The following is a 144179-nucleotide window of genomic DNA, read 5'->3' as shown; positions in this document are numbered from 1 at the left end:
GTATTTGTAGCCTAAGCCAAAGCAGCCATCCAATGTGGCAATCCTAACGAACAACTTATTGCTTTCCTCGTCGCCGGGCCGCGGAAGGAGAAGCGTTATTTTTGGATGGCGTCAGCAAGGTGGCAAGAATGCTGCACAGAGACAACGAACGAGACTTCGACCAGCCAAACAATCTGGCAGATGTCGCTACGTGCTATCAGTAATGAAATGCTGCCGCGGCAAAGCGAAACGAAAGACATCTCACTGTTATCACTTTTTTTCTTTCTTTTTTCCTGTTCGGGCGATCATTCCGCTTCCGCCTGAGCTTGTCCTCGTCTCAAGCAGCAGCACTCAGCAGTATATACATTGATCAAATATGTCGTAAATTAACGTGCCGCTTTTTTTATTTGATTGCCGCCTCCGTGAAGACCAGTGAACGAAATGCGCACAGTGAGTGAAGCCTGACCGTGTTTGGCCGTGCGATGGATCTTATCGAATTCTTGGAGTATCATGGACAGGGATACAGAGCGGCGTGCTCTCTTCCCTTTTGTTTTTATTGTGGTTGGCGTATTCGAAGTCGGGATGGAGGCTTGGGGTTGGCTGGCTGCCGCATCTCCGACGAGCGTGTTTGGTAGCGCCGAGGCCTTCTCCCCAAGCGTGTATACGACCTCCTTCAAGCACGCCTCAGCCCGGCCGGTTGGCTAACCGGGCGGCGAGTGGTAAAAGCATCAGCAGGAGCCCAGCGATGGCAGAAGAGTGTTCCGAGAAATAGGCTCTTCCGCAATATCTCGCTCCAGTGAATGAAATAGCCTGTCTCGCGTAATGTCGGCCAGCGATGCCCTCTGCTTCCTAGTTCGTGTGTTTCTTTCCTTCAGTCTTGTTGGGCCGCCGAGATATCTAGGCTCCTGCGCAGATTTTGTGCCTGTATATATTTACTGTACTTAACCTCCTATACAGGCCGTATCTTTGCCGAACAGCATGTTCTCGTCGGGATTCTTAGTGACATGCTACTTTTAGAAGTCTGTTGACGACGGGAGCGATCACTGGTATAGAGACTTGAATGCACAGCGTGGGATCACAAACTCGGGAGGCATTCAGGGCGTATGGTTTGATTAAAGATTGGCTTCCGTTCTAGAACACGTGCGCAGACATTAGAACGTGGACGTGGATGATGATGACGAAAACATCTTTATTGACGGGAAAAGAAAAATTGGGAAGGGTCCCCTAGTTATGGGTTCCTATGGCATCTTCAGCGATGGCCCGTGCCCGTCGGATCAGTGCCCGGCTCACCCAAAAGGCGCCGTCGCGAAGGACGCCTTTCCACTGCTCTGGGGCGCGGGATGTCCGAAAAATGCGGGAGAAGAGAGGGAAGCAGCTAGCGGGAAAAAAAAATTACAGCAGATGGTCTATAATCATTCCTTCACATCAGAAGCTTCTAGTACATTGATTCAATAGTCCCAACATACTTGCTCGAAATTGCAGCGCCGGTGGCATTTAAGGTATCTTGAATTAAGGTGAGCGGGGCGCGGCAACTGCTTTTGCCCTATTGACGCGAAGAAACGCTGGTTTGCACTTGGGTCATTGTGAAACAGGGTGAAGTATAGAGAACAAGACATGCAGTGGATTTCGGGGGTAAAATGAAGGACCCGTGAAGAGTTGAAACGGAAAGCAGCGGGTCGTAGAAGAATAAGAACATTTGTCTGGTGATGCTTGGTAAATGCACCCGCCTCTGTGAAAAACTGCAGCGCGTTATGGACTAATGGAGCGTCGCGAACATGCCGTGTTCTTCCTATCAGTCTGAAATTGCGGGGGCGGTGAGTGGGAAGACAGAACTGGAGGGGAATGAAACGATCGTGCATTGCTGTTGTATGAAACCGTTTCGTATATATCTCTGAGTTTGTTTACTCCAAACCGGTTATAAAAGTGTCGAATGGGGGTAATTTCTTCACAAAGGAAAAAAGAAAGTAAGCGCTATGACTTTGTTTTCGCTAGCGGTAAAGATAATTTGACTTGTACGCCGTGATCGACGACGTCACGGTAAGTCGATGGAAGCTGTCTTTATAGTTCCCCCTTTATTACACATATATACATTGCTCGCATTGGGTGTAATGTTACGGTGCTGAGCTACATTATAAATTTCAATATGATGTGAAAACAAACTACTGTGATGCTTGCCAAACAGGCACAACGAATTCTACTACCCAGGCTTCAAAAGATAACTGAGTTCCCATTTCCCAAGTTTACGTTACTACAGGCGACAACTTTTTCTATTTATTCATTTATTTATTTATTTATTTATTACAGAACCCACAGCGCCAGTGTGGCATTACAGTGGGGGGGGAGGGGTCAAATAGTATATACAACAAACAGTACAAGTCATCATCATCATCATCATCAGCCTAGTTACGCCCACTGCAGGGCAAAGGCCGCTCCCATACTTCTCCAACTACCCCGGTCATGTACTAATTGTGGCCATGTTGTCCCTGCAAACGTCTTAATGTCATCCGCCCACCTAACTTTCTGCCGCCCCCTACTACGCTTCCCTTCCCTTGGAATCCAGTCCGTAACCCTTAATGACCATCTGTTATCTTCCCTCCTCATTACATGTCCGGCCCATGCCCATTTCTTTTTCTTGATTTTAACTAAGATGTCATTTACCCGCGTTTGTTCCCTCACCCAATCTGCTCTTTTCTTATCCCTTAACGTTACACCTATCATTCTTCTTTCCATAGCTCGTCGCGTCGTCCTCAATTTCAGCAGAACCCTTTTCGTAAGCCTCCAGGCTTCTGCCCCGTAGGTGAGTACTGGTAAGACACAGCTGTTATACACTTTCCTCTTGAGGGATAGCGGCAACCTGCTGTTCATGATTTGAGAATGCCTGCCAAACGCACCCCAGCCCATTCTTATTCTTCTGGTTATTTCAGTCTCATGATCCGGGTCCGTGGTCACTACCTGCCCTAAGTAGATGTATTCCCTTACCACTTCCAGTGCCTCGCTACCTATCGTAAACTGCTGTTCTCTTCCGAGACTGTAAAACATTACTTCAATTTTCTGTAGATTAATTTTCAGACCCACGCTTCTGCTTTGCCTCTCCAGGTCAGTGAGCATGCATTGCAATTGGTCTCCTGAGTTACTAAGCAAGGCAATATCATCAGCGAATCGCAAGTTGCTAAGGTATTCTCCATCAACTTTTATCCCCAATTCTTCTCACTCCAGGTCACTGAATAGCTCCTGTAAATATGCTGTGAATAGCATTGGAGATATCGTATCTCCCTGTCTGACGCCTTTCTTTATTGGGATTTTGTTGCTTTCTTTGTGGAGGATTACGGTGGCTGTGGAACCGCTATAGATATCTTCCAGTATCTTTACATATGGCTCATCTACACCCTGATTCCGTAGTGCCTTCATGACTGCTGAGGTTTCGACTGAATCAAATGCTTTTTCGTAATCAATGAAGGCTATATATAATGGTTGGTTATATTCCGCACATCTCTCTATCACCTGATTGATAGTGTGAATATGGTCTATTGTTGAGTAGCCTTTACAGAATCCTGCCTGGTCCTTTGGTTGACAGAAGTCTAAGGTATTCCTGATTCTATTTGCGATTACCTTAGTAAATACTTTGTAGGCAACGGACAGTAAGCTGATCCGTCTATAATTTTTCATGTCTTTGGCGTCCCCTTTCTTATGGATTAGGATTATGTTAGCGTTCTTCCAAGATTCCGGTACGTTCGAGGTCATGAGGCATTGTGTATATAGGGTGGCCAATCTTTCTAGGACAGTGTTCCCACCATCCTTCAACAAATCTGCTGTTACCTGATCCTCCCCAGTTACCTTCCCCCTTTGCATAGCTCCCAAGGCGTTCTTTACCTCTTCCGGTGATACTTGTGGGATTTCAAGTTCCTCTAGCCTATTCTCTCTCACCTTATCGTCGTGGGTGTTACTGGTACTGTATAAATCTCTATAAAACTCTTCAGCCACTTGAACTATCTCATCCATATTAGTAACGATATTGCCGGCTTTGTCTCTTAACGCAGACATCTGATTCTTGCCTATTCCTAGTTTCTTCTTCACTCATTCCTAGTTTCTTCTTCACAAGTGATTTCATAATAAATTCAACATAATTTACGGCACAACATATGCATCCTGAGAAACGCAACTTCAGTCATTAACAGCATATGTTATATTACTGAAGAAAACGAAAGATACATCCTTAGACAGTATTGATCCTGAGAGCACAACTTCATTCATCAAAAGAACATGTGATAACAAGGAAGAAAAAAATGCATCATTAGACATAATTGTCACAGAGTCCTGCGGTAACCGGTTCCAGTTCAAAATCGTCCTGTGGAAAAAGGACATTCTTAGCATTTCGGTTTTGCATTTTATTTCTCTTACCTCATTCACATGATCTAGACGCAAAGATACATAATCGGGCTTAAATATGTACTTATCGCGTTCAATACCAGTTCTAGAATGAAATATGTTATGAAAGAACTTTAACCTGAGTGATTTTTTTCGTTCCTCTAATAGTTCGCAGCCAAGTTTCTCTTTCGCACGTGATACGCTGAAATGCCTAGAGTAATTGCGGAACACAAAACGAGCCGCAAAATTTTGCACTCTTTCTAACTTTTGTATATCAACCTTTAGCCAAGGGTCCCATACAGTACAAGCATAATCGAGGACAGATCTAACATTCGTAATATACAGGAGTTGCTTAGTTTCCGAAGGAAAATGTTTTGCATTTCGTCGCAAGAAACCTAGTAATCTACACACCTTGGCTGAAACATATTCAATATGACGGTGCCATGACAGATTGGAGGTAAAAAAAGCACCTAAATATTTGAACTCGCATACAGATGACAGCTGTTGAGTGCCTATATTGTATTTCAATTGATGAGGAGTACGTTTTCTTGTAAAAGACAGGTGAACAGTTTTCTGAAAATTTATACGCATGCCCCAGCTTTTGCTCCATCCAGTAACCTTGTTCAGATCCTCTTGCAAGGCAAGACAATCATTTTCATTATGAATAACTCTATATAACACACAATCATCTGCGAATAAACGTACAGGAGATGAAAAATCAGTACATACGTCATTCATGTAGATTAAGAATAGGAGAGGGTCCAGGACGGATCCCTGTGGTACTCCGGATGTTGCCTCAATGTCATCCGAGTGTTGGCTGTTTAAAACTACTTTCTGGTGCCTTGAGCTTAAATATTCCTTAATCCAAGCAATAACTGATGTATTTAAATGATACCATGATAACTTCTCTACCAATAAATCGTGGGGAACAACATCAAAAGCTTTCTCAAAATCGAGAAAAACCGAATCAATACAGCAGCCGTTATCTAATGCACTTGCTATATCATGTGTTAGTTCTGTTAGCTGGGTAATGCAGGAAAAACCCGTACGAAATCCGTGTTGCCGAGGACTTAGGAGTGAGTATCTGTTTAAGTGGTTTATAATGCTAGTAAGAAGGATATGTTCAAACACTTTGCAAACAATACATGTCAAAGAAATGGGTCGATAATTGAATACGCTGTTACGGGGTCCAGACTTGTGCACAGCGACAACATTTGCAGATTTCCACTCATCAGGTAAGGCACTTTGTTGTAATAATGTATCAAAAATAACGCGAAGATATTTTGAGACTGAGTGAGCACACGATGATAGTAATACAACAGGTAAGCCATGAGGACCGCAAGCCTTACCAACGTCCAGCCGCTTTAGTATGAATTCAATTACCCTCTGATCAATTATAATGTCTTCCATGGGTTTACCACCCATTTTGCCAAAATTCGAATTCATTTTGCTGCTCTTTCCACGTGCAGAGAACACCGAAGCAAAGAATGAGTTGAAGCATTTTGCTTTGGCCAGATTTTCGTGAACAACGGTGCCAGCATCGTCTAAGGGGGAATTGATAAGTCGTCCTTTCTATTCCAGAATACCTTAGGCTGGTTTTTAATTCGCGAGGGGAAAGAGCCGAAAGATATTTTCTTAGCCTGTTTCATTGCAATTTTGATTTCTTTTGTAAGTTGATGCAATTTAACTTTTCTTGTGACCGACCGGTTCATTTTATAGCTAGCGTAAGCATACTGCCTTCGCTTGGCGATTTCGCATACTTCCTTCGTATACCATGGCTTACTTTTGCCACGCCGTGACGTCATCAACCACGATGGAACGTATCGTTCCCGCAATTCAAAGATTTTGCTTTTAAATATGCGCCACAGTTTATGCACATCATTAGATTCTGATAAGGTTTCAAAAACATTGTAATATGCGTCTAGTGCTCGACATATGTCTAGTGTACGGGCTTTTTTGTAAGCATATATGCGTCGCTGGCCGCAACTATCAATTTTAGCGTATGTGAGGTTCATGTTACAAACGACAGCGTTATGATCCCCTATTCCAGGTACTATCATTGTAGAGTGCACTACCATGGGAAGGTTAGTGAACAGGAAATCTAATATATTGTTACGTAGGAAGACGAAAAGCGCCCAGGACTGCTGAGAGGCGCTCGAGGTGCGTAGCGAACGTTGGGGAGAATACGATAACGTCGTCCAAGTAGCATAGGCACGTGGACCATATGAAACCGTGAAGAAGGGAGTGCATCATGCGTTCAATAGTGGCAGGGGCGTTACATAGACCGAACTGCATCACTTTGAATTGATAAAGACCGTCGGGTGTTACAAAAGCAGTCTTCTCACGGTCGAGATCGTCCACGGCAATCTGGCAGTAGCCGGAGCGAAGGTCAATAGAGGAGAAATAGCGAGCACCGTGGAGGCAGTCAAGGGCGTCATCAATCCGATGTAGGGGATACACGTCCTTTTTGGTAACCCTGTTAAAGTGCCGATAGTCCATGCAAAAGCGCCATGAGCCCATGGACTATGTGATGGTTCAATAATGTTCTTGGCAAGCATTTTGCGAACTTCTGCGTGAATAACTTGACGCTCAGCTGGTGACACTCGATACGGGCGGCGATGAATAGGAGGGGCATCGCCGGTATTAATGCGATGTTTGACAGCTGTAGTTTGGGCCAAAGGACGATCGTTAAAGTCAAAAATATCGTGGTAGGAAAACAGAACGCGGTAGAGTTCACGAGCGTGCTCGGACGGCAAGTCGGGCGCAATCAGTTTCTGTAAGTCAGCGATGATACAATTTGCCGACTGCGATGGTAGAGGAGTATCGGATGAAGTGTCGTCTACTGCAATGGATGCTACTGAGTGATCCTCGAATGAGCAAAGCTGGGCCAGAGACATCCCGCGTGGCAGCACTTGTGTCGTCAAGTCAAAGTTGACCACTGGCGGGCAGACGCAATTCACCATAATAGATAAAACTGTTTGAGGTACTGTGATTCCGTGTGTAAGGAGGACGTCTTGCATAGGAGCCGCGATGTAGTGACCGTCGGGGACTGGTGGGGATGACACTAGGTCAACGTAGGTCAGTGCCGAAGGTGGCAAGCGAACGAAGTCGACGGAACTGACGCGACTGGGGTCTGGTTCAGCAGGATCCAGAACAGGCAGGTCAAGGCGGAGAGTACTGCCGGAACAATCGATCAGAGCAGAATGTGCGGAGAGGAAGTCTAAGCCGAGGATGATGTCGTGGGGACAGTTTGCGATGACTGTGAATAGCACGATAGTGGAGCGATCGGCGAAGGAGACGCGGGCGGTACACATACCAATTACGGGGGCTGTTCCGCCATCTGCGACGCGGACAACAGGCGTCGTGGCGGGCGTGATAATTTTCTTGAGCCGGTTACGAAGGTCAGCGCTCATTACGGACAAATGCGCCCCAGTGTCTGTGAGTGCAGACACAGAAACGCCGTCGACTTGCACGTCAAAAAGGTTCAGATGAGTGGGCAACGTCAGTAGAGGATTTGGCGGCGTAGGGAGCAATGCAGCGCCACCTCCAGGCGCTGCATCGTCTATTTTTCGGCTGGGAGCGGCGTCCGAAGGGAGTCGGCGAATAGGAGCGACGGTGCTGGGGAGAGCGAGATTGGCGTCGTTGGGGCGAAGGCGAACGAGAATAGGAGCGGTTCGGTGCAGGAGAATCAGCGGCGGCGTTATCGGAGCGTGCGGCATAGGGACGAGAAGAGCCACCTGGGGGGCGAGAGTAGGCAGTATAAGTAGACCGTGTCGGGGAACTCCAGCGTCTGCGACAGTGCCGAGAAATGTGCCCGATTCGATGGCAGTGGAAACAAATGGGCTTGTCGTCAGCAGTGCGCCATTCAGATGGGTTGCGGAAACGTGGTGGGTGAGAAGATTCGGGACGGGGCGGAATCGAAGAAGCCGGGCGGGTATCAGGACGATGGGCCGAGCAGAGGGTGTGAAGACCCATGTTTTCGAACTCTTGGCGGACAACTGTCTGGATCAGTGAGACCGTGACTGCAGATGTGTTGGTGGGACTGGAGTCGAAGGCAGCCGGATAGGCAGCCTCGATCTCACGCCGGACGATCCTGGTAACATCGGCAGTGTTGTTGGGACGAGGAGTGTCGGCACAGGAAGATGTCACTGGGGTGTTGGGCAGACGGGCAAACTGCTGGTCAATACGTCGGCTTTTAGCGACTTCCAGGCGGCGGCACTCTTTTAGAACAGCATCCACCGTCGCTACGTTGTTGCAAACGAGCAAGTTGAAGGCGTCATCGGCAATGCCTTTGAGGATGTGGGCATCCTTGTCTGACTCAGTCATGTGGGTGTGAACTTTGCGGCACAGAGCCAAGACGTCCTGAATGTATGTGACATAAGGCTCTGTTGACGTCTGCACACGGCCGTAAAGCGCCTTCTGAGCGGCAAGTTGGTGACCGTAGGTGTTGCCGAACAAGTCTCGAAGCTGTGTCTTAAGTGAATCCCAACTGGTGAGCTCATCTTCGTGCGTGCGATACCAAACTCGAGGTGTGCCACCGAGGTAAAAGACTACATTGGCGAGCATAATAGTAGGGTCCCACTGGTTATTGCGGCTGACGTGTTCATACAGGTTGATCCAGTCATCGACGTCTTCCCCATCTTTGCCCGAGAATACGCCAGGATCACGGGGAGCGGGGAGAGTGATGTAGGTCGTCGAAGTGGCAGCAGGTGTCGGAACCGGCGGAGTCGGGTTGTCGTCGCCGGGAGCCATGAAGGAAGGCTCGACGTACCGTCCACTGCGAAGCTCCGTGACGAGGTACAGGGAACGTCCACCTCCACCAGATATGTTACGTAGAAAGACGCGGACGAAAAGCTATGTGCAAGTATATTTACAAGAAAATACGCTGCGCTTGGCCAAGAGGCAACAGCCCGCGCTAGCTTCTAATCGTCGTCGTCGTCTTCGCACTGCTCGCCTTTTCGTGATCGCACATATCATTCCGTAGCAACATTATTTCCTGGAGTAGGTTCTAGCACCAGGTGAGATAATGCGAAGGAGTGGCATATCCTTATCATTTCTTTACTTGACGCATTTCCTAAGTTACCTGTAATGCTTGGTCGGGACCAATCAATTTCAGGTAAGTTAAAGTCACCACCTACGAATAAGATATCGGCGTCTATTGTCTCCATGATATCAGGCAGGTCACGCAGCACTTTAACCGGGCTTCCAGGTGGGCGATAAAACGAACACATTGCAAGAGATTTCCCATTCTGTAATCTAAGTTGAACCCATACTGACTCGTTTTGGCCAACATCAACGCCAAGCTTCCGGGAGTCGACTGTTTCATGAATTAAAATAAAAACGCCTCCTCCACGACGACCGCGATCCTTCCTATAACAGGCGTAGCCTTCGGGAAATACTTCGCTATCACCTATATTGCCGTCCAGCCACGACTTGGTTCCAATTACTGCAGTTGGCTTCGCAATTTCCAGAAGACTGAAAAAGTTGTCGGTTTTGTTGCAAATACTTCTGTAGTTTACTACGAGTATTGTGAAAGCGGAGTACTGTGGCCGTGCCTGTCAAGCAGACCGTACAACCTGTTTGAGCGACTCATCATATACATACTTCGTCTTGTTTAAGTATAGTATGTCGTACTTTAGGTTTACCTTATCGCCTTCTGTTCGGTGTTCCTTCGCGTACTCCCATAGCTGTTTCCTTTTTTTCCGCACGCCTTCCGAAAAGTCTTCCGGTATGCTAATTTCTGTTGCCCTCAACTTTTTTGCATTTGCCAGTACAGCCTGCTTGTCTTTGAACGTGGTAAATTTGACTATTATTGGTCTGTTTTTTCCCGACTGGTACCTTCCAAGGTGGTGGCCTCTTTCAATGTTTACAGCGTCACATTCCAATGTAGACCGACAGATTTCCAAAACGTGAAAGCATCAATTGAAAGCATCAATCACTTAAGCCGGTTCTCAAGGTACTACGCTCTCCCCCCTCCCCCTTCTCCGCCCCCCGCTCTTCCCCTTATCAAGCTTTTATTGTTAATTTACCAATATTATGAGCTTGTACTTTTACCTTGCTGCCGCTTCTTCTGAATGGCAGTCAGCGGCAAATACGTTCCCGGAGCTAATCATTTCATGCCTTTCGGCAGGTACTGCATGCGGTCATCGGACGCTTCACTGAGACACGGGCAGTGCAGCCACTGGCATCGGTGAACCTGGATCTGCGCAGGGTCTGCGCAGACAGCGTGCTTCCGTCTGCAGTTTTCGTCCGCAAGCTGTCACCCTCTCGTCAGCACAGCACCTAGCCTGCACCCCAGACGCTTGGGAATGCCTACTTAAGGAACAGCATCGCTCGGCTTCTTTGCAGTCAGCGGCACATACGTTCCCGGAGCTAATCATTTCATGCCTTTCGGCAGGTGAGCCTTTTGCTCTCTTATTTTATTATTGTATTTTTTGCCGCTGACTGCACAGAAATGCCTTCTGATTGTGCTGCTTGCTCTAAGCCGTTACCTTTGGATGCGAAATTTTTAACATGTTCGGCTTGCCAAGAAGGTTTCCACCTTGGAAAACGATGCTCTACAGTAGTTGAAAACAGCTACGCAAAAATGAGTCCAGGTAAACGTGAAACCTGGCTGTGCCAAACATGTCGACCGGAAAAAAGCACACAAGGAGACTTGACACAGACAGCAAAACAAGAATCGTTTGCACAGCAATTTACTGCTGTAAATGAAAAACTAGACCGACTTGCATCTAGCGTAGAAATACTCGCCACGAAAGTACAGGAACTTCTTACATTTAAGGACTCAGTTGGAAAGATCGAGAACTCGATACAGGTAGTGCAGTCTTCAATAGAATTTCTTTCCACAAAATATGACTCGGTATTGGAGACAGTCAACAAAAATCAGATGGAAGTGGCGGAATTACGTTCCAAGGTTGACTCGCTGTCTTCTACCGTCGAGTTACAGTCAGACCTGATCGACAAAATAAGTGAGCAAATGAATGAAATGGAGCAGTATAGTAGGAGAAAGAATTTCGAGATCCACGGGTTTCCCAGCAAGCCAAAGGAGAACTTGCAATCCTTCCTCAGTGATCTTGCGCAAAAACTTGAGGTACCTAACTTTGCGGCAACTCAAGTCTCTGCTATCTACCGTCTACCCAGTAGGGACAATACTACACCAGCTATTCTTGTCCAGATGTGTTTCGTTGAAGCGAAGGAACAATGGCTTCGATCACGTAAAAACTTGCCAAGATTGGTTCAGAATGATTTTCCACGGTTGTATTTCAATGACAACCTCACACGGTTTAATCGTGAGCTGTTCTGGCTAGCTCGCACTAAAGCAAAGGAAATGTCCTTCAATTACGTCTGGACAAGAAATGGCAAGGTGTTTGCAAGGAAAGCAGACGGCGCTCCACTCGTTCGAATTAATAGAAAATTGGACATTGAGAGGCTTATCTAGTCATGGCTACTACTTTCAAGGTTTGCAATGACCTTTTAGAAGTTTCGCGGCTTTCTTGTTATCCGGGAAACGACGCTTTCCACGTTACTCACGTAAACATCAGAAGCATTCGTAGGCACTGGGACCATTTAGTAGCCATTCTATCTTCTGTTCCACTGCTTTTTGATGTAATCGTACTCACCGAGATAAATATCCCGCCAGGTCTATTTTCTAGTTTCGCGCTACCGGACTATCAGTCATTCTCCTTTTTTCGCCCGGTCCGGAAGGGTGGAGGCGTGGCTGTCTTCGTAAAAAACACTTGGTCAATCTCCGAACTACACTTGCCTTTCGACCATGCCGAAACTGTTACCCTCCGCTTATCTAATCCTCGATTTTCATTGGCCTTGCTTTCTGTATATCGTCCCCCATGTGGTAACAGGCGTCTTCTTTTGGCTGATCTTGACTTCGCGTTATCACGTTTAGGAACCGATGAATGTATTTGCCTCACAGGTGACATTAATATAGATACGTTACGTCCAACAGTAGGAATAGTTGCTGATTATTTAGATACACTATCTAAATGGGGAATTGAAATGACAAGCCATGCAGCAACTCGCGAAGAATTCCTATCTCAACGTCTTGTTTCATCCTGCATTGATCACGTAAATGTTAGAGCCCATAATCTGGAAGTAAAATCTACCATTGCACAGGTTAAGCTTTCTGACCACTACTTCGTCTGCTGTTCACTGAAACAGACTGTGAATCCTTTGTTATCGGAGGCTATTAGCTCGGTCAAACAAATTTGTATAATTGACCCAAGGCTTTTTGATAAACTAGTCCAGAAAAATGATTGGGATAATTTTTTATGCACTGTGTCACCGGAAAACATGTACCGCGAATTTGTAGCTGCGTTTGATGCTTTTAGGCAGGCGGCAACACGCGTTGTCAAAATCAGGCAACGTAACCTGAGCCAGAAATGGATGACCAGCGAAATCCTAGCTGCTATAAAGGAAAAAGACTTGTTGTGGACCAAGGCCAAGCGGTCGTCAAACTGCAACGACACGCGCTTAAGATACAAATGTGCCAGAAACAAAGTGAATGCAATGATCAGACTTGCGAAGCGCGTTTATTTCAGAAAGAAATTTCGAGAAGCTCGATCTGACATAAAGAAAACATGGTCCCTAATCAATAACCTTAGAGGCGGCAACATTTCAACGCCTAAACAGCGCCTTTCATCTTATTTTTCTGCAGACGACGAAACTGTGGCAAACTTATTTAATCAGTTCTTTTCAAGTGTCTCGGGATCGAGGACACGGCGACCATCGGTGTGTACTTTAACAGATAGCTTGCTAGATTCCGCATATCTTCCTTTACTATCGCTTGAAGAATTAAGGTCCATTGTCTTCAATCTCAAGACGAACAAATCACCTGGCTTTGACAAAATTTCTGTCAGTGAACTTCAAAGAAATTTTGACGCAGTTAAACATGTATTGCTATCCCTTTTAAACTTTGTTTTGGATGGTGGTGTGATTCCAGTTGATATGAAAACCGCAATTGTAATTCCGCTTCACAAGCAAGGTGCACGCAATAGTATTGAAAATTACAGACCTATTTCGATAATTCCCTGTATAGCTCAAATATTAGAAAAACATGTGGCTCTTACGGTAACACAGTTTCTAGATAAGCATAATGTATTGTCATCACATCAGTATGGATTTGTACAGGGGAAGGGTACACAAACACTGTTAGAAGCTTTCTCTGATCTTTTAAACTTGACACTAGACCGCAACCGGGTAGCATGTGCCCTCTTTATGGATGCCTCTAAGGCATTTGACAGTGTTTGTCATGAGATTTTGTTGCAGAAACTGTCTCTCCTAGGCCTTCGTGGGTCATTCTTGAATTTACTAGCTAACTTTCTGCAGGATAGACGACAGTGTGTAAAGGTGGGAAATAGTTTAAGTGTTTTTACCAGTATTCATTCTGGAGTCCCTCAGGGCTCAATATTAAGCCCCCTGCTTTTTAACATTTATGTGAATGATTTGTCCAATGTAGTAGGTAATTATATATATCAATATGCCGATGATACTGTTCTTGTATCTTGTGCAACTAATTACTCTGATGCAATCAGCTCCTTACAAAATGAGGCAACTAAAGCTATGGACTGGTTTGCGGCTAATTTAAGAAGCATCAACCCTTCTAAAACTCGACTTGTCTGTTTCCATAACCCCATGAAAAAAATCCTGCCTACGACACCATTATTCTTGCACACATCAGACTGTTTTGGATGTACATGTCAACCTGTTAAAAATGCCTCTTCTGTTAAGTATCTTGGGTTGCTTTTTGACTGTGATCTTTTATGGAACTCGCAATTATCCCACATCTGTAAAAGGCTGCGCGCGGTCTCCTGTGTATTATACAATATGCGATGTCTTATGCCAATCCCCGTTCGAAAAATTATTGTGCATGCTTTAGTCTACAGTGTGCTACGCTATGGCTTGACTGTGTATGGTCATTGTACTCTTAGGTGGAGCTCAAGAATTAATTCAATTTTACGTTCACTGCTGTCAACAGTGGCTTACGATTTGTGTCCAAAGCAAGCTACAGACGTGTTTAGGTTGTTGAATTTGCCAAACTTCACTTCTCTGATTAGCGAAAGTGTTGTCATTAAACACTTCTGGAATAATGATTTTAAAACACGATATACGCCTGTCCGCTCCTTAAGACCGAAGGAACCCTACGTCATCCCCAAGACTGCGACAAAGTACGGAAGGAGAACGCGGCAATACTATGTTCCAGCCATATTTAATAAATTGCCTACGCCTGTGTTAGAAGCAAACACAAGACGTGAGATTAAGAAACAACTTAGAATTGTCGATGTTTGATGTAACATTTACTATAACTGTTCGACTTTTTGCTCCGACCCGCTAATAGCTAACTCCGCTATTAACCCTGTGCAATTTTCTGTGACCTGACTGTCAGGCACTGCCAGTCAAGCCCTCTGAGGCTTTGGTAGGCCTGCTATATGTACTCTGTTTTCCTTATGCACAATAAAGATTGTATTGTATTGTATTGTATTGTGGCCGAAATAGAAAAACTTGCTTGGGACTGAAAAGCTGAGATGTGCTCCACTCTAAAGGTTCGTCTTGATCCATGCCACTGATCTATGCTGTCGTTATCTAGGTTTAACCACGTGATCCTTGCGCACCGTTTGACTCGGAGGGAAGTATGTGCCACTGTATACAGTGTTGTCACACGGCTGAATGGCCACCTTCGTCGATTCTCGGTCTCTCACCGTAGTCATTCAGAGCCCCAGTGCAATGAACACGAAGCTGAAGATGCTTTTGTTTGTTCTCGGTAGACGAATACCCTGTACAGGCAACAAAAGAAACAAAGGAAGAAGAAGACTATTGGAAGTGAGTCGGTGAAATGGAATGGCATCCAAACAGAAATCACACAGCATGAGAGCGCAGCACTGAGCCTCAGCGGCCGATGATTACACCTCCTTTTTCGCCGCACGCACTCCGGCGAGGCACAGTAACGGAGTCGTTGGTGAAACCAATGGGCGCCGAGGCGGCCGCCGCCTTCGACGAAAGACATCGTCGTCCGTTCATGAACTCGCCGCTTGAGTTTGCACTCCGGTACTGTTGCTTGGTTCTTTTCTTTTTCCCCTGTTTGCTTCTGCTCACTTTCCCGAAATAACCCGTCGCTTGGCGGGATATCCTGAGCTTGTCGTTGAACGTGCGTGCGGGTAATTTGTGCCTTGCAGTCGGGGGATACCGCGTATATAGATCTATTTCTGATTATGTGCAGGCCCCATGGGTATCGCGCCGCAGGGGAGATCGTGAATAGATGTGATGCATGGCTACGTTGCTGTGGTCATGGTGTATTCACATACATGTCAATGCGGAGCCGTAAATAGGGAGGGTTGTAACTGCCCTACGAAGAATATGTTTTCCTAAGTTTATATTCCTTCGTTGCAGAAGCGTATGTTCGTGTTTGTACTGGGGTCTGCCTGAAGGATGGGAGGGAGGTGATGAAGAGGTCCCTATCGCGCCTCATGCCGGTATATACGCAGGTATGCACGTTGCCCCATTCCACCCCCCCCCCCCCCCCCATTAAAATAAGTGCTGCTGATCAATGGTATGCATCAGCGCAGCTCTCTGTGTAGGTTAAGAAAAAGCACAAACACACAATTTTGCGGCCTAATGGCTATGGCATTGCGCTGTTAAGCACGATGTCGCGGAATCAATCTTGACCGCGGGGACCTCATTTTAATGGGATCGAAAGGAAGTACATCGGGTGCACGTCAAAGAACCCCTGGCGGTCAAAATTACAGTATGTGCACGTAAATAATGCAACCAAGAATAGGACGTGAGTGACGACTTTCGGTCACTCAGAAAAAGAAAAATTATATACATTACGAATTTCAACGCGCAGTGATGCCATAAAGAAGCACAAACCACGTATTATAAAAGTGGATGGTCGCAGGTCCTTAATCGTTGCAGCGAACTGCCTCACGAAATAAAGTGAAAGGACAAGTATTCGCGTTATCGTTACTGTCACCGAAAGCGGCGTCGTATTTCGTGACACCCACCAAGGTTATCAGACAGGCAACGCTCCAGAAATGTCCGCGACGCAATCGAACTTGGCAAAGCCTTTCGCGGATTGTGCAATGACCCACCGCGTGATATCGAAGAAGGCTCATTTGACGCGCCTGTACAACAGCGCCAACCATCATGCTCAAGATTCGGAATGGCCCAAAAAGGAAGCAAAGAAATAAACAAGAAAAAACGCGTTATATGTGTGTCAGGAAACTGAGTACAACACGAGACTTTCCGAGGCCAGATATTTATTTAAAAAAGAAAAAGATCCGCGTCATATTTGCGTAATTATCCTTTACAGCGTACCTCATAATCAGATCGTGTTTTTCACACGTAAAACCTGATAATTAAATTAAATTGAAAGGACGCACGTCATAAACCCCGACAAAATGTTAGCCTTAATTCTTTGTAACACCAATTATGGTTCCTTTCTTTCTGCGCTTTCTCAGCGATATTGTAGGTGAACTTCTATTTCATTCGTGATCGACTTCGCTGTACTATGTCGCTGGTAAGCATCATTACATTTTTGTCATGACTGTCAGCATCCCGGCACGCGTACATTTAGAACTTAGGCAAGCATAGATGAATGACCTGTAAAGGCTTTTCTTGAAGCGGCAGGCACACTGCGTACATAAGCGGCTGATTGCGAAACGATTGGCGTTCTGGTTCGTGTTACTTAGGCACATCTCTCGCACATTATACTGTGCAAAAGTCTGTGCGGACGTATCTTGGTACGGACCAAGTAACACTAGCATGTCTTAGGCTGGTCGCAAGATTTATAAGGGTAGAAACTGTTGTGCATGAGGAGATACTGATTTTTTGAAGCGTTCTTTATTGTGTGTCCGAGAAAAACACAGTTTTTCTATATATTCTACATTATTGTGCTTCTATTGTTCCATTAGGCGGCAAAAAAGAGCACTACATTTTGTCGACATATCGATCTAAGAATATTAGTGTATATCCTGAGGCCATGCCTATCATGCACCACCATGACGTGGACGAGTTTAAGTGCGGTTGGTAGAGACAGCAATGGAACAGGACGAACTACAACAATGGGTATTTACATAATTTCAAGAAAATTCCTCGCCAATACTGCTCCTCCTCCTCTTAACTCTACTTGACGATATGCTCTGCGTAAGCAATCATAAAATCAACAACGACGATTACGGCGGCCATACCTAGCTACAAGATCACGTTTCTTATGAATAATGACTAACGTATTTTTGAGAAGGCAATGACTACGACCACGACAACAGCGGAGTGTCTGCTCGCCCCTTGGAAACTTGAAAATATTGTTTCGAGATGTTGCACGAAACACAGAGCATTTGTCAGCGTCCATTATAGTCCTCGCTGTCGCTGTCACAGCTTCTACCTTTTGGCGGCACTAGGGCCCAAATTCTGAAACCTTGTTTACCTTAGTGAGGAAGCTCTCATTGCGGTTAGGTAGCCTCATGTGTGGCTTCCTCCGCGGTGAGGCACCCCCGCAAGAAACCTTCAGGATCTATCAGGTAGCAAACCAACGCGCTCAAATCACTATACCAGCTGTCTCGGGTCACCGTGCAGGTAATTCTGAAGGCTTTCTCACTGCGGTGTTTGTAATGGAGGCTTTCTTGGGGCTCCCTTACCGTCAGGAAGCACCGAAGCTACCTTCACGCTTCATTTAATTCCTCGCTCTTTTCACTGAACGAGGGCTTCTCGGAAATGTTTGCCTACGAGGTGACCGTTTGCACGCGTGCGATTACTTAGGCCTGGCTGACTGGCAGGCGAGATAAAAAATTTTAAAAATCCGGCGGCTGCGAGTTCCAACAGACGGCATCCTCCTGTATGAGACGTTCAAACTACAAGAAAACTTCTTTGTCTATGGCCTCCGCGATAGTGTGGTGTGCGTTGCTTGCCGAATGAGCCTCGAGGTCTTGTTCGGCTAGTACAACCTCTGTCGTTAATCCTACAGCACCGAAAAAGTCAGAACCGATATGAGGAACAGCGCCCAGTTGCCACCACCTCCCCGCCTTTCCTTCTTCCCTTCTCTGTCTCTCTCTCTCTAGATGTCGAAGCATCATGATAAAAATCTAAAGTAAGTGCAACTACGAGAACGAGACGGCGAAACAGTCCAGGCCGGGTATTTGCTTGTGTATACAAGCGGTCGGCACCTCTTTTGATGGGTGCCGCCACGTTACCCTCCGCAAAATGTCCGTATGTGCGTTAGTGTTGAACGTAAATCAGGAAACAGCGTATGCGTTTATGTGTTAATTATTTAACGGAAGAGATATTTCTATTTATCTTGCTGAATAAAGACGTTCGCATGAGACGTATGACGAATGCCCCCGACCCCAGGCGGATCCTTTCCTTATTAAAGAAAGGATTCCTTTCGTGAGGACGGGTGTAGGGAGCTTTCAGAACACAATTGTTTTCGGTAAGTACATCACGTCCTACACATGGTGAATGGAATTACTAAACGCAACTCCGCCCTTACGGAACACGAACTAGCCAAAATCCCGGAGGCAAATACCTATTGCAGAATTATGTACGCGTATCCGTACCTCCTCCTCGGCCAATGGCAACAAAATAAATTATAACCCACGGTTTGTACGTGCCACATAGTAGAGCTCGGGGTTAAACCGTTTGTCAAGAACTTTGACTTACAAGTCGCCACCATACATCACGATAGAAGGAAAAAGTAATGCGTACAAGGAACCTCAGCACCATCCGACAAACTAACTGCTTCATTGCAGCGCCGCACTTTATCGCATATTAGAGGTTTTTCTTTCATTTCTTTCTTTTTGTTCGGAACCACGTGTACGCGATCAGTCCCATACCAGTGCTGGAGCAAGTACTGAATGCTGTGTGAGTTGGTACAACAAGAGTTGCTGACCTCTGTGCATCCTTCACAAGATGTAAAACAACAGGCCCCATTACCTGCCGAGTATATTTACTGCAGGCATTGCAGAGAAAAAACAAAGAACTTTCGAGGTTGCTATCATGCAACAACGAGAATAACTTGTTGAGCCTAGTGCAGCGTCCTGTGCTTAACTTGATAGTTTTCATACGCCTACTCGGTAAGTATATTATGGCCGAATGTTACCTCGCGCTTACTTTCCTCTTAGCATTTATTCTGTGGCGTGGACCTTTGAAAAAGGCAGATGAGAGATTAGCGCCGTCATTCTTAACGCGGAAGCTAAAGCTACCTTACGCAGATAAAGAAATGTTATGCGGTGGCGTATGTATTTATTTATTTGAATCTAGATCATACTCAATGGCCGACTGATACGTGAGAAGTGGAGCTCTAAAGTACGATAAAGAAAAAAAAAAACAATAAACACAGCAACAGAAGATAGAAAACAGCTTTCTTAAACGGAAGCAGGTTCGGAAAAAGCCCAACAGTAAGATGAAAGTGATTATTTTTTCTACTATGACTCTAGTCGATTGTCATATTTGTCATTCCTTGCCTTAAAAATTAATAACGGAACTCTCATGCCAGATATTCGCTCGACGTCGCAGGTTCTCCGCGCACCTTCTAACCGTCAGATGATGGAAGGTCCGCAATATGTCGTTCCCGAACCGAATTCTCGAACCCAGGAGGCCGAGTTCGTACTCGAAGTGACAGTTTTGTTTTGATAAACGGGCACCCTCGAAATATATCTGCTTGCTGCGCTATCAACATAGGGATGCAATTGTGGTGTTCATGGCGTTTTGCACTGCATTTCTTTTGCTTTGATAATGTTCGGTGACTTGAGTTATAATTCTGCCTTTATGATGATACAAGCAGTAGTCATCAGTATTTCTTGGTACCATCAACATCTTATTTGGTCACGTCGGTAAAAAAAAAGACGCCGAAATGCGTGTATTTTTCCTCTTCTTAGTCACCCTACATTCTCTTTTTGAAAGATCCTTGCCGGCCAAGAAAAAGCCGAAAAAAGAACGAGCGCCGTGGTTAGACACGCTGCTTAAAGGCGTGCCAAGGGGCTGCTTAATAGCTACCAGAAGACATACAAGAAGAAGAAGAAGCACATGTACTCGCAACTCCCGTTTCACCTTATCTGCCTTCTTGTCATCCCTAACCTGTCCCTAGCCATGCCTTCAAGAAGTGCTTCTAGCCATGGTGTTGTTTGTGACCAACTATGCCCCGTTGCCGCATTACAAAGAAAAAGGCGAAAAAATAAGAAGAAACAAAAACAGGTAGTCGTATAGTCCACGAGCCCCTGATAAATGTAATGCGGCGCAACTATACGGGTAGGTGCGGAAATTTCTTCTTCTTTTTCTGCGTCTTTCTTATTTTCAGCGACACATAGGATACGCTGCAAGTGTGCCAGTGACGAGAATGCAACTGTTAGAAGGGCCAGAAAAATGTGAGCCCGCAGCGCACGTTATTCTTTCTGACACCAAGCTATACCCACTGAAAACAAGATTTTGGGTATGGCGGCCGCATTTCGATTGGGACGAAAAGCGAGAACGTCCATATACTTAGATTTAGGTGCATGTTAAAGAGCCCCATGTAGTCTGAATTATTCCGGAGTCTCCCACTGCGTCATAATCAGATGGGGGTTTTGGCACGTAAAATCCGATAATTTAATTTTTTTAACAGTATTTCTTGCCCATGACTCCGGTGGTAGATCTGGAGTGAGCTCGTATCAGGTTAAGGAATAAGAATGGCACACGAATGACCATATACGGTATAGACGACTCTCCCACGTGCGCCCGAGATGGCTACGTCACTAAAGATACTGGTTCTTTAAAGCAGAGTCGTAAGACACCACGTGGGCAGATTAAGTACGAGGCTTAGGTCACGTCTAGTAGCGTACGGTGAGGGGCTAGTTGGTATGACATTATGAGAAAGTCCTTTTTAGCGCAGTTTTTCTTTGTTCTCATTAGGTCACGTGCCTTGTTCTATTCCAACCTTTGAGAGAACAGTTGCTTGTAAATGTTGTTTTGCAATTAGTGTCAAAGTTCTGATAGCCCGCGAATTAATTAGTCCGTACGTGGCCTCGCAGTTTGTATACGTAGAGCCACGTAGAGGTCGTCGTATAATCCATAGCTGTGAATTTTGCAACGCAGACGACAAAGACTATGGGCAGAGGTCTTGCAGAGGCAGAAATAGCAAAGAAAACTGTTACGCGTTACCTGAGTTGTTTTAGTGTATCGCGTCGAAAATACATTTCAGCTCCTCGTGCTAGACACGCACTCTTCGGCGCGTTCTATGTACCTTATCCCTGTCCCTTATCTTCATAAGCGCGAAATTGCAAACCAAGCAACATTATTCGGTTTAAAAACGTATACACAATTGACATAGAGAGGAAAAAAGAAAGAGGAATAGCAACTTCGCTCACAACTGCGCCTGAAAGGGGTCCAACGCCTGTCTATACAATTCAGGAACGACGTCATGTGGAACTGAAGACAAAATGGAGGGAAGAAAAAGAGCAAGAAAAGAACAAGGTGATAGATAACAAAGACTAAAGTAAAACAATGACAAAGAAAACAGCGTGCCAATGTAAAACATAACAAAAGATCACCGTATGTAGCGCTAATTCCAAATACTCAAGAACACACACACACACGCGCACACACACGCGCGCACACACGCACGCACGCACGCACGCGCACACACATACACACACACACACACACACGCACGCACGCACGCCTGAAAAATTGGAGGTCTCATCACTCGGTAAGAAAGAGTACACTACAAACGGTAAGCCAAGTCGGTTTCTTCTGAAAAAATTGAAGCGAGCTAAGCACTGCGATACCTATAAGAACACAGCCTCTGACGTCAACATTTCGCCTGGGATTGTACTAATGTACCTACTTAAGATCATTCCAGTCTCAAGTGTTTGGCTGCTGTTGGACATAGGGATACGGACAAGCTAGCCTGAAATCTACACATTGTAAATTATGGACAAAAAGTTTCACAAGACACTTCTGCAGACTTTTTTCTCGAAGGCTTGCGAGCATTGTTTAAATACGGGGTAATCATTGTTAAGTTTTATGGAAGTATTAAAAATCGCCTGTGACAGATAGCATAATTCTTGTCCTTGAGTAGGATTATTCCAAGATCTATTAACACTACAAGCACGAGAAATCGAATCACATATTAAACAATTAACGAATATTTGATTTGATTTGCTGTTTATTTTTTTCAAACGAAAGGGAAAGCCAAGGCAGGAAGCGGTAGGCCTGATTAGGACTAGGCTCCCAGTTACCGACAGCAGCACACACGTGCAGTGCACGTGAAACAACTAAATACACGCGTAAGTCAAACACACAACTTGATATAAAATAACAGAAAATACATTGGTTATGTACATAGAAAAGAACTATCAATATGCATCAAAACAATAACTGAATGTTTATACATAGAGGTGATCGCAAAACAAAACTTGTCCCACAGAGTGTACAACTCTACAGCGAGTCCCATAGCGAGTACAACTATATAGGATATTCATTAGAAGAAGTCGTGAGCCATTCACGCTATGACGATAGATGACCAGGGAACCTGTTTAGCATACGACAGAGAGGTGACACATAATTTAGAACATGGGTACAAACTCGGTTACCGAGATTTTGATACACATTCGCGTGTACGACGGGACCTCCGCCCCGAGTAGCCGGAAGAAACTAGACCTGCATGACGTTTCGACGGGGCCGCCACCACGGCAGAGCGGGAGGAAAGGAGATGCGCAATCGCTTGGAACGCTGACGAAGAGGGGGCGGTGCGAACGGTGCGAACATGGCCGACGGGGGTCATAGTGTAGTATCTGTTCTTATCAGCTTAATAACTGATACGGGTTGTATTTGGACCCAAGATGTCAAACTTATTTACACACCGTGGTTTCTTAGTGGCAATGGCGTTGGGCTGCTAAACACGAGGTCGCGGGATCGAATTCCGGCCACGGCATTTCGATAGGGGCGAAAACACCCGTGTACTTAGATGTAGGTGCACGTTAAAGAACCCCAGGGGGTTCTTTAACGCCGTAGCCTTTAATCGCCGTAGATCTCCACTACGTCGTGCCTCATAGTCGAATCGTGGTGTTGGCACGTACAACCTCATAATTTATTTTTATCAAATTTACTTTTGTAAATTGGAGGAATGTTTTAAGCCTGCTTCACCTCGGCCGCGTGTTGGCCCGGTACTGCCCTATCTTCGGGATCGGCCCACGGTTTTTGGTCTGCGGACACCGATCCGCTGGAAACTAGCCGTATTCCTATTCGCTGTAATATTGCTTTATATGCTGTTTATACAACTTTGCTGAAGTCGGGAATTCCAAATATAGTGACGTTTGGTTGATGACAAATGGTACCTGAAATGTTAATTTCTGTTTTCCGTAGTTAGTCCGAGCTATAGGTGATAATTTTCTACCTGTCTGGTAGAGTGGCAAGCTTATTTTGGTGAATATATCGCACTAGACGATAGTAATAAATTTGAGTCTGGTAGAACAGTATAATTCCTGAATAATGGTTCTGTAGGAAAATCCCGCGGACTGCCATGGTAATATTCAATGACTCTAAGGGCTTTTTTTTTTGCAATAGAAGCTACCTGTTTAAATTTCAAGAAGGGGTCCCCACAAAAGAATACAATATAATATTTTGTAACAAAGAAGAGCATAGTACATACAAATTTTGACACGTGTGGTTATTAACTTAGTAATTTCATATAGACATCCTATACTTTTACTGAAATCTTTTACTAAATTAAATACATGCATATTCCATGAGAGGCTTTCATTAAACCAAGCACCTAGAAACTTGGGATTCGCAACTTGTTTTATGATATTGTTTTTGTATTTAATAATTACACTACATCGTTCACTAGTATTGATCGGCCTAAATATTATGTGTGTAATTTCAGTAAGATTCATGCTTAGCTTATCAACCAATTCCCCAACGCATTCAAAAAATTATTTATCTTTATTTATAATAGCCGATTTCTAACCCTCTTCAAAAAGGCCCTTAACATCGCAGGCAGCGGCCCCCTTATCATCGGAGGTGACTTCAATCTCCCGCACACAGGATGGGGTTACAGACGCAGCTCTGCTGCAGGTCGTAACTTATGGCAAGACTCCCATGATCTCGGGCTTACGCTCATTACTGACCCAGCCTTCCCCACTCGCCTCGGCACTTCTACTGAACGAGACACGACGCCAGACCTCACTTTCACCAAAAACGCAGACAACGCCCATTGGCGCAACACCCAACACGACCTCGGGAGTGATCACTCTATCATCGAAATTACTCTCCCACACCTAACAGCCGTTATGAGAAGAACAAGGGACTTTACTTGGACGGACTGGGATGCGTTCCGTAAACGCCGTGTAACAGCAACGACGGACACTCCCATTACCGACATAGAATCATGGTCATGTGATCTACTGTCTGATACTAAATCGGCCACCCGCATTATCACAACAGACGCCCCGACTGAGCGCATGGACAGTAGACTCGCCCACCTTATCGAGGCCAAATCATCCATCCTCTCTAGATGGAAGGGACAACGGCTCAATAGAAGACTCAGACGGAAGGTTGCACTTCTCAACAAGGAAATTGAAGCACACTGCCGCGTTCTAAGTCACCAACAATGGACAGAGCTCTGTCACTCTCTAGACGGGCAACTCCACCATCCCCGCTCGTGGAAGATCCTCAAACATTTGATTGATAGCACCACCACCCGCTCATATCAACAAGATCGCCTCACCAAGCTTTTATTCACAGAAAGCAAAACGCATGGCCAGGACCACGTTAAGAATAGCTTATGTGAAAAGTACATCCCATCTGGGCCCACTCAACCTCACGGCCCATACACAGGGACCTCCAACCCTGCCCTTGATGAAGATTTCAGCGTGGCAGAGATTCATGCTGCCCTACATAAGCTGAACAGCCGTTCGGCGCCAGGCCCAGATGGGGTTACGAATAAAACACTAAGAAATCTAGATGACCCCTCGGTGCAACAACTCACCGAATACATCAACAACTGCTGGCGCCAGGGATCAATTCCCCCGACATGGAAAACGGCCAAAGTAATTCTCATCCCGAAACCCGGTAAGCCATCTAGCCTCGCCAATCTCCGGCCCATATCGCTAACTTCATGTGTAGGCAAGGTCATGGAGCACGCACTCCTAACCCGTGTAAACACTCACCTCGAAGACACATGTGCTTACCCCCACTCGATAATTGGCTTTAGACAGCATCTTTCCACCCAAGACGCTATGCTCCAACTTCAGCATCAAATCCTAGATGGCAAATCCCGTCACACGAAGGCGATCTTGGGCCTCGACCTCGAGCGCGCCTTCGATAATATAAGGCACTCCACCATCCTCGAGCGCATCTCCTTGCTCAACCTTGGAGAACGCACTTATAACTATGTAAGGGACTTTCTATCCAATCGGAAGGCCTTCCTGTCGGTCGGAGACATTCGATCAGAGGAACTCTCCCTCGGCAGCACGGGCACACCGCAAGGCTCTGTCATTTCCCCAATACTGTTTAATCTGGTTATGCTCGGATTAGCACAAGAACTACAAAAACTCGACGGCATTGAACACACCATATACGCCGATGATATTACAATCTGGGCTGCAAAGGGCAGTGACGGCCAAATCGAAACTGCCCTACAAGACGCCATTGACGTCGTAGAAAATTATCTTGAAGGCACGGGACTCCGCTGTTCCCCCGAAAAGTCGGAGCTTCTCCTATACCGACCGACACTCCGTGGACGCCCCCCGCGGGGCTCCACGACTAAACGCCAATACGAGGAAATAGAGCTCAACCTGAGGGATGGCAGACCTATACCCGTGGTCCCTTGCATCCGCGTTCTTGGTATGACCATAGAAGCCAACGGAGCTAACTCTACGGCTATCTCAAAGATCCTTCGACAGACCGCCAATACATCCAGACTGCTGAAACGAGTGACCAACCGGCGAGGGGGTATGAAGGAAGACAGCCTCATCCGCCTTGTCCAATCTTTTATCGTCTGTCACATTACTTATGTTGCGCCCTTTCTCAACTGGTACAAAGCTGAAAAGACTAAACTGGACATCATCATTAGAGGAGCCTATAAGCAGGCCTTAGGACTACCCAACCACACCAGCACGGATCTTCTACTACAATTAGGTATCCACAACACGCTAGACGAGTTAATCGAGGCCCAACGTCGATCTCAACTAGAGCGGCTTACTCTCACGGAAACGGGCCGCAGCATTCTAAACAAGCTTAATATCACCTACCACCGTCAACATGGAGACAAACACCCAATACCACGCGAAATTCAGCAATGGATACACGCCGACCCTATTCCGAAAAACATGCACCCAGACTACAACAAAGAACGCAGGAAGGCACGAGCTACTTCCCTCATCAAAGCTTACGCCAACACAGCGGGTGTCACCTTCGTCGACGCAGCTGAGTACCAAGATGGACGGCGCTTTGCGGCGGTTACCACAGCAGGCGGCTTGCTGCGACATGCTGCCAGCATCATTACAAAAAATGCCGAGACGGCCGAGGAAGTGGCCATTGCCCTGGCCACTCTTGACCCATCCTGTCACACCATACTGAGCGATTCTCGCGCAGCAGTCAACAACTACATCAAAGGTCGTATTTCTCATCAATCACTCCGTATCTTACGACAAGCCCCGCATTCGTCTGAAAATCAAATCACCCTCGTCTGGATCCCAGCACACGCCGGCGTTGTCCACCCGCACCTCACCAACCTCAACGAGGTTACACACTCCGTAGCACGAGGACTAGTCAACCGTGCCGGAGACGGTGCAGGTGCACCCGCAGGGCGCGACCGCCTTACAAGATACAACGACCTTGTAAAGTCATTTTACCTCGCAAGAAGAACTTTCCCCACCCCTCACCGCAAGTTAAACAGGGCACAGGCAACCACCCTTCGCCTGCTACAGACGAATACATACCCCTCCCTCACACGCTATCACACTATATACCCCGACATCTACCCGAGCCAGACGTGCAAGGTCTGTAAAACTGAATCGGCAACACTCCCCCACATGCTATGGGAGTGCAAAGATCAATACCAAGAGCTTAATCCCGTGACCCTCTCGTCGAGATGGCACGCCGCCCTGCGCAGCTCCCATTTCGACGACCAACTCTGGGCGACCCAGCAGGCCTACGAAGCGGCGAAGAGGCAAGACCTCGACGTCCCATCGTGGGAGGCCTAGGCCCAGCCGACAGAACTGCTGGTGTTCATTAAAGTTTACTCTCTCTCTCTCTCTCTATTTATAATTTAGTTAAAGAACAGTCACTGGAAAAGGCATTGGCGTCATCAGCGTACGTGACCTGATCATCTTATTTATATTAGTTATACCGTTAAAATACACTTCGAATAATAATGGCACCAAAATTGATCCCTGGGGAACGCCTCGTTGTGTAACCATGGTAGCATAAGAGCAGTTATAGACGCTTTCAAATTGAAGCCTGTTCCACAAATACTTTTTTAATAAGAACAAAGGTTTACCACGAACTCCATAATCAGCCAACTTATGCAATAAAATATAAAGTCGTACATAGTGAAAGGCTTTTCGAAAGTCAAGAAATAAACCAAGAGTATATTTCCGACATTCAATACTATCACTTATTTTCATTTTAATGGACAACAGTGCTTGCTCAGTAGACCTTCGCTTCATAAATCCATATAGCGAGATGGGTATATTCGCTAATTAAACTCATAATTATATACTTTGCGGCCTATATTGCAATTTACAAATTGTAGCCGTTGAGATTTCAGGGCGTATCCACTTGAAATTAAGTTCCAGGATACCACAAGTCTCGAGATATTATTTCGCAAAGTGTGGGACGAAATACATGGGTGTTCCAGTTACTTATGTGCGTCAATGCACAAAAGAGCGCTTTGGTAAAAAACTTAGTGGAACAACAGTAAATTTGACGGCGAGTGTGATGGCGCATATTTCCAAAGTGGCGTCATTCTGGATGTTCATTGAGTGGATACGCCTTGCAAACTCACCCGCTACAATTCTTAAATTGCAATATGGCCTCTAAGGTAGTTAATTCAGAATATAATTAGTGACGTTATCTTTAATTTGTGGAACAGGTGTTTCAAGTTCTCGTGCAAATAATGTCCGCCTCTCTAAATAATCCAGCTCAAGTACTAGAATTATGCGATCCGCAACAGGTTATTTTTAAAAATTCAGTAAAAACTTTAAAATGATCACCCTGTAAATTATGCCAGGAAAGGGCGCTCTTGCAGAAGGCCACGAATGAACAGCCTTAGCGGTTGGCGCGGTAGCTGTGGCGTTTTGTTGCTGAACACGATAGCGAGGCTTCGATTCCCCAGTGGTGGCGGTCGATTTCCTGCAGTGGTGGAAAGCAAAAAATGCCACTGCGCTCGATTGTCAGTTGACATTTTTGTCGATAATAGTGATGTGATTCATGGAACGACTGACCGGACCGTGCAGCTAGCCACAGCCAGACAACCAGCCTAAACCAACCATGCCAAGGCAAGCCACTCACGAGAATGCCAACCGATTAATCGATGAATGATTGGGTCAATAAATTTTCAAATGCGTGGCCTGATATGGCGTGGACAGCTTGCTGAACAGGCCGAACGCCGTGGAAGCTAAGATAGGGTGACGCAGCATCCTGTCAAAACTTTGTAACTACGAGTCCTGTTTTGCTTGTCCTTGCGTCAAGTGAACATAGTGGAGACTTAGTTCTCTCCTTTTAATTTTTTTCTCCCTTTGTGACGTGCAAGAAAACCACGGCAGTTTGTCACTGCCGGTCGGAAGCGTTGTCGTCAGACGCGGCTCGTGTCTTCCGAGTCGGTAGTGCTGGAGGAGGTCCGTGTAAGTGGCGAGACGCGTTGATGCGTGCTTTCGCGCGCCGGCATGCGCACGTGTAGTTTGGGCTTAACTTTGTTCGGCAGGCAACAGTTTACATTATTCGAAATGAATGAGGGGCTGGCAGGAGAATTTGAAGGTGTACCTAGAAAATTAATTTAGAGGAATCTTTGAAAGAGCTCTATCGTGTTCGCTGTCTGGTAGGTGGTGTGACTTAATTTATAAATGGCATGCGTTTGTCCGTGCACAATCACTATACACTATACACACTATACAAGTGAGTATAACTACAATATTACTTTACTGCCTCTGAGGCAGAATTTTATGTTGTGTCAGATTCAGTGCACCGGCTCTAAAAACTGTTTTACCAAAACTTATTTTGCATTTTATTTTTTCCTAGGCCTTGCTGTTACTTTTTGTCGGTGTTCGTTCTCACCTAATTCTCAGTATTAATAATTATCGCTTCGCGCAAGACGCACATACAGCATTCAAAAGTTATTGTTCATTGTCGCCAATCTTAAAGCAAAGGAAGAGTTCTGAATCGCGTTGTACATTCTTGAATGAATACGCGATCACCAGCGATGGTTCTGGAATGTATAGGGTGACGCATGTAAAGGAAGTGGTCGAACTCGACCCATGAGATTATATTCGACGACCGGAGACTCTGCTCGCAGCTCTCAGAACGATTCCATAGTCTGTCCGTTTACAGAGCATATGCTTCTCATCCCCGAAAGATTGTGTGGGTCTCAAACGTGCTCTTGGGACAAAGGAACGACAACACATTAGTGCAAACAATCACAAGGGCCTTTATTGCACCTTTCATACACTAATGCTTGCTAGCCGACTCACAATACATAGAACGTGTTGACGGGCGCGCGACAAATCTGGGAAGTCCGACTCACCGCGACCGGATAGCGAGCGAATATGTTCGCCCCGTGCTGGACAGCAACGCCTGGTCGTTCTCGTGTAGGATCACGTGAACGGCGGCGCGTTCGAACGAGGCCTCGCGAGACGGTCTCGCAGAAGCATGGACCGGCGCACGCGTGGAACGTCCGCGCCCCTTGCCGATTCGGAGCCAAAGAGCCGTTTGCGCCCAAGAAAAGCCCACCGTTAGCTGGCGCTAGCAGCGCAACACTCACACCATCTCTCGTACTACTTTGCAAGCACACCGACCGCAGCCGTAAAGCCACGCAGTGGAGCCGGGTTGCAGGAGACGAGAGCTGTGCGGAGAAAACAACATGTGGCAATGTTAGCGGCTTCTTTTCTATTTTTCTGTTAAAGACTCCCAACTTCCTTCACCATTCGCACCTTGTGTATTTTGCGCTGGCGTGGGAGCTAGAAGAACACGAGAGCTAGTGCTTCTTGAAGGGCCCTCCTTGAAGTTTTCCACCGAACATTTGCTGGAGGCGCGTCGATGAAGGGGCTTTACTGCCTCGTCGACATGGTACCTATATCTCTCTTTCACATTTAAAGTTAATAGCTTTATTTGCCTCTTTTGCCTATTTTCGTGGTTGGGGGTTTTAGGTGGGGGCTTAACTTTCACCGCCAGATGAGGGGTTGAAGGAATGATAGGCGGCCGGAGCTTACGAACGCGCGTCGCATGGGTTGCGCTTCCAACAATCGTTTCCCTTAGTTTTTCGAATGTGGCACGCTTTCGACGACGCGAGAAGGAAGACCTCGACAAACGCCCCACGCCAACACCAAGTTTAAAGCCATGAATCTAGCATTGACCTTTCGGCGGCACTTCGAGTTTCGAAACAGAGGTGATCGCGCTAACCCTAAAGCGCAGGTACAGACACCCATAGAAACGCATACGGTGCGCTAGGCCCAGGTGTGGTCATGCTTAGCCGCCCGTGCGCCACTATGGTAGTCGACACTGCCGAAGCCATGGATATTCAACGACCCCCGCTTTTGAATCCAAGTGCTCCCAATAGGGAGAAAGATGATCGAGATCAGCAAGTAGCTTTTTCTCTCCGACAGAGGAAGGTGCTAGCCAAACAGCAAAAAGCCTAATTGGCGTTGAGGTAGCAGCAGCCTCCCTGAGTAGCTACCGCCCTGCCCCAGTCGACTCCAGCCAAAAAGACGAAGAGGAGTTCATGGTTATATTGCGCTCAGTTTTACAAACACGATATTAAGGAAGGACAGGACGTGGACGGATGTAGCCATGAACGTTCACCAACTAGCCCCCTTCATTGCTTTACTAAATGTTATTTCGAGTACATCGGGCTTCTACATCCCTAACCTTCCTCCGCTTCCTCGTAACAATATAACCATGAACGTTCACCAACTAGCCCCCTTCATTGCTTTATGAAGAGGAGGCGGAGGCGCCTTCTGTCTCTGCCAAAAGAAAATTTCAGTATTGTTATCCGGCCACGCCAAGCGCTACCCATCAGAGAAGTGATGCGTGACTGCGCCACCGCTCTCTGAAGCTGTAACCGGAGACTGTGGGGTCGGCGGAAACCAATTTCTGCTGAGCCCGAAGCCGGGATCCAGCCTAATTATTGTTTCAACACCCAGCCAAGAGGCACGCACGCCGTTCGCCACATAACCCGGCTGAAGGTGAGTGGAACCCTGCACAAAGAAACCGATTACGTCACAACCGGGGAGAATACGAATAAAAGCGCGGTGCACGGGATTACGCCGCACAATTGACCATAGACGCTCGTCGCCAACCTCTGCGAAAGCGCGCAGTGCGTGGAGATCTTGCGTGCCCGAATGCTCGACGAAAGCAAGACCGCGGGTATCACCTTCTATGGCTCCTCAACTCCAAGATTTGCATACTAAATTGGCGACGAACTGACCTGGCACCCTTATGGGAGCACTGTGCAGCTCTGCAGTACGTGCAAGCAGGCGGGGCACCGCACGTATGTGTGCCTCCAGCAGCACCTGGCGGTCCGCCAGCAGCGTGGCGCCAAGTAGCCGCAGCCGGAACACGACTGCACCCCCAAGTGCATCCCGTGTGGGGAAGAACACTTGACCGGAGCCAAGAGTGCCGGAAACGTCTCAAGGCTCCAGCATCTCATTAAAGCCTATGCCGCGGCTCAACAAGAAACCGCCTCAGGAGCTGCCTTGCCCGAAGTGGTTAGGAACCGACACCAAAGACGACAAGGACTGGCCCCTGCCACATAATCGTTCAAGATCGAGATCGAAAAAGAAGGCGAAGAAGATCGCATTCGAGATCGCAAGCCAGGAGCGGCGACAGGAAACAGGTGGTCGTCTGAGCTGGCCGAGGACTCTTTCTCCCGATGCTCCGATAACCGAAAACCCCTTGTATAGGAAAATTATAATTATATTAGACACACGATGGAGGCACCGGTGGTCGATCCGCACCAGCTTCACCTCTGTGAGAGCAGACCAAGCATGCTAGAAAGATTGCAGAGGCAGTGCCTCAACTGACGTCTCTACAAGCGAATAGCATCTGTGTCAGAACAGACAAACGAGTACGCGGCAAAACTGGCCACCGTACAGTTTTGCGGGTCCCTCAGAGGTACCCTGGGTACCGCCCAGACTTGGACGATACTCAGGAGCATGCTGGAACCGGACAAGATGTAGTGGTCAGTACTCATAGAGTCCCGCGGTAGAAGTATAAGAGACATGACTAGCGCCATCAGGCCTATAGCCTGGGCGATGGCAGCCGCAACATTAACGCAGTCATCTGTTTAATAAATGGCAATTCTTTGTGTACCTTCTGTCCCTACAACTTGGTCAACCGGACTTGATACCACATCACAACGGTATACGTCTACTAAGTTTCTTCTCGCCGCCGTGGAACCGGCCGCCGAACAACGACGTCTCGAAGAAAACGGAACGCCTTCCGTCGCTGAACTGAAACTTCCCAATTTCTGGTCCTAAGACTGTGAACTGTTTCATCCACATCGAAGCGCAGTTTCGCCGTCACCGAGTCACATCTCAGGCGGCCAAGTACTACAACGTCATGAGTGCGCTTAACCCGACCACTGCAGCTTTGGTCCACGACATTTTGCTAGCTTCTCCACCCGATGATCAGTACGACGTCCTTAAGCGGTTACTACGGCGCACCACTGACTGTGAGTTGCGACAGATTCATATATATGCAAGAAAAGTAATTCGTTCCGGCATTGACTTCGTCTGCCGTGCTGCCACTCAATGCACAGACCGTGACCTTCAAACACTCCGTACTGCCAACGATTCTTTGCGCTTCGAAGATATCTTACTGCCTGGCTGCAAAGTCACAGTGATATGCGACATGTCTACAGGTCATTTTCGACCGTACGTTCCACAACAATTTCGGCAGCAAGTTTTTGAAGCACTACACTCCTTATCGCACCCGGGAGTACGTGCCACATGTTTGGCCACTTCCCGCTGTCTGTGGCTGAGTATGAACGCTGACGCCCGTTGCTGGGCTCGGGCATGCATGCAGTGCCATCGCGCCAAGGTCAGTCGACACAATATGAGCGCGCCTGGTCATTTCCCTCCACCAGACGTTTGTTTCTGCCACGTTCACATCGATATCGTTGATCCGCTGCCACCGTCCTCAAAACAACGATACATACTCACTTGTATCGACCGCTGCACACACTGGCCTGGAGCAATGCCACTCTCTCACATTCCTGTAGAGTCCGTAGTCCAGGCTATCGTAAATACCTGGATTTCTCGTTAGGGCGTACTACACACCATAATGACAGACAGAGAAAGACAATTTGATTCGTCCTTCTTTCAAGCTTTCTCCCGCCTGTGTGTAACGCACGTACGAACGACAGTTCATCACCCAAGTTCCAATGGCATGGTAGAACACTTCCATTGTCAACTTAAAGCAGCACTTCTTGCACAAGACTCCATGATTTCATAGGCAGTGCGCCTGCCTATGGTTCTACTAGGTCTTCGCACAGCTCTGAAAGCAGATTCAGTGTTCCTCAGCAGAGCTCATTTTTGGCACTACACTTCGCGTTCCTGGTGAGTTCTTCGCCTCTGAACCGTCATCTGCTGACCTACAATTCTAGGACAACCGCCTTCGCATTACAATGGTCACTGTTATACCACCGCCGCTTCGTAACGACCGCAGAAATGTTGCCTTTCCAGGGACAGACGAATAATTGCTACAGGCACGAAAAAACCGCCACGTCAGCAGCGCGGACGTCCCACCTTGCCCCCTAAAATTTCACTGATCCGGGGAACGTTGAACTCAACGCTCCGATAACGCTGCAGGAGGTTTACGCAGCGGCACAAGAAAAACTCGGTCCCAGGATCGGACTGCATAACTGACGCAATGATTAGGAACCTCGATGACGAAATTCTAGATCGAATTACGACGCTATTTAACGACTAGTGAGGTTACGTCCAGCCGGAATGGATAGAGGCCAAGATCATAACTTATTTTAGGCTTGTAGCGCAGCTCAGAATGAACAAAGGAGCGTGCTGAACTGCAATACAAGCCTAAAAACGTCATGAAATACCTACTCGCTCAAACTGCTACGCTTTTGCCAAGATCATAACCATCCCCAGACCGGGAAAGACTCCAGCCATTGGGACTCTGCGACCCATCTCGCTCACGTCTTGTATGGGCAAAATTTTCGAGAGGGTGGGGCACACCCGGCTCCAAAACCGCATTGAACGGGAGAATCTATTTCCCGCCACGATGATTGGATTCCGACCTAGGCTCTCGACCCAGGCACCCTTCTTCTTGATGAAGGAGGTCCTGAGTCGAGTCCCTGTGGGGACCGAAATCCTCATGCTGGCTCTAGACCTCAAGGGGGCTTTTGACAACATTTCACACGAGACCATCCTCTCGCAAATTGAGTGAAGTGGTCTGTGGCGAACGGATCTTCAACTGCATTAAATCTTCTTTCCCGGTCGGACGGCAACCATTGGTATCGGACAAACGAGCTCGGACCCTTTCCTCATGTCCAACAAAGGCACGCCGCAGGGAACGATCGTACCACCCCTGCTTTTCAACATCGCGATGCGTAGCCTAGCTCGCGCTCTAGACGAGATCCCGCAGCTTGGCTACACGCTGTACGCAGATGACATTACGCTTTGGGTGACGAAAGGATCGCTAGGCTAAAAGGAAGAAACGCCGTGGAGGGTCGTGACACTCGATCTCAGAGTTTGCCAAGAGTAGCGGACTTTGCGGCACGAGAGTAAAGGCTGAGGTCATCCGCGTGCACAGCCGATACTACAGGAGTAATGGAGAGATAAACCTAAGCGTTGACAACCACGCAATTGCTGAAGTTTTAAAAGCCCGAATCTCGAGCTCCTGAATCCAGAGCAATGAAAGGGCCACGCACACGATCGGCACACTAAACACCACGTCCAGGCGGATTCGCCGAATGACTATGAGAATTACATATCATAAGAAAGGCATTAAGGAGGGAGTCGCCATCAAACTCATTCAAGCTTTGTTCATGAGCAGGATAACTTACGTCTTACCCTGTCACACGCTCACCAAGACCGAGGAGAGGCAGGCGGATGCCATCTTCAGAAACGCGTACAATGCAGCCCTATAGGCGGCCGCATTACACGCCGACAGAGGAACTGCTAGCCCTCGGCTTACGCAACGCGCACACCGAGCTAAAAGCAGCGGTATTGATCTCGCAGAGGGACCGAATGAGCGGCACATCTGCGGGTGGAACAATCTTGAGCAGAATGGACATCCCGCCACATCCGCAGCATCTAGACGAGGTGTTGGTAACTTGCTGAGAGAAACGAGGAAACACATTTCGGTGGCTCGGTTACCGAGAAACATGCATCCAGAAAAGCGCAGAGAAAGGCGAATTGCTAGCGTAGCGTAGAGTGGCTCCGCATCAGATGGAATCGGACCCTAGTACTACGTACGCCGGCGCGGCCATGTACCACGAAGGAGGCCGAGGCCACGTCTTGACGATAGTGGACCAAAATCTCAGCTTCCGAATGAACTTTTTGACGCGCACCGCTTCTTCGGCAGAAGCAGAGTCCACGGCCCATGCCCTGGCCATCAGAGAATGGGAGGGCGAAGGAAGGTCGTCCGTAATAATTTAGATTTGCAAGACGCGTGCTGCCTTTTTACGGCGGGTCGCGTGCCCCTAGCCGCGGCGCGACTGCTCATACCTACCACCACCGCTTGTCCTGGTGCTCGGGCCAGGCCGGACTACAGGGCAACAAGAGGGCAGACGCGCTAGCTCGCGAACTTTGTAACTGAGGCGCAGCAGACGGACCGTCCCCGTCGCCCGGGATTAATATCTTATTTCGCCATACAGAAATTTTGGAAAAGCTGTGCTTCGAGTGTCAAAAATACGAGACTCCTCACAAGTCCCTCTCGGGGGAAGAGGCTGTCGATCTTAGAAAGGTACAGGTGGATGGTTATCCGCGTTTGCTAAAGCTACACGCGCTACCGTGGCGCAGAGGTAGGGACACACACTACCACATTTCGTGGGGGTGTTAGAGTGAACTCAGAAGTCTAGATAATTACCTAGCTAAACCATTAACCCACAGTATGGAGCAATAGAAGGTACAGCTCGCCCGCTCGGACCTAGAGGCGCCTGAAGCAAGTCCGGCGGGCAGCCGAGACCAGTGGAGCCCAGTAAGTGGGGCCTCACCCATGGGATCTCCAGGAACATTTTACTCCTTCAATGAACGTCTTCAGCACCATCATCATCACCGACGATGCAAAGGGCGCGTGCTCTCGCGCAACCAAACTGTGGGGCCGCATTCGTGGCTGAACGCCAAAATTCTCTGAGGCGAATGTGCTCTCGCACGAGAGCGTTGGGTGTCTGACAGTTTAGATGTTTTGGTAGAGCGCTTGGAAAGGATAGCCCTCCTGTTTTCCAGCCGTCCTCTGTCCTTGTGGCGGTTGTGGCGAATGAGCTTATATGTATAGCCCCCTGTACTGCCGCTACAAATGTGATGGTTAACATCTCTGTTCTCTACAGAATTACACAGTGATACAACGAACGCTCTCACTGCAACAAAAAGTACGCCTTCAAGCATACCATTAACCATTAACTATCTAGAACCATGCGGCTATTCCTTTACAATGGCAATAAAATAATGCTGGTTTCTGCATATTGTTTCTTGCTTTTCCCCGCAAAACCTCCGTTCAATAGTGCATAAGCGCAGTCTGTGTTGCGCACCGCAAAACCAGCCACAGCTATAACCATGGCCTTTTGCATGAACCCCTTTTCACAAGCTCGCAATTGTCCTGTGGTCGTGCTTACAAAATGAAGAACAGGTAGAAGCATTGCGCAGTGGTTTGGTCAGCAGGCTCACAAAGAAAGACGGGAGATAATGAATTAGGCCTATGTTATATGCATAGCTTCATGCTTTCACTCATAACAATACCTGAGTACCTGCACTTGATGAGAACAACACCTTAAAACGATGAACAACCGGACAGGCTATTACTATTGAATCCGGTAAAGAAACAAGAAAAAGTCCTCTCTGGAAAATCGGAATGGTGCGCAGACATTGCTGCCTACAAGACAGCGCGAAACCGGCTTTTAACGCCCATCACTATGGTTAGAGTGAGATGTTTCCAGATAAAAAAAACATAAAAAACGCAGTGTGTTGCGTAAGCGCAAAAATTGGCGATGAAAGCCGCTTGACCCCGAATAAAAGGAAACCTGTTGCCGACGCAAGCTCTTGCACAGAATGCTGGGTCGGCAACAAGAACTAGCGCGCATAGCCGTTTCGTCAGCACCTCTCTGGAGTTGCCAATAAGCAACACGAAATGAGATCATGAGGAAATAACAATGTGTTTGCTATCGGCTACTTCTTGCTTTCGTTTCCTTCTCGTATGGAACCATTTTGGTTGTATTTTGTATCCTTTGATTCGATCTACTTTCTTGGCTGCAACCGTGTCCCTTATGGACATTTGAATGGGAATACCTACACGTCTATATACGGTCATGTCTGCATATGCGGTGAATGGTTGCGTGCCTGTGCGTGAGCGTGAGCCGGCCGACGTTCATATACCCCTTGGAGCAAAATGAGACAGAGCACTCAAATTGCTTTCGAGTGGCCTTAGTGGTGGCCAAACACACATGTTCTGCATAAAAGTTTTCACTGAAATCAAATGCCCAACGGGAAAGCCACATTTTACATATTAACATGCCAGATCCAAATCCACACGCTAGATTTAGCGCAGCGCATAGACGAAGACAACAACAACACAATGCGCTGCCTACAGGGTGCGACAGAAAACATGTCGAGTCAACATGCCAGGCTGATATTTGCAAGTGGTGTTCATGTAAACGGTATCCAGTTGGACTGAGCAAGAATCGAGGCAGCTGGTGTCAGCTCGACTGCGCAGGGTAGGGACTCTACGCGATACACCAGCAACGCGCATGTGAACGCTGACAGGTCGGGTCGGTGGTTCCCAGTCAGCAACGACGAAAGGAACGCACTGTGTTCTCTCTCGCCAAGTAGCAAGCTGCCGCATTGATCTCGACCAAGTTTTTAATGCGAAAGTACTCTGTGCCCTATTACACGAAAACTCGTTGTAGTCGGTGGCGTCACCGATGGATACTACCAAAAATGGGCGAAGGCGCAACAATTTAAGACACGTAAAAACGCTCGGCTGACGTCAAATTTCTCAGGGAGGTCTTGTTTTTTATTGAAATGAAAACAAAAGAAAGACCTGCATTCGCCCTATAATGTTGATAGCTACTTCTTTCTCATAGCAGAAATAACAATTTATAAAAGTTATCTAGGAGGAAGATAAAAAGAAACGACGTCACAGGGTTAGAAATCCAAAACATGCAGTTCTATAGATCCACGAACATATACATATAAAAGGCAAAGGCTAGTCGCACTATATTAAGTTTGTACACGAAGACATAAACAAAGTTACACAGGCGGTCGCGATGTAGGCTGGGGTGAGCATGTGAACAGATGAGGAATTACAAAATTAAAATAATACACGCAAAGAATATGACAGTCAAAAATGAGTTTCAGCACAGAATATAAAAGAGTATTGCACGTAATACAAGATCACTAATAATTAGGAATACTGAAAGCAAGTTGTAGTTACATCGTGCGTCTATTTAGTGCGATGTCCAGCATTTCTTAAGGATGCCTGTATATTCGTAAGAATGTTCAAATGCATTCAGTGCTTTTCGCTATGCTATTTTCGATGGCCATGGGCCCAGCAATTTTGCGAGCGAGAAAGGTCGGTGGGTATTAATGGAGTGGAGAGCTTCTAGCTGCCGTCGTTGCGTCGCGTATATAGGACATTCGAGGAGGAGATCACGAACATACTCATCGTCGTGGCAACAGCAGCAAGCCGGGAAAGAAGCCCGTTTTATTCGATATAGAAAATATTTGGTATAAGCTGTCCCAAGGTGGCAGTTGATGAATTAGTGTCTCGGTACTTTTCGAAAGTTCTGCATCCGGCCGGTGTTTGAATTGAGGGTCCCCTTCGTAAACAATCCCTTCCTTATTATGTTCATTGAACCAGGTTGTCATACACAAGTCCTTCTTTAGTTCTCTTAATATGCGTTGCGTGCCCATTCGTGTTCAAGGGATGAGTTGAATTTCTGCCTTTTTATGGGCCGATTTTGCCAACGAGTGCGCTAATTCGTTGCCTGCTATACCAGCATGTCCTGGGACCGACTGTAATATCACGTTATGTTGTCTTTCAGTAGCCCGTGTTAAACATTTCAATACTGCGTATGTTATTCGTGCGTGTGGTTGGTTGTCATCAATATGTTCAAGACACGCTAAAGCCGATGAGGAGTCCGTACAAATTACCCACTTTTTTGGTGTCTCATATGTTTTGATAAAGTAAGGCTTGGAGGATTGTCACTAATTCCGCTAGTGTTGGTGTCGACATGCGTCCTAGCCGACATGCGTATTCTACCTGTAAGGATGGTATAACGTAAACTGCAGTAGCACTTTCTTGGTCCTGTAAACAAAGTAAATTAATGGCTCTTAAAATAAGATTTGGCATATTTCGGTCTCGGTGGCAATCAAACCCGGGCTGCCGGGATGCGAGACTTACACTCATCCCCGACGCCACGGCGGCTCCATGGTTCTGGCTAAATAAAGGTGTCGCCTACTGCGTGCATCACTGGGCATGTGACAGCGCCGCCAATGGGGATGAGGTGGTGTCGCCTTTTGAATGTATAAAATGAGCGCGCCGCCTCCACCGCGTCACGTGCTTTTCGCATTTCATCGCTGCTGGGTCTGCTGCGATGGACTCTCGATGCTACGTCATAAATGTATAAAATGAGCCGGTCTGTGGCAAATATATTCGAAAACGCACACCGAATCAGCAGAAAGATCTTTAATGCATGCCAATAGCATCAATCGAGAACATTTCACCAAAATGTCTCCAATGCTTTCGCATTCCCCAGGTAAGCAGTATTAGGTGTCCCTGCAATTGTTTTTTTCGTTTTGCTTGTGTCTTTTTTCTATGATATTTAATTTCCATTACCTCTTACCCCAGTACAGGGTGGCCAGCCGGTCTACACTGGCTAATCTCCCTCTCGTTCTCTATCTCTCTATCTCTCTCTCTGCACCCATTTAGTGCATGAACTCGTGTAAATGCGGTCAGGTCCGGCTGTCTGAGTCCTACTTCTGACTCGACCTGCTTTTAGGGGACTAAAGTAACCGCGCACTATTGACGAAAGACCGTGAAAGTCAACACGGGTGCCGATGCGCCGCTGTATTTTTTGGGGGGAAGGCGTCCAGTAATTTTAACGCGTCGTGTTGTATGACGCTGATGTCTTGTATCTTGATGGATGATTTACCGCCCGTATTTCATTTGCTTGTTTTCGCACTGCCTGGCACATGCGTATTGTTCAGGCCCAACCCTTTTCATTGGGTGACAATGAAATATCTGGCAACCGCTTCGCCGCGAGCCTTTCCTCCTGCGTGGCTGGTGCGAGCCGCCACGGGGCTGCTTGAATGCGTTGCTGTCGCGTGGTGTCAAATGATTTGGCGATGTTTTAGCTAGTTCTCCGAAAGATTTATGTCATGTCACATTCTGCAAGGTCGTCAGGAAACCACTGTGTAGCCTTTGGGTGCAGCAGTTACTACACAGTCAGACGTCAGAGATTCTCCTGGCTCCGCAAACATGCGACACCAATCATCAACCGCTGTGCATGTCGCCAAGCATTAGAATGTTTGCGCCATCCACCGGCGTAGTTCTCACGAATCTTAAGTCTACTACAGTGTGCCTATGTTGGCCTCCTGTAAGAGGCCAACATAGGCAGGGATAGGCTCAATACAGGGATCACTGTATTTGGTACACCAAGATTATACATAAGTTGCAGAAGGGTTGAAAACTTAGCTTGTTGGTACATTTTGAAACTTATTTGGAGGACCTTATATACTGTACATAAGCATTGCGCATCTGCATTGCTTCTTTTTTCTGCAAAGCAGTAATATCCAACGGGGATCACATGAAAAGAATGCGACGGCTATTTGGGCAGACACAATTTCCACAAAACGGTTGAGAGCGTCGTGCACAGGGCGAAGAAGACCCGAACAAAAAAACCGGGCTTTGATCCCTTGATGCACATACATTTAGGCCCGAGCCCCCACTACGGCGTTCCTAATAATGACGTCGCGGTTTTGATGCGTAAAACCTTAAGTTATATTTTTTAGCCTTCCCTTGCGGCTTGTACAATGTGAAAGTGGTCAATCGACCGATTTTATCGGCACTTACTGAGAAAAAAACACTAAGCGAAACTCTCCTTAGGCAGCAACTTTTCAAGATATGTCCAGCATTCTATAGTGGTCGGCGTAGTGCGGAATTTGTTATGCGTGGTAATATTATGCAGGAAGGGGGAGGGGGTATGCTGGTGTAGTACGCGTTATTTATTTATATATGCGTGAGGAGTACGAACAGAGAGAGGGACATATTTACTTTGCCGAACGTATGCGTTAATAACCACGCCAACAGCCATATGATGCTGCACATACATTCGACAGTTCCCGTTGGAGGAAGTTCCGTTTAATTTGTTCGTGCGATGCCCGGCGCGACATAACCGACGCGTTACTGCCTTCATACGAAGCCGAGGGGGGCCGGCTGCGCAAGCATGCGTAATTACCACATGAATGGCGCATCCTCTCGATGTGGGTCCTGTTTAGTCACCTTTCATACTCACGCTATGGTCCGGTTAGGTATCATGGTTTTGCAGGCCAAAGAGGTGATGCAGATGCACAAAGCTTATGTAGAATAAGATCCTCGAAATAAAATTCAAAGTGTACAACAACCTAAGTTTTTAACCCTTCTGCAACTGATGTATAATGTTGGTTTACCAACCACAGCGATCCCTGTGTTGAGCCACGCCATTGGCCTCTTACAGGAGGCGAACGTAGGCATAGCGTAGTGGTCAGGTGTTTACCAGGGCACCACCTAGTGGTTGCTATCCTCCTTTTAGCATATTTAGGTTTAGGCACTTCCACCCTTGGTTTACGCCTTCTTTCTACGTATGACGTAGGGGCAATAGCCATGGCGGATGGAGGAATGTTTTGCGCCGACGCGCCTATTGTTATTGTGGACAATGGATCGTTTGTCATTGTACTTCGGATAGTAGCTATCAACCGCACGCACGCTGGGCTTAAACTGTGCTGCGCATTGTGGCTCTGTATTGGGAAAGGGTTTTTCTTGCTTCACATGATATTTTTTGACCGACTCTATATAGATTACTACGCATGAAAAAAAAAAAGAACATGGTCTAATGGCGCAATACGACCACGAATCATCATGCCGCATGTTCGGTCGATGCGTTATAGAACAAATACATGTATAAGCCAGCAACTATCGCTAAGTACCTGCTTCGGGCGTTCGCGCCGTGCGCAGCTGGCTACTTTTTCCACATTTGCACATTTTAACTGCAGATAATAATATGAACGCTTGTCAAATAAAACAGCACAACTTATTTCACAGCAACCCGGGTCAATAGGTGGGCGCCCTCTAGAGTGAAAATACGAACGTTAAAGGCTATGCTTTTGCTCGTTGAATGCGGAAGAAGTGATTTTGGGAGCCGGAAACACGTCTAGACGTCGGGTTTTGGACACCACCTATTCGCGGTGCCCAATAATGAATGAACGAATAAAATTCATTCAAAATAGGTTGTCTGTGTGTACTATGCTGGGGTTCAAGAAGATGGGTAGGGTGTAAAGCAGAGGAGCGAGGGTGAACATCGCCGCCGAAGATGAGACGCTCCTGAGAACCTCCGGGGACAACAACAGCAGGCCTCGCCAGTCTCCTGGGCGAAGTCCCACATGGAGGGCAGCCCTGGGCAGCACTGCAGGCGGATCGATCTACTCCTCCAGAGTTCTGCAGAGTTTGGTGGTTACGGGCGTCTTGGAGTCCTGGGCGATCCCAGAGCATGTGGCGAATATTGGGCGGGAGTCCCTTTTGCCAAGTCGAGCACATGACCTTGGGGGGTTGCGATTGCGTGACGTGAATTTTGGCCTGAAGTGATGCGCGCTTCACCACAGGCACGGAAGACCGCCCCGTGTCGAGCACGTCTTCGGTGAACGGAAAGCCACTGCGGGATTTGTGAATGAGCATTTGTGCACCTCTCGGGAGGCCTTTCGGTAACCGGCATTCGCTAGGTGCCACTGTGTCCCGTAGCCTCATGTACCGGGCGGCAGGAGCTTTAGCCCGCTCACAACCTGGATATCTCGGCAGAGGAGGGGTAAGAGCGGTTGGTACTGCATCGGAAGAGTGAGAATGCATCAAGTCGCTCGCCACTGCATGGACAGTATCATTGCGTTGGTTGCCCGCGAGGCCCGGCACGCAATCTACCAAAACCCGGCTCCCAGTTTCTTCTACGATCTTCTTGCAAACGTATTGACGGACTACGCGGTCGTGCGTATTTTTGGTTAGCCGAATAGTAACCTTATAGGGTGAAAACAATCAGCGTACACTGTCTCGCCAGAGGGTAGAATTATGGATAACTCCCATGAATCAGGTACCATCTTGATCGCCAGCAGTTCGAGCTCTGCAAAGGCTAGTGAACATTTGTACTGGAAGAACACAGTTGTTTAATGCCTTATGTTTCCATGACAGGTCAGCATCGCCGTGTTTCCCTCTGTAAGGCTTAGTCCCATTCCATGTCAGTGTGGATGGCAGTCCCTTGATAGGCACCGTCATTAGCTTCATTTTTCTCGGCTGGCTGTGGTCTTCTTTACTGGTAGACTTGAGCAGCGTCTTCGGCGTACGTACGTAGACGTCTTCTCATGTACACGTAGCCATAGATGAAGACGATGCACAAAGAGGTGGCGTATTTCTCTTCATCTTATGTTTTCCTAAATGTAACATGTAAACTTTGCACAGACAAGATAGGCTACATGTTCCTTCTCCTATAGTTCAGTCATTTATATTTCGAGAACGGTGCTGGTATTCAGAACACTTTTGGGCATCGTTGCTAAGTAACGTCTTCAATAAACCGCAAGGGACGTTGAAAAAATATCCCAAAAGTGCTGCCACCGTTCCTTCTTTCCATCTCTCTCTCTCTCGTTCATTGCCTCGCCTAATGGCGGGGTTACTTCGACTAAGTTTTACGAACAACTCTCTATGATGTCTGGGATTAACAGTTTTGCTCCGGTAAGCAACTAATAGCAGACACCATGCGTTAGAACACCATGCCAGAAATGGCCAACAATGTCTGATTCGCCCAGCCTCAAAGCGCTGACGTGCCTGTCTTAGCGATCACGTAGGACAATGCTCTCACCTGGGCTACTAGCTATCCTCTCTGGACCAAATAGGATCGAGAATCAGTGCTGACAAGAGTGTTTCTTTATTATAAGTACTGCTTCTTTTTCCCCCTCTAAGGATAAGGCACACGTCTTTATACAGCACCACATCAACAAAAGGCGGAAATAATGACGCTGGCAAACTACAATAAAAATGAAAAAATAAAAACGAAGGAACGGCATTGCTTTTTCTCCCCGCACAGCCACCGCCCAAAGCAGAAGCTGTCATCATTGCTGCCTTGATCTGGCGGCCTTGTACTCATCTGCCTGAACAACGTCCGTTGCGTGAAATACCATATTGCTCGTGGGGAACAACAAAGGCCTCACGATTATATATTCAATTATGCAGATCATCGCTGTTTTTTCTGGCTCTGGAAATTGATCCGCTCATGTTTATCGAAGCGAAACCAGGAGACGATGCTTGTGGAATTACCTGAAGCGCCCTAGCAAAAATAATAATAATAATAATAATAATAATAATAATAATAATAATAATAATAATAATAATAATGAAAAGGAGAAAAAAGAAGACGATAGAAAGACAGAGAAAGAGAGACAGATAGAGGGAAGGCAAGGCCTACTTGTCAATTTGGCGTCTGTAGCATCCACCGCGTGCGCCCACTAGAAATTCGCACGACCAGCTGATTACACGCGTATAACTTAGGGGGAAACTTCGCTTATAAGACCGTAATAAGACCCATTCTAGAATACACTAAGGTAGTATAGCACTATCACACGGTGACAAACCGTTACAAATTAGATCGAGTCCAGCGTCTGGCTGCTAGATTTATCTTCGCCAAATATTGCCACTGTCACTCCCCTGCTGAAGTGTGCCGCGCAACGCAAACCTTCCTGCTTATGAAATAAGGACAACAGTTGACGGACTAAAATTTTTCTTTGTCATCATTCGCAACGAACTTAAAATTAACGGGTAAGATTCTTTTTTAAATTATCACCAAATGAGCACTTCACTCACACACATAGCGTGTATATGGAACCACCATTAACGTGTAATGACGCTTTTAAATAGTTTCTCTCTTAGGGAAATTAAGGAATGAAACTTGCTTCCCGATTCATTGGTTTCCTCCCTTTCGTTTAAAACATATCTAAATGAGTTAGGTGCATTTGTTTATGGAGGCCGCGCAGCGTTCTTCATTCATTCAAATAAATTTATTCAGTGCCCTGCGATTTGGTGGGGTGGGCGTGGACCCCGCCTAGATTTCAGCCAAGGGTTGTTGGCCCTTGGCGGCTTCCTCGGCTCGCTGGACGGCCCAGAGTTGGTGCTGCAGGTCCGAGCTGAGCAACGCAGACTCCCTGCACACGCGGAGGCTGTCGCTGTTTAAGGCTGCACCACCGTTATACTGTATTATAGCCGTACATATGCTCCAGGATGGCTCTAGAGTTGCAATGTCTACACTTGTCCGTCGTTTATAAATCTGGGTGCATTAGGTGCATAATAGCTGGACTCGGACAGGATCTGGTTTGTAACTGCCGCCATTCGACAGACTGGTTTTTGCTTAATTTTGGGTGCGGCGGCGGGAATGTACGCTTCTGCAATTTATGGTGTTGTGTAATTTCGTGAAATCTGGTCATTCGACCTTCCCACTCCCACTCATCGGTAGTCGGTGAGGCGGGGCTAACCGAGGCTCGGTTCCTAAGCTCTCAAGCCATGCGATGCACCACCTCATCGCTACCGTCTGGTAGTGTGTGAGCGGGTGTCCAGATGAGATCGACACTTTTGTCGTGGTTATTAGCTAATTTTAGGAGTCGTAGTGCCTCAGAGGAGATTCGACCATTGGCGAAGTTTCGTATGGCCGTCTGGGAATCACTGATGATTATGCCCGCTTGTGTTTGTGCCATGGCTAGCGCAATAGCTATTTACTCTGCGGTCTCTGCGTGTAGCGTGTTGACTGTAGCGCTCGTCGTACATTTTCCCTCGTATATTATCACCACTGCTGTGTAGGCGCGCTTGTGTCCGTATCTAGCTGCGTCTACAAATGTGGTGTCCTTGCTGTTACCGAATTTCGTCTGTATACTGTGTGCTCTGCTTTCCCGTCTACCCGGATGGTGGGTAGGATGAATATTCTTGGGTATTGGAGGGATGGTTATCATGTCTCTGATCTGTCTGGACATATCTACTTTGACGCCATGTTGGGTATGATACTTTATACCTAGGCGATCGAATATCTGCCTACCTGTTTTAGTTTTAGACAGGCGTTCATATTGTACTATTCGTTGTGCCTCGATTAGCTCATCCAGTGTATTGTGGAGACCTAGCTGCAAAAGTCTATCGTTGCTGGTGGTGACGGAGAGTACGATTGCTTGCTTGTAGATTTTTCTGATTAAGCAGTCTAATTCGTATTTTTCTGACGAGTACTATCGTAGGTACGATGCCACGTGTACTATTCTGCTTATTACGAACGCTTGGACTAGTTTAAGCAGATTGCCTTCTTTCATTGCACTATGCCTGTGGGCTATTCGTTTAAGTAGCCGCATGATTTGAGATGTTATATTGTCTAATTTGCGTATGGTCTCTCCCTTGTAGCCGTTATTTTCAATGATGAGGCCCAATGCTCTGGTCTTGTCAACCTTGGGTATGGCGTACCATCTGCCATAGTTAGGTGAATTTGTGGATTGTTTCTTTCCTCGTAGTTGCGTGGTTTTCAGCCACGTCACGATGGTACATAAATGAGGAACTCAGATTTCTCTGCCGAACACGCCAGTCCGGTTTTTGCTAGGTATTGTTCAACTGCTTCTATTGCACGTTGTAACGTGTTTTCAACCTGTACATCGTTGCCATCGCTCACCCAGAGGGTGATACCGTCAGCGTAGATGGTATGATTGAGGCCATCGATTTTCTATAGCTTTGCTGGTAATCCGCTAAGAGCCAGGTTAAACATCATCGGTGATATTACTGAACCTTGGGGCGTACCTGCGCTTTCGATCTGTAGTTCTTCGGAGTTAAGGTCTCCTATCTTAATGTGTGCCTTTCTGTTAGTAAGGAAGTCTCGTATATACGTGTATACTAGCTGGCCTAAGCCTAGCTCATTTATTCTGTTCAGTATTGTTTCGTGGTTAACACTATCAAACGCTTTCTTTAGGTCCAATCCTAGGATAGCTTTGATGTTCCGACTTGTGTTATCTATAATTTGATGCTTAAGTTGGAGCATTGCATCCAGTGTGGACAAATTTCTCCGGAAGCCCAACATTGTAGGGGGGAGAACGTCGTTATCCTCGATATAGTTAGTCAGTCTCGTTAGGACAACGTGCTCCATGAGTTTGCTCACACAGGACGTGAGTGAAATGGGTCTCAGGTTCTGCAACTGTATACATATATAGCCGCTTGCCTGGTTTAGGTATTAGAATGATCTGGGCCGTTTTCTATTGTTGTGGTATTGTACCGGATTGCCAGCATTCGTTCATATACTTGGTAAGTTGTTCTAGAGAGGCTTCATCGAGATTTCGGATCGTCTTGTTTGTTATTTCGTCCAGTGTTCTTGATCAAATTCTTCTATAAGCCGTGCAGTGGTCACGACGACTCCCTTGTGCTTGGCTTATTGCGGCTGTTATTGTATGAGAAATGGGTAGTGCAACCTTATATCCGTTGTCTTTTATTTTGTTGATGTGCATGTAATTATTTTTGACAGCTCTTACTATTTGCAGTTACACTCCTGTAATGGCCCCTTTTAAGGCTAACAGTATCAATAAGCAAATAAACAAATACCACAAGCGTCGAACAGCAGGGGAGGCTTAGAAGGACTTTAACTTTATTTTATCAAAGCAAGTGTTTTTTTTTTTTTTTTGCGATAACTATATACACAGTAATCGAATGCTGCTTCATTTAAAAGACATCAGGGAAAGTACATACGGTTAATGTGGGGGAGTCAGTCCTCAATTAGCGCGACAGTACTGGTATCTCATGACGTTCTGTGAGCATCTTTTACTTAGTGGAACGCTCAAATACCAACGTAAGCAGTTGGAAATGCACGCAAGATCAAGTGGAGTGGCCGGGAACACTTGCTTCCTGCTTCTTTATCTCACTTTTGAATAGATTAAAAATTCGATGTATTGCGGACACAATATCTGCTACACTTTGTTAATGTTCGTACTTAAAGAGGTTGAAACGATTTAAGGCAGGGGTCTCCAAACTACAGCACGCGGGCCGCATTCGGCCTGCAGGGCCTTTCGACTGCCCAGCGGCCGGCAGCGGTCCTTCCGATGACGGCCGGCTCACATGCTAGCCGTCTTCCCCGCAAAGACTCCATTGCGCATGCATCTGAGAGTGCTTGTTCCCTGGAGCCGGCTTCATGGCAGTTACGCCATCAGGCCACTTCGTCCGAAACAGCACCAACGAATCGGAAACCTCACCATCACGTGAGGAAAGCGCGACGCTTCGAGCAGCCGCATCAGAAGACGCTTCGAAATCTTCCGGACTTTACCCAAGCTCGCCAGGCCCGCAGAGCTTTCGCCAGCTTTTCGGCATCGAAACCGCTGCATGTAAATAGCTGTATAGCATAAAGCTCGTTTTCTCGTCCCTCATTGCCTTGTTCATGAGCTTATCAATGGTATACGGCAGCAAACTTGGTCAGCCCCGGTCGCGCAAGCTAAGGTCCCATCACCACCTACAGCTCCTCGACCTTTCAGGCATTCTTTACCTTGTTTTCGTTCCTCTTTTTTGTCCGTATGAGGTTCATAAGCCAGCTTTCACGAAATACGCCTTTCAGTTGGTATTCAGGTTAGTATGATGCGTCCTCCCGTTTTGTAAAGCCATTTCTTGTTTTGTCTCGTTTTTAGCGCTGTTTGCTTCCGAATTCTCGTCCAAGCAGAGAACTTGGTGTAACTCTGGATACACCATCAAAGTTCAAAGCCTCAAACGGTGACCTCACGGACGAGCGTGAAGCTAAGGAAAGCCTCATAACTGCCTTGTTTTTTAAGACTGATAACTTTCTTTGGCATTTTTAGCCATCTTCAACTACCTGGTGGTGAACTAACTTATGCTGACATCACGTGGCCCTCGTAACCACTTGTCGGGGCGCGTTATCTTTCAGCAGGCGGTGATGGAAGATTGTCGGCGGCGACTAACGAACGATTAGGTTGGGGCCCGTTTGTCGCCAAACGCCATCTTTTACGTAACTCTCGATCTGCTGATGTAACTCGTCTTTAAGGAGTAAACAGTGCCGCAGTGATTATTGTTCCCAAATAACATACCCAGAAAATGCAGGGAATGAAAGTTGCATGGCTGCGATCGCAGAATATATAAATAAAAATGGGGTAGATTTTAAAACGCGAGTTCGCGCAACATCTTATGTCTCACTCTATTGAAATGGGCCTTAACTTCAACTTACACGAGTCGTCTGTTTTCGTAACTCTTAAAACGTACGGAAACACCTTCAAGCATGAAATAGCACAACACACAGGACGTAGAGCAACAGGAAACATCACGAGCCCTTTCAGCGCTGTATAGAGCGCTGTGCTATTCTTGACAATGCTGCACTAACCGGTGTATGCTTCTCCACTCGTATACGCATTCCAAGCGTGAACACTTTGCACAAAAGTCAACACATAAGCATGAAAATTCTAGAGTCCGACACACGACACACCAGCAAAAGAAAGGGCGCTTCGTAAAGAAACGGTGGCCTTTGCCAGACCAGCTTAATCTCTTGTGGATAGCTGCTTTGTACAGGTAAAATGACTGAGGAAAAAATATTAAAAACATACGTGCTATCGGTAAAAGTAAGGAAGCTTCTTTGCCACCACGAACGTTTATTAATACTTCAAATCGATATCCTCACGGAGACTATGCAGTAAAAGCTAAATTAAAATCCTAATGTACTTATTTTGCTCATTTACTGAACTTTATTCCAGTAGGCAAACGCAAAAAAAGGAAAAAATAGAGAAATTCTTTCAATGAAGCATGTCAAATTATTCAAGTAACATTTCAGTCTACGCCCACTACTATCATTTAGGTGTACACATTTATTTCCATTCAATTTTATTTATCTCTGCATTGACCGGCTCTATAGACGCCACCACTGGTCACCACTGTGGCCCTATAGCCGAAAGTTCTGAGACTTCTGATTAAAGTCTCCGAACTTATGTCTTTATGTCTGCCTCCTAGGCAACTGTTTTGATGCCTAAATAGAATACTTTGACTTTGACTAAGTGACTAGCTGAAAGTACAAGTTAAAAATGAAAATGAAATGAAAATGACAAATCAGATTCACCAGTAACATTTAATGGAACTTTTCCTACAGTTTCTCACGAAACCTTCAAAGCAGTGCCGCTAGATATTCAACGTGAGATGAAACGCAAGGCTTGCGCGTCGTTCGGCGCGGAGATGAGGACGTGCTGAATATCGAAAGAGAGTGTAGTGCCATGTTTCGGAAGCACCTTGAACTTTTGGAGCACCGTGGTCACGTATAGGAAAATTTCCATAAGAGCCAGAGATTCACCTGGGCATGCGCGTCTTCCTGTAACGAGAAGAGAAGGCAGTGATGCTTTCACTGAAGTGCATATTGAAGTCAGCTTGCCATTCCCACAGATATCCATATACCATCGGTATACTCCGGCAAACGGAGGCAAGAGCCAATGCACGGTTGGCATTTGCTTTTGCTTCCACTTACCGGTGGCACGTTGGATTTGAGAAAACGTTCAATTTGCGAGCGATTAGTGACGGCAGCGGGCGAAACGCTGCAGCGCTATCTTGTTCACGTGCACAAGGGCGCCATTCTGTTCATGTGCAATGGTGCTTTTCTGCAAATATATAAAAACAAATCGAACTTATTAAATTAAAGAAAATTAATATATGACGTTTTACGTGCCAAAACCACGATCTCATTATGAGGCACGCCGTAGTGGGGGGCTTCGGAAATTTGGACCACCTACGGTTCTTTAACGTGTACCTAAATCTAAATACACGGATGTTTTCTCATTTCAATCCCATCGATTCGATCCCGCGCAGCGACCTCGTGCTCAGCAGCCCATAGTAGAAACGATGACATTTCATTTCCCGCTTTTCGTTACCAATTTTTGAAAATTCCTTTTGAAACATTCAGGCTCTATCGAAATTGCGCTTCCAATAATCACTAGAACTCAACTTTCTCTATCTCAAATGCAATAAATTTCATTAAAATCGGCCAAGTGGTTATCTCAGAAAAGCGTTTCTGCGTTGTACATGTATTTTAATAGGCGGCATGAGAGTTCAGCCGAGTTAAAGCTTCCTCATAAAGGGTCCCTGGAACAGTTCGGACAAATTTGGTAGACGCGTAGGGTACAGCTAAAGTTAATCATCCGCACCACAATTTGTGTGAAGCGTCTCATATCAGAAGAGCTACGGAGGAATACAAGTTGCCCTCCTCGACAGCCATGCGTTTCCTCCTCAACTCGTTCGCCGAGTGATCTAGGCAGAGCTCCGCCTTCACTGGATCTGCGTCGGGACGGGACGCCGTCTCGTCCACTTCCGGTTGTCTTGGAGCACGGAGTAAGACATATAGGAGGTGAAACTCCCGTCAGCGCGAGCGGGCGCGGGCGATCAGATAAAGTCACAATTGTTGCATGCGCCGACGCTACCGTATACAGTGGCGGCACCATGCGGCGCGTCGTAGAAGCCGCAGCGGAAAAAAAAAAAAAAAAAAAGCAGCGCCCGGCAGGCGGCTCGGCGGCTCCGGCAGCTCCGGCCACTCCGTGGTAGAAGTCAGGCGCGCGCGGCCGAACGGGGGCAACACGCTCAACCGGTTGCCCTGGCAACCAAAACGGCGGTAATTTCTTCCCATGCCGCCAGGTGCCGCCAGCATGAAAACATATCCGCGGGCTTGTGACCTTTACTGGTCGCCGCAAACAGCGGAGTTTCCACTCCTAAATATTTCTTGCTCCGTGTCTTGGAGCCAGCGCGCGAAGCCTCTCCAACCTCTCCGCCAGCCGCCTGGCAGTCGATCCCAAGCGGGAGCTATCGAAGCAGCATACGTTGTGAACGTTCTGTTGTAGCGCCGAGCTAGTACGGTATTCCGGTAACCACAGAGGAGCTGGGCGTTTTGACGCATGGGTGGAGGCATAAACTAAAGCCCCCTCATGATACGTACAATTGCTGTGATGGAGCTTTAGCGTAGACGTGCGTGAGCGGCCCGATCGGCCTGGATGGTCCAACTACCTGGTGACGCCGAGCTTTACCAGCCAAACAGAGAGCTAATATTGCTGTAACCAAGTGTAAAACATTTTAAACATTAAGAAAAACATGTTCACGATTACGCTCCTGCCAAGATTTTACGCCAGCAGCAAAGTAGAATACACCTCGTTATTCTTATATTGGTTCTTCGTTTGCTTGAGCTCTGTGCCACCAGATGGCTGCACCATGAAGACCATTCACGTTTGGATAGGATAGGATAGGAATAAACTGTATTTGCAACTCCGTTTATCTCGTGGAACGCGCAGGCCCACTCCGCTTGCGCTTGTGTTTACCCGAATACTGGACTTGTGATAATGCTCTATTGGGGTAGTAATCCTCCAGCGCAAATAGGCGGCCACAAACACGCTCATTCTGGCACCGCTCGGATACGGACAGCCAAGTGCGCTGTAGAGCTGCTCCGCTCGTCTGCGGCCTTGCAGAGGGACACGGCGTCGCAGCTTTACGTGTTGCCAGTTGCTACGTTTGCAGCCCACAACGTAACAAGGGGAACCATGGGGCTCGCGAAAACAAAGATCGACACCAACACTGAGCGCTGAGCTCTCTTCAACATGGAGCATGTTGTAACACAAGCCGACTGCACTTGCTGTGTGCTGGAAGGGCTTGAGTATAGTGATAAATTGTTCTTGTGCATTCTCTTTCTGTTACTTTCTTTTTTATAGAAGCAAATTAACATTCCAACTATTACGAACAACATTTGTTCGCCATAAAGCTGGAAAAATTATCGGTTGCGCACCCTTGGCAACCAATCGGAAAGCTCGCCCTACTGGCATCATATGGCCACTTCGCGTCACCTGGTCAGGGGCGGCTGAAAACTCAGCATAGTGGCGCGCTGCGATCGGTAGCGATGTACATTTTTAAAACCGTATAATAAATTACACGCTTTACGCAGAACACTTAGTTGTGTCAATTAATGATCACAAGGACCTGTGATAACGACTCACTACGTTTGTAAAGTACCTTCAAGATCGCTTCAGAGTCCATTTAACTGATCTTACGTTCCACCTCGATGTTACTTTGCTTTATGTAATCGAGAGTTGGACGGAAGCCGTCTTGTTGGGCTGAGACATGACAAAGAAAGACGTCCTGTCTTTAAGTTTTACTTGGCCGGTGTACGCCTTACTTTGTCATACTTTGCTTTATCTATTTATTGCTTATTTCTGCGTACAATTTAACACATGTTTCTCTAGCTGTCCTCCTTATGATAATGCTTTCCAGGTGATCCCCCCCCCCCCCCCCATAGCCAGGTATTCTGTAAATAAATAAAAATAAATAAATGAATAAATATAATAAGCCCGCACTTATCAAATAGATCAAACATCAGATCGCCATTTCTAACTTTATTCTTCTTCTCTATCTCACAGCTCCCTCTGATGTTCTCCGACTTCGCTTTCGGCACCCTTCATTAAATAAATAAATAAATAAATAAATAAATAAATAAATAAATAAATAAATAAATCCGAATACCAGTCTGAACGCCCAGACTGTAGAAATATTCAGCTTTCTTTCAATCCTTAAACTTTTGATGCTGACTGTACGTTTGACAGAGAGGAATAAATCAATGGCTTTCAGCTGCTCTAGTTGGCTCATACATTCCGGGAATTCAACAAACACTTACTTTAACAATATCAACCATCTGTCGCCTTTTTTGCATGTTGTCGAGATAAGTGTCTACTGAATTCAGGAAGATAAGTCAGCTTTACAAATATAGCACAAAGGATAATGCGACAGCTCTATGAGAGGGAAACAACATTTAACAGGGTTGTCACAAATTCTTTCGTTCCTAAATAAAGCCATTTATGAAGAGGCGAAGTACGTTGCCGTCCCATACAAAGCATTATTCTATTCGTTCTAGCAAAATTATAATTGGTCTGCTATTCAGGGCCTAAATTCTGATCAGTTATCTTGATTTAGTTCGCTCTCAACTTCGTTTTGACGACTGTACGTTGTCGTACGTCGTCAACTGTACGTGTATATAAGATATATGCGTGTGGATTACACTTAGTGTCTTCGCAGTGCCTCTCGCTGCTGTGGCATTCGAACTATGCTAAACATCGGACCACGTATGTACCACCTACACACGCAATGTAAGGTATACGCTTTAGCTTTCCACCTGCAAATATTAAGAAATGTGTTTCTTGATCCCAGCGGGAATACATTAATTAGAATCTAAATTTATCAGACTAATGTATCAAACGCTTGCTAAATTCAGGATTTCTACTGTACTAAAATTCTTACCACATTGACCGGTTTTAACGTTGCAGTTTAATCCGTTCTTCAGTTGTGCTCATTTCAAGTTGATTTGTGCTCTCTTAAAGGAGTACTGGGGACATGTGTTGAAATTTTGTGCAGCTCTACCACACACTCAAAGCAAATGAAAGGATGGCATTTGGCAAGTGTGAAGGCTAAGAAATATAATATATTTTAATTTGATTGTATAGTTGGTTGTGGGGAGGGAGGGGGGGGGGGGGGCAGGCCATACGTTGGACCTGCAGTCATCGGCATTATTGTGAACTCCTGACACACACAGAAATTCACTAACGCCATGTAGCAATAACAAGAAATAAATTAACATTCGTCATAACAAAAAATAATGAGGGCTGCGCTAGTTTCTTCTAGCTGCGCTCGCGCATGATAGCCACAAGGATCGCATCAAGCAAGAGATGACGTCATGACACTGTGCCAAGACGTCATGCTGCATCCACTCCTGCATACGAAATTCTGAAACTGATTCTTAAAAAGAAAAAGAAAACAGTGGTTCTTCTGAATTATTCAGGACGCTATGACACTTGTCAGTATGTTTTATAGGGTCTACATAGGGCTTGAAACTTCACTTACTGAGGGAAAAAATTGAATATATGATAAGTCGAAATGGCACGGCAGTACTTATTTAACGTCGAAGAGAGAGAGAGAGAGAGAAAAGGCTCGGATGTTAACCAGAAGGAAGTCTCTGGTTTGGTAACCTGCACGTTGATCGAAGAAGAGGGGGTTGTAAAGAAGGGAGTAGGAAAGAGCGAAAATAAAAAGAGGAAGTAGTATAGGCGTTCACTAAGTCTCGTGGATCGCAAATATGATAACAATGCTTTGTCAGTCTTCGGAGAAGATGTATAGTCATGTCAATGTAGGACGATTATCTCGTCCGCCAGAGGTTGGTCGTCAAAGTTGTTTAAATTGTGTGCAGTGCTTGCTTTGAGACGTCCGTCATTGCTAAACCGGCAGCAGCAGCAGACGAAGACGACGAGTTTATCACGGGAATGCGAATTTCTTAATGCTTGCCATGATGAGAAGAAATTGATATCAACATCTTAATGTTACCATTCCACTTACTCGCTTGCCGCTTATGCATACCTAGCAGATTAAACGGAACGCGAGTGCATTCTGCTATTCCAGAGAGTTGCTATTCGAGTAGACGCGTAGTGTCGCTACGTGCACATTTCTATTAATACTTCGCGGACTCTGCGCTCTTGTATCTATGTGCAAGCCTTGAATACAGCGCTGTGTACAGCGCTGTATGTCCAGCGCTCTCTCGTGTCCTTGGCTTTTTTACGCTGTGTCCGTTGTCCATTGAGTATAAAGTTACGCAAGTCATCAATATCGAGCGCCTGGAGTTACAGCACTAATTCTACGTTCAAACGTAGTATTAGTGCTGTCAAGTAGCTATTCCGAAGATAAAATTCCTACTCACCCAGACTGAAAGGCATGAACGCCCGAGGCCTCTCGTTCAGTTTCGTGCCGTCAGTGCTGAGGAATCGCGTGGGGTCGTACTTGGATGGGTTAAGCCAGCAGGCAGGATCATTATGGACGGCCCATAGGTTTGGCACAATTAAGGTGCCAGCGGGAATGTGATACCCTCCAATGACAGTGTCCCGACCTGCGCTGCAGTTAAAGGAAATCGCGAAGTGCAATAAGCTTTAGAAGAATCGCATGGAAGAGAAGCACGGACTGATTTCACAAAGCCTTTCTCTCGTAAGTGATCACTCACATTGGCTGGTGGCCTTCGCTCATAACATATATTGAGCGCTGGGATTGCTTGGAATTTGCCCTTACAAACAATTCTAGCGTACCAATTTTTCGTGAGTACGGAGCAACATCTTTAGCTCATCTACTGCAGGTATATAATGGGTCTAGGTAATTTCAATGAGAGATGTGTGAATGTATACCCATGACACAGTTATTGCGTAGGTTTTAGCGTGCATTCCCAAAATAGAGTGCGAGATATTACAGCGCGTAGCGTTGCCTTAAGATCCTACTTGACTTCTCAAGCGAGCAGGGTTATATTCTATACCTCGTGGAATAGCTTGATGTCGGCTACCCCTTTCCACTTAGTCAAACAATGGAACAAGAAAAGGCAATTGTCATCATCATCGTCATCATCATTGTTAACCTATTTTATGTACTCTGCGATACAAAAACTTGTCTCAAAGATGGTCAGTTACCCCTGTCTTGCGCCAGCTGACACGATCCTATGTCTACAGATTTCCTAAGTTCATCCCCTAATTTTCGGCCGTGCACAGTTGCGCTTCCCATCCATTAGCACCCATTCTCTAACTATACACCCTTTCCATGGCGATACCGTGGGTGCCGCCATGTTTGATCACGTGATCAAACATGCTTGCCTCAGCTGCCTCCGTGCTTACAAGGGATGTACATGACGCAGGTGCCGCTCTATTTCGGCGGATATTGTAGAGGTGACTGTGTGGACGAAAACGAAGCTTTCGCCACAGCTTCAGAGGGCATGCAAATGCTTTCATTACGCCTTCGCCAAACGGCGCGAGCAGCGTGTACGGTGCTGATACTAGAAGTGGGCCTAGAAATGTATATTACAAGCTGTCCAGACGTTCCACTTGTGAATTTGGCTAATACGTTGAAGTAGCGGATTGCCATCTTTCTGACTTGGTATAATTCATTGGTGCGGTCGCTATCCGATTGTTTTCTTTTTTCTTGCTGCAATCGCTCGCGGGTGTGCTCAGCTGCGATAGATTAGTTCTTGCTGCGCACAAGGCTTGGAACGTAGATGCTGTGTATTTTGGAATTGTTTGTAGCAAAGATAGATTATCGCTAGTCACTCGTCTACTCTATATGGACTGTAGCGAAATGTTCAGCCTCGAACAATCGTGTGCTTATTTTGTTGTAGCGCAAGCTAAACAAGGTCAACAGAAAGGCACATCAGACACACACACATCTCCTTGTTCGGCTTGCGCTGCAACAAAAGAAGATATGCTGTACCAACAAGCCCTTACAGCTATCCTCATCGAATTCTTGCGCTGTCAGTGTAGTCACCGTCACCCATGCTTCGAGAGCATCGATTCAAGTGTGCGCCCGTTCACTTATTCTTGATACGTTGGCGATAGATTGGGCGAGAGTTTTCGTCGGAGTGGATGTGTGTAAATAACGTGCGAGAGACTTCTTATGCCAGGAAGCGGCGCTATTGTCTTTGTTACTGCGTAACGAGTGGTATTCGCTCTGGCCGACATTCCGTCTTTAAAGTCATTTCTTTGGAATTTAGTGACACACCGTTGTCGGATAAGTGAATTTGTTTATCCTCGGGCAAAGCCGTGTATCTCGAAGGGCCGGCAACACAGGCAGTACAGCGGTCCATGAACTTGGTGCCACAGATTCATTTCATTTCTTGATATGACACACAGCCACTGTTTTTGCAGCCAGCTACTGCACACATCTTCCCTCTGCCGTTCTACATTCTGCAGCATAAATAGAGCACAAAGTGTTAGCGAACATCCAGTTCCTTTTCCGACGGCTTATCGCACAGAAGCAGGGCAGGCATTCAAATCATGTTGTATTCGTTAGCTTTCGCTGAGGCAACGTGCACCCCGCTGCCGAAAGCGCCATCTCGTTGCTCCTGAGCAACGTGCTCCGTGAGAAGAATCTATAATACACCACCCGTTATCTGGCCTACGCGTTACATAGCTTGTTTAACTTCATTTCGTCCTCTGAAAATTAGCTATATTATCTGCTGTGTCCCTTTGTTCTCTAATAACACCACTGTCTTCCTGTCTCTTAGCGTTAGATAAATCAGACGAATGTGGCAGGCATTAGGAAGTCGTGAGCGGCAGCTTACCGCTTTCCTCGAAAGGCAAAGTGCGAAATAATTGCATTCTACCGATGCTAACATCTGGCGCAGAAACCAACAAAAAAGCGTAAAACGAAGTTGAAGACTGCTGAGTGAACAATGGAACGAAAGAAAGGACACTGTACAGAATAGTACTTTTAAAAAGTAAAGTGAAAAATAAAATTGTGACGCTTCGACTCTCCTGCGGAAACCTTGTTCACAATATGTCGTGCTTGTTATCGTACTACGTTTGTATTCGGCCAGGGGAACTTTCGTCAAACTCTTAACTTCAGTTGAACGTTAGCAAACATAGAGCGGCTAATAAAAAGAAAAAAATAATATGAGAGCATGTTTACACTTATCTACAAGTGGAAGTTTATTTCATGTGCAATACTGAGCATGAGCAGTGAAAGAAAAAGTTGCTTTTAGGCAGCTTGACGAAGCTCTCACTACCTGTATCTTTGACATGGGTCAGCATTAGGTCACGTATCTATTGGATGTACGTACATCAGGTGGTGAACTACATGCATTCAATTCACTGAAATCGGCCAATGTGCACGCTATAATCACATGTAAGAGAAGTACAAAACAGCTACAATAAATATCTGCTATAAAATTTCACATGATTCATTTCAAGGTACACAAATAAACATTTTACTATGCACACGCAAAGAGCTTACGCAGATAATAGAATGAAGTATAAAATCACCGCTTCATATAATACAGCCTAAGTTGGTGGAGTGTAAAATACTCTATATGTAAGTTTTGTTCTTAAAAATTATTTAATATTCTAGGAATGATAAAATATATCCTGTCTTCACCATAATTAGTTCTGATGGGACACATTTCCCAATATTCGAAACGTCTAGTGTTATATGCATCTGCGTTTACGTTTAAGTTACATAGAAAGCGTAAATAATGAATATTTTTTTTTCGTTTCATTTCGTAGCGCATAAGAGAGCTTAAAATAATAGAGGGGGCCCAAACTAATTAGGCCACACTTCTTAAGTAAGGGCCGAGTCGGATGATTGGGAGTGGCATTAGCAATTACTGTTATTATTTTGTTTTGAAGTCTTTTGAGTTTTAAAATGTTTGTAGAAGTGGTGGTTCTCCACACGAGTCACACGAGAAAATATTATTCGATGTAAGACATAAATAAAGAGTGATAAACTGAAAGCCTACTCTTTGTTCGTAATAGGTCCTGGTATGGTATGGCAAAACTTTATTCTGCTCCTTCGGAACGCGCTTCAGCACGCAGCGGGCCGCTCCCACGTCGTGATGGTCGTAATGCAAGAATTGCCTTGTCAGCGATATAATCAGTATGTGAGCGCCGTGACGTATGTTCAGTAAATGCAACACCAATAGTTTTTGATGTTATTAACTACTTCAATAGGGCTTCCATTTAATACGAGTGGACTGAGTTGTGCAAAGTGCTTGCTTTTTGCCTGAAATACAACTTCATGCTTATTGGAAACATTGATTGCTAGCCTATTACACGATGCTTATTCGGTCAACTTAAGAATAACCTGGTTTCCTCGTTGGAATAACCTGTCCCACTCATCTTCGGCTACAAACAGGCTCGTGTCGTTGGCATAAATATTATATTTAACATTTGGGTCCACTATACATCATTTTTTTTATATATTGAAAAAAGGTATGGTCCTAAGATATCAACTTGCGGCACTACAGACGATGTGCATTTATATGAAAATATAGTGTTATCGATAGAAACATATTGCTGGCGGTGGCTAAGGTAAGATTGGAGAATTTAACGAGCCACAATTTCTGGGTGGACAGATTTCTGGGTGGACAGATTTATATTAAGCGAATAAAATGCCTTCGTGAAGTCTATAAAGATCCCTAATTTATACGTTCTGTCCTCACTATGTTGCAGCATATATTCTTTTTGATTAAGGAGGGCCAGTTGCATGGAATAGTTTTTACGAAAGTCAAATTGAGATTCTGTGATTATGTTGTGTTTATCGGTAAAAGGAGCCAACCAAGAATAAAGAGCTTCCTCGAAAGTTTTGGAAAGTATAGGTAGAATTGAAATCGGTCTGTCATTCGCTAGCTCATATCTGTCCCCCTTATAAAGCAAGGCACAAACTTAGGCCTTCTGCAGTTTACGAGGGAATATCCCATATGAAATGCAAAGGTTGATTACATGAGCTAGTTGCTTAGCAATTACATCTCCAACAAGTTTAACAGGGCGCACCGGAATTCTGAAGACATCGTAACAACTACTATTTCTTAACTGCATAATTAGTAGGCCATTCTTAGAAGCTTCACACCAACAGGCTCACTATACTGTGCCAAAACACACAATATACAAAGGAAGCCAGGGCGCACTGATCCCCACTGAACCGGATTCGTTATTTCTCATGGGCCGTTCTCGCAATCGCAACACCTCAAATAAGAGAGCAAGGATGAGAAAACCCGTATGCCTCATAACCCCATATCAACTAATCTTACATGAAACATACAATAACGTATATAAAAGCCCGTATGCTCATACATGTCACATAGCATTATAGTTTATGGGATTTATGGGGCGTTATATTTTTTATAGGGTTGTAGCGATGGTCTTTTATTGCTTTTGTAACGAACTTGTTCTTACGCCACTAGTCCGGTCAAAATACATTATTGCTGCCGCAAAGATGTCTTGAGTTCCGTCTGCCAAATGGGCACCGCAACACCGCGTTGGCGGAAGAAGTTTTGTGACGTGGTCAACGCCAGCGGGGCCATACGTTGTACTAAAACTCGGTAGTAACTCACGCCCGGTGTATGCTGATGGGGGCCATAGTTCTCCAGCGCAGAGTCTCCAGTATGGAAGCCATCGTGAACGGCATGCTGTACCTGTCTTGCCACTGAGGCGATCTCTTGTGGCCTACGACGTTGTCAATCTCACGCTGCAGTTGTTTCTGGTGGCCATCTGGATCATTGGCAGCAATATACAGGTTCCAGAGTATGGTGCTCCTTACGGTGTTGGTTGACGCGCCGTACAGGTTGATTGTGGTACCTTCCAAGTAGCGTGCTGCAATGAGCAGCAAGCTCACGTCAAGACAAAGAAGACTCTTCTTTATGGTGCATAGAAGTAAGACAACATATATTTTATAAGTATTGCAGTGTGGGGAGCAAGATAATTCATTGGACGTTTTCGTGGCTCTGTAACCAAAGTGTACTTTCTAACGAGCATAAAGAGATGTCGGCACACTGACAATAGACATGAGAGTAAATTAGAAGAGTCGATGGGTACTGCTCAACATACTAATATTTCGTTGTTGAATTCATTCAATGAATTAGCAGTATTGTTGACACTCCTTTCCTCAAACGTTAAAAGGCAACGAACAAATTGATCGCTAGTATCTCAATACCAAATGAATAGCAAATGACTCTGTCAATATATTGCGATTCTCGTGCAATGAAGCGACACTGCGCTGGTCACGCAACTGCGCTGAACACTCATGCGCGTGGAGGCTCGTCATTCCAGGCGACTACACGCTTATGCGCCACGAACACGCGAACTGATCGTTGTAACAGGGAGAGATTCTAGCCCGACCGAGCGTTAGTACCCTCTACGTACACGATGGGCAACAGCACCCGCCAGAGGTAAGTTCCTGAGTGTTGAGTGCGAGGTATAATAAGAATGAGTTGATTGTAGGCCACAAAGCCACTTGGTTTTTGCCAAAATGTGCAGTGAAAAAGTTGCGATACATATTTTTACAATACAACATACGCGGAACAGAATAATTATTATTATGCGGAATTATTATTATGCTATCACATGAACACAGCAGCGTGTATTCTCAGAAGTTTCCAAGATTACGGTCACACGTGCGCATATAAAGGTGAACAGTACATGCATCATGTAGGGTTTATCGCAATGGTCATGTTCAGTGATGACTACAATGGCTGTAATACCACCTTTCATTTAATTATTTCCCCGAGAATTTTTCTTTAGTTTAGAACCCCAAGCAAGAAGAAATGGCGCATACACCTCTGAAGTGGCTTCCGCTTGGCTTCACAATAGTATGACGGAGAAGTCTACGTAGTTTTTCAATTTATGTAAAAGTTTAAAAGACCATGCGAATACTTCGACCAACTTTTAGTGAGATGGGGAACTAAAACTGATTTAGGCACGCCGTGTTCTAGTACACGTCCGTTTTGCTTTGTTGCATTCGGTTAGTAAGGGCTCAACATATATATTCTGAAAATGACCGCTTTACCGCAGAGAACTTCAATGCCTAGCAATATTTCTGGCGCTCAAGCAAATCCAAATCAACCAAACAACCATCCTCTTATAGTTAGATTGCCTAATCAAATGACCGCTTCACTAACTTGATGACTATCTTCAATACTATTACGAAGACAATATTACCTACAATGACGTGACCTCTTCGCAGTTCTACTCGTTGCACTGTATTACGCCTCATCTAGAGTAACCGCGTAAGGCGGCAATGTTATTTGACCCAGGTCTATAGTTACTTACTAGAATAGTGGGATTCGGTGCCTTCATGCTCTTGAATCTTCCTCAAGTATCCATCCAGGAAGTCCCGGTCCAAGTGCATTTCCATGTTTCCTTCTCGTTTTTCCACCTCCTCCCTGAGAGACAGAAAGTATAAAGTCAGCAGATCGCCAACTGAAAGAAGTTCATTATTGCCAACCGTGCAGCTTGACCTCATTGCGGAAACTGCATATGTCAAGTTGTATGCTAGCAGACATGCTAGGAAGTTGAAGTTGAAGTAGAAGTTTATTTTTCACCACCAACCGTACAATGTGTTTTACACAGAACAGTTGTGGTGTGGAAAGTGGGAAAAAATCTGCGCTGATGCAGCTTGGCTAGCCCCACCTCCCATCTGTACAAAACAGCATGACGACAGCACAGCAAACTTCACACAGTATTAACGTATGATAGAAAAATAAACAAAAGAAATAAATAAAACTTGTACGATAATTGTCAAGTAGACATAATTATATGCGCCCTTGGGTGACTACAAGTACATCAATCATTCACGCACAAAAAACCAAAACCAAAGACGAGAAAATTACTGCAGGAGAACATAAGAGTAAGACATACTGTAAGCAGAAAGGAGTGCTTTATTTCGACAGAATTTTTCTAGGCTTGTAGCGGATTATGTGAACATGTTGAATAGCTCCCTTCCTGAAAGGACGTGTAAGTGATCTTCTGTAAGCTAGAACATATTGAGTACGTGTGGAATGGTGAATTTTAACAGTTGGAGTCCGTAATTCGCTCGTGTTCGGGGGATGTGCCAGTGTTCAGAATTTTGGGTGCGACGCAATGTTATGTTCGGCTGCAAATGAGCCAAACCTCTTAAGTTTAGTCTATTTCTACGAATTTGAGACCTCAATGACAACAATGATTGATGTTCATAGGCAGCACTGTATTTTGAAACCTTAAACTTCACAAGTAAACGAGATGTATGATCTCTATAGCCAAAATATGCAACAGCCAGCAATGCACATTTCTGAAGTGTATATAACCTTTTCTTTGATTTTTGAGTTCCAGGTGCCCATACCAACTGGCGGTAGCGTAGGTCGGAACTAAAAAGCACATTAAAAATATGAAGTTTCTGGGGAACCGGCAGAAACGACTGATACCTTCTTGGCATACCTAGGGCTTTTCTTAGCTTAATACATAATTCTTCAATGTGAGAATCCCACAGCATCTGTTGATGAAAGATAATACCTAAAGTTTTGACAGTCTCTGAAAGTTCAATTTCAAAATTATTTAGTAGCAGTTTATGCGCGTATGTGCAAGCCGTTCCTTTCGCGCGCAAAAGAACGGCCTTTGTTTTAGAGCTGTTGATTTGTAGCAAATTACGACAAGACCATTCGGATAATATGTCTAAAGTTACATTAGCTGCTTGAATCAACTCATCTACGTTTGTTCCTGTAAAAACTAAGCTCGTGTCATCTGCATAGATAATGTATGGTATTGATCGATTTATGTTTACAATATCATTAATATAAAGGTTAAATAAAAGAGGACCTAATATACTTCGCGGCGGTAACCCAAGTTTGATTTTTTTGGTCATAGATATTCCCCTATTTATTGACACACACTGGTACCGATCGCTAAGATAGCTCTTTATTAAGTCCAGTGTAATGCCTCTGATGCCATATTAGGGCAATTTTTATAACAAAGTGTGGTGATCAATCCCATCAAACGCTTTTGTAAAATCTACGAATACGCCTAGCGTGAGCTTTCTTGCTTCAACGTTGCCGAGTATGACCTCCTTATGATGTAGAAGTGCTGTCTGTGTCGATACACCTGACTTGAAACCGTATTGTGCCGCTGTAATCATTGAATGCATGTCCAAAAATTTTGAAAGTCTAGGGAAAATAATTTTTTGCACAGCCTTTGAAAATATTGGCAGTACCGATATTGGCCTGTAGTTACTCATTTCATTTTTGTCACCACTTTTGTAAAGTACCGCGACCTTGGCCTTTTTCATACGCTGAGGGAACAGACCTGTGCTTAAAACAAGATTATATATTTGAGTCAAACAAGGTACTAATAAATCGACGACAAAAATAACCGGTTCCATTTTTATGCCCTCAATGTCTTGGCTTTTGCTTTTTTTAAGTTTCATAAAAACATTGGTTACCTCAGATTGTTCTGTGGGGTAAATAAATATCGAGGGTCTTATTGACGTTGGTAAATAACGTACAGCATTCCCATCGTGGGTACTGTGGCCTTAAATCCCATTCCATCTTGAGTACTGCAACTAAAGTGGCCATTAAATTTATTGTTCAACGTTTCTCACTTAAATACATTTTTGTCAATTTTAATTTCGTCGGTGCGGGGCGCTTGTTTGTGTAAAAATATAATTGTGTTTAAGGTATTCCACATTTGTTTGGTGTCTATGATGCCATCGAAGAGAGTAAAGTAATAATTACGTTTGGCTTGCATTAATATTTTGGCAAGATTGTTTCTGTAAGTCTTAAACATTTTTAGTGCATCTAAATGGCGATTTTTCAACACCTGGTGCAGCCTGTTTTTTGTACGTATCATTCTTAATTGACTTACTGATATCCAAGGTTTACGTGCATGTTCTGGCTTCGATATTTCTTTGTAAGGGAAATATCGTTGATAGAGAGAGGGAAAAAATTCAACGAAATGCTCATATGCGGTATCAGCACGCAAGAAGCTCGTTCCAACCAGTCGTGACGACTTCATCTCGGAACTGAGACAGTGCAACCGTGTTGATTTCCTGATATATTGTTTTCGCAGTGATGTATTTTGCCGTATGATACGCGTCAGTGACTAAATAAATGGGCGAATGGTCGCTAAGGGTCAAATTAATGGTACCAGAAAATAGGTCATCAAGTGATAGGTTGGTAATGAAAAGGTCTATAAGTGTTGCGCTGTTTGCAGTAATACGCGTAGGGGTGGTTATTACATTAAACAAAAAATGAGAATCTAGGACTGCAGATAATTCACTTTGCTTAGTAGATTTTACAACCATATCGATGTTTAAGTCACCTCCTAAAATTAAAGTGTATATTTGCATTAACAAACGAAAAAGCAGCATCTGGACACTTGAAAAACTCTATCAAATTACCATCAGTTGGTCTATACACCACAGCAAACAGAAATTTGTCGCATTTTAAACAAATAACTTCAATATCACCTGTGGACCATGAAAAATAATCTAGGAAGTCGCAGCTAATAGACAAGTTTACAAACATGCAAACATCGCCACCCCTTCCCGATTTCCTATTCAAGTAAACATCCCTGTATCCGTCCAAATGTATAGTGTCATGATCATTGTACTATGTCTCAGCATTATAACCGAGAAAGAAGACTCAAATTCATGTAAAAACATACAAAAGACGTCACATTTTCGACGTGCTGACTGCATATTTGTAGCAAGCATGTGACGCCCCCCAGGCATAATGTTCGTTCGCCGCCAGGCTCGGTGGCCTGCTAAAACTCGGCAGGCAACATTAGTCACCGCACCGCAATAAACACCGCCGAGCGCGGCTGCTCGCCGGTCAGTCATCGTTCAGCACCACCACGCTGCGGTGCGTCCGTCTAACGGAGGGTGCCACAAGCCCGCCCTTGTTCACGACCCGGGGTGGATCGTGACAATATTCAAATGCGTAAACGTTAAAGGCGATTTACATCTTTCCACAATATCGGACATCAGAGTCGTCCGACTGATGCAGGATACACTCATTGATTATTTGTATGGTTCAGAATATAAGTACATATAGTTTGATTTACACGCAATATTATGTAAACATGACACTGCAATAAGTACCTGTATTTATAAATAGCAGCATACGGCGAAGTAGGGAACAGACAAACGAAGGATATGGCTTTACCAACAAATTTCATCGGCAGTGCCAGAAAATGAAACCATGATTTTTCCTGACGCATGTCACGATACAAGTAGACATAGAAAGCATCCTGACAAAAGAAAACGTGCCAACTACAGAATAGTACTTCGAAAGTTAGAACATAGAAGATAAAAAAATAAAAAAATGTAGGCAGCAGCTTTTGCGAAGAGATCAAATGCATGGCGAGCAACGCATGCCTACATTGTCTTCCCTCCCGCTAGACTATAGGACAGTGAACAGCTATGTGTCCCCTTGACACATTTGACCGGCTTCATAAGATGCGGCGTAGCAAGGGCTGTTCTTCAACGCTTGCAGCGCTGCCATAGGTCACTTTGTATACCATGCGCCGCTGCCGCACCTGGGGATGTACAGTGTGCCAGAAATGCACAAAAAATACCTTTGTTTTATTCTGCAGTCTTTTTTTTTTCTGTTGATCTTGAAAGCTCTACATTAGGGTGCATTGCTAATTCGTTCTTTACGGCATACATGTAACCATCCGCGGCTTTCAAGCAGGCGACCCAAGATGTAGGCTGCGCTGATACTTCTCTGCTCGCCTATACGCAGTGCCTGGGCAGGAACTGTCCCAGAATCCAAAACGAAAAGCGCCCAAAGCAAGTGAGAATACTTTGAAATCCGCCACGTCATAATAATCTACCAGTTCAAGGGTTAGGCCTAAAAATTCAAACCGAAAGCGCAAATTACCGATTTCGAATCTCACGAACCACAGCGTCATTGCTTTCATAGAATAATTACTAGGAGCAACCTGACTTTGGAAATTCGTAATTTTCAACAAAGTGCTGCCTCAAGAATAATTACGGAAACAACAATATTATTGTGCGATGGCAGGATTTGAACACAGGACATCTCGCATAGAAGTCCGATATTGAAACCATGCGCCCGATAACGTAAAACTATTCTAATCTCTTTTTATTCCAATCTCCTAACACCAAACTTACGTAACGACCCACGTAAGCATTGGGCGGTAACCCACAGCGTTGTTTGAAAAGCACAATCAAGCGCGCTCCTCGTTTATAGGCGGTCACTTTTTTTTTTTTACTTTCAAAGCGAATACCACTGCCTAGATTGAGCAGACTTTCTTTCAAATTGGCTGACAAGAGGCGAGACGCACACTGAAGTGCAGAGGGTTCCGATGGAGCCGAGCCAGCACAGTGAAAGTATATAACCAGACGAAGAGGGTAATGCCAGAGTCTGCGATTAGTCCGCTTCTCCGTTACTTAGCTTGTTTGGCTGGTCGAAAATCGCGGCGGCGTGTAGCGGAATGTTAAAGATGCCGTTAGAACGGATCCTCAGCCAAGAATAGCTGCCAGAGCGATGTCGTATTTGTTCCGAAAGAGCTCGATAACGTTATACTGCCACGCAAAAATTTCTATTACATGCAAATAAATCCATGCTCCCCGGCAGCTCCGAGTGGCCGGTGCCAGAGTGATTGGCGGGCAGCCATCTTTTATTCCTTTCAGAACAGGGCAGTCTCCAGCCACTCAGAAAAAAAAATCAATTTCGTTCGCCATATTAATGCGTCTTTAACGCGTGCATGTCACTTTGGCGAGGTGAGTTTTCTTGCTTTTGTGACATCGCGTGACAGTCAGGCAAAGTGGGCGCAGCCCGAAAACCTTTCGCCAGTAGCAGAGGGCAAATGGCGAAAAAGGCGACGAATCAGAAATAATTATTTTTATTTCGTTTTGTTCTAATCATGCATAATCAGTGCGCGTGCATCATATCAGAACATATCAGTTTTCGGGGTTTTCAGGACGTCGCGTGAAAGACAGGCGAAATGGGGTGGCCCGAAAACTTTTTGACCAATCGTGGAGAGGAAAAAGTTTGGAATAACTTTACGTTATAGCGCCCATGCTACACTTTGTTCTCCTTCACAACAATGGGCACAGACGTACAAATCAGATCACTTGCTACTAAACAATATGAACGCATTCTTTGGTTAGACTGTACCTTCTTAAAATGCCTTGAAAGAGGCCAGCACTGATACCAAACCGTCAAGCTCGTGAACGCCATGGACGCATGCATCGACAAGCGGCGTAGAATGCACTTACAGCAGCAGTAGCATCAACTTCATTTATCCTTTTTAAAGGTAAAGGGGCTGAAGGGTAGAGGGTGGGAGGGGTCTACTTGACGAGGCCTTTACCACCCTCTAAGCGCACTCCAGGATGGCCTTCTGAACGTCGAGCCTGGAGCTGTGCAAGGCAGACCCCCACTGCTCCTCACTAGTTATGAAATTATTAAGGGAGTAACGGGTGATGAGGGCATCGCCACATAATGTGGTTGAGATTTGCCTTGGCTGCTGAGCAGAAGCGGCAGGGAGGTGCGGTGTGGAGAGGGGGGTGAATGCCGTGAAGAAGGTGAGGGTAGAGAAAGGTGCGAGTCGTAGCTGTTGCCACAGCATCTCGCGTTTGTGCGGAGAATTACACGCCAACGAAGGAAACGGCAGACGACCAACTGTATAATGTGCACTGATGTCGTGAAAATCTAAGAAGGCGATCACGCGCGGAAAGCGGCGTCTCGAAGGCAACGATTTGCGACTCGGCTAATGCCTGCACCCGGTCCGTTAATCCTCGGGTACTGGTGTGAGCCATATCGTTGCGGGGGAGACCCGCCTGTGCTGGGGTCAAAATGAGGCCTATGTCTTGTGTGGGCGGGTGAGAGAGAATTAGGGAGAAGGCTGGCCGCGAAACCCTGCCCACTCCGAACTTGCGGATGACTGGTTTTGAGTCTATGACAATGACGAAGGAATTTGGAATAGCTTAAGCCAGGGCTATGGCCGCTTCCTCCGCCTCCTCCGGAGAGGAAGCATGGACAGAGGCGGCCGTAGGTAACTGGCCCTGCGAATTGATTACTGAGAGGGGATATGACGAACCGGTGCTATTTTCGGCAACGTCGACAAAGAGCACGTCGGGTGAATTGGAAAATTTTCCTTGCAGGGCCTTGGTCCTTTTCCTCCTGTGTAGGATGGGATGTATAGGGTACATCTTTTTATAAGGTGGTGGAATATGTATATTTGCATGTATGTGGCATGGAATGGTGTGTTTGGGGTGAGCGAGAGAAGGTGAGGAAAGGCATTAGGAGTTAAGACTGTGTCGTTATAAATTTCTCGCGGGCAAGCCAGCGCGTTTCGATTTGGCTACCTAACAGGCTGAACCGCAGCAATTAGTAGCGATTGTGCGTGTTCGCTGTGTTCTTGATTTAGAAAAGTATAACTTTCGCTGAAAGTTAGGAAAACGAAGGCAGATAAAGCGTAATAAAAGGAGCCATAAGAAAGTCTCAGTCCATAAGCACGAAGATCAGACAAATCCATCTACTACCCATCATTCCCATGGTGGCTCAACGATTGCAGAGCCAGAGTTTCCTCTTTAATTACTGTAGGAAACTATATGGTTGTTTTAGTATGACGTGACGGATTTGAAAGTATTTTCACTTGCTATGCCGCTTTTGTTTTTGTTTCTGGGAAGGTTCTCGAAGTTCATTAGGTACCGTGCTGGGTACTTTCAGGACAAACCTTACCCTTCTTTATCGACAAACTGTTAACTATAGGGCCGATACCCACCGTGGTGGCGTATTGACTTTGGGGTTTGGGTGCTAAGCCCGAGGGCGTGGGCTCTAATCCCGACCACGGCGCCTCATTTCTATGGGGACGAAATGCAAAAACGCAAGAGAATGGTGCATTGGCTGTACGGTAAAGAATTCCAGGTGGTAAAAATTAATCCGGAGTCCCCCGCTACGGGATGCCTCCTCACCATATTGTAGTTTTGGCATCTAAAACCCAGAATTTAATTTACCTAGGGCTGAGGGCACGCTGTCCAATGCTCAGAATATAAAGAGGAGCTAGAGCGTGAACTTTAAGCCCGTCGTTCTTGTTGCGTATTTTGTAGCTTACCGAAGTTCCGCACGTTGTGAGACTTGCCTCACGGACTCACCTCACGAGCTGAGCGAATTCTTTAAAGAGGTTATTCGTGATGTACGTTCTCGTGTTCGGAATGTACGCAGTGATGAACCGAATTGCTGGCAGGAAATCCACGAGCGATAGGAAGCTTGAGTGGCGCAGAAAGCTGGTGAGAAGTTTCTCGATGAAGCGACCTTCGGGATCTTTCCGGTTATACCGCCTCCCGAACACCAGCGCCGAGATGTTGTTGGCCACGCTGGCCGCGACAGTCTGTCCCACCAACGTCGGTCGACCGTTCTTTGTCAACAAGTAATCGGTGAAGTCCTGCACCTCTTCCTGAATACATGAGACAGGAATAAGAAGAAACTTCAGCTTCAGGCCAAGTCATATCTCATTATTCAATACGTACACCGCATTTATAAGAGCGCATGGCCTCCGATCCGAAGCGGCCGCTTATCTTCCCGACATCAGGCGTACGCAACAAGCTTTACAGATGCTAGCGGCAACTACAGGGGCTGTTTAAGCTTTCTTCACTCGACTGTAGGCATGGTTCGACATTTGTATAGTTCTTCCGCTTGCAAACTCTAGTAGCTCTCAAACCTTTCCCCTAGTCGCCTGTTGGCGGCGCCATAAGCCACCGATATGGCTGTTTATGGTGACAGGCATAATTCTCGACCGCTATACATATGTATAATACCTGATTAGGACGAACACTGTAGGGGACTATTATCGGCGCCCCGTTTCATAGGAAGTTTGAATATCAATCAATCAATCAATCAATCAATCAATCAATCAATCAATCAATCAATCAATCAATCAATCAATCAATCAATCAATCAATCAATCAATCAATCAATCAATCAATAATTTATTTAATGTGCCCAAGAACGTCACTGAGGTCTCAGTGCTGGTGTACACTAAAGCAAGAACAAGAAAGCTGGAAAAACAACAACGAAAGTAATGAGACTGTTCAATATCTATCGTTTCTGTTTTTAAAAGATGGTCATATTTTCGGTAACCGTTGCAAAAAAAGTTTAAAAGCCTAAATCCAGGATCTGCTTCCAACTCTGGAAGAGTGTATTTTATGTAATCACATGAAAAATCATTTTAGTGAAGGCTGAGCGAAATCATTTCTACATTGATATATATGTGACGCGAGCAGGAGGTTGCGGACGGAGACAAACATAGTCGACGGAACACTGTCTTTATTCTTCGTCTACCTCTTTCTCCACTATTGCACCATACCGTCCTATTGTGCTGTTCGTCACACGCTTGCCCCTCCCGCCGAGAGAGTCGTAGATACAAGGGCGGATGATAGCGTCATAATGTCCTCACATATGGACAATGTCAGTCTGGCAGTCTGGCGACGTCCAGCAGTGCTCAGGTGTCCGAGGCTGGCTGTTGCACTGCGGACGACATATGAATGCCCCGATGAAGGAAATTTTCGATGCATGGAAGCTGTGGGAACTCAGGTGTCTCCTGCTCGGACCTTCGGTGGACTGGGTCATTAAGACGACATACGCCTGGAAAACGTCTGTCTTTTTTGTCCTTGTGCACATAGTTGTCGCAGGAATCCTTGGCGTGGGAGCAGCCTTGATAGGTGGTGCTGAAGGTGTGTTCGGCAACGTTTCTTTCTTGCAAAATGTCATATGCGTTGCATTCGCCTCGGGTTTAGTTGCCTTGCGCAATGACGTTTTTCTTGTTGCATCTGTGCTTTCGGCAACGCTCTCCGTCGTCGTCCGTGTCGAAGTTGTCTTCTCGGTCGCTGAAGTTGTTCCTGAAATTGTGGACGTTGATCCTTGTGATGTTGCGACAGTTGTTGAGGTAGCGTATCTATCGGAATATGCTTTTGATTACTGGTGCTAATTGACGTAGGGATGAATGAGTAGTGCTCCTTTTGGTGGGATTTGTCTGGTGGCGAGTACAGTGTGGCAGCCTTCTCAGAAGGCTTTTCCGAGGCTGCCGCAGCGACATGAGAAATGGGGGTTTCAGGAATTCCGCAGTGCGTGATGCTGCTCTGCGTGTACGACGATTCTGCACTGGTAGCATCTTGTTGAAGTGTAGTACGCAGAAGGCTTGAGAGTCGCGAAGTAGATAGATCTCTAGATGTATATGACTCCAAATTGACTTCACCTTGAAAGGTATGCCCGTTGGTGCTGGCACTTGTATTCTGATTTCGTCCTGGCAGTAAGCAAGTTGACTTCGTTTCATCGGCATAAGTAACAGCTGCGCTTGAGATGGGGCGTTTTTTGACAGCCGTTGAAGTGTCACGTAACGAGAAACCTGGTGGCAGGCCGCGCGTACAAAACAACGGTGTGAGCGTGTCCCTCTTCCAGGAAGGATAACTACATGGGAACGTTGTCGACGATTTGGTCATACGGGACTTTGGTTGGAATTTAATATGATTGCTACGTGGAGACTGTGGGGACTGCGGCAACCCAAATATAATGTTTCCAGCTGTTGGATAATGAGAGAGTCTGGAGCGTACACCTTAAATCTACCGATCATCTCTTCCTTGATTTTCTCCCATGATTCATCGTTATCAAATATATGCGTTAGGTAGAAGCGAAATGTCGCACCGGTGACATAGTCATTGAAGTTGGCGACCATATCCTGTTCCAACCATGATGCAGAGGATGCGTGGCGCTCAAGGAGGCGAAACCAGTCTTCCACGGGCCCATCGTCCGCTGATACGATGTGCTTCGGTATGTCCAAGGCGTTCGGTGATGCGGTCATGATGCTGGTTGGTGTCGGTGGTGGAGCTGTCCGCTCCGGGTTCACGCCGTGGTGTTGAGTACTTGCATGATGATGTGAGTTCGATAAGGTGTCTGTCAGGTCCTTATCCTGCCGACTTGTGTGACGCGAGCAGGAGTTTGCGGACGGACACAAACATGGTACCGTACCGTACCGTCCTATATTGTGCGGTTCGTTACATATATTTGTAAGATGTCCAGAAGTTTAAAGCTCCTTCTTAATGCAAAAAAGGGTAAGGCGTGCAGACACAGACACAAGACAAGAGAAGTGGACAACACGAACGTCCACTTCTCCTGGGTCCGAGTCTGCAAGCCTTACCCTTTTTTTGCATTATAAATCCTTGTCAACTAGTTCAGCTTTCTGTCTTTCTGAGCTCCTTCTTAAAGTGTTATGCGAGCTTTGAGTGTGTGCTTAATGCGTAGACGTATTAGCATCTTTCACGATAGGGCCTAGAGCGGATCCTTATGCATAGTATGCTGCAATAAATAATTCTCCGTTTTCATTCCTAAATTTTTTTTAGTATTTCATCTGCAAAGGTAACAAATTTCGCGTTGTCTGTCCCACAGGCATTGACTTGAAGTATTAACACTGGACATGTCACTGACGTGTCCAGTGTTAAATTCAAACTCAAACTCAAACGTATCAAGGTGGAGGGGGACATGTGTACCATATGACACTATGTCCTCTTTGATCCTGCTGGCCGTAATTGTGGCAGCGCTATTTACAAATACCGAAATAAATTGCCCAAGAAGCCAGAGACGATATAAAGTTAAATATACTCGGCTCTATGTGCAGTGTGCCGAGGGGTTGTTAGGGACGGTATCTTGGCTCAGCCTTGCATGCCTCAGACCTAATTGCTGAAAAAAAAAAGCTCCTCACAGTACATGGAATGTTTTCTTATGAATATATCTGAAAACAAACAGCACTAAAATTTTTCAGTATGGTTTATTTAAATAAGAGAGAAATGCATTTGCTCTACGTCGCACCTCTGTGAGGTCTCGGATCCATTACTTAAGCTGTGTTCACCACATCGCAAAGTATTTTTGAGGAGCTCACTCGCCACCCATCCTGCCTCTTCGAGAAGCGAAGTGCAACTGACTATGGTCAGGGGCAGACTAACCCAATTAAAACCTAAAATGCAGTTCTATATCTTTTTGCCTTTTGTATTGTGCCGAGCACTGTTTGTTCTCCAAATCTGTACCTACCAACTTCCTTAACTAGTCTAACTATGATTAAGACAGTTTATTTGGCATGTCGGTACATAGCTTCTTACTCGGATATGTTCCTCCATAGATTTCTTGGCAAATCCAAGGTTCCTCAGTACATGAAAGGTATACCTTCTGTTCACTTGCCATGGTTCTCCGTTCATAGTTAAAATACCTGTGAAAAACAACCAGCCATAAAGTTAGTACTTTCTATAAAATCGACGAGGAATAATCTCAGGTCTGCAGCGCTGCAAGACAAAAAAAAAATAGAAGCGCGCAAATGCAATGGTAGATAGTGCTAGTTAACCTCTGACTCCGAGGTAACGAAAGATGAAATCGTCTGGCCTGTAGAGCACGTCGGGATTTGCCAGTCCTTCCCGGATTGACGCCAGGTCGTTTAGCACTACCACATCCTTGGACCCAAGGCGAAGCCTGCAAATGTTGTGTTTTTAGTAAAGCAAGGAAGGGGGCTAGTTGGTGAACGTTCATGCTTATATTGCGCTCAGTTTTACGCAGACGATATTAAGGAAGGACAGGACGTGGACAGACGTAGCGCAAACTACCAACTGTTTAATACTGTTAAAGAATGCGCTTATATACAAGGAGATATGGCGCGGGGTGGGGGGGGGGGGGGGTATAAAGCACCACAGTCATTGGCACATGGAAAACAAAAACGGAGCGAGAAATATGGGAGGCGCTTGCGATAGCTAAAGAAAAAGAAATGTGCTTAAGCCCTCCGTCCATCGCGCTTATCAAAGCTGAGGTCGAGTTTGCCAGGGCGAACGGGTGCAAGTGAACAATGTATGCCTAACCCGAACTATGATCACATGTCGTCAACTTGTCATATCTTTCATACCCCCCCCCCCCCCCCGTGCCATATCTCCTTGTATTAAAGAGTATTAAACAGTTGGTAGTTTGCGCTACGTCCGTCCACGTCCTGTCCTTCCTTAATATCGTCTGTGTAAAACTGAGCGCAATATAACCATGTTGTGTTTTTAGACTGTTTTACAACATTCCGAACTGTAGGAAGAAACAATGACTACGTCTTGCTCGCTTTCCTTCTTTAGGGACAGATGTTGGGACACACAGAGGCCGTTACTCGTGCCGTTCGGATAAACGACCACAGTGCGAGAACAGACACGTCCACAGGATGCAATTAGAAGGGGAAGAAGAGGAAATCGCTGTGTTGTTGATTTGCTTTTCTTTCAACTCCTGAATTACTGCATACCCATACTTACAAATGTGCTTATGGTAGTTTGCAGATGTCCAACTTTATACCGTAACTGTAGATAGCTAGCACGTGACGTCACAGACGCATCTTCCCACCACGACGGTTCTCCAATATGTCACTTGTGCAAGCCATCAATAATGTGCGTCTATGAGATGTGCTGGGAGCTGAGCTGGAACGCTATGCCAACTCTTAAAGCCAATGTTTTAAGGTTGCACCTGCACTTTATGAACGCAATTTCGCTCTGCCGCTGACGCACTACGCCTCCTCTTTCTCCACATGCTCCGGATCTGTATTTTTTCCTCTGCACTCGCTCCGCGGTGCAGGTTTATTCAAGTTCAAGTTTTCTGCGCGATCACGCACTTTCGAAAAGACTTAGGCCATCCGGCATGCCTATTGGGGCCACCTCATGAGACCTTGCTGTGGTGCATGTTGTATGGTAACTCGTAAATAATCGCAGAGAAAGGAACCATTGTGGTTGTCACCGCTGAGAGGCTAGTGCAAAGTGCTTATGAAATTGGACATTGCGTTTAAGAATCGTCGTAGCTACGTTCAGCACCTAAAGGGACCGTCAATCAAGGGACACTGCGATTCGGAAGCACCTATGATTCCGTTCTCATTGACTGGTTATTTGGCGAGCCACGTGCTGAAATCTGGAGTCACTATAGCCGGTAAGACATCATGTATATCAGGATTATAAGCATTTCGAGTCGTTTTATCCGTTGCCTTCAGAAAGCACCCACACAAAGTGACGCAGAGAGCTCACAACACAGATAGATCCCTGCAGCTGCGTTTTTCTCCATGTCTTTATTTTATTGACATGTTAGAGAGGCGTTGGCGCACAATATGCGGCGTTGGCTACTCTTTGATTCCATAACAGTTATAGTGCCTTGCACATATGCTGCTGTACATGCTCTTGCACAACTGTGATACTCGTGTACATGTAACGTACACATATAAAAGGCTATATATATATATATATATATATATATATATATAGATATATATATATATAGAGAGAGAGAGAGAGAGAGTAACATATACTATCATGATCTAGGTATATAACGTACATATTATTTACTGCGTATTTATATACCATGCACTACACCATTTGACAGTCTACTTTTTATGCTAAAAACAATTCGGTGCCATTGGTTCAGAGGGAATCTCAACATGAGAAATATCGCATAGAAAGTAGATGATGGCTTCCCCGTTATTCTCGTTAAAAGTTCCGAAATCTCGCAATGCGTTTCGCTAAGACGTTGTGTAAACTCTGTGGGTGCAGCGATGTGCTAATGGAGTGCTACTCCTTACGCCGGATTAGGAAACACCTACCCAACAATCGGTCCGTGCACTTTGCTGAGCTCATGGAAAATGACGTGAAACGGCTTCCGCATGAATGGAATGTAGCCGAGTATTGGTACACCCTTTGGGCCTGGAGGCAGACGCTTGCAATCGTCTCGTTGTTGTCCCGCTGTGAGTCGCACGATGAACAGAATACTCACGAGTATAGGCGCCAGCCACAACGCCGAGACCAGCCAGGTTGTTTCCCAAGCGAACATCTGAAGGTATAAAATTTATTAACAGGGCTGAAGACAAAATGCAGGATGTAGAAGAGGAGGAAGTAGGTTCGACTGTTCAGCAAGCGTTCAACGTCACCAGAACAGAGCGCCTGTATAATCCTCCAAGGGGACCTGATAGAAAGTATTCGTATCGGAAGAGAGACGGAATGAAAGGAAAAGGCAACACGGCTATGGAGACCATAGAAAAGCTGCAGCGAAAGACGCATCGTGGGCGCTGGGGATAGAAACCAAAATTGATAGGCAAGTTTGGGAGGTGGAATAGTTCAGAGGGGGAAGGCTAACGGAAACCAGTAGTGCCCCCTCCAAGGTCTGGTCACTGTCCGCTTAAATGACCTTTGCAGGGAAACGGAAGTAGGCGGAAATTCGCGGTAAGCTCGATGGCCTCTAGACGCAGGACACTGGCATGCATCAATACAGCATAAAAACGGAAGGAATGCGGACATAAAATAGCCACAGTATTACCTTGTTCGAGACCAACGAACTCAGGATGACAGAGATACAAGATGATGATAGTGTGTTAGAGAACAATGCGCCCCAGAAGAATTACACTCGTCGCAAGCAAGGTAAAGTATACTGTAAAAGCGTGAAATATTCGTGCATGTTCACCTTTTTCCCACAGTTGTGAAGGACGCGCTACTCCGCACTTTAACGGCGTAAGGGTTGGCCGGTCTGTTATGAAAGCTGTTATGCAACCGGCTTACTTGTCCCATGACACTTTCACCGTGGAATAGAAAAGCACATGGTTGCAGTTCTGACAATACCAACTACATTAAAGAAAGCTACATATACAAATCAAACCCACTTGAAGGCTCGGTCAAACGAGCGCACCGTAAGCGTTAGACGCGTTCCAAGCGTGCTCCCTGGTTACAACATGGGTTACAACCTGGGTTACAACCTGGGTTACAACCTGGGTTACAGTCCTGGTTACAACCATATTTACTTTGATTTATTTATCTGCCCTCCGGCCATATGATATTATAGGGAGGAGTGGTAGCCCAAAACCTCGTAATAAATATAAACAGAATACGGTGAGTGTCGTTATTACACGACGAAATTGCGCCTAGTTATGCAATGTCAGCTAAAGCATCGAGAACATGTTTATTGTCACAGATGACACCGATTTCTGCGGAAGCCGGTTCCAATTCAGGGTCGTGCACGGGAATAAAAGACTGGGGAAAGGCACTTAGGGTTGCATGATTCAATTCCCACTTAGGACTGATGATCGACGCGGTGTGACATATTTGGTGGACGAGTAATTAAGGCACCACGGAGAGAGGTGTGATGGCATAGCTTATAAAATAAGCATAGCCGCGAAACCTTACGCCGACATAACTGGTGTGGAAGGGATAGGATAGCTTTTATGGAATTTATGCTAAGGCTTCTTTTATAGTTAGAATAAAACGAACCGAATTGTCTTGGAGTAGCTCTAGTGGTGTAATGATTTTTTCTTAGCTGGAGTCCTAAACTGTTATGCGGATTCCAGTTTAGACCGAACTATAATAATCTTTTATACAGCATTACCGTAAGAGAAGATGGCATTTTGGAATAGTTACGACGTATGAAGCCAAACGTGCGGTTACTGTTACTAATTATATATCCTGTATGCAGTGCTCTAGTTCGGAGTAATGTAAGTGGCCTGAAGTTTCTACAAATTCTGAGTCCGAAGGTATTCTGGTAAGGCATATTATTTTAATTGATTATTTCTTATTGACTCGTGTGTACCACAACGCTATATAACGCCATTAGCTAGGTGTTGCACCATTCAGATATTGGATCTAAATCAGTTTTAAGAGCAGAATAATCAGTCTATTTTTTAATTTCTCGAATTATAACGAAATCGTCATTGAACAACTGGATGTTAGAAGACGACCACGAGGAACGGTTTTTGACCAGAAATAAAGGTATATCAAAAATAAAATTGACCCGAGAACGGATTCTTGTAGCACCTCACATTCCACTTTGATAACATTTGATCTGATATATACAGGCGCACTAAAGGAGCACTTACATTAACGAGCAAGTCATGCAGACCACGAAGCTTCATGTCCAAGACTCTGGTCTCACAGTGTGCTTAGGATTTCGAACCGTTTAAGGGAGTTGTACTACGCAGCTTGGCACTAAGATTGGATGTAGAAGCCCCCACCACCTGTTACAGAGGTCCTTGGTCGCTATCTCTTTCTCCCCCCCCCCCCCCCCCCCTGCACAGGAACAGAGACATTCCTAACATACTCCACACTTGCCTCAGAAGATTGCCTGCAATAAAGGACGGCGCATGGCGGTCGTAACGCAGCACAAATTCTGATTTATGAGACAAGCAGTGTTTGTTTTATCATCAGAACAAACGCCAGCTGTTGACTGTGTGCAGAAATAAAGTAATCGTTTCTGTAGAATTATTGCTATTTACGTTAACATCGTGTTCTGCGGCTCAAATATTTCACCACCATTACACCAACTCTTTCCAATGAGCAGTGCGATTTATACTGCGACCGCAGTTTAGCGCTCGAAATTTGGTTTGCCTTGTCCGTCCGTCCGTTCATTCCGCTACGCTGACAGCGACCGTTCTCGTCATCGACGACCCACAGCGACTTCTTTGTGTCGTCGTCTGATCACCTCATCATCCCCAGCTTCGCCATTGGCATAGCGTGAAGAAAAAGGAAACTTCTCCACTGCGCTCTGAACCCATGTCAGTGGAGCAATGTGCATTTTAGTCATTGTTGTGATTTCCTATCAAGTATTTTGGAGTCAACAAATGATTGAGGACCTAAACAGAGAGAGTGTAAGAGTGGGGTTGAACGTTAATATGCAGAAGACAAAAATAATCATGAATAGCCGGGCAAGGGAACAAGAGTTCAGGATCGCCAGTCATCCTCTAGAGTCTGTCAAGGAGTACGTTAACCAAGGTCAGTTACTCACAGGGAACCCTGATCATGAAAAGGAAATTCACAGAAGAATAAAAATGGCTTGGAGCGCATACGGCAGACATTGTAAGCTCCTGACTGGAAGCTTATCATTATCATTGGAAAGGAAGATGTACAATCCGTGCATTTTACCGGTGCTGAAATATGGGGCAGAAACTTGGAGACTGACAAAGAAGCTTGAGAACAAGTTAAGGACAATACCTTGATGTGGGCGAGTTGGTTCATCTTGACAGTCTTTAGCGCTTTTTTATAGAAACTGTCAAGGACTGATCAAAAAGCGATGGAATGAAGAATGCTAGGCATAACCTTGAATGATAGAAAGAGAGCGGTTTGGATCAGAGAGCAAACGGGTATTGCCGATATTCTAATTGACATAAAGAGAAAAAATGGAGCTGGATAGGTCATGTAATACGCAGGTCAGATAACGGGTGGACCATTAGGGTTACAGACTGGGTGTGTGTGTGAACATTTTCATTGTAATGAGGTCCAGAGGGTCGACTTCTTAAGCCAAGGCGGGCCACTCCCACGTTGGCACTGTCAGGCCAAGCCTTTCAGCGACATCGTGGGCCCTCTGGACTGCCCTTAGTTGGCCCTGAAACAATGGGCTTTGAATCCTTTTCTCCCGCTGTGTGTCCATTCTTCAACGAGGTTGAGGAGAGTCGCGGGACACCCAGCCAGCATATGTCTCATTCCAATGATGCCATTACAATCGTTGCAGTCCATCTTAATCTCCCTCTCTGGATATATTTTATTACCGGTGTACGGTGTGGGATATGTACCCGTTTGCAATAAGCCCAGTGAGACCGCCTGAGCCCTGTTCACTTTTTATTGTGGCAATGGGAATTGTCTGCGTCCTAAATAGTAATGTTTGGTAACGTCAGTCTATGTTATTAAATGATCTCTACATTCCCTGGCTTGATGGTGAACGGCTCGGTCATGACTGACACGGTTAGGAAGTCCTCGTGCCAAGTCATGAGAAACTTCATTGAGGTGTACCCGAGTCTCGTCCACTTTCCCCATATGCGCAGGAAACCACCGGATTTCAGTTCTCATAATCCCAATGTTTTGAAAAATTTAGCTGGAACTCCAGCTACGTAGCCTTTACCAAAACACTTTATAGCGGATTTCGAATCACTGTAAATACAGGCCCACTTATTACTCCTGATGGCTAGCGCAATTGCTGCTTGTTCCGCCACCATGGGGTCCTTGGTAAAAATAGTGAGAGGGTCTTGCACCTTGTCTTGATAATTTGATACAATGGCCGTATATGCTTCTTTACCTTTCACCCAGGCAGCACCAACTATAGCTGCCAGTTGGTACCGCTGCTCTATTTCCTGCAAGAGTGCTTTAGCTCTCGCCTTTCTCCTTTCGATATTATATTCTGGATGACGACGATATAACGGTGTGGACGAACCGCGTGGGGTCCGATGCCTGGGCGGAGGAAGCCTTGCAGAGAGCGGCAATGACCGTCCGCGAGTATGCCATGACCTGCTGCCTGATCTGCGCTCCACAGAAATCGGAGCTGCTCATGGTACAGCCAAGAAGACCAAAGAAAGAGCCGCCGCCGAACATAATTATCACCATCGACGGCACAGAGATCAAGCCAACGCAGTAGATCCGGATACTGGGCCTGCTGTTGCGCAACGACGGCAAGGCGCACGCAGCCGTCAACAAAATCAAGACCACATCAGAGCAGGTCCTGAGTACGATCCGGAGAGTTACTAAACGGAACGCAAGGATCAAAGAAGAAGACTGGTGCAGGCATTCAACGTGTCACGCGTAACGTACTCCGCCCCGTACCTCCAGCTTGCGAAGGTGAACTGCGAGACGCTGAACACGACGATAAGGAAAGCAGTCAAACTCGCCATGGGCATCCCAGTCTACTCGTCGTCGCAGAAGCTGCTGGAAATGGGTGCCCGCAACACGGTGGAAGAGCTGGTGGAAGCACACCTATCCCACCAGAGAGTAAGACTGAGCCGGACAGAGCACGGTCGGGCCGTCCTACGCAAGATAGGATGGCACATTGAACAGCAACCGACAACGGAGCCACTCCCCACAACGTGGAGAGACATTATTAAGATCAAGCCCCTCCCCTGGAACATGCAGCCAGGGAGAAACGACGATAGACGCTCTGCGCGAGCCAAGGCACTGGCTCGACAGCTGGAAGAGGACCCCGAGGTTCTCTACGCGGACGCCTCGCTTCCCAAGCACGGAACCAGAGCAACGGCGGTCGTCACCACCATCGATAACACGGTCACAGGCGCGTCGATACGGACGACGAATACGGCCGAAGCAGAAGAAGTGGCCGTGGCCCTCGCACTCGCACAACCGGGAGTGAGGACCTTGGTCACAGACTCCCAGACCGCCTACGCAAGCTATCGCAAGGGGAACATCTCTCCCGCGGCACTAGCGATCCTCACCAAATGTAAATCACCGGGACGGGCCGTTGAGCTCGTGTGGGTCCCTGCTCACTCGCAAGTGGAAGGCAACGCACTCGCCGACCACTATGCCCGAGAACTGTCAATCCGGGCCGAGGACGAGCCAGAGCTACCGCACCACGTGACAAGTTACAAAGAAATCACCCAAATGTACAGAAGCGGCAGATGTAGGCTTCCCCGTACACATTCGCAACTCAGCCGAATGCAGCAAACGATCGTGCGACGCACGCAAGCGGGGTCGCTAGATCATCCCGTGCTCTTGCACAAGATGTTCTTAACAGAGCATGACACTTCATGCCCATTTTGCACACGATCAAAAGGCAAACTAGCACACATCCTTTCAGAGTGCACTAAGCTCAAGAACCCAGCATGAGTTGTGCAGTTCTATTTCTAAGAAAGTCCTTAATCATGTTAAAAAGTCTCTTACCTAAACCCATCTCCGAGAGAACGCGAAGTATTGCCTTATGCTTTATACGATCAAAAGCTTTTTCCACATCCAATCCCAAAAGAGCTTTCGTATGCACTGGGCTGGCCTGAAAAAATGTGGTGTTTGATCAGCAGCATAGCATCCTGAGTTGACAGCCCGGGACGAAAGCCGATCAAGTTGTATGGGACTTGATATAGTTTTGCCTAGACATCACGTTAAGGAAATAGGTTGTCCAGAGTGAGTTGTTTGCCTGGCTTTGGTGTGAGGATAGTATCGGCCACCCTCCATTCCTCTGAGTATACCCCTTTTCTCCAACATTCACTGAAGTGTTCGGTTAGATAAGAAATTTATTCATCATCTAGATTTCTTAATATCTTGTTAGTTATCCAGTCAGGTACAACCGCCGATCTACCATTAAGACTATGAAGAGCCGCCCTCACTTTACTCTCACTGAAGTCCCAGTCAAGTTCTTCACATATGCATCCCGTATATTTGGGGCTCTCGTCTCCTTCGTTTGGTTGTTTAAGTGGGAGATATTTGGCTGTGAGACTATGCATGATATCCCTCTGTGTTTTATCTTGGCTTTCCTGATGAACCAATTTATCTATAGCTGCTCTCTTGCTTGTCTTTGTTTCATTCTCATTGAGCAAGTGCTTGAGGAGGTTCCAGCTACCTCCATGTTTGCGTCTACCATCAGCCGAATTACAGATCTCATCCCACTGTTGCTTCACGAGAGTCTTCGAGTGATCATCAATTTCTCTGTTTAATTGCACTATTTTTTTCGTTAGCCTTCTGTTAAGTGTCTGCGTTTTCTATCTCTGTAGTATAGCCTGTTTGGCCTCAATCAGATGCGCCAGCCTGCTGTCCATAGCCTCAATATTTTCCTCTGTCCTGATTTCTTTAGTGGCCTCCTTGACGTCCTCTCTGAGCTGGATCACCCATGTATGAAGGGGCTGCTGCTCGGCATCTAGAGGCCCCACTTTCCTTCTGTTCGCCCTGATTTTTCTGAACTGATCCCAATCAGTGAATTTGAAGATTCTAGTTTCCTGTCTCGGTATGCGTATGGTTATGTGTAGGATGTAATGATCGCTGCCGAGATCCAAGTTTGAATTTTCCCAATTGGCTCCTCTTGAGTTGTTTACAAAAGTTGGATTTGGTGTGAAGTTCCTGCTTGTGGACATGCCACAACGGGTGGGATACGCCGGATCAGTAATCAAGCATAAGCCCAGATCCATGGCAAGACTCCATAGCTCCTCTCCCGTCTTTGTGTTCCAAGTATATCCCCATGTGTGATAGGGAGCATTAAAGTCCCCTCCAATAATGAGAGGGGAGTTTTTGGCAACCGAAAGCACCTTGTTGAAGAGTGCTCTAAACCTCTGTCTCATGTCGTTAGGACTGCTGTAAATATTCAAGCAGAAAATGCTTTGCGTCTTACCTCTGTTCCTCTTAAGTATTATCTCAACTAGAATAACTTCAAACCTGGAATGTCTAAGGTGAATATCATGCTCAATGTATGGCAACTTTTTGTCAATGAGGGTCGCCAACCCCCTCCCCATTTTTTGTCTCTACATATAACTTTGTACCCAGGGAGCATAATTTCGTCCGCTAAGGTTTCCTGCAGCATAATTACCTTTGGCCTGGCCTCAGATGACCTGATCACCTGTTGCAGTGCTGCTTTTTTGTGTTGGAACCCAAGACAATTACATTGCCACATGTTAAATCCATGATTACTGTCCATTGTTATTAGGTGAGGCTGCCTTTCTATTACCCGCTATTTTCCTCTTTGTGATGTCCCCTGACAATCCAGGAATGGACTTTATACTATCCGCCTCCGATGGCAGATACTCATCGTCGTCATCCCCTCGCACCTCAATTTTCCTAAGTCTTTTCTTCGCCATTAGCCTCCATTTCCACAATTTGTCCACTTTAAAGTTGGTCGTTTCCACTGTCTTTCTTATCGCTTTATTTGCCTCTTTTATTTCACTGAGTGCTGAGAAGACTGAATCATCCTCGGAACTCACCGCCCTCTTTTTAGGGGCAGGGGAGCTGGATTCCCCTGGATCGTTGCTTTTGCTTTCGTGTCTGTCTATCTCTACTCTAGCAGGGTTCGACTGCTCTTTTTTACGAAGCTCTACTACCTGCCTGGCCAATTCTTTATTAGCTTTTCTTAAAGAAGTTACTTCTTTAATTAACTGCTCTATCCTCGCATCATTGTCATCTCCCACAGCAGCCGATGCGCCCCCAGCAACCCTCGCCATACCTTTTACTTTGTCAGCCCAGGTGGTTCCTGGCGTCTTCTCGCCAGGTATTGAGTCCCTTTGCACGAAGCGCACCTGCGCTTCCCTTGACTTGGAGCGCCTTCTCTCCCTGGATAGTGAACGATGCCTGGATCTGGTGCGATTCTTGGAGCGTGAGTGCTCCCTGTCCTCGGGGCGATGGTTGGGCGCCAGCTGTTGCGCCTCCGACTGCGCTCTTGTTGACGGCCGAGTCCTGTTGCGCTCTCTTCGACAGAGTCGTACGACGTAAGGGATTTAAAATCTTTGCTTACAAAACTTGTCACCAGTAGGGTGATCGCCTTCACAAAATTTGCACTTAGGTACACACACATGTTCATCTCCTGGGTTGCGAGTTCCACATCCCCTGCACTGAACAGTCAGGTGTTGGACACACATCAGAGCGGTGCCCGACCTTTCCGCAGGTGAAGCGGACGTCGAATTGCTTCGTGTAAAGGTAGCATCTCACTATTGTGGATCCATACTTGACAACATTGAGCACTTTGAGTCCACCGAAAAGTACAATGACCAATCCCGACGTCTTGACGCGCTTAGCAGCCAGCGCAAGCGGGTTCAAGTCATGTACGATATTTCTTATCATAGCTTGCGAGTCTCTGATGTCCACTCTTCGGATGACGCCTTTGCATGTGGCATGTGGTGCCGCTTCGTATGCATTAACCTCGTATTCTGCTTCCATAATATTGAAAGAATTGATTCTAACGTACTTCGCATCATCTTCGGCCTTAGGTGTGCTGACTACGATGATATTTTGAGTGAAGTTTGGGCACACAACATCTTCACGGGCCTCCTCTTCCATTAGGCCGGACGCCTCGATGACTGCGGAACCAGTCATGGTGGTGCTCACCTTGTTCAAAATGAGCCCTCCTCGAGGTCGTATAATGATATTTTTTTGCTCCTCAGGCAGTTGAGGCATCCTCGAAGCTTTGATAATCCGATTGTTAACCATTCCACCGATGGCGGTTTTCTTGACGCCATACTCTCGCTGATTACGTGGCAATGTGCTCTCCTCATCCACAGCCTTTGTGCTAGCTCGTGATCTTCGGCCAGCCACTACTTGCCAGCCGAAGTCGTCATGAGCATTGTTTCCTTCATTTCCAGCAAAATCTTCATCTTCCATGTTTTTATCCGCCATGTCAGCGGGCAGGTGGGCTTACTAGGCCCAACAAAGGCCCTACTCTTCACTAAGCTTAGCTCCGCTAAGCTCAACTCCGCGTGTAGGGGCAGAAAAGGTTCCGTAAAATTGTGAAAATACGAGCCCCCCCTCGAATCTTGGCGTCAGTCGATTCAGTGGTATGCTTGTTTTCGTTGTACTCTCAAAATTGGCGAGCGGAGCATGGAAAAAGAACGGAGCCGATGCTTCCACGTCTGCACTGCTCGGCGCTTCTTCTTCTTCCCCCTACAGACTGGTTGCCAAAAGAATAGAAGCGCAGTCGAGGACGGCACAAGAGTAGGCCGGGCGATGAAGTTAAGCAATTCGCGGGCGCCAGTTGGAATCGGTTGGCGCAGTACAGGGGTAATTGCAGATAACAGGGAGATGCCTTCGTCCTGCAGTAGACATAAAATATGCTGCTGATGATGATGATACTAATTTTGGAGTCGAGAGCGCTAGCCACGGAGCTATCGCGCAACTGTTCTACGCCCAAGCATAACTGGTCACCTCGTGAAATCCGCGGTTTGTCTGAAGCCGCCAAGCAAGCGAACGAGGAAAGCGCCTGGGCCTCTGTGATGGCTCCGGTTTGTCTGCAAATTTCGTCTGCACAGTTGATTAGCACATGGGCAACGACAACGCAGAAATTTGAGGATACAAATTGTTAAGCGTCATTTACACTCCGCCGCCATTGGAATATGAACCTGGCAACGTTTAACGCTAGAACGTTATCTAGTGAGGCGAGCCTAGCAGTGCTATTGGAGGAATTAGAGGGCAGTAAATGGGATATAATAGGGCTCAGTGAAGTTAGGAGGCCAAAAGAAGCATACACAGTGCTCAAAAGCGGGCACGTCCTGTGCTACCGGGGCTTAGCAGAGAGACGAGAACTAGGAGTCGGATTCCTGATTAATAAGAACATAGCTGGTAACATACAGGAATTCTATAGCATTAACGAGAGAGTGGCATGTCTTGCTGTGAAACTTAATAAGAGGTACAAAATGAAGGTAGTACAGGTCTACGCCCCTACATCTAGTCATGATGACCAGGAAGTCGAAAGCTTCTATGAAGACGTGGAATCGGCGATGGGTAAAGTCAAAACAAAATACAGTATACTGATGGGCGATTTCAATACCAGGGTAGGCAAAAAGCAGGCCGGAGACAAGTCAGTGGGGGAATATGGCACAGGCTCTAGGAATAGCAGAGGAGAGTTATTAGTAAAGTTTGCAGAACAGAATAATATGCGGATAATGAATACCTTTTTCCGCAAGCGGGTTAGCCGAAAGTGGACGTGGAGGAGCCCGAATGGGGAGACGAGAAATGAAATCGACTTCATACTCTGCGCGAACCCTGGCATCATACAAGATGTAGACGTGCTCGCCAAGGTGCGCTGCAGTGACCATAGGATAGTAAGAACTCGAATTAGCCTTGACTTGAGGAGGGAACGGAAGAAACTGGTACATAAGAAGCCAATCAATGACTTAGCGGTAAGAGGGAAACTAGAGGAATTGCGGATCAAGCTACAGAACAAGTATTCGGCTTTAACCCAGGAAGAGGACCATAGTGTTGAAGTAATGAACGACAATCTTATGGCCATCATTAAACAGTGCGCAATAAAAGTCGGTGGTAACGCCGTTAAACAGGAAACCAGTAAGCTATCGCAGGAGACGAAAGATCTGATCAAGAAACGCCAATGCATGAAAGCCTCTAACCCTACAGCTAGAATAGAACTGGCAGAACTCTCTAAGTTAATCAACAAGCGTAAGACAGTGGACATAAGGAACTATAATATGGATAGAATTGAACAGGCTCTCAGGAACGGAGGAAGCCTAAAAGCAGTGAAGAAGAAACTAGGAATAGGCAAGAATCAGATGTGTGCGTTAAGAGACAAAGCCGGCAATATCGTTACTAATATGGATGAGATAGCTCAAGTGGCTGAAGAGTGTTACAGAGATTTATACAGTACCAGTAACACCCACGACGATACGGTGAGAGAGAATAGTCTAGAGGAACTTGAAATCCCACAAGTAACACCGGAAGAGGTAAAGAACGCCTTAGGAGCTATGCAAAGGGGGAAGGCAGCTGGGGAGGATCAGGTAACAGCAGATTTGTTGAAGGATGGTGGGAACACTGTCCTAGAAAGATTGGCCGCCCTATATACCCAATGCCTCATGACCTCGAACGTACCGGAATGTTGGAAGAACGCAAACATAATCCTAATCCATAAGAAAGGGGACGCCAAAGACTTGAAAAATTATAGACCGATCAGCTTACTGTCCGTTGCCAACAAAGTATTTACTAAGGTAATCGCAAATAGAATCAGGAATACTTTAGACTTCTGTCAACCAAAGGACCAGGCAGGATTCCGTAAAGGCTGCTCAACAATTATCCATATTCACACTATCAATCAGGTGATAGAGAAATGTGCGGAATATAACCAACCCTTATATATAGCCTTCATTGATTACGAAAAAGCATTTGATTCAGTCGAAACCTCAGCAGTCATGAAGGCACTACGGAATCAGGGTGTAGATGAGCCATATGTAAAGATACTGGAAGATATCTATAGCGGTTCCACAGCCACCGTAATCCTCCACAAAGAAAGCAACAAAATCCCAATAAAGAAAGGCGTCAGACAGGGAGATACGATATCTCCAATGCTATTCACAGCATGTTTACAGGAGGTATTCGAGACCTGGAGTGGGAAGAATTGGGGATAAAAGTTGATGGAGAATACCTTAGCAACTTGCGATTCGCTGATGATATTGCCTTGCTTAGTAACTCAGGAGACCAATTACAATGCATGCTCACTGACCTGGAGAGGCAAAGCAGAAGGGTGGGTCTGAAAATTAATCTACAGAAAACTAAAGTAATGTTTAACAGTCTCGGAAGAGAACAGCAGTTTACGATAGGTAGCGAGGCACTGGAAGTCGTAAGGGAATACATCTACTTAGGGCAGGTAGTGACCACGGACCCGGATCATGAGACTGAAATAACCAGAAGAATAAGAATGGGCTGGGGTGCGTTTGGCAGGCATTCTCAAATCATGAACAGCAGGTTGCCACTATCCCTCAAGAGGAAAGTGTATAACAGCTGTGTCTTACCAGTACTCACCTACGGGGCAGAAACCTGGAGGTTTACGAGAAGGGTTCTGCTGAAATTGAGGAGGACGCAACGACCTATGGAAAGAAGAATGATAGGTGTAACGTTAAGGGATAAGAAAAGAGCAGATTGGGTGAGGGAACAAACGCGGGTAAATGACATCTTAGTTGAAATCAAGAAAAAGAAATGGACAGGGGCCGGACATGTAATGAGGAGGGAAGATAACCAGTGGTCATTAAGGGTTACGGACTGGATTCCAAGGGAAGGGAAGCGTAGTAGGGGGCGGCAGAAAGTTAGGTGGGCGGATGACATTAAGACGTTTGCAGGGACAACATGGCCACAATTAGTACATGACCGGGGGAGTTGAAGAAGCATGGGAGAGACCTTTGCCCTGCAGTGGGCGTAACTAGGCTGATGATGATCATGATGACACTCTTTAAACTAACATTCTGAACAAGAACTCTGACCCGCATATGCCTGAAATTTTGCTGCTGAAATGTTTGCTGTTAATGAATAGGCAAAAATTTATTAAGAAACAACCCCGCTTACTATTCAAGAATACGTTAGCCTGCATTGGGAGGTGGTTATTTGGGGCACTATATTGCACTCTGTTATGGGGGGTGCTCCCCCTTACCACCATGCCTTACCCGCACGCGGAACCCAAGCGGTACTTCGAGCGCCACTTCCTCAAGCAACGCGTTCCAAACCCCGTGCAGCGCCTATAGCTGCCACGAGGGAAGAATGCAAGAACGCTCCCTTTACCACCGTGCCCAATGCGGTACTGAACGGTACCACCCTGCCAGTGGTATACTATTGTCACGTGGTGGTGACGTTGAATAACACAGTAGCAATACTGTGAACGACAAAACTAGCTTTTATTGGGCGAACCAGTGCCCACAAAACAGGCTACACTTATAGCACAACGATAGCGGCGAACACGGTCGGCGATCGTCGAAAATCTGATCAGTGGGTCAAGCGTGTCGGCGTTTATAGATCAGTCATCAAGTGTTCCAGCTTAACCGCTGGGACCCGCGCGTCTTCCACTAAGTTCTACACTATTCGCGTCGCGCATACATGCAATCAGATTACACAAGTTGCGGTGAAAGACAGTGGACGGAACCATCGATAACATTCCAGAAACTTCTTTTACATGCAGGCGTGTCCTGCGCTGTGGGATAACATTTGTTAGGCGGCGAAACGTGGTCGCCCGATAAAGATAAGTACACGTTTCAATACCCCCCTCTTAAAGAAAGCATCGACCCGATGCTGCAAACAAACGAAAGTAATAAAGAAGCACTCGTAGCAAAGAAAACAAAATAAGGAAAGTTCGTCAGCGTCCGAAAAGGGGTTTAAGACGCACCACGTGGACCACTTCAGATCGTGCGCGGCGCCGCTGAGATTGCGAAATGCCGTCTGGCACGACCTCATAGTCCAGTGCGCCAATACGTCGAATGACCTTGTAGGGTCCGAAATAGCGTCGAAGTAGTTTCTCACTGAGTCCTCGTCGGCGTATCGGTGTCCAAACCGAAACACGGTCGCCGGGCTGGTACTCGACGAAGCGTCGTCGGTGGTTGTAGTGTCGGCTGTCGGTACGCTGCTGGTTCTCGATCCGTAGGCGGGCGAGCGGTCGGGCTTCTTCGGCGCGCAGGAGATAGCTAGCGAGGTCAACATTCTCTTCGTCAGTGACGTGCGGCAGCATGGCGTCGAGCGTCGTCGTCGGGTTCCTGCCGTAAACCAGCTCAAACGGCGTGATCTGTGTTGTTTCTTGCACTGCCGTGTTGTAAGCAAAGGTTACGTACGGCAGGACCGCGTGCCACGTCTTGTGCTCGACGTCGACGTACATTGCTAGCATGTCGGCGAGGGTCTTGTTGAGGCGCTCCGTGAGACCGTTCGTCTGCGGGTGGTAGGCAGTTGTCCTCCTGTGGCTTGTCTGGCTGTATTGCAGAATGGCTTGGGTGAGCTGTGCTGTAAAAGCCGTTCCTCTGTCGGTGATGAGGACTTCTGGAGCACCATGTCGCAGCAGGATGTTCTCGACGAAAAAATTCGCCACTTCGGCTGCGCTGCCTTTCGGTAGAGCTTTAGTTTCTAGCGAAGCGGGTGAGATAGTCTGTCGCCACGACGATCCACTTATTTCCGGAAGCTGATGTCGGAAACGGTCCCAACAAGTCTATCCCGATCTGCTGAAAAGGTCGGTAAGGAGGCTTGATCGGCTGTAGTAATCCTGCTGGCCTTGTCGGTGGTGTCTTGCGTCACTGATAGTCGCGGAATGTCTTGACGTAACGGGTGACATCGGCGGTTAGGCGCCACCAGTAATACCTTTCTTGTATCCTCGATAGCGTCCGGGAGAAACCGAGGTACCCAGCGGTCGGATCGTCATGTAGGGCGTGCAGTACTTCTGGACGCAGCGCCGACGGAACAACAAGAAGGTAGTTGGCGCGGACTGGTGAGAAGTTCTTCACGAGTAGGTTGTTTTGAAGCGTGAACGAAGATAATCCGCGCTTAAAGGCCCTAGGGACAACGTCGGTGTGCCCTTCCAAATACTCAACGAGGCCTTTTAGCTCCGGGTCTGTTCGTTGCTGTTCAGTGAAATCTTCCGCACTTATTATTCCAAGGAAGGCGTCGTCATCCTCGTCATCTTGCGGCGGCGGGTCAATGGGGGCGCGTGATAGGCAATCGGCATCTGAGTGTTTTTGTCCGGACTTGTAGGTTACAGTGATGTCGTATTCTTGTAGTCTGAGGCTCCACCGCGCCAGCCGTCCTTAAGGGTCCTTTAAGTTAGCTAGCCAACACAAAGCGTGATGGTCTGTGACGACTTTGAATGGCCTGCCATATATGTAAGGGCAGAATTTTGCTGTTGCCCAAATGATGGCGAGGCATTCCTTTTCAGTGTTAGAATAATTGCCTTCCGCTTTTGACAGCGACCGGCTAGCATAACATATGACCCGTTCATGGCTGTCTTTCTTCTGGACTAGAACGGCACCGAGACATAGGCTACTGGCGTCAGTGTGGATTTCGGTATCGGCGTCTTCGTCGAAATGTGCAAGTTCCGGCGGCGACTGCATGCTTCGTTTTAGTTCTTGAAATGCGTCGGCCTGCGGCGTTTGCCACTTGAACTCGACATCAGATTTGGTTAGATGCGTTAGCGGCTCAGCGATGCGTGAAAAGTCCTTGACAAATCGCCTGTAGTAGGCACACATGCCAAGAAATCTGCGCACTGCCTTCTTGTCGATGGGCTGCGGGAACATTGCGATGGCAGCTGTCTTCTGCGGGTCGGGGCGGACTTCAGACTTGCTGATGACGTGGCCTAGGAACAGAAGCTCATCGTAAGCGAAGCGGCACTTTTCTGGCTTCAGAGTGAGCCCTGATGACGTTATGGCCTCTAGTATTGTTGCAAGCCGCCTAAGGTGATCGTCGAAATTTCCGGCGACGACAACGACGTCATCCAAGTAAACGAGACAGGTCTGCCACTTCAATCCTGCTAAAACCGTGTCCATCACGCGCTGGAACGTTGCAGGCGCCGAGCACAGTCAAATTGGCATAACCTTGAACTGGTAGAGGCCGTCTGGAGTGATGAAGGCGGTCTTTTCGCGATCTCTTTCGTCCACTTCTATTGGCCGATACCCAGACTTGAGGTCCATCGACGAGAAGTATTTAGCGTTCCAGAGCCGATCCAATGTGTCGTCTATCCGTGGTAGGGGGTATACATCCTTCTTCGTTATCTTGTTCAGACGACGATAATCGACGCAGAAACGCAGGGTTCCGTCCTTTTTCTTCACCAGGACAACAGGGGATGCCCGCGGGCTTTTCGACGGCTGGATGAGGTCATCGCGCAACATTTCGTCGACTTGTTCTCTTATAGCTGCCTGTTCTCGCGGCGAAACTCGGTAAGGGCTCTGGCGGAGTGGTCGAACGCACTCTTCGGTGATTATGCGATGCTTGGCGACTGGTGTTTGTCGAATCCTCCATGACGTCGAAAAGCAGCCTTTGTGTCGTCGGAGCAGACTTATGAGCAATCACTGGGAGACTTGGAATAATGTCGCAGTCTGGTTCGGGAACCATGGTCGTCGGGGTAGATGCGGCGGAATCCGAGAGAACAAACGCATTACTGGTTTCCAGAATGTCCTCGATGTACGCGATCGTCGTGCCCTTGTTGATGTGCTTGAACTCTTGGCTGAAGTTGGTTAGCATCACTTCCACTTTCCCTCCGTGGAGTCGAGCGATCCCTCTTGCGATGCAAATTTCACGGTCGAGTAGTAGATGCTGGTCGCCCTCGATGACGCCCTCTACGTCAGCGGGTGTTTCGGTGCCGACGGAAATAACAATGCTGGAACACGGCGGGATCCTCACTTGATCTTCCAGCACACTCAAGGTGTGGTGACAACGGAAGCTCTCCGATAGTATCGCTTGATCTTGCGAAAGCGTTGTTGATTTCGACTTCAGGTCGATGATTGAGACGTGTTGGTTCGGAAGTCCATGCCAAGAATGACGTCTCGTGAACACTGTTGGAGGATAACGAAGGTGGCAGGGTAAGTCCGGTCATGAATGGTAATTCTTGCCGTGCAGATTCCAGTCGGCGTAATGAGGTGTCCTCCAGCGGTCCGAATTTGGGGGTCCTCCTATGCAGTCTTAACCTTCTTCAACTGGGCGGCGATGTGTCCACTCATTACGGAGTAATCGGCCCCTGTGTCGACTAAGGCAGGGACTGCGTGGCCGTCGAGAAGCACGTCGAGGTCGGTGGTTCTTTGTCTGGCGTTGCAGTTGGGTCTTGGCGTCGGATCACGGCTGCGTCGTGTTGAACTGAAGCTGGAACGTCGCGTCGTCAAGTCGTCTTTCGTCGGTGTAGTCTTGGCTTCCTGACTTCGTCGGGACGGCGGCGTGTCGTCATTAGGTCGTCGAGATGGTTTCTTCATCGTCTTCGTCGGCGGCGGAGGATCTTCGTCAGTTCGAGGAACAGCAACCGCACCTCCACCGGTTGCTGCTTTTAGTTTTCCGGATATGGGCTCGCAGAGCGGCCCCGCGCTGGGACGGTGGATGGTCGGCGCTGCGGCGACAGGTAGCGGCCTGGTGACGGCGAACGAGACGGTCGTCGAGGGCTCCATTGAGTAGCGGCGAGGTAGTCAGCGATGTCACGTGGGCGCTCTCCAAGCTGTGGGCGCGGCGCGTTGACGGCGAAGCCTCTCAGTCCCAAGTCGCGGTATGGGCATCGGCGATACACATGGCCGGCTTCTCCGCAGTGATAGCAGAGCGGGTGGTGGTCGGGGGCTCGCCAAATGTCCCTCTACCTCGCGTAGGTGCGCTGGGCGACGGGTGGGCGTGCTGGCGGCGACGGACGACGGAATTGCGGCGTTACAGGGCCCTGGCGCGGTCGCTGAGGGGGCCTTGACGGCGTGCGACGGCGGCGTAGGTCATCGCTCCTGGCTGTGGCTGTGGTAACTGAGGTTGCACCTCAAGAACTCTAAGCTATCGCTGAACCTCATCTTTCACGATGTCGGCGATCGAGGCCACTTGAGGCGGCGACGAAGGCAGGACCTTGCGCAGTTCTTCGCGCACGATGGCCCTGATGGTCTCTTGCAGGTCGTCGGAACCCAGTCCTTGGATGGCGTACTGCGGCGTGAGCCCTTCGCGGTTATATTGCCGGGTGCGCATCTCCAGAGTTTTCTCGATCGTCGATGCCTCTGCAGAAAACTCAGCTACGATCTTTGGCGGGTTACGAATAAGTCCGGCGAAAAATTCTTGCTTGACGCCCCGCATCAGGAAGCGGACTTTTTTCTCCTCCGACATTTCCGGGTCGGCGTGCCGGAAAAGACGGGCCATCTCCTCCGTGAACATCGCGATCGTCTCGTTTGGCAGCTGCACTCTGGTTTCTAGTAGTGCTTGGGCTCGCTCTTTTCGCACGACGCTTGTAAACGCTTTGGAACAGGTCCCACGTCGTTAAGGTGGTTTCTGAAACCAGGTCCTGGCGGCGTCTTCCAATGCGAAATAGACATGCCGCAGCTTGTCGTCGCTGTCCCAACTGTTAAACGTAGCGACCCTCTCATACGTCTCCAGCCAGCTTTCCGGGTCCTCAAATGTGGAACCGCGGAACGTCGGTGGCTCCCTGGGCTGCTGCAGAACTATTGGCGCTGCTCCGGCTGCCATTGGGGCTGTCTTCTTGGTCATCTCTGGACGAACTTCTCTGACGATCTTCTTGGTCGTCTCTGGTAGAATGCCATGTTCCGGGGGCAGCTGCTGTAGCCGGCGGCTTGCTCGATGTTCCGGGACGGCGCTGGTGTTGTCTTTGCGGTCCGGGCTTGGATTACGGCTAGTCGGGAGCGTCCGGTACATGAACGTAAAACACCTCCACCAGATGTCACGTGGTGCTGACGTTGAATAACACAGTAGCAATACTGTGAACGTGAAAACTAACTTTTATTGGGCGAACCTGTGCCCACAAAACAGGCTACCCTTATAGCACAAAGATAGCGGCGAACACGGTCGGCGATCGTCGAACATCTGATCAGCGGGTCAAGCGCGTCAGCTTTTATAGATCAGTCGTCGAATGTTCCAGCTTAACCGCTGGGACCCGCGTGTCTTCCACAAAGTTCTACACTATTCGCGTCACGCATACATGCAATCAGATTACACAAGTTGCGGTGAAAGACAGTGGACGGAACCATCGATAACATTCCAGAAACTTCTTTTACATGCAGGCGCGCCCTGCGCTGTGCGATAACATTTGTTAGGCGGCGCAACAAGGTCGCTCGATAAAGATAAGTACACGTGTCACTATCCTAGGGTACGGTTACGCGCGCGCTTTACGTTGAAAGCGATCTGCTTTGGGGGCGCAGGCTATAAAAGGGCTGAGGGCTCGCAGCTTTGCGTGCGCTGTGTTCTCACCGCTCACTTTGCGACGAAGATCACTTCGCTGGCGGCTGCTGCTGCCGCGATTCCTCCCGCAAGCGTTTCGACAGCGAGTGTCCGCGGTCATCGAGTCTGCAGTGCTCATCGTTGCCTGTGCGCGCCGACCTCATGCTGAGTAATTTAGATAGTAAGCGAATGTTTCCCATGGGGCCTTCTAGTCTGGCGGCTGCTGCGTATGGTGCGGCAGCACGAGCCCTATCTTGAATACGATCTGCCATACGAACAGTGTAGGCGCCTAGGCGAACCGATAGCGTCGTGTGCGCCATAGCGCCCATTCGCTTGCGCGTCACCGGCGTTCACGAAATGAAACGTATTGCACGGAAATAAAGTGTTCTGCAATTAGTGCAAGGCTTTCCGCTCCATACAGACTCATAGAGCAGCAGCGTCAGCGCATAAGTTTCGAAGGACCGACGAAGCAATACTGTAGTAGACGGAAGATTATAGCAACCAATTTAAATATCAGAAATTTATTCATCCTTAGTTGGAATAACCCATCTATTTCTTTGCCAATATCCCATAGTGGGCAGGAGCCACATACGTGATAGGAAGAAGAAAAAAAATTCCTGAAGAGATGGTGGTATGTTTGCATGCAATTATTCTTTGTCGTATTCGTGAGAATAGCGTATGCACCACAAAGAAGGATAACATGACAATGATGCTCATAAGCTTATCGGATCGGATCGGAAAACATTTATTGGGCTCTAGAAAAGAGATCTTCGTGGCTTCAGACGGCCTCTTCCATCTTCTGATGGATTCTTCTGTCTGCAATCACAGGGTTGGTGCCCTAGTCCAAGGCTCCACTGAGTATGGCCAACCCGCGAGCTCGCTCTACTAGGCGCTTTTGGCCGTTCAAGCTTACGCTGGAAAGCATACTCTCCCACTGTTCGCACTCGAGTTTTTAATTTTATAGATAGTTGGGGACTCAATATTTTGACAGGCCCATGATATGTGGTACAGATCTGGTTTCTCTCCGCACCATGGGCACTTAGCCTCATATTGTGTAGGGAAAATTTTATTCAGAAGGTTTAGATTCGGGAAAGTACCCGTCTGCAGTTGTCGCCATGCAACAGCATCCTCTCAGCTTAGATCCTTATCCGGGGGTGGGTACTTCAGTCTGACCCCTTTATAATAATTTAGGATATCTGAGTAGCCCATGGGTACTGACTCGGGTTCCTCAAGGCTGGATGTGTCGGACGCCCGGTTGGTATGCCCTCTAGCTATCCTATCCGCCTCTTGGTTCCCTGTTATGCCAGTGTGCCCTGGTACCCAGATTATGGTATGCTGAACTTTGTTTCCCGGGTCGCATGAGCAGAGTATGTGGCGTGCTCTGCGCCCGATTCTGCCGTTTGTATAATTACGGCATGCTGCTTGAGAGTCTGTTATTATTGTTAGGGACCTGCCAGATCGATAGCCCTCCAGTGCTGCCAGAGCCACAGCTGCCTCTTCGGCCTCGACTACCGTGCAGTCCTGTAGTGATGCGCTGGTGATCTCCTTGAGGTCCGAATTAACCACCGACGCCACTGCTCTGCTGTTGTGTCTTCCGTCTTTGACGAACGTTGCCGCGTCCTTATACCTTGTGTTGTCCTTGTTCGCCAAGGTTCTCTGCACTTACTCCGCTCTTGCTTCTCTACGCGCCTTGTGCAGGTTCCGGTCCATATTCTTGGGTATCGGTGCGACTCGCAGTGTACTGCGATACTTGTCCGGAATGGCCTCGGTACGTTCGATCTCTTGGATCATGTTGCCGCCGCCATATCTTCGCAGGAGCACCCTTCCCGTGGGGGTCTGCATCAACCTCCGTGCCTGAGAGTATAGTAGTGCTTCTCTTAGTTCACTGAAGGTATTGTACAGTCCCTGGGCCAGCAGTTTCTCGGTCGATGTGCGCTGCGGCAGGTGAAGCGCAGTTTTGTACGCCTTTCGCAGTATGGCGTCCGCTTGTTCTTCTTCTTGCTTGATGCATTTGTGGTAGGGAAGGCTATACACCACTCTGCTAACCACGAGGCTCGTGACTAGCCTAAGTGTGTCGCTCTCCTTCATACCGTGTCTCTTGCTAGATACACTGTTGATCATACGGGCTACCTGCATGGTGGCAGTCTTCAGCAGTGTCAGAGTACGATTGCACCGTTGATTGGACTGAAGCCACATCCCCAGGATCCGAATGGTGGTCTTCTCCGGAATGCGTTGTCCCGCGAGATATACGTTGAGGCTGAGCTCATCGCTTGTAGGGACCGTTCGATTTTGTTTGCCTCGCCACGCCCTTAGGAGCTCGCACTTCTCCTTCGAGCAGGTGAGGCTCCTAGCCCTAACGTAGGTTTCTACGCAGGTGGCCGCTTTTTGCAGGCACTCTTCTTTTTCTCTGAGTGATCCCCGGTTCACCCATACCGTGATGTCGTCAGCGTAAATGGCGTGCCGTATGCCTTCAAGTTGTTCGAGTTGTCTTGTTAGCCCGATCATTGCGACGTTGAAGAGGATGGGGGAGATGACCGACCCCTGAGGAGTTCCCTTGTTTGGGGTGCGAAACTTCTCTGATCTGACTGCTCCCTGACCGATTGTTGCTGTCCGGTTAGAGAGGAAGGCCTTGACGTAGCCATGAATCCTTCTGCCACAGTTCAGTCTATCCACTCCTGTGAGTATGGCTTCGTGGCTGACATTGTCGAAGGCTCCTGTAATGTCCAGTGCCATGATGACGCGTTCGCTGTTTCGTGGGACGTTGCTGAGCACCTCCTCCTTGAGCTGGAGGAGCACGTCTTGCGTCGATAAATTAGCGCGGAATCCAAACATTCTGGGGGGGTACAGCTCGTTGTCCTCCATATAATTTTGTAGCCTCATTGTAACCACCCGCTCGTACAGCTTGCCTAAGCATGACGTGCGAGAGATTGGTCTAAGATTTTCTACTTGCAGTTTTTTGCCAGGTTTTGCAATTATCACTACCTCCGAATGCTTCCACTCCTCGGGTACTGTCTCCTCCGCCCAGTGCTTGTTGAGATAGTCAGTAAGTTCGACTACCAGCCCATCACTGAGGTTGCGAATCAGCGCGTTTTTTATCTTGTCTGCGCCTGCAGCCGTATTCCTAGTGGTATTTCTTATTGCTGCGTATACTTCTTCTTTGGTTATAGGCCTGTCCAGACCAGAATTTTCTTTCCCCTTGTAGCACTCCGTGTACGCTGCTGGGTCACCGTCCCCGAAGCACTTGTGCCTTACTCTTTCTATGAGCTCATACTCTGAGCTCTGAAACTGGTGAACCAGCCTCTGTATGGCCTTGTTGTTCTCCGACTTGGTTTTAGTCGGGTCCAGGAGTGCTTTGAGTATGCTCCACGTTCGGGCGGTACTCAGGGTTCCGCTTAAGGAATTGCTAAATTGCTGCCAATTTGCTCTCGCCAATTGTTCCGCATACTCTTCTGTCTTTTGCGTAATTTCCGCAATCTTCAGCTTTAGCTTCCTATTAAACTTCTGTCTCATCCACCTTTTGGTCAGGCTCTGTCTTGCCTCCCATAGCCGAAGCAGTCTAGAGTCAACCTCCGGTATTTGCTCTGTGCGGTCAATCTCCTTGGTGTACTCGCTTTGCCTTTCCTTCAGCATATTCCCCCATTCCTCGATTGACAGTATCGCGCCCAGCGGATGTCCATCACAGGCTTGTCTAAAGGCATCCCAATCCGTTATTTTTGCTGTGCCTATCCGACGCTGTACGTGAGCCATTCCGATTTGCGCCTTGATAATGTAATGATCACTACCCAGGCTTTCCAGCATATTTTCCCAGACCGCCTGTCTCGCTCTTCTTACGAAGGTGAGGTCAGGGCTGGTGTCCTCCTGGACGCTATTTCCCATCCTGGGGCCCTATAACGTAAAACTATTCCAATATGTTTCTATTCCAATCTCCTGGCGTCAAATTTGCGTAACCGCCAACGCAAGCACCGGGCGGTCACCCGCAGGGTTGTCTGAACAGACCAATCAAACGCTCTCCTCGTTCATAGGAGGTCACTTTTGTTTGCTTGAAAAACGAATAACATTGCCTACACTGAGCGGTTTGTCGTATCTAATTGGCTGACAAGAGGCGAGGAGAACGCTCAAGTGGAGAGGGATTCGATGGGGCCGAGCCACTGCACTGAAAGTCGATAACCACATGAAGAGGGTGGTGCCGGCGAATAGGGTTGGTCGGCTTTCCCTTACTTAGCTTGCGGTGGCTGGTCGAAAATAGCGGCGGCATGCAACGGAAGCTCAAGAATGACGCTAAAGCGGACCCTCAGCAAAGAAGAGTTGGCAGAATGAGGGGGTAAACGTGCCGAAAGTGTTTGAAAACGTTACACAGCCACTCAAGAAGTTTTATTCTACGCAAGTACACTCATGCTCTCCGGCAGGTGCGAGTAGCCAGCGTCTGAGCGATCGGCGGCAGCCATCTTCTATTCCTTTCGGAACGGGGCAGCCTACGGCTATTCCGAAGAAAATTCAGTTTTGTTCGGCATAATAATGCATCTTTATCGCTTACACGTCACTTTGACGCGGTGAGTTCTTGCGGTTTTGTGACGTCGCGTGACAGGCAGGTGAAGTGGGTGCAGCCCGAAACCTTCTTACCAATAGCCGAGGGCTAATGGCGAAAAGGGGTCGAATAAGAAATAACTGTTTTTCTTTTTTCTGTCAAATCGTGCATAATCAGTGTGTACACATCATATCAGATGGGGAGGTATCGCGGTTTTCGTGACGTCGCGTGACAGACAGGTGAAGTGGGGGTGAAGAAAGTTTTTGACCAATCGTGGAGGGCTGATAGCAGAATTGGAATAGAAACGTTTGGAATAGTTTTACGTTATAGCGCCCCTGGTGGGGACCTCTGGGTCCGTTAAGCGTTGGCAGTTTATGTTGTCAGCCGCCTCCTTGACTGTCGTACCCTTTTTATCGGTGGTCTTGTATCCCCAGCTAGGATCCTTGGCGTTGAAGCCTCCAACGATTACGAGCGTGTTGTTTTTAGCCAACCTGCTCACACCGTGGAAGAGGTGCATAAGCTTAAAACGTGGCGCATGCCCACTTTAGAGGATGCGTCGCGAGATAAGGTGATTGGTGGAAAACAAGGTTGAAAAAATCGACAACGTCAATGCCAAGAAGTTATGTCGTAGCACGGTTGCTCACATGATTACACAGTTGCTCACAGCATCCACATCCGCCAATAAAATGAACGTCACGGGGTGCGGCGACGTCTGGCTGCACTGTGCAGCATGGCTGATGCACAAAGGTGTCCGCGTCCCCGCTTCCGCTGTATTTGATTATTATCTTGCAGTGTGATTTCAGTCTACGCTGTTTTGTAGAAGGAAAGCGAGTGGTGGATGCAGAGAACGTCATTTTAGTCGGTATACGAAAGGTGGATGGTCACGCTGTGTGTGCAAAGATTCCGGAGTGACGGGGGAAGCCGTACGAGATTCCGTACGGATGTGTTCGGGGACCCATTGGTCGTGGATGCGAAATACTCGTGGATTGGTGGGTTGTCAGAAAAGTGCAGGCATGTTTTTACTATTTTGATTCACTTTTAAAGCGCAGATTTATAGTCCGGCGTTCCGAGCATGTGAGGCAACGGCCCGCGATGTCGGATACATCACGCCGGCGACGCTAGGATTGCCGAAAGTTCACCTGCGCAGTTCGGTGCCTACAGCAACGAGCTGATCAGCTCTATCAGCTGTTGCCGCTGTGCATGTGCGTAAGTGCGCGGCGATCGAGCGCTTTTTTTCGTTTGCACGCTATCTTCAGTCTAGAGAGTGAGCTAATCTGAAACCGAGCCTTTGATCATATTGGGAAACCTATACTCGTATTTTGGTATGAGCGACTTGGCTACAGTGGCGAAGCTTTTCGCTACTTTTACGTTCCGAAAGCTTCTGTAAGCCATATTACCTTCCAGATATGCGCAAGGTGACTGCTACTTCGCTTAGCCGTGCCACTTGCCGTAGAAACAAGAAATGAGAAAAAAGAAACCGTAGGATCTGTTTACAATAATAACGCGCAATTTTAAACCTTGTGTACGTTTGGATTGTGGTTCATGGCCTGATCGTAAATTATTACTTCCCGCTCCCTCCATATCACCGCCTATAGATGGCTGTTGTGTACGCTTACGCAAGAAAATAATCTACTTATGCGTATATTAACGTTAACTCACTTCTTGCACGAGTGTAAAACAGGTTTGCATGTTTCCCTATAGTTGAAGTATCCTGCATTTTAACTGGCCAGCACTGCGCTCGCCTCGGAAATGTCTTTTTCCTTCAGACGCTGATATTGAGATACTATCGCTTCGATAACTACACAATTTGAAATGGGAGCCTACTAATTTGTACTAATTAATCGCGTAGCGTGTCCGTGTCGCAGCGAAGCCGTACTGCTTTGCCACACCGTGGTTATTTTTCATGCTGGCGCGTACGTGTAGTGCTTAAACAGAACAATTTAGCGACGTTACTCTAGTGCACCTGAAACTCTGGTTTTCGCTGCTACGCGATGGCCCCACGTAATGCTCCGCATATCTCCGATATAACAGCCTCGTTCAAGGAAATCAGTTGCAGCATACGTTTTGGAGCGCAGCTCTTAGGCGCCCGTTCCTGCGGCGAGCGTAGCCGAGTGAACGAGCACAGCGAAAGGTGAAAGCGAACGTGGAGCGCAGCGTGGATGAAAGACTCGAGGAGGAAGGCGGAGAACAGGGTGCAGCGGAACCATGAGGCGGAAAGAGGAAGAAACCTGGGGCGCTAAACGTAAAGCTATTCCAAACTTTTCTATTCCACTTGTAGCAATCAGCCCTCCACGATTGGTCAAAAACATTTTTGGACCACCCCCACTTCGCCTGTCTGTCATGCGACGTCACGAAAACCGGGACTGTTCCCATTCTGACATGACGTGTACACACTGATTATGCATAATTCACCCGAACAATAGCAAAATAATTATTTCTGATTAGACGCCTCTTTCCCATTAACCTCCGCCATTGGTCAAAAGGTTTCAGGCTGCATCTACTTCACCTGTCTGTCACTCGACGTCACACAACCGCAAAAACTCATTGCGTCAAAGTGACGTGTGCGCGTTAAAGATGCATTTATATGCCGAAATAAACTGGATTTTTTTCTCAATAGCCGGAGAATGCCCCGTTCCGAATGAAATAGAAGATGGCTGCCGCCGATCGCCCACGCACTGGCTACTCGCACCTGCCGGAGGAGAGCGTGGGTTTATTTGCGTATAACAAAACATTTTGCGTGGCCGTATAATGTTACTCAACCTTTTCGGCGAGCATATAACATCGCTATGCGAAGTCTTCTTTGCTGAGGGTTGGTTTTAGCGGAATTTGTAATTGCCAGTTACATGTCGCTGCGATATTAGACAAGCCATGGCAAGCTAAGTAAGGGAAAGCGGACCAATCGCAGACGCCGGCACCTCCGTCTTCGTTCGGTTATCTTTTTTCAGTGTGCTGGCCCGGCCCCATACAAACCCTTTCCACTCCACGTGCTCATCGCCTCTTATCAGCCAATCAGAGAGCAAAAACCGCTCAATGTAGGCAATCGTATTCGTTTTGAAAGCAAACAAAAGTGACTTGCGTTGCTTGCGTTGCGTTGCTTGCGTTGGCGGTTGCGTAAATTTAACGTCATGAGATTGGAACAAAAACATATTGGAATAGGGTTACGTTATAGGGCCCCTGTTTAATAAAAAAAAATGATTTTCATAGATACCGCCTATTAGACGGCAATCCATTTTGTATATCATCATTTTTGTTACATATTTTTTCTTAGTAGATACAAGCGTGTCCTTAGAAACTTTCTTCAATCGTATCCCACAACCTCGAGGCTGGCAATTTATACCTTTTTATGGCTTTTATCTCGTTAATAAAGCTTTTATGCATGAAAAGTGAATTCATTCTTCTTTTTGTTTACGTATTACATAACATATTCACTGCAGTATATATTTTCAGAAAATAGATCTGGCGTTACCTACAAAGACACATATTTTCCCCACGGGAGGGGAAGAGTTAAGCTAGTGGTTAGGTCGGCGAACGTCCGCAGCAAAACCTCACCAGGCGATGACGTCATCGCGCGTGCTCGCACCGCTTCACCGTAGCTTTCCCTCGCCGTGCCGTACGGAGGTCGCGCATGCGCAGATGCGGATCTAAGCCGTGACGTCACCATGAGGGTATAAAAGCAGCTCCGCTCCGCCGACGCGCCGACAAAACAGGCGGGTCTCCGACGAAGGAAGGGATGGGGCGACAGAAGAAGAGCGTCACTCCTGAATAAGAGGATGCGCGGGGCGAAAGCCGCCGCGCCGCTACTCGAGAACGGGTGTGACGACTTCGGTCCAGTCCCAAACATCGCGCCCGTGAAGCGACGGCAAAACGTCAGCGAGTTGCAGAAGAATCGGAGTTGCGTGCTCGTGTTACCGAGCGAAAGCGTGCGTGCAACCAGACGCGCGAACAAAACGATCCATGCTTGCGAGTCGGGAAGAACTTTCAGTGGCAAGGTCGGAAATCCATGGGAGATGCCGACAAAAGAAATTACTGAAAAATAACATGGTACATACATTAATGACCGAGTGTCCCTTTGGGGGGCTAACGACAACACAACGCAGAAAACTTGACCGAGTCTCGAAGCATGACTACGCAGAAGAGTTGGCCGAGTCTCCAATCATAACCACGCATAAACTTAGCCGATCGAAGAATAACCTATTGGTGGGGCCGCCACCTTCGCTGTTTGCCCAGTCTTTGCGCCACTAGTGCGGAGCTGCCCAAATTTTTTGTCTGTGTATGCACTAGACTCCATGCCCAGCTTATCAAGATAGAGCAGATACATAGATTTTATTCTTTCGCGATATCGTCGTAATTTTAAGGATCCCATGTTCCCTGTCCTAAGCAGAGCACTGGCTGAAATCTGGCGATTACGCAAGCCAAATAAAACTAGTAGATTTTTTCTGTAGGCTCTCAAGTTGATTAATATTTTTCCCAGTGAACGGATGCCAATCCATGAAGGCGTATTCTAAGACTAGAAGATTATATTTTCTATGATCCAATAATCTTCACGGTGAAATTTCTAGCGTGCCATAAATTTCACGATGAATACTTAGCAACTCGCCCAACTACCAGTTCTGCGCCAATAATCTTACATTTCTTGTGTTGACTAGTGTATCCTGATGTACGCAACGTTCCTCGTGGCTTTCTTTTCAAGCGATGTGGTCATTCCACCGGAGGTGCACAGTGATTTTATGTCGAGGTATTTATAGTTACACACAGCAGTAAGACAATAACCAATAATTGAATACGGGTATATCAGCGCCCCCTTTTTTTTTTTGACATTGTCACTGAAACGTTGTTTTTGTTGTTGTGTGTTTTTTTTTCTTTTTTTGGTAGGACTTGTTGCTGGGCGAGTTGGCTGAGATCTAATGAATACATCGTTGCGCCAACAGGAAAATAAAGACTTAGGAAGACAAGTAGGAAACAATATGTCTTGTGCTGAACTTCAACTCATTTTATTCTTACACTAGAGAAGCGAGAATCAACAAATGCGCATGTGTACCTCAGTGTTGTCTAGAGCAAATACAGTGACGCATCTTAACAGCTACATCTCGTTGTCAAACAGAAAAACAGACGTATCACTACTGCAACTCGTGCCTCTCTCTTTTATGTGATATGCCTCAAAAAGTTATCTTGCTAACGCATCCCTACTCCAGCCAATTATCTTAATATCACGCAGTAGTGCTGACATCTGCCTGCCAAGTCAGCCATGCAATGCGTGCACAAATGCTCATTACCCTTGTTTATTATACACAATTCTTGGTCCCGTGCCTGGTCATTGACGCATCTCCCCCTTTGGCCCACGTAGGACTTCCCACATTTCAGCAGTACCTCGTATATAACGCCCGTCGTACATTTCACGTATGGCCTAGTGTGGTTTTTCTGGCATCCTGACTTTTTGTCAACGCGCCTTTGCGCGTACACAGTCCAGCCAACTTGCGTGGTGCCTAGAAAGCAACTGGCCCACCAAACTTATTAGTGACATTCTTCGAGTTGTGGGAAAGTTTATGAACGTATGGCACCGGCTTTCCTATAACTTTTATGTAGCAAATTTTATGTGCTACGTACTGAGCAATAGAAAGCTCTATCGGGATTTTTTCATGTTGCTCTACAATTTTCTCATTCAGACGTTTCATTTATTTATAACATTTGAGTAGTTGATTAAAAAATTAAAAGTAATTATGTAATTAGGCAAACTGCAAAAAGATCGTCTGAGTATTTTCAAGGGACGGCATACATTAGCTTGGTTCTTTCCAGCTACGTGGCATTTGGATAACTTTATATATTGGTGCGTGATAGTTGGGACGCTCTTTATAAATAAAACTACGCCGGATACAGAACTCTGCAAAACATGGTTGCGAAGATACTGTTAAGAGGTGAAACCATTCTTTATCCGGCCGTTTGAGCACGAATAAAATACAAATGAATAGAGAGCCCTGACGCAGAAAATTCGGATATTATGCCATATTTCTGTCAACTGCTCCTATTTAAATCCTAAGTCGCCATCACGAGATCAATTGCGACCGTTTAAGAGTTTTAGCTCATCGTGATAAGAAGCGAAGCCCTTGCGTATCGTCGACCACGGTCAGGAGAGCACGCTCAATGTCGAGGGAGATATTTTTTCCTTCTTCAGGAAGGACCTTGAACTTCTGGAGCACCGTGGTCACGTATAGGAAGACTTCCATAAGAGCCAGAGTTTCACCCGGGCACGCCCTCCTTCCTGTGAAACGAGCATTACGAAGACAAAATCAGGGGGGGGGGGGGGGACCGTAAAAATAAATGCGTTGTCAGAGAGTATTGTTGGAAATTCATATACTACTACAAGAGTAGTAGTCATGGAGTAAGCAACAACTCAAACAGAAACAAAAGGACAATGATGGCACTATCATTCGACGAGGCCACAGCAACAACCCTATAAGCCATGTTTCAGGTATCGTCTATTTCGTCAATATGTCGGCCTTTGCTGTAAGGTTTAAACCCACATAGGTCCTTTAACATCTAGGTACTCGCTCTCTGTGCTAGCCTAAGCGGGTAATCAATCGTCCATGAACACAACGGTAGTTCCTGGAAGCATGTTGCCAGGCTTCATCAGTATACAGAGCTGCAAGAACGCTACTGCTGTTCTTGCAAACTCCTGGAGTGTGCGGTCACATTTTAATGCGCTATGAACACTTACTTGTAGCTGTGAGCACGTACTCATTCACACTCAGTTGTCTCCTAACTTTTATGTTAGCATCCCTTCTCTCGTCTATCTCTCCCTATGTCATACATAAACACGCACGCACGCACGCGCACCAAATAATCCGCCCCGATTGGACATTACGGCGGTACTGCGTAGCGCGCAAATGTAGGAAAAAGACCATTACTTTCAGTTTCGATTTTATCGTTTAGAGCATCCCTGGCAACAACTTATAGAGTCCCTGCTAGTATGCTAACCAAAGTTCATAGAGTTGTGTCCTTACCCACACTGAAAGGTATGAAGGCCAACGGCTTTTCATCCACCTCTGTGCCATCTGTGTTAAGGAAACGTGTTGGGTCAAACTGGGATGGGTTCCGCCAGATTGCCGGATCGTTGTTCAGACTCCACATGTTCGGTACGACTAAAGTACCAGCAGGAACATGGTATCCACCGATTACTGTGTCACGCCCCGCACTGTAATATGAAAGTGAAGTCATGTTCAAAAGAACTCGCTGGGTGTAGGCAGTCGCGATGGATGCAGAAGGGGAGGGGTATAAAGGCGTCGCATGTTCACAGATGACGCATAAGCCCTGGACTTGTTCTTGTATATTGCCTCGATTGCTTTGCTGTCTGAACTATGCGTTACGCACGTCGGTTCATCAAAACTGCTTTTATTTTATTTTATTTCATTTTATTTTACATTTACCGTCTACCTTCATCGCACCGGGACCCGCCGGGATGGCTTAGCGGCTATGGTGCTGCGCTGCTATAGCACCAGGCTGCAGGATCGTATCCCGGCTGCGGCGTCCGCTTTTCAATGGGGGTGAGGTGCAAGAACGCCCATTTCCCGTTCATTTGGGACAGGTTAAAAATCTCCAGGTGGTCGAAATTAATCTGGAGCCCTTCACTACAACATGCCCCATGATCATACCGTCGTTTTGGCATGTGGAACCTCAGAATTTAATTTTTTTTTCGCATCGGACAGTTGCTGCACTTACTTTACTGCTGATTCCATCACACGACTTGCATTCGTTTCTTTTTTTTTTCTACCCACGTTCTTCTAGGGCCTTTAGTCTCCTTCGTCCAAATGCCTGCAAAGTTGCATGTAGGCGGAAATACACTGGCTAAACCCTGCATTTTCTATACAAAATTTCTCTCCCTCTTCACAGATAGAAGTAGGGGTAATGATAGGGTTAATTGCGTATCAGCGTATTGACAATTTTTGCATTATGAATTGAACAAGAAGAAATCAGGAGCCAGGAGACGCCATTTTGACGTTTCTAAATTAGATTAGGCGATAAATTAGTGCTCTTTTGCGCTGTGGCTTTAAATCTCTAAATAATGAGTGCTTGATTGGTGTAAGCAGAGAGATAATGCAGAAGGACTCTTGTTGCATTTCGCTGAAGGAATCAATTTTTCGCGATGAGCCTTCACTAAAAAAAAAATATGCAACCCAGCATCAATTAATTCTCGGTTTATCTGCAAATGATTTGTTCCTGTTTTGGGCTGCAAAAATGCTACCGATCCATAGCGCGTGCGTGACTATGTGTTAGTAGGAAATACTCGTGGGCCTGTTGCTGCACGTGTACTCTTCATTCACAGGAAAGGTAATATCGAAACCTTGCGTAATCCGAAATTTTCCCGCCTAACTATATCCCTATATCGGTTCGGCAAGCTTTGCGCCATTCTAAAGTCTCATTTCATGCAGGCATTGAATTTCCTTTATGAGGCATGTATGTTATGGCGCGAATGAATGCTCCCTGTAAAACTTATAAATGCTGCAAAGAAATCTCGAGATTTAGTGACGTAAATCTGCGTTGGGTTACTGTACACGGTGTTTCCCTAAACAGTGATTTCATGTAGGTAACCTTTTCTAACACGCATACACTTCTCCTACTTCAAAAACTCGTATTAGTGCTTAAGTATTATATATATATATATATATATATATATATATATATATATATATATATATATATATATATATAATTTTTTTTTTTCAGAATACTGGCACATATATTGACAACGAAGGTGGTACGCTTTATGCTTCTCCTGACTTTATGGCCTGTTGGCTTCATACGGTGGTTACTAACAAAAGCTCATTTGTTTCCCTGACTCTTCCCACTCATTCAGCATTCGAGCAAAGGGTAATTCCAACAGCTGCTGCTCGTTTGATAATCTTTTGGACAGCAAAATGTAAACGTTCCTGATTTTCCGTTTCTTATCTTTTTTTTCCAATTGTTGACAGCACCAACTGAACATATAGTATTAAACAGAGATATACTTCCAAACGAGCAACTGCTCAAATGGGCGCCTTGTAATGCGTGCCATGGTAATTTCGGTAACAGGTGTGTAAGTCGGTATTCGATTGTCCTCGAACTGCATGACTTGTCATTCTCGAAGAACTGTGTTCAATTCGGAATGGTTATGCATGCCCGCTGTAAAGGTTGTCTACTGCCCTTTCACTAGAGGATGCTCCGACAGTGTAGTGCTGTTTTTTTTTCTTTCTTAGTGGCATAAATTATAAAGAGATGTTCGCCCCAAGAAGTTGTGTCGGCTGCTTCCCTCCAGAAAAGAAGCGTGAAAATATATCACGAGCCCCAGAACATCGCAGTGGTAAAAGAAGCATTATAAAATGGCATCACGATAAATAGTCGAGTCGAAGAACGAAATTTCACTAGGAAAACAGCTTTCTCCTTATATGTTGCGACCTTTCAGATATTGCAATTCACGTTGGCACTGTACTTTTACACCTCTTGTGCTGGTGTTTCAAGGCGTGCTTTTAATAATAACTTCATACCAACTTGTTTAGCCTTCTATTGTATTATGCGTTATGGTTTGCGTGACGTCACTGAAGCAAGTCAGAACACGCGCAAGTGGAAATAACAGAGGGTAAATTAAACAGTGCGTAACTGACACGCACACCAGCTAGCGTGCTCTTTGTGCGCTCTTTCCTCTCAAGCCTCCCTACTAGACTGCTTGCGTGGCTCACCATTCGCCTGAGTATAAGCCTAAACACTACCCAGTCGGTACTCTCATTTACTATGTACACCTTGTATTCATGCTTTACGGCATTGGGTAGCTGGGGCACGGGCGGGGCAATTGCGGGAACTGTTTGACCTAAACCCGCCTCCACAATGCAGCGCCCCTCCTACTGCTCCTAATGACCCTAAAGGGCTCCCTTGAAGCTGCGCTGGCCTAGCGTCACACTTACACCCGGTGCAGGCTGAGAGGCGACGAAGTCCTCCAACGCAACGTCTCCAGAATGGAGGCCATGGTGTACGGCATGCGCAGGCGGTCCTGCCACTCCGGCGCCCTCTGGCGGCCCACGACGGAGTCGATTTCTCGCTGCACGCGCGCCTGCTGGCCATCGGGGTCACTGGCAGCGATGTACAGGTTCCACAGGATGACCGTCCGCACAGGATTGGTTGATGGGCCATAGAAGTTGATCGCGTTACCTTCCAGATATTTCACTGAAACAAGCGTCAAAGCCATTTCTACAACAAGAAGACATTTGTTGTTATTCGTTACGTTAATTATTACGAACTCAACATTAACAGATTGCAATAGCATGCGTGCGCGTGTCTGTGTGTGTGTGTGTTGCCACACAGACACACGGGCGTGCAGGCTACCCGGGGCTGCCTCTTTGCTTACATTTGCTCCCCTCATTACCACCAAACTCTATAACACATAAGAATTATTCTGTACTGATAGCGTAAAAACTATTTTCGTGCCACTGCGTATAAGCGGTTTTGTTTTAACAAGTTCTTCTTCGGCTCCAAAAGCATAGGGCAAATTTACGATTGCCAAATTATTGTGAATAATACACAATAACTTTGGTAGGCGTGAAGAGGAAGATAGTATGCTCAGGTAAAATATATTAACCCTACAAAAAATACAAGTTAATATTGACACGCGCACCTCTTTATCCTTCTTCCGATGGCTACTCGTACACTTACTTGTAGTACAAAGTTCGACGAAAACTCGTCAGGCGAGGGTGATATGTTGTCAAATACACTGGCACATTATTCCTTTTGGCGTAAGGCTCAAAAGGAATAGTGACAACTTACTCGTATAGTGACAATCAGTTCCCTTGTTTTCCTTTATCTTCCTCAGGTATCCATCAATGAAGTCTCTCTCCGCGTAGTAGTCCATGTTTTCTTCATGCTCTTTAACTGCGTCTCTGAAATGTAAAGTGCCATGATCAACTGATTTCTGTGAAATCGTTACGTGCAATTCCCGGTACTGTAGTATTGTGCCTGGAGGTCCAAGCACTCGTATGTGAAAGCATTACGTTTTAATAAAGAAGAGACATTGTTATTTCTGCCTGGAACGTCGAGGAAATTAGTGCATCCGTGAATGAGCGTGGCTAAAAACCAAGACGCAACGCCTTCACTCCATTAAAATCGCCGAATACGCTCTGAAGTCATGGCAGGGTGTTTTGTGAGTCACTTTAGTAATAATACTTTCCGCTGAAATTAAGGCCCGCAGCTGGAAAACTACTCTGAGCCCACCTGACATTCAAATTTGCTCTCTTAGCAAACAAGTATATTGAACGGCAATTTTCACTGCATAGTTTTGATGCTTCCTGCATTTTTATGACGAGAAAGAAAGAAAATGTTTGGGAAGGGGGAAGTTGAAGTCAACTGCTACGAAATACGGCTGAACCAGCTTGTTGCCTATTACCAAGACGTTTTTGGTGGGTGTCGGTGTTGTAAAGAGCGGGAGAGTGCTGTAATATTTGAAGTGGCAAATGAGAGCGATTGCCAACTGTCTCTGGCGATACCTATGTTTACGCTCGCTATAGTAGTACGCCATAATACTGCCATAAGCCTTGCGGCATGGCGTCGTTTTCTGAGCTCTGGTCGTGTCGCTGGGATGCGCAAAACATGCGTGACGTACTCTCTTTGTATGCATTGTCGAAAGAACACTTAAAAAATTATGCCTAGTCTGCTGAAACAACAACGCCTCTAGTGCTATAGGCAGTTCAGCGGCCATGTACCCATTACGAAATAAATCTGGGAATTCCAGTGTATGTTTAGTCGATTAGGCCACAAAACAATAAATAGAAGCGTTCCCTCAACTCTCGGACTTTCCTAAAGAACCTTTGCGATACAGATGTTTCCGTTTATTTCTTGTTGCGTCTCTTTTGCCTGGCTCGGTGTCCACGTGAGAGGGGCGAGGCATTGGTATTGGCGTTAGTCACCGCAAACTGGGAGCTACTTTTTTCGCGTGAAGCGCGAAGCCAGTGCAATGCACCGTGGCATTGAGGGGGAGGACAAAGACATTGAGCCGTGGCCTTCGAGATTTGCGCTGAGCAGAGGTGATTCTCCCGAGTGACGCTTGGGACCGCTGGTGTCGGGGCGCGCGAATGCGTAATCATCCGGCTAGTTTCATATTTAGCGCGTTCCCTTTTTTTATAGCGCGGAAAAAATACTTACGCGAGACATAGACTGAAAACAACAAAATCGGGTGTCTTAAAACACAATTATTACTTTTCTGTCGAAGTTCACGTACTCAATTCAATAATTAAAAATTACTTGATTCAGTTATGAAAAATTTATTCAAAATGTTCAATTGTGGAAAACATCGCCAGGTGCGCTACGTCACTGGTCACTTTTAAGAGCTTGGCTAACGTTAGCTGGGATACCATATATATATATATATATATATATATATAGTGACAGAATTTTTCAACGGGCCAAGTGTATTTAGCAAGATGAGATGCACAAGCTCGCCGTTATCATTGGTTCACTTATTTATCCATTACGGTCAGTGGAGCGACTTTCCCCATATATATATATATATATATATATATATATATATATATATATATATATATATATATATATATATGTGTGTGTGTGTGTGTGTGTGTGTGTGTGTGTGTGTGCGTGTGTGTGTGTGTGTGTGTGTGTGTATGTATGTATGTATGTATGTATGTATGTATGTATGTATGTATGTGTGTATGTATGTTGCACCACGTGAATATGCTCCACTCTTACATGCAAACAACCATTAATTTGAAGTAATTTGGTGTCCAATGAAGCGCATACGCGCATACTAATGCACTGAAGTCGGCAACAAATTGCGAATAACTCAGATACAGTAAAAGACAAGGAAGCACGTATAGGGTCATTTAAGTGTTGCTATTCTTGGCTGATTGAACCGTTTTTGCGTACTACGTTCGTGTCAGCTCTATTGTTTACGGCGGACTCCAGCTCTCTCCCTCGCATTTTACGAGACAACATCCGCCGGCACTAGTTGGGCATGAGGGTGTTTTTACCACCACTCGTAAAGGTGTTTTTCTATTCCCTTCTGGACATCTCCTCCCCAATTAGACTAACTTCGCTGACATCAGCCTGCTCACCTGACATGCTGCGTCAGCTCCTTCATTACGTAGTTCATGATGCGCAACTTCGAGTTTGGAATGTAAGAAGCCAGTGTGCGAACCACGGGAAGAAAATCCATGACACAGAAGAAGTCTGCGTTGCGCAAAAACATGCTGAGCAGACCCTCGAAATAGCGACCCTTGGGATCCTCCAAGTCATAGCGCCGCCCAAAAACCAGTGCCGAGATGTTGTTGGCAACACTGGCTGCGAGTGGCTGAGCTATCCGCATTGGTTGTCCTTTGCCTGATGCCAGAAACTGCAGGAAGCATTCTAATTCTTCCTGAATATTGAAACAAAAGGCACAATGATACACACGCCAGCATCACTTCAAGCTCAAAGAGGTTGTGAGGTTATGGCTTGAGATTTAAGTACTCACAAATAAGAGAAAAATAAAGAAAATGACACCAAGAAACCGCTCCACCGACTTTCTTACGTGAATATGTTCCTCCATAGATTTCTTGGCAAAACCCAGGTTTCTCAATACGTGAAAGCAATATCTTCTGTTGACAAGCCATGCTTCGCCGTTCAATGCAGCAATGCCTGTTTAGAAAAAGATTTTAAGAGTTGTGACATCGAATTTCGTGTACTGCAGCCAGCACAGTTTCAAGACACACGCAATTAAACTACAGTAATGAGGATGAGGACACACGAATGTATCGAGTCTCGTACCATTCACGTCGAGGTAATTAAAGACGAAATCGTTGGATCGATAGAGGACGTCAGAATTCGAGAGTCCTTCTCGAACGGACGCCACGTCGTTCAGTACGACGACATCCTTGATTCCGAGCTGAAGTCTGCAAACGTCAAGTTTTAATGATGCGGTGTCACACTGCCATGCTTTCGTTAAGCGAACGCGGAACCTAATTCCCTAGGAGGTCATTTACGAGCTCAGCGCATTCCTTATTATCGGTAGCCTTTCCTCTTTCGCGGATGGACATTCTCACATTGCGCTAAGTCCTGCCGACCTATCGCACAAAGCCGGTTCATTGATATCAGCAAGGGCAGAGTATTTGGTGTCAGAAGTGCAAGATCGAGTGAAATTGATTGTGCACTTCCGTTGTCAAATGTAGCACATTTTGTTGAGTCTTATACCTTGCATACAGCCTCAATGTATGAGACAATAAGCTTTCTTGTTTTGTTTAACAAGGTCAAATAGTTATCGCTTCAGAGGACACAATTTCCTGAAGGAGGAGCAATCCTGTGAGTGAGCCATGCAAAAATCCATGATTGATTTGCTGCCCCCGGTTTGCGCTGCAAAGAGAAATCGAGCATGCTGCGTATAGCTGACAGCTGCGGAAAACATTCGCGTGCCAGTCCAAGTCGCTGTTTTTGCGACAAGTTTGCTGTTGTTCATGCAGCCATTCCGTAGGCGCTGTCGCTCAGCTAAATAAATAATAGAGATGGTGTCAATAAATGAATTGCGCGACCACCTTCATAACCCGACACAGTTTGACCTACTAGGTGTGCCTAACTTCTTGGGGAGCTACTTTTGGTTTCAAGCAGTCATTGGATGGATTTTGGCATTATTCGGAGGATGTGTTGTAGCTGATCACTGTCGAAGTATGTGAGTAAAGAAAGAGCACCTTATGATTGGTCCATATTTCTCACTCAGCTCTTGGAACACCACGTGGTACGGTTTCCATATGAATGGAAGATAGCCAAGTAGTGGAATGCCTCTTGGGCCAGGTGGCAAGCGTTTGTCCTTTGCGCGTGGGTTCTTTGAAGCAAAGTTCTTTATCGTTAGCAGCCCACCAAGTATGACAGCCAAGCAGGCCAAAATTACTGACCAGTTGCCTTCCCAAGCAGCAACCTGAAATGCAAGAAGCAACCAAGCAATGACTAAATTAAAATTTGGAGAACAGTCTTCGTGAGAAGTCTTTAACCAACAAAAAATACGTGACTCCCACATAAAGGCCAAATCAACTTGTGCAGTTTAATGTTCCAAAGCAACACACATGTTTGTAAATGTCCCTAGAGTTCACTTCTTTCTGAATAAGATTTCGAAACCAAAATTATGGGGTTTGTCTTCCCAAAGAAAAACCGTGAGGTGCTCTGAATTATTGTAAACTACCTGGGACCAGCTAAAAGCTTGCAGCGAAATGTAGACAGAACACATTTCTGCATTCCGCCGCCTTCAGAATGCGGCAGCCATGGCCGGAAATCGAGCCTGTGACCTTGAGCTCCACAGCAGAACCTCATGGCCACTCGCATTTGCAAGTGTAGGTTTGTGTAAGGGTAGCTCCAACAATGATATAAAGGCAATTGGCGGTCTCTATCAATGAACTTTGGGGACGTGCTACGAAAAGGTTCCTTGACACGCAATAAAAACCTTTATCTGTGTCTGTGTCTCTTAGCTCTGAAAGTGCACGTCCATGTTTTACGCAAGCTTACAAAGCTCTTTGCGCAGCAAAACTGTATCTTCAGCTTCTTTGTACCATAATAATCGAAGCCAAGCAATTTTTTCCAAGTGCCCTAGAAATTGCTTCTGTAGAGCTCCACTTTCCAGCCGAGAGATGATGGCGCGCAATGAGCTTAGATCTGGTACGTCATGGCAATAGGCTAAACGGATGTTATCATGGTCTGTACATGTCTATTGAAGGTATTCGCTTGCGGAGCCTAGCCAGCAAACAACATTAAAGAACCCACACTCTTCTTATCATGACTAAGCTCGAAGTCAAGGTGTTTATTTAACGTTGACCTCCTGCGCTCAAATGTTTACATCAATGCGTAAGCACGAAGTACGTAACTACTGGAACTCTTGAACTACACCCTGTTAAATTTAAAGAACATATGTTGCGAAATAATTTGTTGTTGGCATGTACCCTGTGTGAGGAGTCATGAGCGAAATCAGCACGCGTATAAGGCTTTTATAACGCCTTTGAGCAGTCGAAAAGGGTTTGGTTTTTTTTCTCCAGACGCCGTAATTAACTCACAAATTCTAAACTTTGCCCGGACGTCAATCTCGGCATACCCTGCCCTACTATTCACCTCAAATGACAGTTTGGTGGCAAATTCAATTCTCCGTAACAATCTATCAGCAATTCTCCCGAGCAAGCTAGCAACATTGTTATGGCCGGTTGACGTCGAGAGCCTGGCGATATCTCGTCTCATCGGGAAGAATCATGGCGAAAAATGGTACGAAGTGAACAAGTACAGCGGGGCCACCAGCGCCCTTGTGGAACATGCTGAAACAACGGGTCCTTAGATGCTTTGGCAAGACGCACGCGTCCTCATAAGTGAAATAAAGTTGAGTTAACGCTTTCATCTTCAGTCGCTACATATCCAGACAACTGCATGTAGTTTGCATCGAAACGACGAAAAACTTCACCTGATAATACGCCCACACGTTACGCCATATAGTCCACCGCACATAGCCTCACACCCGTCCTGCTTCTTAATCCATTGTGAACAAGGCTCTCGTGTGGCATCGCAAGCATCAAGATGTTAAAGGCTGTTTTTCAGACTATCGGCAGGTGGATGGCAATCTTTCCGTTTCATTAACGAGGGTAGCTTGAAGCCTGACATTAGTTCGTGTAACGGTGCCAATGTGAACTTGTGTGTGGACACTCCCGTCGTTCCTAGCTAACTTTATCATTTCAGTTTTCATTGCGCTTCTGTCAAAATTCCACGCAACAGCAGAGATTAACAATGCCGCTGTGTTATGCAAAATTCCCCTGCATCAGCAATCAGTTTAATTCTGTGCAAATGTAGCTATATCAGAGACACACTGTGAAAAATTACGTGCCTGTTACGTGCAGTTGATTTATAGCAGAAGAATGTACTTACCTTGGGAAAGAATTCCTGAAAAGCAATGTGTGTCATATCAAAATCTGCAAGTCTGGCCTAAGTCTGGCAGGCACCGCATAACCCGCGTCGTCCTTTTCTCAGACGTAGAGGCAACCACAGTGGAGCCCGACCTAGCCTGCCTGCATTCTTATCTACAGACGCCATTACTTTGTTTTTCTGCGCATTTCCATGTGATAAGAGCGAGTTAACGACCTTAAGTAAATAGAAATAGGCCCCACTTAAGGGACCTTGAACTGCTACAGTGCAAGACGAAACGATAGCAGGGAATAAGGTATTGTGATACCCGGTGTTCAACGCTTAGAATCGGGTAGCATATGGTAAAATTTTGTTACCATATCATACATGGTGCCTGTAACCAGAGTACGCCTATTGCACTTTGGCGTTTTTCTACAAGACGTCTAAAAATTTTTTGACAGCTTTTCAATGGGCGATACATTAAGAGAAAGATTCCTTCTGATCTCTGTGTGATCTGTAACGACTGAAAGAAAAAGGCCTCGAAATCTTGTTTTAAACTTCAATGATGCAAATGTTGCCGCTGTTTTGTAAACTCGCAAGCAAGAAACGATACGTGATGTCGCAAAACGCTTTTCTCTCTCAATGACGTCCAATCTGTTTACAGTCAGCATAGTCTATTGAGAAAAACTAGAACGTTTGAATATGACCATCTCTTTCGCCGTCCCATTCCCCGTCCCCATTCCCCAGTAATGTGTAGCAGGCCAGAGTAAGCAACAGCTTAGGCTTACTTCTCTGCCTTTCCGCTAATAAATTCCTCTCGTTCCCTCTTCTTGAATATTAGGTGTTATTCACGACATTCCGCTAGCACCTAAAAAACTGGCAGAATGCATATCACGATGACTGTCGATGGTAACACGTTTAGCATTGATTCAAGATAGCAACAATTACCACCATCGAAACGAGTTACCGTACATACCCGTCTAATGGCCACAGGTACTTTTTTTTTCGAGATTTGGTGTGAAATAGAGGGGTGCGGCCGTGCATCACACGGAGAAAAAGAGACATTGCTTTTCGTTACCAGTTTCGGTGGTATTTCTCTTTATTAAACAACTGTAGTCGCTTGTGCTGGCTCTGGCTAATCTTGATTATTATTATTATTATTATTATTATTATTATTATTATTATTATTATTATTATTATTATTATTATTATTATTTGGCATCCCCTTTTGAAACGGGGCAGTGAAAATAATCGCCTAGCCTGCTTAAGTTATTCACGTATGCTATGCATGTTTTTATCTAGAATTTTTGTATACATCTCCGTTTCTTTCCCTTGAAAATCTGGCTATTCCCGTAGTGCGTCTCCTGCCAGCTGAAATAAATGTTGACGCCCTAGAGACCAGCGACGACAGCCTGTCGGAGGCAGCCGTTAAATCACGTAGGCTGTGCTGTTGCTAACCGGAAGCGCCGAAAACTCGGCACGGCAGCCTTGTTTTTCCAATGATTGAAAAAAAAGCTTCGGAATTGTCGTACCACACAACAGATAACACCGCCAACCTTCTCAAAAATCAAGGGTGCGGCTCATACATGGATGCGGCCATTACACGAGTATATACGTTATGTATGAGGCCTGTACTCCAACGAGACTCCTTTTTCACGCTTTCCTAAAAACACACGGTGCCATCTAGCGCCGCTGCTACGAAGCCTGCGCGTGGCTTCCAAAATGCATGGCGCACCGATGCAGGGCGAATGCTTAAAAGCGCGTCACGCGGCAACTGCGCCCCTTTCTGGTGCTTCTTTCTTGACATGCTGCGCCACCTAGGGGTGCGGCCGAGAAGTCTGTGTGTGTCTGTGAACGCTGATAATTTTTCTCTCGAATTCTGCACACCCAGTAGCACATACTCAGTGACACAACTTGGCGAGAGTTTCATTTTAGAGCGGCATGTACCCAGTGCATTCATGGTGCAGCTCGCCAAAGCGATGGCGTGAAAGGCGTTCACTGAAAAGCAGCACATGGCCCGTGCATTTGTGGCGCAGCCTGCTAAAGCGTCGGTTTGCTGTCCTTGAGGCGAACTTATGACGTGGATTTGATTCCGCTCAGCCTCGGAGAAATTTAAGGAATCTTTTTTGTCATTGCAGAGTGGTGCATTGCCAGTGGCACACATATAGTTGGCACCCAAGTTGGCACCAATGAAATTCATTGAAGAGCGGAACACGCCTACTATACCCACTGACCAAAGTTCTTCAGAAAAGTATAGGCGTGTGCTGGTTGGTAACACATAGTTACATTAGAAAAATAGCGCGGGAAGGACGATCGACAAAGACTGGACAGGACAAGTGCTAACTTTCAACACAGCGGAAGAGCATATATACGCAAATGATTCTGCTAAGGGAAAGAAGGACATAAAAACTTAACAAAAACGCCACATGCCGTCATGCCATGAATTCAAGCTCTCTGGTTGATAATGCCACAGACGCCCTGCTGATGCATGGATCACCTGCCCGTGCAATCTCATATGCTTCCTTGATTTCTCTTGTCGGGTCTTTGCGGTGCCGGTACAAAATGACCGTCTTATCGAGCAGGGGATGGCAAGGTGGTTGTGCAACACACCTTTACAATGGGCCGCCAGATGGCCGTCTGTGGAAATATTGCCCACTTTATTACTGTGCTCTTGAAGACGCACATTCAAACATCTGCCCGTTTGGCCATTCTACAAAATTTCACTGTCGTGTGGAGGTACTACAACTACATTGGTACTACTACATTAGTGTATGGAGTATCTCAAGCGGACGAATGTGATCTATCCACTTACAGCTTGTACAATATTGTTACAATGTTTACGAAGGTAATGAAAACTTGTAATCAAAATTAGTGGTATACTTCAGAGCAGCGTGTACTACATTAATTTGTGTCCGCTTAAGATCTTTATTAGGTGCAACTTACAGTATTATAGTATCGTGTTATTTTATTTGCTCAGTTGCAGAGTTGTAAACTGGGTACTTGCGATTTCTGCATTTCCATGTATTCAGATAGGAACTCCATATAGCTAAAGCTTACTCTTAACTGGTGAGCAGGAGTTGCTAGCTGAGAGTGAAAAGACTACACTATCGCAGCCCGGTGGATGTCATGTGGTGCTAATATAATGACACTTCAAGTCAGCATATTTCTACGCGGCTGTTGGTGGAAACGTAGAAGCGAATTCCTCGGAATAAAACATAGAGTAGCACGACCTGTCTCATCATTTCACTGAATCACAAATGCATGCCAAGCATGCGTAAAAGTACCTAAGAAGTCCTTGCACGCTTTCCGTCAATCACTTGGATGAAGGAGTCAGTTATATTGTAGCTTAGCAATTTGCATCCGTATCTGTATCGCTATATAGCTTTTATTAATTCCGTCACTTGTTCCACAATGCGCTTTCATTGTTTTCAGATGCTTTATTTCATATTCTAAGGATACATCTTTAGTTTCTAGGTCGTTCAGCCATATTTCCTGATTGCCGCGCTTTCCTATTTTATTTGACCTTGGCTATTACTTTATGCGACCTGAAAATAAGATCAACCTTGCAACCAGCTGACAGGGAGTGATGCCGCTATGCGCTACCTTGTTGAGCCTCGGTACCATTCCTACACACGCCTATATTTAACGAATTGTTCCAAGCTTGTTAACTCGCATCCACACTGAAAGGAATAAAGGCTGATAGTTTCTCGCCCACCACCGTTCCGTAGGAAACATGGGGGGTCAAGCTGGGACGGGTTATTCCAATCTGCAGAGTCGTTGTTAGGACTCCACATGTTTGGTACAAGTAATGCACCGGCACAGATATCATAGCCCCCGATGATTCTGTGACACCCTGCTCTGCAAGGCAGGAAACAAAACAGTCGCTAAACAAACATTTCTACAATGGCTTATCCCATTCGCACTGGGGATATATATACGCATACTAAAGAAATCGCGCATGCCGGCGGCTGACGCGAGACAAGTATTAAATGTTGGACACTTATTTCCCCAATTATGAAGCACTTCGTTATTATTGCCCATATGCGCTTCCTGATAACTTAACTTTGGCAATTCTAGTTGAGATAAATGCATGTAATCATACACATTAAATCCAGATAACAGCTCCGCAATAAAAAATCACTATTATGCATCATTATGCATCACTATTAAGCACTATTATGCATCATTTACACATTATTTTGAGGTGCCATAATCAGCATTCGCCGAACCGTTGTGGCAGTATTTCACAAGCTTTCGGGCGCACGCAGGCGATTACAAGACCGACACAAAGAACAAGCACGCGCAGTTACGGCGGCGACAGCAAGTAGGGAACCTTCACGCAAGTCATATTTAAAACAGTGCTTGCTCCCTAACATGTTGTTTTTGTTGTTGTTGATGATGATGACGATGTTTATGATGATAATGGTGCTAATGATCTTTTTTGGCATCCCCCGTTCAAAGGGGGTGATGACAAATGGTCCTCTAGCCTGCTTGAGCTAATAAAGTATGACGGAATACGTGCATATAGGTGTATAGCATTGTGCTTATCGCTGCTACACCTTTTCGTTTTTTCATCAAAACATCTATATTTACATTGAGCAGTTCCCTATGACTGGAACCATTCCGATTCTGATCCCAAATCGTTTTTTTTTTTTTCACATATTGTAAATGTCTCTTGCTCACCTCGACTGCTGACTAGTCCATCCGCTTTTATACCGATCGCTTCCGGAAGGTGTGCATTTCCTACTTATTCTTGCTGGGAAACTTTGTTCACATTACATTAGGATGCGCTAAGTCGTTTCCGAATACTTTTGCTGAAGCAGACAAATGCCTAATCCTGTCGCGAACGTTCGCTCCGGTATGTGTTTGTCTTCAGGCAGCCAAATCGAGGCTCCAATAGCAAGGCTTTGTGCGGCCGTACAGATACTTCTTCCTCATTTATTTCTCAACAGCAAGCCCCAGCACGAGTTTTCATTAGGTCTTTCGCCTGAAGAACAGAAAGAACATATTTCAAGTGATGCAGGAAGGAACAGAACTGTGTGAGCGCGGCGCGCGGAGGGAGTGAGGCAGGGCGGCCGGGAGGCATGTGGAAGTCCGAATACACATTCCTGAGACATAGGTTCGTTACTGTCTTCCACAAAAATAATGACACCTTTCTTGTTCGCACTGCTATATAGCCTTAGATTAGGCAGCTTTCCATAAGCAAAACCTGCGTCTCCAGAGACGCCATTAGGCCACGCAGATGTGTATGTTGTTCGTTCTTGGCACACATCTTCAAGTTGTTTCAAATTTATTTTTAGGCAAGTGTATTCGTAAACTACATACTTCTTCTATGAAGTACGTACAAGATAGTACAGGTATTAAAAAAAGCGTGGCGTTATTTTTTCGTTAAAAATTGTGCAGCTTCTCAAAGGTGCAAGCTTTAAATAACAGCGCTAAAATGCTCCGTAGCAAAAAAATATTCTTCATCATCATTATCATCATCGTGTTTTTTTTTATTTCCAGTGCAGGACGAAGGCCTCTCTCAACGATCTCCAATTACACCTGTCTTGCGCTAGTTGATTCAAGCTTTCGTCTGCAAATTTCCTCATTTCATCACCCCACCTAACATACTACCGTCTTTGAATGCGCTTCCCTTCCCTTGGCACCCATTCTGTAACTCTAATGGTAACCTGGTTATCAACCCCACGCTTTACATGACCTCATCATTATCAGCAGCCTGTTTTACGTCGACTGCAAGACGAAGGCCTCTCCCTGCAATCTCCAATTACCCCTGTCCTGCGCCAACCGATTCCAACTAGCGCCCGCGAATTTCCTAATTTCATCGCTCCACCTAGTGTTCTGCCATCCTCCACTGCGTTTCCCTTCTCTTGGTACCCATTCTGTAACACTAATGGTACAACGGTTATCTAACGGGCACATTACATGGCCTGCCCAACTCCATTTTTTCTCTTAATGTCAATTAGAATATCGGCTATACCCGTTTGCTCTCTGATCCAAACCGCTCTCTTTCTGTCTCTTAACGTTATGCCTGCACGCAGAGAATAATCACGCAGTGAATAGCACTGGAGAGATTGAGTCTCCCGGCCTGACCCCTTTCTTTATAGGTATCTTCCTGCTTTTTTTTTGTGTAGCATTAAGGTAGCTGTAGAACCTGTGTAGATATTTTCCAAGGTATTTAAGTAAGCGTTCTGTACTCCTTGATTACGAAATGTCTCTATCACAGCTGGTATCTCTACTGAGTCAAATACCTTTTCGTAGTCTATGAAAGCCATATATAGAGGCTTATTGTACTTTGCGGATTTCCCGATAACCTGATTAATGACATGGATGTGATCCATTGTAGAGTATCCCTTCCTGAAGTCAAGCTGTTCCCTTGGTTGACTGAAGTCCAGTGTTGCCCTTATTCTATTGGAGATTATTTTGGTAAATATTTTATATAATACTGGGAGTAAGCTAACGGACCTATTATTTTTCAATTCTTAACGTCTCCCTTTTTGTGGATGAGTATAATGATGGCATTCTTCCAGTTTTCTGGGACCCTTGCAGTCAATAGACACTTCGTATAAAGAGCCGCCAGTTTTCCAAGCATGATGTCTCCTCCATCTTTGATTAAACCGACTGTTAGTCAATCTTCTCCTGCCCCTCTTCCTCGTTTCATGTCCTGCAAGACCCTTCTGACTTCATCCCTAGTTATACGAGGAGTTTATGTATCCTGTTCATTACTGTTTCTAATTGAGGTATTCTGACTCCTCTGGGTACCGTACAGGTCAGCCTAGAATTTTTCCGCTTCTTTTACTATATCTTTGAGATTTCTGATGAGATAACACTGCTTATCTTTCAGTGCATACACCGTGGTTTGTCCTATGCCAAGTTTTTATCTCACTGATTTCAGGCTGCGTCCATCTTATACTGCTTCTTCAGTCTTTCTCACGTTATAGTTTCGACTATCACTTTTTTCGCCTTGTTGATCAGTTTTGACAGTTCCGCGAATTCTATCTTATCTCTTGAGTTGGACACTTTCATTCTTTGTCGTTTCTTTATTAGGTCCTTTGTTACTTGGGAGAGCTTGCCTATGGTTGCCTTGGTGCCTTGCCTCCCACTTCAATTGCTGCCTCTGAAACCAGCCTAGTTACGGTTTCATTCATTAGATCTATGTGATCATCATATCTCTGTTCTAAGGCTGTATATTTGTTTGCAAGTACCAGGCTACTGCCTCTAGGTTGACCTATTTGTTCTTGACCAATTTCGCTCTTTCTTTCTTCAAATAGAGGTGAATGGTAGCCCTCACTAACCTATGATCACTGCACTTTACCCTACATATCACTTCTACATCCTGGACTATACTGGAATCAGCGAGAAGTATGAAGTCAATTTCATTTCTCCCAGGTACACTTTCTGTTGCTACGCTTCCTGAAAAAGGTGTCCATTATTCGAAGCTTATTCCTTTCTTCGAATTCTACCAGCATCTCTCCTCTAGCGTTCCTAGAATCGACGCCGTAGTTGCGAATTGCTCGTTCACCAGCATGCTTTTTCCCCACTTTTGCGTTGAAGTCGCCAATTACTACAGTATACTGAGTTTGCACTTTTCTCTTCGCTAATTCAACATCTTCATAAAACTGATCTACTTCCTCATCATTGTGACGGGATGTTGGAGCGTAGGCTTGTACTACCTTTAATCTATACTTTTTATTAAGTTTGATTACGACTACAGCTACCTTCTCATTAATGCTGTAGAATCCCTTCCTGAAACCTGCCTGTTTCCTTGGTTGACTAAAGTCCAGTGTTGCCCTTATTCTACTGAAGATTATCTTGGTGAAAATTTTATATAATTCTGGGAGCAAGCTAGTGGGCCTATAATTTTTTTATTCTTTAACGTCTCCCTTTTTGTGCATTATGGTAATGTTTGCATTCTTTCAGTTTTCTGGGACACTTGAAGTCTATAGGCACTTCGTAAATTTCTATCGCTTCGTCAATCGGTGACCCACTCACTCCCTGTGCAGGCTGAGAGGTGTAGGATTCCTCCAGCGTATAGTCTCCAGAATAAATGCCATGTTGTACAGCGTGTGCACCCGGTCCTTCCACACAGGCGCCCTCTGTCGATCCGCGATGGAGTCGATTTCATGTTGCACGCGAGCCTCCATGAACCTGATCGCTGGCAGCGATGTACAGGTTCCACAATAGCGATCACCGTCCGCACGAAATTAGTTGAGGGACCGTAGAAGCTGCCTTCCAGATATTTCCCTAGGATAAAAGTCCATGTTTCTGGGTTTTTGTTTTCTTCAGCATGAAGGCGATTCTTCGCTTACAGAGCGCATCTGTTTTCCCAGGGAACTTAGGCTTACCCGTTGCCATCATACCATTTACCCATCCTTCAATATCCTTAGAAAGCTGACTCATGCGCGGCTACTCTTTTTGCTCAGAAGAAAAGGAGCGTCAGGACATCGCGGTAAGACCAACCTCGGGATTGCTTTGATCGCCAAACTCAAAGTGGCCCTTGATCTCTATAGCACCGGAAGTGATGCATTTAACATTTACCGAAATGCTTGCCTCAGCGTCCGCTCACAAACTGAACCGACCAATGGCCTGCCCACTGCCTTGGTTGTCTGTTCGTCCGTCCGTCTGTACTACTAAACGGCTGTTTCAGACCTTCAGTCAAGCTGATCAGATCATGGTATTTTACGTACAAAAACAAAACGCCAGCTATGAGGTGCCGTGGTGGAGCGCTTAGCACTCCTTAATAATATTGACGCTGCATGGCGTTCTGCAAACGTACACTTAGACATCTGTACGCGAGTTTTGTTTTCCCCGTTGTTTTACACTTGAGCCGTCATCGGAATGGGGTTCCCACGGCCGGGAATAGAACCCGTGACCTCGAGCTCAGGAGCAGAACGCCATTAACCACCGCGTCTGGTTTTCAGATAACCCATGTCGTCCCTTTCCCGGCATCTAGGTGTCAGACTCTTACAACTTACAAGACTCATTACCAGTAATAAACAGCTTCTAATTGGCTCCATTATATTTAAAGAAATTTAGTAACCCACCCGAAAAAGTATGCAACTACAAAAATAAGAGAGAAAAAAACGAGTACTCGTCGACGCCTTATCAAGCGTACGAGCACGTTACTCAATGCTAACAAAAGGTTTTCGCAAGCAGATCCCGAAAGCACTCGTGTAGTGGTGCATCAACCCTGGTCATATCTTACGATGCCATTTGACAGCAGAGTGCCCTGGGGAAGCTTCCGTATTTCTGGAATATTTGGGAATGACACTCAACGGAGCGTATTGCAGAAAGAAATGCATGATAGTAACATATTGTCACCGTTTTAGTGGCAGCCGTATCGTTGACTAGTATGCTTAGTATAGTAGCGAGACAGTGAAGATCCCGTAACAACACCAGATAACTGTCCATTGCTTTTAACTACCTATGTAATGAGAATTCGTTCCCTTGTTTTCCTGAATCTTCCTCAAGTACCCGTCAATGAAATCTTTTTCTGCGTAATTCTCATTGATTCCATCTCGTTCATTACTTGCATCCCTGAAATAAAAGAAACATCCCTTTTAGCAAAGTAGTTATTCACGCATTAGTAAGTCTCGTTATTTCTCCCAACTCAACAAATGTGCTTATGCTGCCACGATCGAGTGGCGTCACGGGACGTATGGTAACATTCCTTGAAAATCGTAGCAGCAGTGGCTTTTCATGAATCGCTATAATTTTTCGGGGCATTCTGCCAACAGTTCCTTCCACTGGAAACACATATGATAATTATTAGTTAGCATTTACCATTTAATCAGACTTGCGTTTAGACGACTTCACTAATTGACTCTTATGATGCTTCCATTGATATGCAAGGGAAGAAATATGTCTCCTTAGGTAACTGAAAAGAGTCAATAACCCTGACCAAAGCAAATATTTTTTCACAGACTAGCAAGACCCACCGTGCTGCATTTTCGTAGTCCAAAACTACGCTGAAATACGAAACCAAACTGAATACTCAAATGAGTAGAAGTACGCATGAATACAGACGGGCCATATGGAGGGACCCATACCTTTGTAGGTATCGATCTGCTGCGGAAAACTTGCACAAATGTCTAGACAGCTTTCTCTCTATTATAACTAGCAAGCAAACAACTTCTTTGTTGCGCGTTAAAAGAATAAAGTCACCGCTTTTCGCCACACGAGCTACAGGTTTATTTCAGGCCACGAAACGCGTCTATCGCGCAACTGTCTGAGAACACTACGTCCACCTCACGAGCTCCGCCATGACATAATTCATGATGCACGCCCTCGTGTATGGGATGTAAGAGGCTAGCGCGCGAAGCATCGGCAGGAAGTCCATGACGCAGAAAATGTTTGCACAGCGAAGTAACGTGCTGAGCAGCCCTACGAAGAAGGGGCTTTTGGCATCGTCCAGTTCATGCCGCACCCAAGCACCAGCGCTGACATTTTGTTGGCCACGCTGGCCGCGAGTGGTTTGGCTATCAGAATGGGCTGCCTCTTCCTCGATATACAAGAAGGTCCATGAAACATAATAGTTCCTCCTGAAAGCATGTGTAAAAGTAAAAAATGATAAGTCAAAACTTGTTGATGGGGTAGTTGGTTCATCATCGTTTAAGAACGCGCAAGCCTGTGAGAAACAAACGGTTTGATAGAACACCAAGGACCACAAGAGGCAGCAAGAAAACCAGAACGCCCACGAGTATTACAGAATCATACCGCCATAACTTTTGATCTCGATAAACCCGTGGGATCGTTTCTTTGGATCGTAATGTCTTAAGGAAAATGACGAAAGGGTACAGCGCCGACTTTATATCGATGAGTCTAAATTTGTGTCGCATATAGTAGCACCTCAGCAAGTTTACAAAAGGCTGCGTCTCGTACTTCATCTCAGAAAATCGGGGTGGAGATGTCATCCTGTTGACAAATAGTTGTCACAACATGTATTCTTCAGGCTTTAGATTCACGTGCAGTCGGGGCGAAAGACTATAAATTATAAATAGTCATATTTCTGCTGGTTTCTATGCATGTTTGATTGTACCATCTTTTTGTATCGTTACATAACATGAAACATCCCTGATGTTATACTCTCGTAACTGGAAGCAGGGTGGCTCACATGAATGTGTTCTTCCACAGATTTCTGTCTTGTTTTCTGAATATGTAAAAGCAATACCTTCAGTTCACAAGCCACGCTTCGCCTTTTATGCCAGCAGTGCCTGTTTAAGCAAAAAAAAAATCGAGAAAGTTAACGCGGCGTGAGAATGGTGACCTTCGAAGAAGCGTATAAGCAATAATCTTACAAAAGAGGCTAAAACAGAAAAGTGCGACAACAAAAAGTAAAATATAGACTTTCTGCGCTCGTGCCTTTCACCCCAAGATAGCTGAACATGAAATTGCTCGGTCCATACAGTAGGTCGGGATTTGAGAGCGGCTCTCGAACGACTGCTACGTCGTTCAGCACCACAACGTCCTTAATTCCGAGCTGAAGCCTGCGAACGTCCACTTCTGGTGAAGCCTTGTCACAAAGCAGGCTCTTACCTCAGAAGAAAACTGACAGTGAAGTAGTGAACAGTTATTCTACAAAAAAATATTTTATTCTGGGGTTTACGTGCGAAAACCACGATATCATTTTGAGACACAGCGTGGTGGGGGACTCTGGATTAATTTTGACCACGTTGGGTTCTTTAACGAGCACCCAATGAATGGTACGTGGGAGTTTTGCATTTCGTCCCCATCGAAATGTAGCCGCTGCGGCCGGGATTCAGCCCCGCGCCCTGATTCGTAGCAGCGTAACGCCAGAGCCACTATGCTACGACGGTGGCTGTATTGATTCAGGCGTGCGCCCATTCGCTTATTCTTGATACATTGGCCATAGAGTGGGTGAAAGTTTTCGTCGGAGCCGGGGTGGATGTTTGAAAATAATGTGTGAGAAACTTTCTATCATCCTTTATTGACAGACTCATGACATCTAACATCCCAAAGGAACACTGCGGAAATTAGAAGCACTGTGGTGGAGGGTTCAGCGTTAATTTTGGACACCTGGCGTTCTTTGAGGTTGCGCCTATATGTGAGTGCTCAAGCGTTCTTGCATTTGGTCCCCATAAAAATTCAGCCGCCATGAGCAGGAATCGGTCACGCGACCGCATGCTCAGCAGCAACACGCCATATCCACTGAACCACTACTGGGACTATCCTACCACCTAACGCCGACTTCTTTCCTTTTTAGAAAACAACGGTCCAGTATCAATTGTTTCAAATGAAGTCAAGTACCATACGATAATTGCACGTGGGATCACGATTGCCATATAAATGCGTTGGCGGCAAAAGATGGTCGGGCGGCAAATCATCTGTTTGGTTTATTTTATTGGAATGAACAGACATACCTTTTGTGTTAATTCAGTAATCCTAATGGGTGTTATGAAACAAAACGACCACTACGTACTAAGAATTAACTCCTTCCAAAGGCTGATAGCATCCAACATGGAAACCAACATACCACACTACTCTCGCTGTAGTGGAAAACTTAAGAAATATCGCATTGATCGATAGATGTTAGTATGTATACATGATATGTTTCGTTTGAGCGCTGATCGCTCCCTACCATTTGCATTAACCGTTAACAGTGCACTATTACTGAAGTATCACGAAGCTGAAAAAGGTGTTCATTCGTTTTATAGCCTAACTATGCAGTGCTCGAACAAGATGACTACATCTTTAGTAGTGCACTTTAGTTTTTTCATGTGCTTAACAACCACTGGAAAGTAAATCTGTGTTGCCTTGCCGTAGATCTGTTCTGTCAAGTTTTGTCGAAGAGGTAAGCTGGTGTTCTGTAGTTAAGCCAAATAACGTAAACTCTCTGGTGTGTGTTAGGATTCGGTGACGCTGTTTTAAAGTTGCATAATACCGCAATGATTCTGGTTATTCGTCTGGACCGCTGTAAAATTGCCTTCTTGCGAGATAATCTTGCGAAGTATCATGCAACTAAGGACCTGACTTGAAAAACCTTTCTGAGAGACGCTCTCACGGGAACTACTCAGGCATATATATATATAAGTACATATAGACTGCGTTCTGACATATGCGCCGCCTTCCACGCTGACGCACAATGCGCACATGCCGGAGCATTGAAAACTTACACCCGACTTCGCCTCTACTACTATTGGCGCGGAATGTACATACCTCTTCGTTCGCCGCTACATACGTTCTTGTCTCGCTTGCCAGTGCTGTAAGAAGCCTCCCTGACGTTCAACCGCTCTTCTACAGCTGACATATCCTGCGCACACTTTTGACCGCGTCGGCATGGACTTATACGGACCTCTTCCCATCACTCCTGCTGGCAACCACTGGATAATCGTTGACATCGACCATCTCACGCGATACGCTGAGACTTCGCCGTTGCTATCTGTATCGGCAAGTGACGTCGCCTCCTCCATTTTAGAGCGCATCATTCTACGGCATGGTGCACTACGTGAGCTGCTTAGCGACCGAGGGCGTGTCTTTCTGTCGGACGTTGTCAAAGCGGTTCTGAAGCAATGCCACGTACTTCACCGAACTACCACTGCCTACCATCCTCAAACGAACGGTTTGACAGAAAGATGTAATGGAACATTGGGCGATATGGTGGCAATGTTCGTCGCTTCCGACCACTCAAATAGGGACCGTGTTCTTCCCTTTGTTACATACGCCCATAACACTGCTACGCAGACCACCTCTCCGTACTTCTTACTTTACGGACACGGGGCTTCCTGCACGCTAGACAACATCCTTCCGTACCACCCTGACGTGAGTGAGTCAACGACAGTCTCTCAAAGCGCTAGATACGCTGGACAGTGTCGCCAGATTGCTCGCTCCCTCACCACTGCTGATCAGCGACGCCAGAAACACCATCACGCTGTCTACAAGGCTCCAATGTCTTGTACCTCCGACTCACTTGTATGGCTCTGGATCCCGTCAACCAGCCCCGGTCAGTCGACGAAACTTCTTTCAAAGTACCACGGCCCTTACCGTGTTGTCAAGCAAACTTCCCCGGTGAATTACGTCACCGAGCCGCTTGAGCCATCTTCAGATCTACTACGCCGAGGGCGTGAGATCGCGCATATAGACTGGCTAAAGCTCTAATATAACCCTGCTGTCGTGTCCTGTTCCTAAGTCGCCAGGATGGCTCTTTTCCGGAGAGGGAAGTGAATGTGGTGAAAAATATTATCGATACATGGAGAAGCAGTGTGTGCCGCTCATGCAAAAGGATGACGGTTGAGAAGCTCGAGGCTTTTGCGCTGTTCTCTGTCTTTGTGTGTTCACTGACTACGACGGTGTTTGTTTTATAAAAGGAATAGATTCCAAACGCCCCTATTATAGCTACAATGTCGTTTGTAGTCTCAGCACACGCTGTGCCAGAGATGAAACGGGCAGAGCGCCCACGTATCAAGGGCAGATACATTGCATGCACATGTTCGGCACGCGCGCACGCACGTTTGCGAAACTACAACACACAACCTCTATCTTGTAGGCTCTCCGCTTAGCGCAAGTGCATCATTGATCTAATTTAATTCCTCAACGTGAAATGTGTCAAAAAATTTGTAAAGACTGAGACACAACCTGCAGAATTGATAGCATGGGATTGTAATTTGATTATATGGCATTGCAATTCGATTATACAAGAAAGCATATTTCTCTTAGCAGAAACCCAAACACAAAGCCCTTTTCCAGCTGCCGTTTGAGGTCTGTCTGAGTATCCGCGGCCACTAGGTGGCGGTACTGTTTCTTTGGCTGAGCACCCCGCGAAAAACGCCGACCAACTAAAGGCAGACAGCTTCGCTGTAAACATTTTTGTGTAAGGCTGCTCCTACCCTACTTATGCGAAAAGGGATGCGATAAAGTGCGATGCTCAGTAACTCCACCACTATGAAATCCCCAACTCAGGAAGGCTTTGTATTTCATTGGCTTCAAGTAGAGGTTAAATCGCCTTCCAATTTTCCCGTAGGATTGGCATCAAATGAAGACATTTTGCGGGAGTGAAACATTAATTCTAATACCAGGTAGAATATGGTCTACTTCTCGCAGTTAGAGGTGGGGTGGGGGGCGGGAAGGGTTAGGACGTATAGTGAGGGTACCACTTAGTTTCATCATTTTTAATGCATGAGCCTTATTTCTCTCATTTTTTTCTTTTGCATCTGTATCTAACAGTAAAATATTCCCTTCAATCGGGAACAAAATTTTACGCTCCTACGCACTCAACATTCTTGGGCAGTAAGAAGACTATCCCGAACAAACTTTCGACAGCAATAAGTACAGGTACAATTACCGCAGGCGTTTTAGCAAGGCAACACCGGCATATGTTTTCCGTTGTTCGCTCGAACGGTTTCCTCCACGAAATGACTACCTGATAGGCTCTATAGATAATACCAGGACATTTGTTCTGTGACGTCAGGTGGTCACCTTGGCCACAGAAAGGTCAACTTAACGACGCGTGTATGATGCATTATGTAAGTCGGTGCCCTTTATCTTCACGTGCGCCATAAAATACGACATTCTGTGCTGTTAACTCGTGCAGTAAACGTCGGCAAAGTGGTCTGGCAGAGGGCACCATTCCAATATAATTGTTGTTGTTTTCAGCGTCTTAACCAGCTCACGTCGATGTTTGCCAAAAAGCTGTTATGTTGCTTAATACATAATCTTTTACTTCTACCTGGAACGCATCAGTAGATCCCGGGTCCAGCTCTGCCAACGTTTTAGAATCTCTTACTTCAAGTGTTCATCAATAGAAAGAGTCCATTATTTTTGGGAACCCGCGAATATTATTAAATGGGTGTGCGTAGCTGTTACCGGAACTTGTTTGAAATACGTAATGTTTATTTTCATTCACTAGCTTCAACAGTTTTCAAATATGTATACACTACAGATACTGTGATACGCCGCACTTCAGGAGCGGCGGACTCTTTAGCACTGGCCTCATTGTTTCGCGCAAAGATACCAACGCATACGTGTGAGGCAAGGACACCATCATATCTATATGGCAACCCGAACAATTGGAGGCTGCAATTCCGAGCAGGGCAAAAACCCGCTAAGGGATAATGTGGCGTTTGCTCACATAAATGACCATCTAGTTATCTCTTGTTTTCCAACGGATGGGCTCTTCTTGTCTTCCTAGACTTCGTCCTCCAGCGCGAACGAGCGCTCAGAAAAACGCAACTTTTCTCTAGGCGGGCCCGCATGTTTGTGTCACGGCGACAGGTCATGTCAATGTCTGCAGCGGTTAATGGAAGTGGTGGAACGGTGTTTGCGCACAGCACTAAAGAAGAAGGCATGTTGTTGGGTCGCTTATTCGTCAGATTTTGCGAGAGTCAAAGGAAGAATAGAAGTTTGCTGAGTAAATGCGTTCCTCAGCAGTGAGTACACAAAAATACACAACAGCGACGGCAACAAATCTTCATGTGTTATCCATGTTTCTTACTTACACCTTGTGAACGTTTCTTCTGTCTTTTTATTTTTCAACCATGGAAGCGGTTTTTGGCTAGGTATCGCGCAGGCTTTCTTTCCACAGAAATTACGTCATCTTCCAACGTGGTAGCGTGAAGCTTCAGGCTAAACGAGTAGTCATTTCTGATTCATCTACCTTTCCCGCGGAACGTGCGTTACTTACGCTACTCTTCCTTTCAATTCGGCAGCAAAGTTCGTAAATTTTGCCAGTGGCTTTCTCGAAATTGGTAGTCGATAGATGAAGGCGAAGCTTTCTTGGCGAACCCTATGCAAAAAAGAAGGCAGTCGTACAACCAACTGGCTTTTATGCAGCCCCAGATGTACTGCATCTGATAATGTGCCTTTTGCCGGCTGTGTTCTCTACGAAATTACGCAATGAAGCAACAGACGGTATCTAAATTATTTGCTCTAATAACTATGCTTGGTGGAGCATGGTTTTAAAGCTGAGTTTTGAGGATGGGACACAGAAAGAATACACAGAGTACAGTCGCCGAACTTCCACAGAGCTTTACTGCGGAAAAAAATTACGCGAGCAGCAGTTGCTGCGCAGAAACATTGGAAACAACATTGCCACAGCGCACATTGTCAGAGCTAAAGCACATCATCATGCGTCACATAACTACTGAATGTCCTGATCTGCGCAGATCATGTTATTCAGTAGTTATGTGAGACGTGATGATCTGATGATCTCACTTATCAAACCACCTCGAAAGCAGCATTTCTCACATAATTTTTCTTCTTTCGCAAGTTATTTGTTGTACTGATCACTCTTAAATTGTACTGACCGAACGCCATCGAAGTCGTGGAGCTGTATAATTTGCTTAGCTCCATTTTTGTCAATCGCGGTTTCGGGCTTGACTTCCTCGTAAACTCTCTTTCTTTGTTGCTTTGCATGCATCGGCTCTATTTTTATAACAGATCTATAAGCATATTTTGCTTACATTACATCTAGTGCACAGCAAATCTAAACAACTTCCTTTAGTTTGCTCTAGATTGGTCTATAAGAACGTATTAAATTCTCAGATATATAAGTAATAATCACGTGCAAGCACGCTGTTCACCATCGCGGTATAAAACGCAGTCCTTGCATATCATTCACGACAGAGATCACCGCGGGCGCAGTGGCGAGGGAGATGGTTTTGCCTTCTTCGGGAAGAACCCTGAACCTCTGAAGCGTTGTAGCCACGTACAGGAACACCTCCATCAGGGCCAATGTTTCCCCCGGACACTGTCGCCTTCCTGCGAATGAACAAACGACGGCGACAAAAAAAGAAAGCGTGCAATGCATGTAACGCAGGAAGAATCATCCGACGTCAATTAAAAGTCAGTCTGCATGCGCAGAGTGTTTGTGTATCTCAGTAATCATTTACTTGCTGTGTTTGTCCAGTGGCCAAGATGTGAAGGGCGATGAATTTTCAATTAAGGAATTATTGATGTCCCGCCTACTTTAACTGTTCAATTCTTAGCATTTGACGACGCCATGATATCGCTTTCCAACTGGTGAGTGGTTTTGCAGTGTGCATTCATCACAAGCACTCACGGAGTCTTAAGAAAGTGTATACACTTTTTCAGACGCTTTCCTTGCGGTCCCTCCCAGACCTTTCCTGACCGTAGCAGCTAGCTAGACGTGTGCTGCTGATATTGTGTTTAGAAAAAATTATTGTAGCAAATGACAATACTATCACTGTGGGACATGATTACGACGCAATAGCACTTGAACGGTGCAACATTAGCAGCTGTGCACTATGCAGACAGCTGTCTAGCCTAATATACTTGTTTATACACATAAAAGCATTATATGACGGTACCCACGAAGTGGCTTGTAAAAACCTTCTATGCTGACCACGTATGTCTTGTTCTATTCTGGGTAACAAAAAAATATTACTTCACATAAAACTTCAACATATAATGGCGAAGAGAAGGGAAACATAGGGGCTCAATTTTTATTAATCACTATCACGTAAACCATGTAGGCAATGAAGCAAGGAAAGCATAGGGATTATTAACTGTCGTTGAAATTGAAATGTATAAAGTAATCAAGAACAGGGGAACTAAAAGGGGACGAAACGATTACTTGTTGCTGGTGGAGACTGAGCCCACACGACACAACAGCACAATAGCAACTGCGGAAGTTTCTAACGCGTGTTGCGAACGATTAACGCGAAGGTTGTCGGTTGGGTTCCCACCGGGGACAAGTTATCTTTTGGTCCACTTTCATTTCTCTTTTCTTCAGTATATTATACTCGGTTTCAACTAAGGTGAATTACCCTTATGCTTTCCTTGGCTTCATCGCCTGCTGGCTTTATGCAGTCCTGATTAACATGTATTGTGTTGGCTCACTAGCATCTCTAAAGCACATCGATCTGTTAATGGAATGGTGAAATGTATGTAAGGAATTGTTCGGTTTACTTTATTTACGTAGATTTTGCCACTCAGTATGTGCGACTGGGTTCAATTTTACGCATCGCCGTTAGCTGTAGAGCCTTTATTAACCGCTTTACTTATGTTTCGCTTCCCATAGATTCACACATTGGGGTTAGATCACGCAATAATTTATCGTCATAACGCTCAGATACTGCATTTAGCACAATGTTTGCTTAACTTTGGCGGTGCCCCGCTGGCTTTCTGTAGCAGTGGCGTGCCGCGCGCGTTGGCATATTATAGTACGGCATCACTTATAAGAAACACGGGTGACACGGCTGTTTGGATTCCGTTATGAAATGCCTGTCACAATGGGGCCTTACCCGCTCCAAAAGGAAGAAACGCCGCTGGCTTTTCTTCCACCTCGGTGCCGTCAGCGTTGAGGAATCGCGTCGGGTCATACTTGAGCGGCTCGCTCCAGTGGACGGGGTCGTTATGAAGGCTCCACAGATTTGCAACAACCATTGTACCAGCAGTAACGTAGTACCCGCAGATTTCCGTGTCGCGGCCTGCGCTGTAATGTAAAGATGCATACTGCAGTTGTCTACATCACCTGCATTGTTTAAGCGATAAACAAATATCCGCATCTATTATATAACAATTTACTTGTGACTGTCGTAGGAGGTAAGAAATTGCATTATTTCTTTTTCTTTTAAACTCAGTATGCAGCTTTAACAGGCACAATACTTCATGTAAACCAATGTAAGATCCTTGGCTGAACATACTGTGTCGGTCTAGGTCCACTAACGGGAAACGCTTCGGTGGCTTAACCGCACTTGTATTTATCATTATTTTTGTTGCCTTTTCTCAGCGCAAGGTAGCTCAGCGAGCTGACGTGCGTCTAGTAGACTTATCTCTGCACTTTGAATTCGTTCGGACGCCCCAACAACTGGGCTTAAATGCGCATTGTTCGACAATGTTTTGATCACGCAAAGCTCTACAACATACAAGGTGCTAAACAATGCTCAGAAAGGTGCTCAGAAAGAATTACAGCAAAATACAGGTGGCTACTTGGGCAGTGCACCATTCAGTATAGCCCGCAACATCCTTCCGTTCTCAGATTTTTTCTTTGAGCTGTCCGCGTGCGTGCACACATTCTGTGCATCTTTGCTTCCTCTTTTTGATTCTCGTTATGCCCTGTTACCCTGCTCACGTATGGGGCAGCCAAACAGGCGCGTTTCTGGGTAACATCCCTGCAATCTCTTTCCATTTTCTCTAAGTACTTAGCGGGTAAGCTAAGAAAGTACTGGCGCCGCAATTCTAATCTCAACGTCATCGACACTTTTTACATTAATGCACTTACGCCCTCTGCACGCCGAGAGGCGCCGTGGTCCTCCAGCGGAGCGCCTCCAGAATGCACGCCATAGTGAACGGCGTGCGACGCCTGTCCTCCCAGGCGGGCGCCGCCTCGCGTCCAATCGCGGCGTCGATTTCGCGCTGCACGCGTGCTTGCTGGCCGTCGGGGTCACTGGCCGCTATGTAGAGGTTCCACAGGACAGCACTTCGCACAGTGTTCGTAGCTGCGCTGTAGAAGTTGACTGTGCTGCCCACGAGCGCTGACACTGCGATTAAACTCGGATGCTCACATACGTTGATCGGCGTGCCTCATGGAAGTATTGAGTATGTCCCTTATTCCCTACATATTCCGCGGTAGCCTATTGACTATGGCGTTGCGCTGTTGAGCTTGTGGTGACGGGTTTGATCCTGGACGCCCATGCAAATACGCTCACGTACCGTGCATTGGGTGCACGTGAAGGAACCCTAGGGGGTCAAAATTAATCAAGACACATCCGCTACGGGGTGCCGCATAATCAGATAGTTGTTTGGCACGTAAAACCCTAGAATTTAATTTTTTCCCTATGGAGCGGCTACGAAGTAACGATAGGACCACACTTGCTTTTTAGTAATGTTCAACAAGAACCAGTCGTCCACTTTGAACTTAGCTCGACCTGCAACATAACAAAACAAACGCACGGACATTTCCTTTATCATGAAAAAATAGAGACGCACGATTGCAACCATAGAACGCAATTTGGCTCTGCACGATTCTAGGGTAAGCGAGGTCAAGAACTCAGAAAAGTGGGTGAGATGTGATGAAATAGTTATAAAGGACTAACTGTAAGCTCGACACCTATCCGCTGTCGCAACTTATGTACTGGTTGCTGCTGGAATGAACAGAATGATGAAGACCGGTAATGTTGAAACACAGAGAGGTCAAGCGAAGGGCATCGCGTCTACGTTGACCTTTAATTTTCTCGAATAGGCAAGTAATACAAATCTCTGGTAGAATACCGATGTAATTTCCTACTAGAAAGCCCTTTTCCGCTCGACTGAACTAATTGGTGCTTGGACGCGATGAACATGGTTGAACAGTTAAAGTATGGTAAAAACTTAACCTTTCGCAGCACTGTATACATCGCTAACTATGTTAAGTCGTTCGTAAGGTGCACATGCACAAGCACATTGTTGAATTCGCTTCGCCAGTTCATGCCGGTATTGCTGTGCTACGCACGTTACGTTGTGTGCGTCGGTTCTCAACTTATTCTTCTCGTAGAAATCGATCGTATGTGCCATGATTTCTAATGTCATTCTACACTCCACATTATCACTTATTGCATTTAGCGCTCAACTATACTTGACGCTTATGAGAACTTACGAGTAAAGTGAGAATCTTTCCCTTTGTATTCTTCAATCTTCCTCAAGTATCCGTCTATGAAATCCTTGTCCGCATGTTCCTCCATAGTGGCTCCACGTTCCTGCACTTCTTTTCTGCAATACACGACGTACAAATTACTCGAGCTATTTATCTCAGGTCCAGATTCGCGGGGTTCTTACACATGTCTGCTCGAGAAGCAATGTTTTCGGTGCTGGGAATTTTCTATTTTTTGCTGTTATTGTTTGAGAAAGAAAACTTAAACACCGCGAATACTTTACCATTGCAGTAATTGCTATCCTACTGCACGTGAATCCCACAACCCACCAAGAAAGCATGGTGCTGACACGCCTTCTGAATGGCAACGCTCAGATGCTGAGTACCACAGTAGTGTGGGGCCGCATGATTGTACAAGGCATCCTGTCAGCGCTGCATGCCTTCTAATTACAACTAGAGGATGGCTAATTATCGTCGCACTGAGTGCTCTGTTGAACTTCCTTTCTGCTTCCTCAAAGTCGCACAGGCTGAGGCCGCAACAGGGTAAAAAATAAAGAGACAGGATACAAATTCCCGAATTGAGCGAAATTCTCCTTTTTTCAGCTTTTTACTTGTTTTTTTGCCTTAACGACTGTGGCGTAGGATATGCCTCTAGAACAGCAAGTCACGGTGCCAGGCTCGAAAAATTTTTCCGTCTAGAGGACCCAGAACTAATGCAGGCGTTATGCCATGCAAAGCAAAACTGGGATATGACAGCTGGCGCGTTTCCGTCGAAGGTATTCACGACAGCAAAAGAGCGCAAAAGGCGACACAGACAAAGGAGACGAGACACATGGCATTAAGCTTGTTGTGCTGACTTTGACCTGAAATTGTCAGTTTGTGCCTTCGGTGTTCTTTAGCCTGATTTCCCTTTCTTTTCCTTGTTCTGCGATAAGCTATTAACCTAAAAAGGCTTTAACTTTGTAAATGAACTCACCTGATAAATTGAGCGAGCTCTTGCAGGACATATTTCATGGCATACAACTGCGTCCCTGGCAGCCGCGCAGCCACAAAGCGAAGTGCAGGTAGAAAATCTGTGGGGGAAAAGAAGTGTGCTTCGCGCAGCAACTTGCTCAGCATGCCCTCGACGTAGCGACCTTTTGGATCACCCAGCTCGTAGCGTTCACCGAAAATCAGAGCTGAGATGTTGTTAGCCACGCTGGAAGCGAGCGCATGGGCCACCAACATGGGCTGCTGCTTGCCTGATGCAAGCACAGCTATAAAGCACTGCGCCTCTTCCTAGCATTGGATGAGAGACAAAATAAATTGTTATCGGTCGTAATCATCTATAATGTTGCAAGTTACACAAGAAAGAAAGGAGAAATAAAACAGCTCTATGAGCAAGATTTCCTGTTTAGCTTCAGTGGAATTGGTCTGACGGGAGGATGCAGAAACAAATTAAGCATATAGTTTCCGAATTATTGACAACAGCCGGAACTTCTGATAAACATGCGCCATAGGTAGCGCCTTACGTCACATGCTCGTGTAAACAACGCAAGGGCGCACTCGTTAGCACCACTTTGTTTGGCATTTGCATAACTCAGTCTACTGTCAAAAATAGGGTGCCCGCGTCTGGTCTTTAATCATTTGGAGCCCTATACTCTCCTGCCAATTATTTTGGCTTCGCTTGCCGTATTTACTATACTATAAGGTGCACTTTTTTTCGAAATAAGTTCCTAAAAGATGGCATGCTTGTTAGATTTGATTGCGGAGCCCAGACAACAATAGTGACAAACTATTGTTTTCATTATAAGTTGCTATCAATTCACAAGTCGCTGCGGAGACGTTATTCTGGACACTTTCAAATTCGGCCATGTTGTTGAATTCGCTATCTAGCCATCGCTGATTACCTCAAAGAGCGGGCACGCCAACAATTCGATGGCATAACGATGTTTTCCAATGTCCAGAACAGCACCCCGGATGTAGGAAGATTCGTAACATTGTGCCAGCTCCGAAAGCTCACGGGGCACACTTGGTCCGCGAGGCGCTTAGGAAATGCGGTATCAGAAATAACATAGAAGGCAGATTAAGATAAGATGCCCTGGGGCTGTTGAAAGTGTTAAGCCTGGCGTCGGACAACTAGGATGATTGGTGCCTGGTTCGTTGTAGCTCAGTTCCGTAAATATTGTTTTTCCAAGCCAGAACATATCGTTATGACTCTCACTCTAACCATGAAATACTTCTGAGTGGAATATGACGGGCATTTCGTCTATAATTTCTTAAAAGACTCAAAATCGGGTATCCGCTGCAATCGGGTGTTTGTTTCTTATTTATTTTTCTGTTGAGTAATAATCTCCTAAGTATTGCAAGAATGTTTCTCTAGAAATGAAGAGACAACTTCATTCTTAGATTTTATTTCAATACAGAAATTAGCATTTCTGTTGCACTTCTAGTATGATGCATGATGGCCACATTTCGACCACATATAACACCGCTGGGCTTTAAGAAAATGTATAATGTTTAGGTTTTGGTGGAGAAAAGTAAAAAACAAATAATAAACATTAGTGAAAATTCTGTCTTTCTTCCACAATACCTTTTAGAATTGGCTTTACTCACAACACTGAATGGTTCTCTGGCGAGATGTTGTTGAACTAATTCCCTTATTTGAAAAGGGCGTTAGATGAATGTTAAGTGAGCAAGATTGGATAATCTGCTCACTTAACACGCCTTAAGAGGAAGCTTTAGTTCCGGTGTTCCTATCTAGATACATGTAAAAGGAGAAATCGTTTCTCTCGGCATTAACTGCACCAAATTTCGTGAGGTTTGTTGCATTTAAAAGAAAAACTTAAAATCTAGTGACTGTTGGTTTCGAATTTTTTATTTATGCTGTAAATTTTTTACTAAACATTCGCAAAAATCGAAAATTTTCAGGAAACGGAACTATCAAGTTTACTACTAACTAACTCGGCAAGCAAAAATGGTATCACAATTCAGTGAATTCCATCTGATAGTACATCTAAAGCGAACAAAAGTGATATGTTACACACGAATCTAAAAAAATCGATAATATGGAAATACAGCTTCTGCCGAACCCTTCTGAACAACGTAACAAATTTACGTAAGATATACATTGACACACTGAATTTGTCCGCTTTGAATGATCTAATGGATGCCATTTACAGAACCGTGATATCTGTTCTTGACGCGGTGCTATTAATTTGTAAACTTCGTGCTTCCATTTTTTTGCACTCCCGAATTTTTGAAAATATTTCTAACAAAATTCAAACCATAAATCGATATTCCGCTTCCAACAGACACTAGAAGTTAACTTTCTCTCTCAAATACAACAAATTTCATTAAAACAGTCGAGGGGTTATCTCAGAAAAGCGTTCTTGCGTTTTGCACGTATTTGAATGGGCCGCGTCTGAGTTGGGCTCCACCCAGCTAAAGCTTCCTCTTAAGCAAACGATAGAACTTGAGCGAATGCGTGCGTTCTAACTACAGTAGTCACAGTGGTCATAGTGGTTATTAACACTATGAGGTTATAATATGAATGACAGGCGTCACTCTGCCCATCATGATTATATGACTGTACGGATGAGGCGACATTTCCTTTCTCAACGAGAGTGCACACCACACAAGATGAACGTGTAACCTAATAAGAGCAATAACTAACGTGCAAATAATAAGACATCTGTCATTCACACTCAGTCTTACGCAAGAGTTCTTCCTTCACGTCAAACATGCTGTATATTTTAATACTTTCGACTCTCTCACTTAACGCTATATGCAATTCGAAAATGACAAATCTTACTTGGATATGCTTCTCCATAGACTTCCTTGCAAAGCCAAGGTTTCTCAACACGTGAAAGCAGTACCTCCTGTTCACTTGCCATGATTCTCCGTTGATAGATGCGATGCCTTGTGTCAAGCAAAAATGACATTCAGATATTCTAAGCAAGGTATATAGAC

The 144179-nt window shown here is 46.0% G+C and overlaps 2 protein-coding genes and 1 pseudogene across 3 annotated transcripts in view; 1 reads left to right on the top strand and 2 right to left on the bottom strand.

The window, feature by feature from the left end:
• The first annotated feature begins 23086 nt into the window (after positions 1-23086).
• Positions 23087-23267, top strand: LOC126536075 (U2 spliceosomal RNA; annotated as a pseudogene).
• Positions 23268-51042: 27775 nt separating this feature from the next.
• On the bottom strand, positions 51043-118840 carry LOC126535771 (uncharacterized). Its single transcript, XM_055073290.2, has 17 exons — positions 118709-118840; positions 116506-116732; positions 115592-115716; positions 115356-115462; positions 114901-115202; positions 112601-112713; positions 111745-112003; positions 108814-109004; positions 107896-108071; positions 77874-78100; positions 75618-75742; positions 75379-75485; positions 71386-71687; positions 63564-63676; positions 61850-62108; positions 56693-56883; positions 51043-51298 (listed from the first exon to the last, which is right to left on the bottom strand). Exons 1-17 carry the CDS (start codon positions 118742-118744, stop codon positions 51120-51122), a joined length of 3039 nt encoding a protein of 1012 aa, XP_054929265.2. The 5' UTR covers positions 118745-118840; the 3' UTR covers positions 51043-51119.
• Positions 118841-135639: 16799 nt separating this feature from the next.
• LOC126535770 (cytochrome P450 2A12-like) overlaps positions 135640-144179 on the bottom strand; it is a 19428-nt gene continuing 10888 nt past the window's right edge. Inside the window, exons 4-9 of one of the 2 annotated variants that reach the window (XM_072287751.1) lie at positions 144022-144128; positions 141205-141506; positions 140235-140347; positions 138882-139140; positions 137902-138092; positions 135640-136396 (exon numbers count right to left, since the gene is read on the bottom strand). In XM_072287751.1, coding sequence (XP_072143852.1) covers positions 136215-136396; positions 137902-138092; positions 138882-139140; positions 140235-140347; positions 141205-141506; positions 144022-144128 — 1154 coding nt within the window. In that variant the 3' untranslated portion in view covers positions 135640-136214. Of the gene's footprint in view, positions 136397-137901; positions 138093-138881; positions 139141-140234; positions 140348-141204; positions 141507-144021; positions 144129-144179 lie in introns of those variants that run through there. The other variant, XM_072287752.1, reaches the window with a different exon arrangement.

This window comes from Dermacentor andersoni, chromosome 4 (assembly GCF_023375885.2).
Source record: "Dermacentor andersoni chromosome 4, qqDerAnde1_hic_scaffold, whole genome shotgun sequence".
Lineage (NCBI taxonomy): Eukaryota > Metazoa > Arthropoda > Arachnida > Ixodida > Ixodidae > Dermacentor > Dermacentor andersoni.
The sequence above is the reverse complement of the archived record's forward strand: the minus strand, read 5'-3'. Positions and strand labels throughout refer to the sequence as shown.

What these genes read in the sequence shown, in the direction of transcription:
- LOC126535771 (XM_055073290.2), bottom strand. Translation starts at nt 118,744, where the DNA reads ATGACACACATTGCTTTTCAGGAATTCTTTCCCAAG. An exon ending in CCTCTCAGCCTGCACCGGGT is followed by an intron (nt 109,005 to 111,744) that starts GTAAGTGTGACG and finishes TTCATATTACAG; the next exon opens with TGCGGGGCGTGACACAGTAA. An exon ending in TCGTTACCTCGGAGTCAGAG is followed by an intron (nt 75,486 to 75,617) that starts GTTAACTAGCAC and finishes TGTTTTTCACAG; the next exon opens with GTATTTTAACTATGAACGGA.